This window comes from Trichosurus vulpecula, chromosome 2 (assembly GCF_011100635.1).
Source record: "Trichosurus vulpecula isolate mTriVul1 chromosome 2, mTriVul1.pri, whole genome shotgun sequence".
NCBI lineage: Eukaryota > Metazoa > Chordata > Mammalia > Diprotodontia > Phalangeridae > Trichosurus > Trichosurus vulpecula.
The window spans coordinates 165744215-165857738 of NC_050574.1; the positions used below are offsets into that span (position 1 = coordinate 165744215).

General features: G+C 44.2%; 2 protein-coding genes and 1 pseudogene across 4 annotated transcripts; 2 read left to right on the forward strand and 1 right to left on the reverse strand.

Annotated features, from left to right (window-relative positions):
- Positions 1–3141: 3141 nt before the first annotated feature.
- Positions 3142–40116, forward strand: DCPS (decapping enzyme, scavenger). 2 transcript variants are annotated; one of them, XM_036745665.1, is made up of 7 exons: positions 3155–3382; positions 4893–5067; positions 27047–27192; positions 28865–28957; positions 30574–30687; positions 38089–38199; positions 39724–40116. In XM_036745665.1, the coding sequence occupies exons 1-7, from the start codon at positions 3164–3166 to the stop codon at positions 39988–39990; spliced, it is 1125 nt and encodes a 374-aa protein (XP_036601560.1). In that variant the 5' UTR covers positions 3155–3163; the 3' UTR covers positions 39991–40116. The 2 variants fall into 2 exon arrangements, with proteins under 2 accessions (XP_036601561.1, XP_036601560.1); XM_036745666.1 differs by lacking the exon at positions 28865–28957 and having other exon boundaries at positions 3142–3382.
- Positions 40117–60643: 20527 nt separating this feature from the next.
- Positions 60644–103859, forward strand: ST3GAL4 (ST3 beta-galactoside alpha-2,3-sialyltransferase 4). Of its 2 annotated transcripts, none has more exons than XM_036744275.1 (11): positions 60644–60866; positions 97643–97718; positions 98027–98096; positions 98874–98954; positions 99250–99347; positions 99790–99850; positions 100632–100727; positions 101110–101299; positions 102135–102278; positions 102491–102634; positions 103101–103859. In XM_036744275.1, the coding sequence occupies exons 2-11, from the start codon at positions 97703–97705 to the stop codon at positions 103185–103187; spliced, it is 987 nt and encodes a 328-aa protein (XP_036600170.1). In that variant the 5' UTR covers positions 60644–60866; positions 97643–97702; the 3' UTR covers positions 103188–103859. The 2 variants fall into 2 exon arrangements, with proteins under 2 accessions (XP_036600170.1, XP_036600169.1); XM_036744274.1 differs by having other exon boundaries at positions 60797–60866; positions 102491–102613.
- LOC118836846 lies at positions 85591–87477 on the reverse strand (annotated as a pseudogene).
- Positions 103860–113524: the final 9665 nt, after the last annotated feature.

Sequence of the window (113524 nt, forward strand, 5' to 3'; positions counted from 1 at the left end):
TTGGAGTCTAAACAAATGTTATACTTCCTCTGCCTTCTACATAGAGTTTTTCATACTTTGTGATTCTGAAGCATGCTCCTTTGTGTCTAGTTTGTTCTGTCAGTAGCAAAGCATGCTGTGGGGAATATTTTGGCATATTTTCTTTTGTTTCTTTGTTGACCTTTGTTTCAGCTTTGACTTGGGGTACATACCCAGTAGTACATTTGGCGGGGGGGGGGGGGGAGCAGGGCAATTGGGGTTAAATGACTTGCCCAAGGTCACACAGCTAGTACATGTGTCAAGTGTCTGAGGGCAGATTTGAACTCAGGTCCTCCTGACTCCAGGGCCAGTGTCTACTCACTGCACCATCTAGCTGCCCCCCCCCCCCCTTTTTTCAGTAGTACATTTTTATTGCATAATTCCAAACTGCAACACAGAGGTGTTGGGCTCCACCAACAGCACTGCTCTATCTGTCTCTCCCTGTGGCTCGGCAATGACTGTTTCTATCTTTTGTCACCTTTACCAATTTGAGTGAAGGTGAAATATCAGAGTTACTTCAATTTGCATTTCTTCCTATCAAAGATTTGGAACATGTTTTCATGTAATCATTTCCAATTTTCAATTCTTCTTTTGAAAACTGTTTATCGGGATAATTGGAGCATATGCATTGTAGAGCTGGGAAATGGTTCAGTCATTCTGAAAAGCAATTTGGAACTATGCCCTTTCGCCCGGTGATATCACTATTAGTCCTATTTTTCAAAGAGATCAAAGAAAGAGGAAAAGGACCCATATGTACAAAATAGCAGCTCTTTTTGTGGTGGCAAACAATTGAAAACTAAGTGGATGCTCATCCGTTGGGGGATGGCTGAACCAATTACGGCATAGAAATGCAATGGAATATTATCGCACCCTAAACAATGATGACAACTTCAGAGAAACCTGGGGAGACCTGAATAAACTGTTGTAGAGCGAACTGAGCAGGACCAGGAGAATAATTTATGCAGTAGCAACAACACTGTAAATACAGACAACTTTGTTTAGTATTTATTTTTCCCCAGTTACGTGTAAAAACAATTTTAAATATTCGCTTTTAAAACTTTGAGTTTCAAATTCTCTCCCTTCCTCCCTCTCCACCCCATTCATTGAGAAGTCAAGCAATTCAATACGTGTTATACATGTGTAGTCATGCAAAACATCCATAACAGTCATGTTGTGAAAGAAAACAGACCAAAAAAAGAACTCAAGAAAAATAAAATTTTAAAAAGTTATACAGACAACTTTGGAAAGATTTAAGAACTTTGACCAATGCAGCAACCAAGCATAATTCCAGAGAATCCCTCCTACTACCCACCTCCTGATAGTGAGGTGATAAACATAAGATGCTGAATGAAGCATACATTTTTTAGACGTGGCCAATGTGGAAATTTGTTTTGCCTGACTATGGAAAACAAAATGTGAACATCATGGCTGAAATAACTCTGGCCTGGGAATCAGGAATGTTAAGTTTTAGGTCCTGTGAAGTTTAAAACGTTCAAGAGGCAGAATTTCAGAATTAATAATTTTATTAATAATGCCAGCATATTACTAATAAAATGAGTCAGTGACATTCTCAACTGCCAAAGATGAATCATGGTGGTGGGCTCAGAGTTTATATGGAAGAGTGGGTGTACCTGAGGATGGTAATCAACTCTGATTAGATAACAATTAATGAAAGAATAACTATTACAATGAGAAGTATACCTATTCTAATGAGAGACTGGAGGAATGTAACTTTGATGATGTCATTTACTTCCAAATTGCCCAGCCTTGGGCAATCCAATCAAAGAATTTATCCTTCCCTACTTGTGTAGAGCACCTTGGACTTTCCCACCTAAGTGGGGTCTGAATTAAATTGAGGACAAAGTTAATGAAATCTCATTATCAGCAAAGTCCTTCAGAGACTTAAGCCTTAAAATCAGAGCTTTAAGTTTTTCCCAAATTGATAAATGGTCAAAAGATATGAACAGGCTGTTTTCAGAGGAAGAAATTAAAGCTAACTATAGTCATATGAAAAAAATGCTCTAAATCATTATTGATTAGAGAAATGCAAATCAAAACAACTCTGAGGTACCGCATCACACCCATATGATTGGCTAACATGACAAAACAGGAAAATGATAAATATTGGAGATGTGGGAAAATTGGAACACTAATTCATTGTTGGTGCAGTTGTGAACAAATCCAACCATTCTAGAGAGCAATTTGGAACCTTGCCTAAAGGGCTATATAAATGTGCCTTTGACCCAGCAATACCACTTCCAGGGCTGTATCCCAAAGAGATAATAGAAATAGGAGAAGGACTCACATGTACAAAACTATAGCAGCTCTTTTTGTGGTGGCCAAGAAATGGAAATTGACGAAATGCCCATCAATTGGGGAATGGCTGAACAAGTTGTAGTATATGAATGTAATGGAATACTATTGTTATAAGAAATGATGAACAGGCAGACTTCAAAAAAACCTGGGAAGACTTACATGAACTGATGCTGAGTGAAGTGAGCAGAACCAGAACATTGTACACAGTAACAGCCACGGTGTGCGATGACTGACTTTGATAGACTTAGCTCTTCTCAGCAAGGAAAGGACCTAAAACAATTCTAAAAGACTCATGATAGAAAATGCCATTCACATCCAGAAAAAGAAATATGGAGTCTGAGTGCAGATGGAAGCATACCACTTTTCACTTTTTTGTGCATGAGGATTTTTTTTATTTGTGTTTTCTTTTACAACATAACATGGAAATGTGTTTTGCATGACTGCCCATGTATAGCCTATATCAAATTGCCTGCTGTTCCAGAGGAGAGAGGAAGAGAATTTGGAACTCAAAATTTGAAAAGAAAAAAAATGAATATTAAAAATTGGTTTTACATGTAATTGGGAACATTTTTTTAAATTAGTTTCTGTGATAAGCTGGGACTGATAATTGACATCAATTCCTAAACTCACCCCACAATCCTCCCTAATACGGGCCACATTACTACAGCATGTATGTGGGTATGGCCCAAACGGGGACAGAGGATCTAGGACCCGCGGCATGCTGGGAATTGTAGTCCAAATACCCTTTCGGAGACTCCCGGTTGAAACCGCGAAAAGGGCCAAAGGCGCCATTCCTCCCGCGCATGCGCACACCACAAAACGAGGTAGCATGGCGGACCCATCAGTTCAACCCGGCAAGAGAAGACGCGAGGAGGAGGAGGAGAAGGAGAAGGAGGAGGAGTCGGTCCTGGCTCCTGGGCCAGGAGGCGATAAAGAGCCCGTTGGGAACGGAACCGCCGCTTCCAGCCATTTCCCTTTCTCTGGCTTCCGACTGCAGAAAGTGCTCAGAGAGTCTTCGCGGGATAAAATAATTTTCCTCCACGGGAAGGTACCATTCTTTCCGCTCCTCGGGGGAGTGAGGCGGAAGGGCCCGTACCAAAGGCTCGCATCTGTGTCTCCTTACTTCCTTTCCGCGCTTCGGCGGCGGGGAATGTACCAATCATGGAACGTGGGAGACGGGATGTACCAATTATTGAATAAGGGAGACGGGATGTACCAACCAGAGACCGGAAGAGTGGAAATGACAGCTTTTACTCAGCCTTGAGCAGAGAGTCCCGGACAAGATTTATTCATTCATTCTGTTGTTTACTCAGATTTAGTCCCCCGGGAGATGTTGTTGGTGGACTCTCGTGTCAGAGTTCTCGGCTCTGACACTGTAATTTGTTCTTCGACCCGGGGCAAGATTAATAATAATAGTAAATGATAATAGCTAGCATTTATATGTTGCCCGCTATATGCCACTCCCTTTATATATAATCGTTATCTCATTAGATCTTCACAAAAACCCTGGGAGGTAGGGGTTATTATTACCCCCATTTTACAGATGGGGACACTGAGGCAAAAAAAAGGTTAAGTGAGTTGCTCAAGGTTAGGTGCAGCTAGTATCTGAGGTTACATTTGAACTCAGCTCTTTCTGACTCTAGAGGTAGTTCTGCCGTTCATTGCGCCGCCTAGCTGCCTCCACAAATGTTTTTAATAATGATTAAAGCTCCCATTTATTTAGCGGTTTAAGGTTTGCAAAAGTGCTTTGCAAATCCCCTTTGGTCCTCACAATAACCGCAGGAGGTAGCTGTCATTATCGTCCGCTTCTTAGAGGTGAGGAAACAGGCCCAGAAAAGTTAAAGGATTTGCCCGGAGTCCCGCTGTTAATAGGTGTCTGAGGCAGGCCTTCAGACCCAGCGGTCTATTCACTGTGCCACCTTGCTGACTTTTATTTTTTATTAATAAAATTGTAACTAATAAGTGCATTAATAAACATAACAGGACCACACACCAAAGGGACCTGAAAACAACCACCAAGCACTTACTAAACACAATGTTCCAGATGCTGAAAGATCTAAGACAAAAAGTTGAAACAGTTTCTAATCTCAAGGAGCTCAGCAGGGAGATAGTTCTTGAGAAATTACAGTTGGTTAGTAATAGCAAAGAGGGCACTGCTTAGTCCAAATATCGCAGCTACCCAACATCCCTAACTTTCCCGGACCTTGGAATATCAGGTTCTCTCTCCCATGGCTAGATTTGAGGTCAGTAGGCCTAGGCTTCTGTGTCTCTGGTTTTTGGCCAAGTTCTCTTGGCCCCTCATGCTTCTGGTCTAAAGTCCCTACTGACTAGTCACCAAAGAACCCTGTCATCTAAGAGTGGGGAAACTTAAATTCTAGTCCTGGTTTCAATATTGACCAATGTGCGAACTCGGGCAAGGAAAGGAAAGGGCCCGGGTTAAAGTGACAGGGCAGTTCTAGCTGCTGGCTCCCCACAAGGTCCAGGAAGATAGTGTGAAGTCAGGCAGGCTCTGGGGTAACCTCCTCTACCTTCTGATTGTTCTGAGCCTCTCCCCACAGGTAAACGAGACCTCAGGGGATGGAGAAGGGGATGATGCAGTTGTTATTCTTGAGAAGACTCCCTTCCAAGTGGACCAGGTGGCTCCGCTCCTGCTTGGGAGCCCTGAACTCCAGTTACAGTTCTCCAATGACATCTACAGCACCTATAATCTGTTCCCACCGAGGCTGCTGAGCGGTGAGTATGGGGGATGGGAGGGGGAGAAAGAATGATTTGTAGGTTTCTAGGTTTCTGTGTGCATACGGACTGGGGGAGCAGGCATGGGCTAGAGAACAGAATAGTGTATGATGCAACGAGGGGCAGGATTTAAGATTTTGCTTGTAGTATATTTTAAAATTTGCAGAATATCCATCCGTTCATCTCTATATTATTGTGAGGTAAAAACTTACCAATTTTCTTTCAACAGTTACATCACCATCTATAAATGCAGTACACTTTTTGCGGTGTACGCTGGAGTTTAATTTTTTGCTTTTGGCTTGACTTTTGCTTACACTAAAGCATTAAAACACTGATTTACATTCACGAAATCTTGAAACTGTCTTTTTGATTGATTTGATCTTGGCTTCTTCATTGAGAAAGGTTTTCTCCTGCTTTTTTGAAAATGTCTTCACATCCTTGATGTGCAACAAATACTTTTGCAACAGAGAACACAAACACTTGAGTCCTTTATTTGAATAAATCTCAATTTATCCATCTAAGAAGTCTGAAATAATTGGCCATTCTGGATTTGCTTGCTTAGAAGTTGTCATTTTGTTAAATGTACCCATCAATTTACAAGGGTGGAAGATAATCATAGCCAAAGGCACTGTGATGAGCTGTGAATCACCACACCTCCCAAACAAAAGACTGTTTTGGCCATTTTTTTACTCCTGTTTGGATAATTTTCTGCTACCACAAACATTCCACTTACAAAATTAATGGAATCCTTCTTTAAAGACTGTTCTCTTTTCATTTTTATCATTTCCGTAGTCACCCACATCCCCATAGTTGTGCCTCCTTGCTATTTTGTAGCAAGCATATCTTTTTTCCTGTTTTTAATTAATTTTTAGGGCTAATTACTCTAGTTCTTGTAGTCTCTACCAGATGATTCTGGGCTTTTCCCGTCTCTTCTGAATAGTTTCTGCTTTGTGCAGAGCACTGTGTTAGGCATTGAGAGAAAGAACTTGTTTAGGCTAAGACATAACTTCTGCTCTTACTGAGCTTGTAGTCTGTCGAGGTACAAAGCAGAAACACACATATTTATAGTACACCCTATTACCTCATAACTACATCAAATAGAGGAATAAAACAAAGTCATCTGTGAGGTCTGAAGCTATCAGCTTGAAGTTTGGAGGGAATCAGGGAGAACTTCAAAGGGGATTTGGTTATTTAGTTTTATAGCATAGCTGTGAATGGTAGGAGAGCATTTCGGGCCTAAGGAACAACACAAGGAAAGATACAGAAGAAAGAAAACACAGACTCTTATCAGGGTGCAAAGAGCCTAGTTTGACTGGAGCATCAGATCTGTGGAATATGAAATGAGACTGATAAAGTCTGTGATGTCAGACTGTAGATGGCCTTGAATGGTAGGCTTTACATGCTTGGCAGTAGGAAGATTTTTGAGCAGAAGAGTGACACAATCAGATTCATAAAAAAGATTGTAGTCTGAAGAATGAAGGATGTATTGGAAGAGAGGAGAAGAAAATGGAAGCAGTAAGACCTGTTGGGAGGCTATGGTGGTAGTCCCCGCAAGTGGTAATAAAGGCCTTGTACTAGGATAGAAATAGTTGAGGGATGGATGAAAGATAGATTCAACAGGATTTGGTAACTAATTAGATATAATAGGTGAGGGAAAGGAAAGAATCAAAGGTAATAAATGTTGGTTGAATTGAATGACAAACACCAAGGTTTCCAACAGAGAGGCTGGTGAATGATAGTGCCATTGAGAGACATGTTGAAATCAGAAGGGAAAGCAGATGTAAACCTGGTTTTGGACATATGAGTTTGAGGTGACAGAGGAACACACAGCTAAAAATTGTGTAGGTAGTTGGAAATTTGGAGAGGTCAAACATGAAGATTCTGATTTAGGAATTATCGACATAGGGGAGGTGGTATTGTAAACTATGGAAGAGATTGAGATGGCCAAAGGATAGAATATAGAAAGACTGTCCTGCCAGAGCATGACCTTGAGGGGAGAGGATGAAGTGACATTACAGGGAAGGGATAGAAGGATTAGCCCGAATGAGAAGGAAGGGTAGCCCCTCTTCTGTCACCAGAGGGAATAAAGTGAGTGCTGATGCTGAGAAGTTTTGTTGAGTAGAGGAGAGGAGCTGAGGTAACTAACTTTTTTCTTCTGAGTGAAACAGGACTAAGTCTTTTGCTGTAAATGTTGCGGATAGGCGTACTGTTGAGGTCCAAAGGAGTTTGGGAAAGCTTTGGAATAGCTTCTTCCTTCCCCACTCAACCCCCCCCATTCCCAGGCTACCCAAGTGATGGTTCACTTATCCTAAGCCTCATTGCCTCTATGTGATCTCTACAATGTCTCTACTCTCCACAAAATCACAGAATCCAAGCTAAAAGATAAATCTAAAGGCTATCTATTCCAACCCATATTTGAATAGGAATCTCCTTATCTCATCCCCAGCCAGTGGTTATCTAGGCTTTACTTCAAGGCCTCTGGTGACAGAAAACCCACTATTTCCCAAGGCAGCTCATGCCACTCTTGGGTAACTCAAATTGTTTTGTTTTTCCAGAATGTACAAATGTTTTTGTGGGGCTTTTTTTATTCATCCACAAATTCAGAATAAATTCTCTGTAGGCTTGGTTAATAATGACAATAAAACAATTAAACCATGATATGTTTCATCACCTGAAACCAGTAATTGATGGTTTTATATGATTTTCTTAAACATCAGCCTTTATTTAACTCACTTTCTACAACTAACTTCCTTGAATTTAGGGAAGAATACTATCTTATACCTTGCATCATAGTTCCTAATGATGCTATGCTATTCCAGAGAATTAGAACATGCTACCTCCCAAGCCTCCACCTATCCCACCATTCCAAGGATTTCAACTTCTGTCATAGTTAACAGAGAGGCTGTATGATTCTTACAATTTTAGTTTGTTATTTACTTCTAAGTGGGTTGCCTGTTCCTTTGTCAGCCATGCTCACATAATCTCCAAGCATGGCATCATGACTGATCTTTAAGGACCTTTTTTTTGAGTCTAGATCTTCCTGTCTCTCCCAGGCCATAGCCACTGTCAATTAGCATAGGAGCTTTGACCTGTCGCATTTCTTAGGTCATCCCTCCTTAGGTGGCTTGGTGGTCTCCCTAACCCCAGGGTTCACTGTATTGGTGCCACTTTTAATGTGGACACTCAGGCAGCTGTAGTTGTATTAGGTCAGAACCACCAGAACGCAGATATTTCACCAGCCTCTGCTTCTGCTTCTCCCAATAGCAAGAACCACAGGGTGTGGGCCACCACGACTGGCACTGAGGGGCTTTATATAAAATTTTCTCAACTGTCAGTGATTATTCCTCAGTCGCATTCTTAGCAGTGATAACTGCAGGAATTTTCAGTATCTTTTAATTTATTTCTATTCCAGCTTTTTTTGGGGGGGGGGAGTTTATGAATTAATTATTTTCTGACTGGAATGCACTGAGGTCAGCCAGGTACTGCTAACTTCTAGCACTCGGCCTTCAACAATGCCCTGTATGGCATTTAGTCCATCAGTATCTCAATCTTTCTTTTCATTCACTGCTACATCACTTGTTTCACTTACCTTTATTACATCTATTTTATCAGAAAGTTTACCAGCTATTCAGTAACTTTTCTTTTTCATAGTTACTACTTGTAATCTCTAACTGTTCAGTGATTTCTTAAATCTGCTTTTCAGTTTGGGATTTTTCACCTTTGCATTTCAAAAGCATGACATCATCCTTTGTCTTAAAAATCTCTCCATCTTTTCCAGAATCATGAATATCTTCAACATTTAGGGTCAGTCTTTCATTTCCAAACATTGCACCACCAGTAGTAGTAGTCGGTGTCCTTAAGCTGTTTTTTTTTTTTCTGTTGTCACCAAAACTTTTTACTACAACAACTGGTGATCCAAATTTTGGCCTATTCAAAACCAGTGTACCAAGTGCTTCTCCTTCAACATCTTCAGCAGCTATGACCAAGGGCTTATGGCAACCATATGAAATTTCAAGAGCAGGTACAAGAGATTGGACTCTAGAGACCTTTTTTATTTAATAGGCATCTTGGAGTTCACATTTGACTACATTAGTAAAATATGGAAAGAGGGGACCTCTGTTAAACTTCATGGCTTTCATCATTTCTGCTTTTTCATCCGTTATTTTTCCATCCTTTATTGTAATGATTCCCTTTCATGCACACTTTTTTTTGTTTTATCATATATATCATTGCCAGTTTATCAGTGTCCTTTTGCAGAAATTGTAGCCACCTGAGTGATTTCTTCAGGGGGTTGTGACAGCTCTAAACTGCTCCTTTAGCTCAGCAGTGATAGCATCAGCTCCTGCATCACACCTCTCCTGATCTCCCCCAGATTTGCCTCTTTGCTAATCTTGCAAAGCCTTCCTTAGCAATGTCTGTGCAAGGACGATGGCTGTGGTAGGACTGTTCCCAGCCTCTTCATTTATTTCATTAGCAGCATCCTGAACTCGTGTTTTTGTATTTGTTCAAGTCGCTTTTCCTACAGTCTCCCCATCTTTTACTACCTCAAGTCTTCCCCAGCTCTGTACAGTGAATCACAGTTGACTCCTTTGGCCTGATAATAACAGCCACAGCATCCACTAAGCCTGACACCATGAAGCATTGGGGCTTAGGCATCTGCTTCACATTTGTCATCTTTAACATAACCACAAGTCAGATGGAGGCACAGTGAGTGTCCTGGACCCTGGTTCTATCTGATGAAAAAGTGTGAGGAGCATTGTTGCAGGGGTAGGGGTTGTGGATGGGGAGGGGGCAAGCAGGTGCTCAGTGCATGTCATCAGTAATGAGTGAGGAGCTGGCAGCTCTAACTGTTAAATTTCTCCTCCTCATATATAATAACCAAGATCTACCTATTGGTTCTAGTTCTGCTGTCTTGGGCCAAGCAGTACAAGTCTAATTCCTCTTCCATGTGCCAAGCCTTTACATACTTGAAGATCACAGTCACATCTCCCCTAAGCCTTCTCTTCCCAGGCTAAACTCTTCCAGTTCCTCTCATCAGTCTTTATGTAGTATTGCCCAAGTTATATTTGGAGATTCCCAACCTGGTCAGTTTGGTGGGGTGGGAAATTTTTACTAAAGAGATATACAACCTCCAGTACATGATGACGTACTGATGGTAAGTACCATATACTAGCACCTCATAACTGGAAGCAGGATTTAAAATGCTGATAATGAACAAAATATGAGTATTTGTTATTTAGATTATTTGACACATACATATGTGTATTTTTATTGTAGTCTACATGAAACATGTGCTACACTGTAGCATATGTTCCCAGAAAAACTTTTTCTTTGTTTTAATTATAAATTTGATAAACATGAACTTTCCATATACAAATATGAACAAAAAATGATTGTATATGAAACCATAAATCTCTTACTTTTTTTTAAAGTATACATTAAATTTAACACAGTAGTACCAATACTGCCCGTTCTGAATCTCCTGCTCCTTTCGGAATAACTACCAATTAGACAGTGCTACTCAGAACAATTTCAGTTGGTTCCTTTGGCAGGGGTTCCAAGGTTCTCAACTACTGAGACAAAGGTTAGGGACAAGCTCCATTAGTTCCCCTCTCTCCTTATAAGGTGTATTTTTGAGGTGACCATACGGAGCCTGGCCCCAAAGAAGAAACTGTCACTCAGGTTCACACACAGCACTGAGCTAGGGCTAGCGTCAGGCTCAGGACATTTAGGAGCTTGAAGGGACCATAGAATTTGCCTCCAATCCCCTCATTTTATAGATGAGGAGAAGGGATGCAACCCACTTTTAAGGTCCTTTAGGGCAGTGACTATGTCTTGAATAGCTCCCCTTATGTGGCCTACTACAATGAAATACATAGAAAAGGTGCTTAATAAAAATGTTGAATGGATGAATTCCTGATCAGTTCTGGGCAAATTGGAGAGCAGCCACAAGGTGGCAGTGTTACTGTGGCACTCTGAATAAAACAGCCTGTCCAGAGCCTGAATGGGCAAGTTCCTTCTTAGATTGGAACAGGAGGCCAGAGCCCCCTTCCATTGAGAGTCTCCCTGGGTGGCTCTCTGCAGGGCTCCTCACATCTCCCAGCCTACTCCTGCCACTCCAGACCCAACACACCAACGGTGCCTGCCCCCTAAGACAGGGGTTCTTTTTTCTTCTATTTTTTATTTTTAGTTTTCAACATTCACTTCCATAGGCTTTTGAGTTTTTAATTTTCTCCCTCTTCCTCCTTCCCCTTCCCCCTCCCAAGACAACATGCAATATAGGCTCTCCATATACATTCATATTAAACATTTTCACGTTAGTCATGTTGGAAAGAAGATTGGAACCAGTGGGAGGAACCACGAGAAAGGAGAAACAAAACAAAACAACGAAAGAAAAAGAGAGAGCAAATAATATGCTTCAATCTGCATTCAGACTCCATAGTTCTTTCTCTGGATATGGATAGCATTTTCCATCGTGATTCTTTTGGAGCTGTCTTAGATTTAAACAGGGGTTCTTATCCTAGCTCCATACACTTATCTTTTTAAAAATATTTTGATAACTATATTTCAGTCTAAGATTGGTTTCCGTTGTCATCTTATATGTTTTATTTTATGCGTTTAAAAACATTCTGAGAAGAGGTCTGTAGGCTTCACCACTGGATACTTTTATCAACTCAATTAACAAGTGTTTTTTAAACACCTGCTATGTGCCAGGGCTTGTGCTGGATGGTGGGGACACATCTGCTTCGAAGTTCTTACTTCAGGAGATTTCCATTCCCATGTTTCTCCCTCTCTGCAGGACATTTCTAGATCCATGGCCTTCTGCTGAATTTTCACCTCAGCTTCTCCCTTTTGTCCTTTGGTAGGATTCTTCCTAAGCCTTTGGAGCTCAGAGATCCTTAAAGATCATCTAATCCAACCTTCTCAATTTGCAGGTGACCTTTAGGTTAAATGACTTGTTCAAGGATATAGAAGAAATTAGTGGCAGTCCTAGATTTCCTGACCCACAGTCCAATGCCCTCCTTGCATTGTTATTCCTGCTATTCCTATGATTTGACAGCTGACAGCTCATCTTGATGCTCTGTCAAACCAGCCAGAGTAGATCTGACCTTAGAACATGTCCCTTAGGCAAACAGCCTCTGGCTTTATCTAATCCCACTGCTCAAACACTCCGACTCTTCCATCAGTGGAGCCCATTCTATGAGATTTCAGTGACCTCTTATCTGGGGAGGGAGACATTTCTGAGAAAGGAAAGGGGGGGGTGTGGTGCTGACTTAGAAGCCAGGACTATCTTCTGAAAAGGCCAATTGTTTCCCAGGATGTAAAACAAGGGAGTATAATCTCCAGTTCAGTAGGAGGAGCTAAGAATCTGTGAGTAAAGGGGGGATTAAGGTAGGGAAGAAAGAAACAAACCAGATCTTGGGAACCATCCACTAATATGCTTCCAAGAAACTTTGGGACTTTAGCCCCAGGCCACTATTGTCCTCCCCAATTTTACATGGTGGAAACCTGAGCCTCAGACAGTGTAGTGGTTCCCAGAGAGAATCACCGGAGAAACCACTGTAGGGCTTATACAGAAGCCTTATTTGAAGCTACTGTTAGTGAGAGTTTTCAGTTCAGGTTTTTTCTTCTGGGGTTTTGAGTTTTACTTAACTTCTGTTTATGTTGAGCTTCCCTTCCTCTTCATGTTTCGAACCTCTTCAGGTTATCTTCATTGGGACTTTTTTTTTTTATCTCCGGAGAAATCGTAATTGAAAGTATTAAGGAGGAAGGTTGGCACAGCTGCTATGGCTACACAGAACTGCCATGCCAGGGTGACTTAGGCCCTGGATGGAATTGTATATTGTGGCTGGGTTCGCTGGCAGCTGGAGAGGAGGACTGGGTACCAGGCATTCAGGGCTCCACTCCATCACAGGCCAGCACAAGACTTTGGCATCATCCCATTTTATCATGGGTGTCCTCTTCAGCTCTTTTTGCAGCTGAGCCAGAGGACAGGAGTTATTAGAGTAATGACAGTATTTAAAAGGATACTAATGGCCAGGGATAGTCTTGGTCAGATCTCTTCTAAAGAGATAATGTGGCCCTCTTGGGGAAGGGGGAGGAGAGGGAGAGAAATGGAACTCAAAATCTTAAAAAAGTGAATGTTGAAAACTGTCTTTACATGTAATTGGAAAAAATAAAATGCTATTAAGTAGAAAAAAATAAAAATAAATTTTAAAAAAGAGAGGTGATATGACCTTCGATACATCACTTCCTTCCTCTAGGCCTTAACTTCTTCTATAAAAGTAGGAGGCTAGACCAGATCAAGTCTGAGACCTTTCCTAGCAGTGACAGTCTAGGAATCTAGGGCTGTGTAGCCAGCGACATGGCGTCACTCATTCTCAATCAGTAGAGAGGAAGGTAGCTTTGAGAAAGCTTTAAATTGGAGTAAAACCCCCTTGTGGCCTAGGTTAGACCAGGATAGAATATTGCTGAGACCTGAGAGGAAAGTTTCTGTCCCATGCCTTTTGTCTCTCTCTGTATCTCCAGTGTTTAACGTAGTGCCTGGCAAATAGCAGCTGCTTAATAAATACTTATTGACCAGCTCATTGAATGACTGTCCTTTGGCTTTATAACTGGTATAGTAGAAAAACGTAGTGGCCTGGGGCCTGGGTTTGATCTGGTCTCTGCTACTTAAGGCATTGTGAACAAGTTATTTATTCTCAGCAGGCTCATTTCCTTGTTTGTCCAATGAGGTTTGACTAGCTGATTTCTAAGGTTCTTTCCAGTTCTAGAGCCTTAAATTTTCTGTTATTGAAGCCACAGACTGTCCCTCTTTAGAGAGAGATCAGTTGGCGTTTAAAGGAGAGTTAGTTGAGGGCTTTCCAAATGTATTCTCCATGTGGCACTGCAGGTAGAAGGCCAGATTGATCACATAGAGAGATCAGCTCCCACAGCCCAGGCCCAGCTAGGACATTTGTGTTCTGAGCAGCCAGAATCCTTGTGGCATGAAAATTGAAGCCTCACTTTCTGCAAAGATGACCTACATTTCTTGGAATATTTCAGGATCTGCTCTAACTTCCCTAATAGATGCATGTGTGTGACTAGCAGTCATGTGGAGCACATTAGTCAGGAAACAAAAAGTTTTTGAACATCTGTGTGTAAGTGCTAAAACACAGGGCTACAGCCCACAAGGAACTTATTTAGATGCTAGTGGGGGAACAAGACATACACATGAAAAGTTAATGATCTAAGGTAGCATATTACTTAGTCCATCATCAGGCATTTATTAAACACCTACTATGTACCTGGCACTGTGCTAGACCCTGGGGATGCAAATACAAAGAATATAAGAGTCCCAATTTAAATTCTCTTGAAAAAGACAACATGTACACATACACATTTATACCAAACAAAAGCACAGTCAATGCAGGGAAGTTTAGGAAGAGGGGGCACTAGCCTTTGGGAGATCAGCAAAGGCTTTAAGTAGAAGGTAGTGCTGGATCATAGATAGTGTCATGGAAGCAACAAACATGAGCTTGGACAGACTTTGGGAGATGGTGGAGGATAGAGAGGCCTGATATGCTCTGCATGAAGTGTTGGATGCAACTGAACGACAAGTGCATCATAAGTGATGTAAGGGATTCTCCAAGTGAGAGGTGACAAAAGAATGTATCCCAGGCATGAGGGACTGTCAGGGAAAAGGCACAGAGACCAAAATTGTGTGTGTGTGTGTGTGAGTGAGATTGAGAGAGAGAGAGAGAGACAGTGACAGTGACAGCGACAGCAAAGAGATTGGTTTGGCTAGCCTGTAGAATGTGGGAAGAGGAGGGAGGTATAATGAAGCAGGAAAGGGAGGTTGGGACCATGTTGTGGAGGACTTTAAATGCTAAACCATTTCTGTTTGACCCTAGAGTCAGTAGGGGAACATTGGACTTTATTGAGTAGGGAAAGTAACAGGGTCAGACCTGCTTGAGGAAAATCACTTTGGCAATGGTATAAAGGATGAATTGGAGTAGGGAAAGACCAATGGAGTAGGAAGGCCAATTAGGAGACTGTTAAATTGTTAGGTAATGAGGGCCTGGATTAAGTTGGTAACTATATGAATAATGAAAAGGGGATAGATGCAAGAGATGTTGGAGACAAAAATGGCAAGATTTGACAAGCGAGTGGATGGATATATGGAGTGAGGGAGAGTGAGTAAGAGGTTGTGGGACACAGGCGAGCATGATGGTGCTCTGGACAGAAATAAGAAACTTAAGAAAACAAGTGGATCTGGGGGGAGTGAGTTCTACGTTAGACATATGTTTGAGATGTCTATGGGATAACCAGTTTGAAATATCCTTCAGGCAGCTGGTGATATGGGAATAGAGCTCAGGAGAGAGAGACTAGGACTGGATATATAAATCTGTGAGTCATCTGCATCCTTTTCTTTTTGGACACTCTCATCTTCTGGATTAGCTGTCTTTAAGCTTGGCTACAAGGGGACTGCTTGTGGAGAATCAAGGGAGCTGATGTGGTCACCGAGTGAGAGAGTATAGGGAGAGAACAGAAAAGATGGTCGGAACAGAGTCTTGGGATTCACCCACATTTAGGGGGCATGATATGGATAAAGAGCCAGCCAAGGAGACTGAGAAGGAACAGTCAGACAGGTAGGAAGACAGCCTCTGCAATGTCATTGTGCACATTCCCTCTAATAGTTCTGATCCCAGTCCATCAACTCCTTCCCAGCTCTTGTCTGTGTCTTCCCATAAGCTCACTACAGGGGTCCACTTTAACATGCCAGGGTCTTCCTTGCTCTTTTCCAACATCAAGAGTCTACCAGTAGAGTGCACAACCTGTCCATCAAGTGTTATCTCCTGCTGTTGCCGTATGACCAGTCCATCTTCTTTCTCACTCATACATTTCTTGGATGACACTTTTCACTTTTGTTCTCCTTCATCTAATTTGGTTTTAATGTGTTGAGCCTATTCACCAAGGCCTTCACAAAGTCCTACTGTGAGAACCCCATTGTGGTGTAGAGATGGCCCCGGGTTCTTGCAGGCAATGCACATGCCCAGGCGGGTTCTACCATGCTAGAAAGCTCAGTCCCAGCAATAGACGGAGTTTGCCTTCTGAAGCCAACCTTAGCTAAGTACAGAGAAGCTCATCGCCAGTTGGCCGGCCACGGGTAGATTCTTTGGCCACAACAACCCATGGAACAAAGGAAGCTTGTTGTCACATGTTAGATGTGTGGTATGGATAATGAGGGCTGCAGGAGATCAGAAGAGCCAGGGATTCCTGTGAGCCAGGGCAGGCAGGAAAGATTTCCTGCAGGAGGTAGGATGTGAGCCAGGGCTTTGGGGGTAAAGTTTGGATGAAGGGGCATTCTGGGAAAGAGGGAACATTCTGAGCAGAGGGGCAGAGGGAGGACGTTTCCCACAGTCCACTGAGGAGAGTTAGTTTGTTTTCCAGTGTAAACAGGTTTGGGGTCCACTCAGTATTTTAAGTGGGGCTTTGGAGATGGGACAGGAGGTAGGAGGAATAAGAGGAGAGGGCAGGGACCTGTTTTAGCATCTCTTTGTGCCTTCAGCCTTCCCTCCCAGTGATCTTAAAGGCATCAGACTCTTTTCTTTCCCCTTTTGTGTACCTCAAACCTCTTGATACCAAAGTATTAAAGTTTTCTTGAGGGTTTGGAAGGAGGCAAGGGCAGTGTGAGTTAGAGCAGATTGCATTCCAGGTATCCTGTGTGAAGGGCTACTCTCCACCACAGGCCAGGATGGGACTCCCATTTCCCTTGGGCCTCTGTGTGGTATTCTTCTTGGAGCAGAGTCCAAGGAAAGCTCATCAGAAAGGTAGCCTTCCTTTGATCCTAATCTGTGAAATGTAGCTAAGTACTTGTAGTGCCTAGCTCCCAGGGTGATTGATGGGCTCAAATGGCCTGGAGAACTGTAAATCTGTACACGTTACATGTGTTTCAGCTGTATCATCATTCTTAGATAGTCCTCGTTTTCTTTCATTTAAATTTTTATTTTTTGTTCTGAACCTCACAAACATCAATAAACATGAGCGTTCACCTACGTAGAACAGAAAATGAGGCCTGTACGTGAAACTGTGAATCTCAATGACATACAGCTTGTATTTTTAAAAAGAATATAATAAATTTCATTAATTAGTTTAAAAAAGAATGACCACGTCTAAAAGGAAACCTTTGCTCAGAACCTCAAAGAAAAGTCAAGATCTGTATCAGCTGCTTACCACCATTCTCACCATCACCTCTACTTTTTTATTCTTCCTTCCTTCCTTCCTTCTTCTGCCTAGACCCACCGACCCCTCCCCACCTGGGCACCTGTAACAATCTCTTAGCGTGCTGGAAATCCTCTTTCATTTTCTCTTTAAAGCCTTACCTTCTGTGGAGGCCGAGCTTCTTAGATTTTACTGAAAAAAATGACGTTGCTTCAGGCTACCAAATTGTATGTTCCCTGTAGCCAACAAGAACTAGCGAGTTCTCCTTCCGAGGTGGAAGCCCTTAGTGGGGCCAAGGCCCAAGTCTTAGTGGGCAGAGTCAGGGCCTTTGTCAGCAAAAAAAGTTCCGCTTACTCAGAGGACCTGAGAGCTGGGCTTGGGCCGGAACCAGATTACCCACAGTGGTAGTTTATTCCATTTCTTCATTTGGCTCCATCTGCAAATTCCAGTCTGTGGTAGCCTGCTGCCTTTGTCTCCTCTCAGATCAGTAGTTAATCTCCTGAAAACCTTTGTGGGGTGCTTACTTCAAGTTTTAGTTGATGCTAGGTCCCCCTCCCCTTTTTTTGGAGGCAGGGTTAAATAACTGGCCCAAGGTCACGTGGCTAGCAAGCATCTGAGGCTGGATTTGAACTCAGGTGCTCCCGACTCCAGGACCACCCTGTCCACTGCACCACTTAGCTACCCTCGGGCCCCCTTTTCAGAGTACTGTCCTGTGCCTTTTCCCAGTCTCCCCTTTCTGCCTATTGCCCCAGCCTACCCCAGGCACACACAGGAGACAGTCTGTAGCGCATTTTCCATTAGTTTTTTTATTGAGACTTGGCATCTATGTTCTTCTCAGAATGAAGTAAGGAAATGATGAGATAAGTCCTTGGGGGAGAGGCTACTTTTTTATAGCCCAGGATTATCATATGTGATGCTTCATGTTATGGTAAGGTGTTCTCTCTCTCTTTTAGAGTAGACTTTATTTGTAATGGAGTTTAAAATTCTGAACCAGGATTCAGTAGTATGTGTATTTCCATACTTTAACTAGGAGTCAGCTGTCTTGATCCTCACATTTTGCTGAGCAACATGGATGCTGTAGCTATCCCACAATATAACATTTCCCATTCTCAGAGTCTCATAGTTTCCTTCCCTCTCCTCCCCCCCCTGGCCCCACCCCTATTCCCCTCAAGCTAGCAATGAGTGTATAGGTTGAAGCCACTTTCCTGGTCCTCCTCTGGTTAGGGGTAGGGATGTGGGGGCTGTGCTTAGGATAGCAGAATTTAATTTTGAACCAGGAGACCCATTCAACTCCCTGGCATCTTGTCATTTAGCATACTGTGGCTGGTGACTGAGAGGAAAAGTCTGAGTCTCTCTGCCATAGCCTTCAAAAGATTGGAAGGAGAAATGGGGGAACCAGGGTCCTATAAATGAATCCTGGCAGACCTAAGACCTTGCTAAAACCAGGCCTCTGCCTCAAAGAGCAGCCTTAATCCTCAGTGGTACCAGGTAATTAGTGGTTTGGGGATATGCTTTTGAGACTTCCAGCAACTGAACCACACCCTTTGGCCCAATTGATCCTCTCTTTGGAGGTATGTCTGCAGTTTTCCTGAGAGGGTGGAGGAATAATTCTGTAATTCTTGGGCTCCTGCCCCTCAGCTGTTAACTGTCCAGCGGCTGCTAGTCTACCCCTAACCTCCAGACCTATCTCTTACGCTTTACCAGGAGTGGGCAACCTGTGGCCTTCAGGCCACAGGTTGCCCACCCCTGCCTTTCCTTTAAGTTGAAGATGATGGAAAATGTTGGCTAGCAAGAGAAAGGCCCTAGAATAGAGTTCTTAACCTAGAGTCCATTAACTTGGTTTTTAAAAAATATATTTTTATAATTAGTTTCCTTTGTAAGCTTGTGTGTTTTAGTTTAGGCATTTTGAAAACATTATTTTGAGAAGGGGTGCACTAAGGGGATTGTGACTTAAAGAAAGTTAAGAGCCCCTGGCCTAGGAATTGAGCACCTCCTTCCCACCTGCTTCTGCTCTCTTGGTTGTCAATGTCCAAGGCATCTCTGACCATGGGCCTGAATTTGTGCCCAGCCAAGTCGAGGTTTCTACAGTGATCTTTACAGATCTGCCTTGACTTTGTTTTGAGGAAAAGTCTTCATTCCCAGATTTTTTGTTTCTATTGTTTCTCCCTTCTCTTCTGGGCCTAGAACATCTGGGTCAGATAAATAGAAACTGGCTTATTGTAATGAAGGGAGAGCAAAAACCACAGCCTGAGCCATCGAAATGACCTCATGCAGTAGAAGTCGTTAGGGACCACTGGAAAACAGTCTTGTTTGAACATGTGTATGGGAAGGAGAGCAGACTGTCTGTGGTTTGCATTTTCGTGTTTCATTTGCAGTGGCGTTTTCCTGGGGATTTGATTAATCTGGGTTTGGCAGGGAGAAAGAGAGGCATCTGCTCTTCACTCTCCTCTAGTCAGCTCCCACCTGCAACTCTGTCCCTTGCCTTTTGCCTCTGAAAACAGCTAGTCCTGGGTGCCATGACTGCAAATGGAAGAAGGACAATGGACCTGGTGGACATCCCAAGAGCCCCGGAGCCAAAAGGCAGACAGCAAGAGTGTTTGAGCTGTCAAAAGGAACATGTGTATGCCAGAGAAAGGGTGTGTTTCAGACTAACAGCAAGGCCTCATGTACCCCACTTTTTCCCTCCCTTTCCTGTCCTAGGTTACTCTGAATCTCTTGGGTGTCCAGTTGGCATCATTTGCTGTTCAGGGCTGGATTTGACCTTAGTATTCAACATCGTGAATTTTTGCTTTCAAATAGTAATCTCATTCTCCTAAATCTTAGAAGTTAGGTATCTTTCTAGCAGTTTTGTCTCCCAATTGAAGACGATTTTCTGCAGAAGTTGTTTCTAAATCCATAGATGAAATCCCTCCCAGCATGAGAATGTGGCCCTTAGGCTACCATTTTGTATTTAAATGTTGCCTTTGATATGTAGATATGAAAGTGTTATCTGATGGTCTTATTGGAGTCTGGGAGGGTGAGTTTGGCTAGGGAAAAAAGTGGTCTTAAATTCACAAATGGAATGAAGAACTTACTTGTTTATTGGCTAGTGCTAGACCATTTCTCTGCTCCCGAGATAAGAATAGCTATCTGGTCTAGGACTTAATATCTTGCTAGACTTAGATTGACTACTCTCTCAGAGAACCCAAAGGTTCCAAACCTGAGCCAAGCCCATAGCTAGGAAGAGTTCAGAGTATTGGACCTTACAAAGCCATCCAATCCAACTCTTTCATTTTACAGATAAGTAAACTGAGGCCCAGGGCAGTTAAGTGACTTGCCCCAGGTCACATAACTGGGGAGAGCCTGAGAAAAGGTTTAAACTCAGGTCTTTTCTATGTCCGGCACTCTGTCTTAATGTTTAGCATCTGTTGTGTACCTTTCGCCATGCTAATCACTTGTTAGTCCCGATCCTGTTGAAGTTTAGTGGGAACTTGGGTTTCAAGTGACATCCCAGTTCCTCTTACAAGTGGCTGTCACTGGACAGCTCCAGATAATCAGGAGCAGGCAGGTGATCGGGTCTCGTCTTTTTTTGGGAAGTGACCATTTCTGGTTTTGTTTCCTGTTCCTTTTTGCTACCTCAGTGTGGATGATAACAGGGGTCTCCTGATAGTTCCTGATTATTGTTTCTGCCTTTACCACACTTCTTGTCTTAGTTCAGGGCCTTCCCACTTCTCATGGGGTATTGCAATGGCCTTGTAATTGATCTCTCAGCCTCAAGCCTTTCCCTACTCCAGTCCGTCTTCTCCTTAGCCACCAAATTTATTTTCCCAAAACATGGGTCAGACATGTCAACCTCTCCCAGCCCTCCCACCAATAGAACCCAATGGTACCCTATTATTTCTGGAATGAAATATAAAGTTCTCTGGGTGACATTTAAAATTCTACATTACCTGGTCCCTTCCTATCTTTTCAGTCTTCTTAAACTTTGCTCCCCTCTATGCACTTTGTGGTCCCAACAACCCTGATCTCCCTGCAGCTCCTTAATTAGAATGCTCCATCTCTCTGTCTTATTTCTTTGTGCGGAATGTCCTTTATAACTATAATTCTCCCCCTTCTCCCCTCTGCCTCCTGGCTTCCTTCAAGACTCAGCTCATATTCCATCTTCTTCAAGAGAACTTTCCTGGTCCCTTTCCCAATTGCTTCTGCCTTCCCTTCTCAGATTAGCCTTGTATTCACTTGTGGGATGGAACTAGGCGGAGAAGGACATCTGTCTAGATATGCTCCCTTATCCTTAATAACTTTCATATAATCATAGTTTAGTTTTAGAGTAGGAGGGTAACTTTCAAATCACCTAGTCCAATTCCTTAGTTTTACAGATATATAAGCTAAGGCCTGGGGAGTTGAAGTGGCTTGCCTAAGGTCACATACTAGGTTAATGACAGAGACAGGTGTAGTCTTCACTTTCTTACAACCCACTCTCTCCTCAATCCCCAGTGCCAATCATCGAAGGTCATGAGTGACCTCCTTTTGGGTATTCATCCTTCATTCTTGAAAAGGACCAATGACATCACAAGAATGATGTCTTGACTTTCAAGTGAATTGGATTGAAGTGAAGCAGAGCCATGCAAAGTCATCAGCCTCACTCTCTCCTCCAGAGTCACCAGAATGCAATGGCAAGACATAAGCTAAGACCACTAGCAATGGCCCAGGAGGGAAGTGACCTCACTGGCCTTTTGGTTTGTTTGCTTTTTATCTTGCTTAGACATCTGTACACTTTTGTTACTGCTCACCACTCTGTTCTTCTGGATGTTCTCTATTTTCTTGGCTTCAGAAACGTATGCTTCTAGTTTTCCTACTTTTCCAAGTATTATTTCTCTGTTTCTTTCACTAGTTCATTTCTTGGTGTTCTTTCTCCCTAACCAATCTCATTTAATTCCATGGCTTTGACCATTATCTCCGAGGTCTTCCACATCTGTATCTCCAGCCTTGACTTCCATATATCTGTCTTTTTCTAGTACATCCCCACCTGGATGTCCCACCATCACTGTGAACTCCGTGTGTCCCAAACTAAGCTTATTGTCCCTCTAACTTTATACTTCGGTCTCTACTGTCACTATTTACTTAATCCCTTCTGTTGGAAACCTTAGTGTGGTTTCCCAATCCCTTATCTCTCACATCCCAGGTACCTCTAATTCTTGTCAGATTCACCTCTGCAAAATAGAATGGGTTGGAAAAGCATTTGTTAAGCACTTACTTTATGCCAAATCCTATGCTAAGTGTTGGAACCACAAGTAAGAAGCAAAAAAGTCTACTCTTTCTCTCTATCTCTCTTTTCTTTCTTTTCATTTTCAAAAGCACAGTAAAACATTTTTAAAATCCTTACTTTCAAGGAACTCATATTCTAAGTAGGGACAACGCATACAAAACGGCTCAGCTGCAAGGCAAATGGAAAGGCCCAGTTGACTTTAGGGAGCAAGAACGTCTTTTAGGAGGTTACTGAAATTGTCTAGGTAGGTCTGTAAGAGTGTGGTGATAGCACGGGTATAAAGGAGACAGAGAAGACCATTGGTGGCTTGAGGGTTCAGGAGAATTGGCCTAGTCTAGCCTTGCCCCACCCCTCATCTTCCATTGCCCAGTTTCAACCAGGAGCTGGAGGCCCTTTCCTGGCTAAATGCAGACCTACCTCATCCCTATCCCTCCCAGAAATAACTCAGAGCCCCACTGTTGTCCAACTTTCAAAGACCAAAAGTCATTGGTCAAGAACTACCTGGCATTCAAAGCTCCCCACAGCCAGGTACCGCTCTACTTTGCCATCATTCTCTTGTACTCTTCTCCTCCCATACATTCTTGATTCCAGCTAAACTACCATAGTAGTATCCCCAAGTACATCTGATGCTTTCCCTCTTCTATGTCTTTGCTCATACTATTTCCTGTGCCTAAAATGTCCCGAATACTTTAAAGTAAAAAAAATTCAATGCTGTTTTCTTTGGGTATTCAGAGAGCTGTTAAGAGCACCAAAGCTACCTGTTAGTAACAGTCTTTCACTAAAGACCTCATACAGCACTTTATTCTTTACCTAATACTATCATCCTATAATATTGTGTCCTATAGTTAGCTGTTTTTCTGTCTTGTCCCCTTTTTTATTTCTGTAAGTGCCATGAGGACAGGGATCATGTCTTAAGCAAACTAGCACCTAGCACATTGTTCTGTTCTTAGTAGGTGTTTAATATATCTCTTGTTTGCCAAGCCAATGTTCTTTTTATTAGACCTTGGTCTTTTTACTACCTTGATTTTGCTTTGTTCTCCAGTGTCTTGGGAGACCCTAAAAGTTGGTTTAAGGAGCCATAAGGCAGGTGGGGATTCTTTCCGGTATCTAACTTCTTAAGTACAGGCCTCTTTGCTTTACTTGACTCATTAGGGCTAAATACTCCCATTAGACATGGAATCATGTGAATCTCAGAGTTGTTTCCTTGGAATGACCTTCAATAACTACTTAGTCCAACTTCTACCCAAAGCATGACTTTGTTCTACAGCATATTCCATAAGAGAAGATACAGCATCTGCTAGAAGACCTCTAGTAACAGATTTCCCTGTGTCCATGGACAGCATGTTCCATTTTTGTACAGCTCTAATTGTCACGCTGGGCCAAAATCTACTTCCCTATGGCTTCCTTCTCATTTTGCCCTCCGAGACCAAGCAAACACATCTAATTCCTTATATGACAGCTCTTCAGATGTTTGATCATTTCTCTCCTAAGTCTCATCTTCAAGCCAATACCCTCAATCCCTTCGATGGATTCTCATTTCTGGTCCCCTCACCATCATGCTTATCTTCCTCTGGACACGCTCTAGTATGTCAGTAGCCTTCCAATAATATGGTGGCCAAAACTGGACACTGTCCTCTAGATGTGGTCTGACTAGGGAAGAGGATAGTGGATTCTGGACAAAATTGTGGACGTTTCTTTTTTTTTTAAGTAAATGATAAAAACTCTAGGACCAGGAAATTAAAGCCCTTTCACTCTCCTGAAACTGAAAACCCTGCAGAATAGTGGTGGGAAATCAACAGGAAGCTGAGACATAGTCATCAAGAATGAGCTAAAATGTTTGCTTTCCCTGTAGTCATTATCCAGCCCAATTTCCCTCTCAGGAAGAGCCAGAGCTGCCAAACTCTGAGAGAAGAATGAAGGTACCAGTCATAAAAGCACCTTTATTTGCAGAAGCCAAGGCAGCTAAGCTAGCTATGACTGGTGCAAGATTAATTTACCCCCCTCCCTTGTAATCCTCTTCTCTCATTTACTACCTGGGTCTGTTTCATCCCTGGCTTCTCACAGCATATACTTGCAATTCCATTACAAAAGACATACGTCCAGAGGTTTTAGTGAGTGTCATGATTCCCACTTATCCCTCCCCCACTTTCCAGGCTCTTTGCGGGGTGGAATTTGTCAGTCTTTAATAAACTGGAGGGCCTCCCTCTTTTCTTGCTTCCCGAGTCTCTGTGCCTGATCTCCCTAGCACCTCATTATGTCACCAGCTGTTTACGTTTCTCCCAAAGTAGTTGGAGCTGTTTATGTTCCTTCTCTAGGGTTGTTTGTGGGAAGAGAGCTATAGGGGAAAGGGGACTGGCTGAAGTTAGGGAAATTTGAATGTTCCCTTTAAGAATGTGCTAGTAAAGGAAGGAATGGATGTTTGAGGCTGCTCACCTTAAGAAAGGCAATGTGAAGACTGGAATTGGCTAATCTGTCCTCAGGGCAGAGTTATGAGCTAAAGGAGTCAACAGATATTACCCTTTTGGAACAGGGAACTTGCCAGCCCAGTTCACCCCAAAGCAGAGTATTCCCAGGAATAGAATCCACGCATCCAAGCCCCATCAGCTGACTTGTGTGGGGACAAAGCTGTCAAGCGTCAGGTTTGCAGTGGGCACTGGCTACAAGCCAACCCTGTCCTGAATGGAGTTGCTGGCATCCTGACAAACACCACGAGTGCAGTTTGGGTGCCAAAGAGAGGTTTGTTGATTTATCTGTCTCACACACACACACACACACACACACACACACACACACACACACAGCTTTCCAGAAATCAAAATCCTACTGTTCTGAGTGGTTCTGCTTCCCAGATTGGGCCTATCAACTTTGGGACAATCTCCTACTCAACTGATACTTAGTCTTAAACTGAGGAACCATGTCACTGCCGTGCCACTGAGGCTGGGTAGCAGCAGTTACCTGTGAGAGGTAACTCTTCCCACTATGATGGTCTAGGAAAGGCTTAGTATGTAGAATGTGACTGAGCATGAAACGAGTACAGTCTAAGCACAGGGAGCCAGCAGTGCCAAGGTAGAGGAGTTAGGAGATGCCCTTAGAGGGTGTCAGCGAGATTTCAGAGGCCAAATAATACTGGCAAGGAGGATGGATGAGTGAACCAACAGAAACTCTTTGTCCAATGCCTAGTTGTTAGAGGGGTGGAAGGGCAGGGGAGGAGCTGTTGAGATAAGTAACCAGAAGTGAATGCAGTTGCTCATTCTTCTGCTGTAGTGGGTAGCTTGATAATTCCATGTTGGGGGAGGTTTTTGACAAGCCCTGGCAGACAGAGACATGTTAGTGGGCCCTGGTGGCTTTCTACTCTTAAGAAGCCAAGAAACCATAGACTATAGTGGGCTTATAGCTTAGGGGTATGTCTAGGTGCCAGGCGGGAAGAATCAAACAGGCTGAGGCCTACCTGTGCTTCCATCCGCCCTACCACATGCAAAGGGAGTCTGTACAAACAGCTTTTACCTCCACTTTCCTAGACTAGAAAGCAGAACTAGGAATCATAGAATCCAAAATGACGAGACCTCAGAAACAATTTGGTTCAACCTGCCCATACCTGAACCAAAATTCTCTTTGTTCCCTAGCTAACAGGTGGTCACCGAGTCTTTGATGACATTCCCTCAGTAAAGAAGAACCCATTACTTCCTGAGGGGGTTCATTCAATTGTTAGGAAGGAAAAAAAATCAAGGGATTCTTCTAGAGTCCCCACAACAAGACCCCCATGGGGGAAACAGAAAAGGCCTGGTGAGTCAGAGGGAAAGCCATTTTTGCCTTAGCCATTTTTGGCCCAATTACTTTTTCTTCTGCAACCAACACCACTTTTGCTTGTTCTTTTTGCTCCTTACCCCCAGAGTTCAGCACCCTTCACTTCTCATTAGCAAGGAATTGTTTAATGATTGATAACTAAAATAAGTCCTCCACATTGCCACCAGGCACCTCAAAGCACTTTATAATTCTCCATTTAGGAAGTGACTGGCCTCTTACCCAACAAAATAATGTTGGGTTGACCGGGACTGTAAAAGAGGAAGGTAACTGCCTCTCATTGATGCCTGGTGGATTTTTAAAGAGGCAGGATGGGTCTTTTTTTCCCAGAATATACCAAGCTCAGGGGCTACCAGAAATTTTATCTTAGGCAAAGGGACCGGCCACTTGTAATAATTGCTAAAGGTCAGGACCTTTTCATATGTCTTACTTTATATCACCTTGACAAATTTCTAGAAGAGGAAGCAAGGGCTTAGAAGGATGATGAGTAAAGGTTGATCAAGGTCAAGAGCTCTTTACCTCTTCTCCTGGGCCTAGACTACATTTAAGAAAACTACAAGTGCTCCTAATTGTGGTTCATTAAAGAGACAGGCAGCATGACCCATTTCTCAAGTCCCCATGACCTCTCCCTGGGTTCCTTCCTTCTCTCTCTCTCCTCCCACCCACCCCAAGCCTGTTTGAGGTATGGCTAGGAAGCCTGTGTTAACTGGTTGTTTGGTTTGGTTGCAGATATAAAGACAACTGTGGTTTACCCTGCCACAGAGAAGCACCTGAAAAAGTACTTACGCCAGGACCTCTATTTGGTCCGGGAGACTGGGGACGATTACAAGAACATCACTCTACCCTATCTGGACTCACAGAGCCTCAGCATCCAGGTGATTATAGCTGCCCCAGAAGAGAAGGACATAGGATTGACTATCATAAGGCCATGCACCTGGGGCTGAACTTCTTCTGGGCTGACTCTGGGAGTTGGGGAAAGAGGAAAAACAACATAGTGCAGTGAATAGAACGTTGGACTTGAGGTCAGGAAGACTTGAGTTTTAACCCTGCCTGTGGCACTTAGCAGCTTTGTGACCCAGGGAAAATCATTTAGCTTCTCTGGGCCTCAGTTTCCTCATCTGTAAAATGAGGGGGACCTCTAATGTCCCTTTCAGTTCTTAATCTTTGGTTCTACAAGGAGGGTCACGATGAGCTTCAGCAGGGTTGGCTTTGGGGATCCCAAAACAAACTGGACTTTGTATCCATTTTAGGGACTTAGATGTCTGGCTTGGCTCCCAAATTGACTCAGTCTCTATTGTGAATTCGTCATAGTTGGACCTCTTAGAACATTTCCCTTTATCCTACCTCTATCCAGACCCTTTTCCCTGGGTGTAGCTCAGGCAAATGATCCTCTAGGGGTTGCCGTTTTTCTTCCTTTCTTTATTATCCCACACTTAACTCAATAAATACTTCAGAGCCCTTTGCTGGAAGCACTGTTTCCCCCTAGTAATTTAGAGGGTGTCTTTATCCAGAACCTAAATTTTTAGGTCGACCTAATCTTTCCAACATCCTTTCAGGCTCTCTAGACCAAGTGTAAAGACTTTCTAGCCAGGAGAAGCTAGCTTCTCCTTGGCCCTAAGCTGTGTAGTGGAGACCAATGGGAATCAATGCTCAGAACTTGGCTGTGTGACTGTTTGAAGTTAAACCTGATTGATATCACCAATTAGCATCACTATCACCCTGTTCGTCTTTCATAAGCTCCTCATGTCTGGGTCTTTCTAAGGATTCTATTTACCCAATAGAAAGTGGAATGAACTCTGTTGGGCTGGTGATGTAGCCCCAATTCAGCCCTTTGTACGCTAAAATGAACCATCCCCCTTCTTTTCAAAGATCTCCCTGTCCCCACTTATGGGTCTCCTGTCTTTGGTTAACAGTAGGTACAAAGACCAAGGTAGGGAGAAAGTGGGAAGTACCATTGAGACCTCCTTGATGACAAGGACTGTGAAACAGTCTCTACTTTGATAAGACTTCTTATTTCTTGGATCAAGACTTTTTTTAGGCATTGATCTTTTTTTTGTAGGGAAGCTAACTCTAACTTCCAGCTCAGAGACTGAGCCCTCCCTGGAAGCAGAACCAATCTCCTCCCCTAAAGTGTCCTTTCTTTTTGGTGAATAGATGCCAAAAGAATGTACCACATTTGCTTCATGGCCTGGCCCCCACAAGACCCATGCCTTTCTAAAGCACCATCCATACAGAGGCTGTTTTTAAAAATCCATAATGTGAAAGTGCCTCTGCATCGCTCCAACTATGGCTTTCTTGTCACCCTAACTGTGATTGTGATCTGGCCCCCTAAGTCTTTTGTTGTTGCTGTTTCTGGTCTTTGATGGGGAGAAAACTCTTACACAGGAGTGTGTGGTTTTCTCCATCTGCCTGTTTGGTTTAGCAGCTCTAAATTCTGCCAGCTGCTTTCCCCTCCTCTTCCACTGGGCCTTGGGAATTGTTCACTGCTTAGTGGTGGAAGCAGATTGCAATGTGATCTCAGTTACTCTCTTTTCTCTGGTTTTCCAGCTCCCTCTCTCTGAGCTGGGATGGGGAGTTTTGACTGTTGGTGCCAAGAGTATGAAAAAGCAGAGAAGGGGAAAGAAGAGGTATTTGAGCAAGGTACCTTCCCTGGGACTCCCATACCAGTTTGGAAGAAGGTTTGATTGAGATACTGAGATGGGAATGGTGGTTTTTGCTGAGCTTGCTCTAATCAGCTGCAGGGGCTTGAAGAAAGTTCTCTGTTCTCACTATCGTGTCCGGCGCTGCTGCCACCTTCAGCTGTGTTACTCATGTTCTTATACAGGGCCTATTGTGTGACCTTGGGCACTGGCCGTTATCATAGCCCTCAAACTGCAACTGACCAGCACAGCCATTGAGACAGATACAGATAACCAAATTTGCACTCCCACACCCTACAATAGCCTAGCCCATTGCAGCAGAAATGAAGGCAGAAGCTCAAGTAGAACCCAAAGTGGACACAAGTCCCAAATCAAAGCAGAACCAAAGGTTACAATGCCGACAATGAACATAGGCTCATCCTAGCCATTCCTTCTGTCTTTCCCTCTCCTGCCGGCATGTGAGGACCGTGCCCTATATGCAGATTAAGCACCAAGGTTACTATAGTACACTTTGTAGCCAGCCTGTCTCCTTCTGACATCTAGCTTCCCTTTATCTCATAGCAGAAGCTTACATCCTTTGCTAGTTTTTTTTCAAGGCTTCTTTCTCTTCCCTTTTTCACTAAACCTGAAACCTAGTTTACCACTATCGGTCTCTAGAGGGTTGCCGCACCCTCTATTAAGTATGTGTCAGGGAGAGAATGGAAGGAGAGTCCTCCCAGCTTCCCTAAGGTACTGGGTGCCTTACCAGACTTTATGTCCCTAGGAACTGAGCCACTTATTGCCTGGCCTACCTTGGTCACCCAAGCCCTAGCCAGCTGTACCCCTTAACACTCTTTCCCCCATGGACTTTTGTTTCCTTTGTGTAAAAGGGCTGGAGTATCAGCGGCAGTTATGGAAAGAATCTGGGAGGGATTGTTTCTGTTCATAAGGAAGATCTGAGTCCAAAGAGGTGAGCAAATAGAGCTAGGGAAGTATGGGTTAGACAGCCTGGGCCCTGATTCCAACTGTCTGCCTTCCTTCCCTATAGTCCCATTTCCTCAGACTCCCAGACCTATAATGTGGAGTGAGGAAGCCTATAGTTGGATTTTTCAGAGCTTAGCTGTTTTTTGATGATAAGGTTTATATACTGTCCCTCTGGCTTTCTCTTTCTCTTTTTCTCTTTCTTTCTCTGTCTCCCTCTCTTTCCCTCTGTCTCTCTCTTTCTTCCCCCTCCTATACCTTCCTATCCTGAGGGAGCAGAGAATTTGCCAATACAGAATGGTCTATCCTCTAGTAGCAAAAAGTTAAGGCTCTTTGGGAAATATTGTCTCAACGCTGACAGGACCTTAATGCACCATTAGTGGAACTGTGAACTGGTCCAGCCATTCTGGAAAGCAATTTGGAATATTATGTCTTGATGGGGTGAGGGGGAAGAAGGAGGAAAAGAAGCAGATTTTTGTTGTTTTTAATAAAAATATAAAAACTTTAAAAATTAGCTGAGGTCAAGAAGCCTGGCCCCAGGGAGGTTTTTTTGTTTTTATTTTTAAACAAATATATATGCATTCTGTTGTCATTAATAAAATGGAAATTCATTTTTAAAAACCCAAATGTAGTTCTTTTTCTTTCTTCTCCTCCTAGTGGGTGTATAATATTCTGGAGAAGAAGGCCGAGGCTGATCGGATTGTATTTGAGAACCCAGATCCTTCAGATGGCTTTGTTCTCATTCCTGACCTTAAGTGGAATCAAAAGCAAGTAAGACATTTTTTTTTCTGGAGCTTCCCCATGTCTTACAGTGTTTTGTTGCTTGACTTCAAGCTTCTGGCAGTCCTTAGTGGCTCCAGGGGTCGAGAACCTTCGGCCATGAGGCTGCACATGGCCCTCTAGGTGCTCAGGTGTAGCCTTTTGAATCCAAACTTCACAAAACAAATCCTTTTATTAAGGGGATTTGTTCTGTGAGGTTTGTATTCAGTCAAAGGGCTGCACTTGAGGACCTAGAGGGCCACGTGTAGCCTCAAGGCCACAGGCTCCCCACCCCTGCCTTAGCCCTTGCTTCCTTTCTTTGGCTTCTTCAAAGAGGTTAAAATCACCAAAGTAGATCACTGAGCTCTCAAAACCAGGAAGAAAAGTCAGCAGACCACATACCTGTCATACCCAAACATGTGGGTGAGAAAAATTGGCCAAATGTCCATTCTACCTCTCCTCCCACCCAGTGAGCCAGTGTTTAAGGAAAAGTACAGTGATCGCATCCCTTAAAGAGAGCAGCCATGTGGAGGATTCCTTAACAGCCATACCAGTGCTCCCACCAAGAGGTACCAGTTCCCATCTTCACTTGCAGGAGGGGCTCTAGCTACAACCTGCATCAACCAAGTTTTTGTTTTCACTGGTAGCTGTTCCCTCAGACGTTACCCTCTATTGTCAAAGTGATTTTATTTCATTTGACTTCCAGTGAATAGGGATGAGTTGCAGCTCACTCTCTCAGGGATCAGCCCCCCCCCAAGATAAGCCTCAGTCACCAGAAAGTGTGCAGCAGCCTCAGTCAGTAGCCCTGTCTTGTCAAAAGTTGGAAATGATTGATTCCTTCCCTCCCTCTTCCTTCGAGTATGCTGAATCCTTTTTCATAGTTCTCTGTTGGACTGAGTCTGTTTGACTTCTGTGGTCCTAGTGTCAGGGCCTTGTCACAGGACCTAGATTGGGTTCAACCTCTTTCTTCTCCATTAATTCCTTCCATTTACTTTTTGGGCTTCTATGTGCTTTCAGGCTTTCTGATTCTAAACTGGAGTAGACCTGTGGAGTGTTTTAGTCTTACATTCAATCTCCATACGTTCTCCTATCACCTCAAGAGTATAGTCAAGGACCATAGTAATCTAGTATATGATAAACCCAAAGATCCAAGCTTTTGGAACAAAAACTCATTTAACAAAAACTACTGGGAAAACTGGAGGACAGTGTGGCAGAAACTAGGTATAGACCAACATCTCAAACTGTATACCAAGATAAGGTCAAAATGGGTACGTAAGTTATACATAAAGGGTGATAGCAAATTAGCAAAGCAAAGAATAGTTTATTTATCAGATCCATGGATAAGGGAAGAATTTAGGACCAAAAGAAATAATAGAGAACATTACAAAATATAAAATAAATGACTGTACAAAATTAAAAAGTTTTTACACAAACAAAACAAGTGCAACTAAAATTAAAAAGGAAAGCAGAAAACTGGGTGGGTAGTATCTCTGATAAAGGCCTCATTTCTCAAATATATAGAGAACTGAGTCAAATTTATAAAAATACAGGTTATTCTCCAATTGATAAATGGTCAAAGGATATGAACAGACAATTTTCAGATGAAGAAATCAATGCTATCTATAGTCATATTAAAAAAATGCTCTGAATCACTATTGATTAGAGAAATGCAAAATAAAACAACCCAGAGGTACCTCATACCTATCAGATTGGCTAATATGACAAAAAAGGAAAATGATAAATATTGGAGGGAAGGTGGGAAAATTGAGGTACTAATGCGTTGTTGGTGGAGCTGTGAACTGATTCACCCATTCTGGAGAGCAATTTGGAACTGTGCCCAAAGGGCTATAAAACTGTGCATACCCTTTGATCTAGCAGTACCACTACTAGGTCTGTATCCCAAAGACATAAAAAAATAAAAAAGGAAAAGGACCTATTTGTATAAAAATATTTATAGGAACTCTTTTTGTGGTAGCTCAGAATTGAAAATCAAAGGGATGATGGGCATCCTTGATGGGGAATGGCTAAACAAACTGTGGCATATGATCGTGATGGAATATTATTGTGCTATAAGAAATGACAAGCAAGGTGATTTCAGAAAAACCATGGAAAGACTCACATGAACTGATGCATAGTGAAGTGAACAGAACCAAGAGAACACCAATAACAGCAGTATTGTTTAATGAAAAATTGTGAATGACTTAACTAAATGTGATTCAAGACATCCCAAAGACTCATGATGAAGCATGCTGTCTGCCTCCAGAGAAAGAACTGATACTGTTTGAATACAGATTGAAGTATGCTATTTTTCTCTCTCTTTCTTTCTTTCTTTCTTTCTTTCTTTCTTTCTTTCTTTCTTTCTTTCTTTCTTTCTTTCTTTCTTTCCTTTTCTTTCTTTCTTTCCTTTTCTTTCTTTCTCCCTTCCTTCCTTCCCTTCTTTCTTCCTTTCTTTCTTTCTCTTTCTTTCTTCCTTCCTTTCTTTCTTTTTCAAGTCTTCTTGTACAAAATGAACAAAATAGAAATGTGTTACATGATTGCACATGTATAACTTATATCAGATTTCTCACCACCTCAGGGAGGGGAAGGATGGATGGAATTTGGAACTCAAACTTTAAAAAGAAAACAAGTGTTAAAAAATTTATTTTAACATGTAATTAGAAAAAAATAAAATATTATATACATATATATATGCATGTACACACACGTATATATGTAATATACATATATACATATACATACATACATATATATATATAGAGAGAGAGTATAGTCAAAGACAGGGTAGAGAGAATGGAGTTCTTAGGACTTACGAATCAGAAGGAGAGAACCCAGGACATGATATCTTCCTTTGTTTCTGATAAGGGTTGCAAGGACACTGTTTAGAAGGGGGATCAGGCAGCCCCCTAGGCAATTGTAGCTTGGGGGAGGGAGGGAAATTTTGAAGGGAGTTTCCATAAACTGAAATCTTGAGTAATTCATTAAAACCAGGTAAGATCAAAGAAAATGACCCCATCTCAGTTAAGAGATGATGAGAACACCTGCCTTTCCTCTATGATTGGAGTCTCTTCCTTGCCTTTATCTTGGCCTGTGGGAGTTAATTGGGGTAGTAGGGAGGAAAGCGCTGCCAGCAGACAAGCCTGAGTTGGTTCTGGAGCTGTTTTGGGAGCGGCTGGGGGATGAAGCTGCTGAGCCAGGAACACCTGTGCCAGCAATGGGAAATGCCCCCAGGGCCAACTCAGCTTAGCTCAGGAGTCAGCTTCTACAAAATTCCTGACCTTCCCAGTGCAGCCACGTACTCAGGAGGCCTGGGATTCAAGGCTAATTCACACGGTGGTAGATAGATGATGGATGTGGGAGAGATTTCAGCATAACAAGATCCTTGAGACTTCAGAGCTCATGATTTATAGGGGATTGACGTCTAAGCAAAAGGAACAAAAGGTGAACAGTAAACATACATAAGGGGAGCTAGGTGGTGATGGATAGAGTGCTGGGCCTGAAGTCAGGAAGATTCATCTTCCTGAGTTCAAATCTGGCCTTAGATACTAGTTGTGTGACAAGTTTCTTAACCCTGTTTGCCTCAGTTTCCTCATCTGTAAAATGAGCTGGAGAAGGAAATGGTGAACCGCTCCAGTATCTTTGCCAAGAAAACTCCAAATGGGGTCACAAAGAGAGGGTCAGGAAGAGTTAAACACGTCTGAAACGATTGAACAACAAAAAACAAATGTAAAATTCCCAGCCCCTGAAAGCAATGAATGAGTTTGAGCCTGAAGGTCCCAGAGCTAAAATTTGTTTCGAATTTCAGTACTAGTGCTACTAGGCATCCTGTCTTCCCATTCAGGAGGAATGATTCCCCTGTTTCTCTGGACAGTCTCTTACACAGCACTCAGTCACAGAGAACTTTTTGGAATTTCATCTGGCTCTCAGCCACCACGATCCTCCCACCAAGTAGGCCAGAAGCAACATATTAGTTTGGGATTAGGATAGGCCTGCACAGCCTGTGGCCCGAAGGCTGCTTAAGGCCCTCAGGCTTTTTGGGGCATGCCAAAGGATTTAGGGCAGCCTGGAAAAATGTAGAGGGAAACGTCCTTTGTATGTAGAGGAAATCCTTTGGCCTGCTGCAAGTGGCCAGGCTGCAGGTTATCGCAGGCCTGTATTCAGAGAAGAACTGGCTTAAATGAAATGCTTTTCTCAACAGTGATACAGGTGGTATCAGCCATGATTTTTAGCTCGGTCCTATTGTCTTTCTATCCCCATGATAGCTATCTATGGTTGGGTTCTTTCTCTTTTGTTTACTCTTTTTTATTTTGTTTTTAGCAGCTATTATCATCATCAAGTTCTAGTCTGAAGATATGGAAATGATGCCCCAAGCCTCAGGTCCTTCTTACTGTTATTCTCTGAGTTCTGTCTTTTACTGTTATTTTCTGAGTTCTGGGTACTCCTTTCCACCCCTGAACCACAGCTAGGGACCCCAGTCACACTGTCCAACAGATGCTTTTGCTCTCTGTAGTCCCTTGGTGGCTAAATATTGTTGTCTCTTTTGCAGCTGGCACTTATTAATTTTGTAAATCTTCAATATGTGTGCTGCAGAGAGTGATATCATTTCAGTTTCATGATGTCACCTGCACTAAGCTTATTCTCTTAGGCAAGGGGGTCTACAACATTTTGGCTTTTACCTGAGTGTAGGCCAGGAGGTTATGGAGGAGTGACTCTGAATTGTGCCATGAGGGTGGCCTTCCCAAGAATGGATTTTCCATTGCTTCAAATGGAGTGTATCCAGATTGTTTTAGGGGTGAGAAGGTACTTCCTTTGAGGGGAGCCAGATGATCTGGTGAAGCAAACCTGGATAAGTGGCTTCTGTTTACTTTTTCTGTTTGGACTTAACAGACATTTGCATTAAGTGCCTGCTTTGTGAAAGATATTGTGTTTGGCAGTGGTATTAGATGAAAAGCAATACAGTCTGTTCCTTAGAACTTAATATGGACAGGGCGAAGAGAATAGGATTCTTAGGACCTCAGAATGAGAAGCAGAGCAGCACTAGGGACATGATCTCTTCCTTTGGGACACTGTGAAGTAAATAATAACGTGGTTTTTGTCTTCATTTTACAGATGAGAAAACTGAGGTAGAGGTTAAGTGACTTGCCCAGGGTTTTACAGCTAGTAAGTGTCAGAGCCAGGAATTCAGTAGAATTCTTCTGACTCCAAATCCAATTCTCTCTTCATGAAGCATACCCAGAGGGATGTAGGGAGGTTTCATTGAAAAAATTGGTCTGGTCTTTGAAAAGTAGGGAAAGATTTAATCACTGGAAATGTGGTATGAAAATGATGTAGCCATGGGCGATGACTATTGTGATTGTAGAGGTCCCAAGGGGACGCTATGAGATGGAGAAGAACTGGGAGTTGTGGTTGGTTAGAACGTGTATCAAGTGGAACTTGCAGATGACAGGCAGGTGAGAGCCCTCCTCCACTAGACTTTATTTGGGTCTGTCACTGCATTGTCAAAATTGAGGAGCATTCCCACCCCTTGCTCCCACTGGGGAAGTGACCCTTTGGCCACACAGGCTCTGGTGAGCTTACTCTGCCCCAGGGAACGAGCTTGGTCATGCCAGCTTCCCTAGGCCAGTCTGCCACCATCCAAGTTGCCCTGTAAACCCCTTGTCACTGCTCAACACCTGACAACTTTCTGACCTCCCTGGAGACCTGTAGGGGCCATCCATTCGGTTAGGACACCAGAGAGAAGACTGGCATGGTTTCCATAGAATTGGTCTTCATCACCTGCACTCCCTGATTCAGCTCTCCAAGCTGACAGGTAACAAACAGGCCCCATTCTGGGACAGTGGAGCCAAGAGCTATAATTCGGTGTGTCATATTTAGCATTTGTCAGCAGCATTCATCCAAAATAAATGCTATTATTATTTGGGAGTACTGTGGCAGCTGATAAATAGAAGAGCTAAAAAAAACACCACACCCACACGTCAAGAATATGCAGTTCCTCCCAAGTTTGAAACTTAATTTTCTTTTCTAGCTGCTCCTTAATCCTTTAATTGGCCAAAGTAGTCAGTTTGGTCCTCTGATCACAACCTAGGAAGACTGAGGCTGGGGGAGGTGTGGGGAGATAGGGGGATGGGAGGGAACATATTCAGCCCAACAGTGTGTATTCATTTAGCAATTCCATGCTCCTGCACAGTGGATTAGGTCAGTACTTTCAGGTCTGAGTAGAGGATCAATACACTTAGCCCTCTAAGGTACAGGCAGAGAGAAAGGAAGCATAACAGAGGCCATAGCTCAGTTGTACCACGGACAGTCAAGGGGGAAATCGCATTTTGTAGCCTTGGATCTGGGACCCTAAAGGGTTCAGGTGGGTGATTCTTTACCACACAAGTTATTGCAGTGAGGAATTGGAATCGGTCATGGTCATTTGGTACTTTCCCCCAGGGATAGAAACGTCTGAAGCTGGGAGCCCTTTAGGATCCTCCCAGAGTTGGGCTTCCTAGTACCCTGGTGATTAAGACCCCTCATTCACAGTGAATTTATGATATGGGCCAGCCCATAGCTCTGATCTTTGGTGAGTTGGTGGGGATAGGCTTTTCTTGGCTGGAAGTGGAAAGCAATTCAAGCTATGGTTTAGGATCCCAGTGATTTTGGCTCTTTGAATTGGTGTGGCCACAAAATTTCAGATCTTATTCATGAATGGGAATCAGGACAGCTCAGAAATGTTAACCCAGGGACCTGGTTGGAATGGTAAAGGAAAATAAGAGTAATCACTTAACATCTACATAGCACTTTAAGGTTTACATTGTGCTTTACAAATAACATCTCATTTGATCCTCTCAACTACATTATGAGGCAGGTGTTGTTATTATTCTATATAGGAAGCTGAGACAGAGAGAGAGAGAGAGAGATTAAGTGACTTGGCCAGTGTTACACAGCTAGAAAGTGCCTGAGCAACATTCAGACTTAGATCTTCCTGACTGACTCTAAGGCCAGCACTCTGTTGACTACACCACGTAGCTCACAAGTGATAGTTTATTTACTGGTGGTATTTACAGTAAATATATATGTAGTTAACACAGGTACAGACATATGGCTATACCCCACAGAAAAACCAAAAGGCCTTTAATCTTGCTTCCTTAAATTGAAAGATTAGAAAACTTGTATTTATTGTTGCATCCTACTCAAAACCTAGACACGTGTATGTTCATGTTTTACTAGGATAAACCCCCTGAAATGGCATCTGAAAAGCAGTCTGCGTTTAGCTCAAGGCCAGGTTGTATCCACTGCTGCTCATGCTGCTGCTGGCTCAGTGGCCAGTGTTTCAGGCCTAGGGTTGTAGGAAGTGGGGGAGGACGGAACCTTCAAGTCAGGTCCTGTGTCCCTGCCTCCAGCCTGATCACCACTTGTTCTGCCTCTTTGTAGTTAGATGACCTCTACCTAATTGCCATCTGCCATCGACGGGGGATCAAGTCCCTACGAGAGCTCACTGGGGAACATTTACCCCTACTCAGGAACATCTTGCAAGAGGGGCAGGTGAGCCATCCCAAGAGGCCACACTAGGGCCTGGTTCCTCCCTGGGAAAGAATGGTATCAGGAATTTATTGGGCTCTTTATTCTCTTATTCAGATCACTCCCCTTGCCCTTACCAAGTGTTTCCCCAGGAACCCACCACAGGAAAATCCTTAATGTATCACCCTTAGAAGAAACTTGGCTGGCATAAAAAACTCTGTAATTTGAGCCCTCTACACCGGCCAGACTGGCCTCTTCATTGTCTAATCATTCCCACCTACTCATGTTGTTTTCTCCAGCTAGCATGTGGATCTCCACTCTGCTCCCCAGCCCCTATCCAGATTCTTTTTTGTTTTTCTCCCCTTGGGAGGCAGTCAGGGTTAAGTGACTTGTCCAGGGTCATGCAGCTAGTAAGTATCAGAGGTCACATTTGAACTCAGGTCCTCCTGATTTCAGGGCTGGTGTGTATCTGCTGTGCCACCTAGCTGCCCCTCCCATCCAGATTCTAATAGTCTTTCAAGGGCTAGTTCACATTCTCATTTTTTGTTAAGCTGTCCAGGACCACTCCACCCCACATTGCTCAAACTCCTATATTAGGTCTTGCCTCTATCATAGGAAGACTTTCTCATGCAGAGCCTGGTACTGATTCCTGTAGCTAGAAGCTCTGACCATGTTTTGATGTCTCTGGGAGACAGTTCCAGCTCCCCCTAGCCCTTTTGTCTTTTCTATTCATTTTGACTACTTCTAAAATTTACCCAAGTTGAAAAAGCTTGGTCTCTTCCAGCTTCAAGCATAAGAGGCTTGAGGACAGAGTTGGAGGCAAAGAGGACAGAGCAGTTTGATAGGAAAGTACCACCGGTGAAGTTACTGTAAATTTGGCCGCTCATCTCTTGATTAAAAGTCTGAAGGGCAGTTGGGCATGTAACCAATAGGCTTTCCAGGAGTCACCAAGGGTTTGTTGTTATGGCTCCTCAGCAATTTCTGTTTCCACTTCCTCCATGGCAAGTAGTCTGTCCAAAGTTGGTGACCCACCTCAGCACCAGAGTCACATCCAGAGCCAAAGTAAAGGACTTCTTGCTTTCCAAAGGAGCCAAGTTGAGATTTAACTGGCCCTCAGGCTGCCCTAGCATCCCACAGCCACGCCTCCACCCACCCTCTCCCACTTAAGCTTTTCTAATTCCTAGCCTGGCCCTGACCTTGTTTTCTTCAGGTTCACAGCCTAAATTGGAGGGTACAGATGTCTTCCTTCTACTCCCTTCCCTGAAGCAGTGGAAGGAAAGTGTCTGGTGATAATCAGAGAAGAGGGCAGGATGTCAGACTGAGTAATCTTCAAGAACCAAGAGGCCTTTTCTTTAAATCCTGGGGCTTTCTGTCTCCTGAACAGGACCTTTTCCTCATAGGGAAGTAGACCTGGGGAGGAGGATATGCTTTCGATAAGAAATTGAGAGAGAATGATTGAGTCGGCCTCTGATGATCTTAGGTGGTGTTTTGGGAAGGGGATTTTGTGGACTCAAAAGTTTTCTCTTTGAGACTCCTCTCTTTTCTCAGGAGGCCATCCAGCGGCACTACCAAGTGAAGGAGGACCATCTTCGAGTTTACCTGCACTACCAGCCCTCTTATTACCATCTGCATGTGCACTTCACTGCCTTGGGCTTCGAGGCACCTGGCTCGGGTGTGGAGCGGGCACACCTGCTGGCTGATGTGATTGAGAATCTAGAACGTGACCCACACCATTATCAGCAGCGCACCCTTACCTTTGCCTTGAGGGCTGATGAGCCTCTGCTTAAGCTCTTCCAAGAGGCAAAGAAGAGCTGAGGTGCCCACACAGAGGGGCTCTCCTTAGGGAGATGAAGGGAATTTTTGTTACTGTGTTGGGTTTTTAAAATATCTTTTTGTACTGGTTTGTTTTCTGTATCAATTAATAAAATTTCTGGTTTACTAGGCCCAGAGCAACTGAGTGTCCTGGGGACTGGGAGAATGAGGTGGGGGGAGAAGAGCAGAGCTCTCTTCAGGTAGGTGGAGTATCCTTATTGAAGGTCATGATGACAAGTCTGGGAAGAAGCTTGGATCTACACCAAACGTGGGGTTCCTATTTATCCCTAGGTCCCTGTTTACTGTACTTAACCTTGTTATGGCCTTTTATTCCAAGCAACTCTCCAAGCCTCTGTGGTCTAGAGATTCCTCAGAATAGCCAACTAGAAGATCTTTCTCTAAACAGCCCACTGAGTCATCTGAAAGTTCCTTCTCACTTCTTTTTCTCAGTGTTTGGTTTACCCACTGCCCTTTCCTGCTCCCTTGGTGAGATGTGGGAGTTAGTGAGGTGGAGGTAGGGAAGAAACTTAAATAAAAATCAGATGATGAAATCCATGAAAGTATCTATTGTTTGGTCAGCAAACATCTATAAGGCACATGATACAGTGAAAGCATTGTCAGCAAATATACTATATGTATATATATATATATAGAGAGAGAGAGAGATATACATATATCTATATATATATATAGAGAGAGAGATGTATGTGTACGTATACATATATATATATGTATATATATAGCAATATAATTAAATATACAACAATATACAGCAAAGCAATATGTCAGGATGATCACATGTAAGTTAAATCTGGAAGCATTGAGGGGACTCAAGGTAAAAGAGTGATTGGTATATTTTGTTTTGGTTCTTTTTGGCAGAAGGGATAGTCTTCATTTGTAGAATCTGAATTTTAGCACTAGAAGGAAGCTTGAGATCACCTACTCCAAGTCCCTTCTTTCCAGTGAGTACATTTCTTTATGCTTGCCTTGCTTGCTTACCATCTCACCAAGGCTGAAGCCCTGGTCTCCAGAAAACAGAAAAACACAGAAACATAGGGACAGTTGAAGGTCTCTTGGGGGAAAAAGAGCATCTGGCCTGTGTTGTAACCAGGGAGGTCTGATAAGGCCCTGAGAGGTCCAAGCTGGCAAATTGGCTGCCACTATAATTTGAGCAGCAAAATGACTGTATCCCTGCCAATCCATTTAAGTTCTAGGGATTTGATAAGATAGAGGGAAAACTATTTCCTTAGGTGATTACAAAGGCATCAAGGCAGGTAATACCTTAGACAGAGAGCAAACAGGATCTCTGAGGCTGCAAGTCTGGGCCTGTCCCATGCCTGATTAGGACCAAAACCAAGTAGTCCCACCGGCTCAGTCAGCAGCTAATGCTGAAGCCTTTGGGCTATGAGGTTGAGCTCCTGGGCTCTCTGTGTTCCTGGTTGTACTGCCCAGGCCTTGTTTACTCCAAATCCATTGGGAGAGAGTGGGCTCTTTCTCCTTTTTCCTTCTCCAGAAATTAGTGAGAACACTCCTACTTCAGACTCTACTTAGCTCCCCAAAGCATGCTACAGCAGCCTGATGGACGAGCCAATCAGGGTTGAGGTTCAAGTTAAGGTACAGGGAGTGACTACATGAAAGACCCCTAGTTAATATAGTGAATTGAAGTTTGCTGCATGGGCAGCAAGAGAAAGAGAGAAAGCCCATCAGTAATGAGTACAGTTCACAGCAGGTACTGGACAGGCAGCCTAGCCATATGTCCGACTAGGTCCCAGACATGGAGATAGGTCCTGCTCTTGGGAAACTCACAGTCTAATAGCTGCTTTCTCTGTGTGTGTGTGTGTGTATGTACACAAATATACACACATGCATCTTTCTATATACATATAGTATATTTGCTGACCATGCTGGTAGCTAGTGCTCTTTAGACAGGTCAAGTGATTTGCTTAAGATCATACAGCTACGTTTGAACCTAAAGCTGATGATTCCAAATCCAAGATTCTACAATACCATACTTTCTACCTCATTAATCATTATGCTTTATAGCTGAAATATTAGGGCACGGGGCAACTGGAAAAGTGAATTGGAAATGCCCTCTGACAGGACCACTGTAAAGCACTGGATAACTCAAAGGGGTCTCTCAACATTTCAGAGGAGAGACATTTTTAATACCCCTCAGGGGCTAGACAAAAAAGTACTGACAGTGTTCTTTTACTGACGCTGGTTCCTACAGGGTGAGTGCATACGGTCGTTGCACCTGTGACCCTGGGCTTAAGCCTTTATCACACTTGCAAGATTAAATCCTCTCTAGCCAGCTTTGTACAAAGTAAGAGGAAAGAGAAGTCAGGCAAGGAACCTTCTTTATCTCTAAAGGAAAAGCTGGAACTGGGAGAAGCTGATTCTTGACAAACAATTCAACAGAAACACTAAGCTCTCTCTCTCGCTCTCTCTCTCTGTGTCTCTCTGTGTCTCTCTTTGTCTCTATCTGTCTCTCTCTCTCTCTCTCTCTCTGTCTCTCTGTCCCCCACCCTCCACCCCCCACCCCCGGCTCTATCTCTCAACTGAACCAGCACAGGATTTGAACTTTTCAAGTTGATTTGTACTCAAATGGATATGCGATCAACCCGAATACCACCCATTCATGCCTACCCTTCCTGCGTGACTCTTGTCCAAGAGAATCCTTCCATAACAACCACAGAAGCTCCACAAAAAGGGATGGAGGCCTTCCAATATTTCCTTTGACATTGCGAGGACACTAGTGGAACACTTGGGCTGTCCTGTCATCTCTTGCCCACACTGTGGGACCAGCCCATCTTCTTTTCCTAATCTTCACTTCCCTATTGGTACTCTTTGCTGTTATTCTTTGGAGTTCCCCATTAGTTATGTATTGTAATCTGCTCACACTCACCATGCCCCTCTCCACTGACCTCCGTGCGATGCTCATCTTTAGTTCTTTAGAGACTATTCTGTTCTGTGTTTCCCAGCCATACAACAATACTAGTAGATATTGGTATTAAAAAGATGGACTTTTGTTTCTGGAAGGAAGTTTGGATTTACTAAAGAAGCTTTGCAATTTCCTGAAAGCAGTCCCTCCTGCCCTCCCCCTCCTGCTCAATTTAAGTGCCTGCCTCCTCCTTAGAAGATGTGGCAGGCAGCAGTTATATTACTGGCCTATAAATCAATTTCCTGTTTAATGAAATTGGTTTATAGTTTGGTAATGTGACTTTTGTCCACCACACCTACTATAGAAGAGGCAGGGACTACAGCTCATCTGAGGCAAACACTAGTTTCAAATTATTCTCAAGACAGGGTAGGCCATCGATGGGAAAATGGCTAAATATCATGTAAAACTTGAATGTAAAGATGTGTTACTGCACCATAAAAAGTGATGACTGAATTATTCAGAAAAGGAAGAATTATATGAACTGATAAAAAGTAAAAGAAGCAAAACTAGAAAAACTCACGACTGCAACATGATAAAAGAAAAGAACAACGGAACACCACACAGTCTCCAGCTAGGATGAGTAAGCTAGGGCCCCCGAGGAAGAAATGAGAAAATGCACCTCCCTATCTTCCTTGCAGAAACAGGGGATTGTAGGTGAGAAACATTGCTTACGCTGTCAGAATTAGTTGATGTGTTGACTAGTTTTTTTCTGAACTGCTTTACAAACCCTCTCTTTTTTTATGCCATGTTACAAGGACTGGGGGAATACATTTTAAAATGAAAGTGATATAAAAATAAAAGATATAAATAAAAATTGTAAAAACAAAAACAGAGCATGGAGCAGGGCCCCAGACTCAGAAAATTCTTTTTCAGATCTGGCCCTGGGGAGATAAGGAGCCGATAAATCAGCAAGCTGCCCTGTTCCTCTTGAAGCACACTTAAATCACAGTTTGGATCCCTTACTAATGGAAAGTGACATGATGGAGAAAGGGATACCTCCATAGGTCCCTGGGATCAGATATGTTTCTTGAAGTATGAACTTTTCCATTCCCCTGCCTCTAGAAAGGATTTCACTAACCTCTGACCAGGGGCAGCAGGCATTGACTGAACTCTTTAGACCAGACCAAACAAACCCCTTTTTATTCTTCACTGAGAAAACCAAGCCAGCTTTCTGAAAAATTAAAGACATTTAATGCCAGGGCCGTTGAGCTTTCTATTGCTGTCAAATACACCAGAAACTAAGGGGAAGTAGGAACTAAGGTTTATAACCCATCCCTTTCCCCTTGTCACACTCTTGCAATCACCTCATAATTCAATTTTTATCATTCTACAAGAAATATTTTAATTTATTGATAAGCCTCATTATCGAATTCCAACTGGGCTTACCGGGTACTATGAAGGGACTGGATTCAATGGTCTCTGAGTTGCCTTCAGTTCTAGATTTCTGATCTTACAAAGCTTTGGATATAGAGATAGCTTCTACCCTTGGGAAGCTTATAGTCTAATAAAAATCTGCCCTGTGTCTGTGTTTTTGTCTGTCTGTGTCCATATACACATACTCAAGGTAGCTACTGCAAGTATCGGATGAGGAAACCAAGGCTCTTCAGAGAGGTCAAGTGATTTGACTAGATTTGAACCTAAGCCTAATGATTCCAAAACCAGGACTGCTTCTACAATACCATACTTCCTACCTCATTGATCATTACACTATATATCTGAAATATCCTCTCCCAGTTTAGACTGCCATGTTACCTCCCTTGAGGCTCTGTTACTGCCAGTGTGACTTTGATTGAGCAAGGCACTTTTCCTCTCTAGGCCTCAGTGACTTCATCAGAAACATGATGGGGATTAGATGACCTCTGAGGTTCCCTACAGCCCCAAGTCTATGACCCTATGACCATATGAGGCAGCTAAACCTGAAATCCAACTTTAAATCTCTGGAAAGCTAAGGACTTTCCCAAACTCCACCCTATCCAACCAAATATGCAAGTCCAGCAACCCTCCCCCTCCACTTCCTCATTAATTTGTTTTTCCTTTATTTCTGTATATGAGGAAGAGCTTTTTGTGGTTTCATTTAATAATGTTCAGCTGTACTCCCTCAACATCTTTACACATATTTCCCCTATCTTAGAATATAAGCATTTCAAGATCAGAGACTGTGTTTGTAACTGCTGGTTGGTTTTTCTTTTCCTTCCTTCCTTCCTTCCTTCCTTCCTTCCTTCCTTCCTACTTTCCTTCCTTCCTTCCTTCTTTCCTTCCTTCCTTCTTTCTTTTCCTTCCTTCCTTCCTTCTTTTCCTTCCTTTCTTTTCCTTCCTTTCTTTTCCTTCCTTCCTACCTTCCTTCCTTCTTTCTCTTCCTTCCTTCCTTCTCTCTCTCTCTCTCTCTCTCTCTCTCTCTCTCTCTCTCTCTCTCTCCTTCCTTGTTTTCAACATTCACTTTTATTAGATTATGAGTTCCAAATTTTGTTCTCCCCGCCCTCCCCAAGATGGCATGCAGTCTGATACAGGCTATACATGTACAATCATATTAAACATATTTCCACATTAGTCATGTTATGAAAGAAGAATCAAAACAAAAGTGAAAAACCACAAAAAAGAAAAAATGATTTTTAAAAAGAGAGATAATAGGATGCCTTGATCTGCATTCAGACTCCGTAGTTCTTTCTCTGAATGTGGATAGCATTTTCCATCATGAGTCTTTTGGAATTGTCTTAGATCATTATATTGCTGAGAAAAACTAAATCTATCAGAATTGGTCCTTGCATAATGTTGCTGTTACTGTATTCAGTGTTTTCCTGGTTCTGCTCACTTCACTCAGCATTAGTTCATGTAAATCCAGGTTTTTCTGAAATCGTATTCCATTACATTCATATACCACAACTTGTTCAGCCATTCCCCAGTTGATGGGCATCCCCTCAGTTTCCAATTCTTTGCCACCACAAAAAAAGCTGCTGTAAATATTTTTGTACATATGGGTCCTTACCTCTTTTTAAAGATTTCTTTGAGATACAGACCTACGAGTGATATTGCTGGATCAAAGAGTATGCACAATTTGATTGCCCTTTGGACATAGTCTGGTTGGTTTTTCTGTCACAAGTCTCTACCCACTTTAGTCCATCTTCCACGTGACTGTCCAATTGATCTTCCTAAAGCACAGATCTTATCATATCATCTTCTTATTCAACAGACTTCAATGGCTCCCTATTACCTGCGGGATCATATATAAAATACTTTGTTGGACTTTCAAAGTCCTTCAATACCTGCCCTCTTAATTCTTTCCACACACTCTTCAACCTAGTGACACTGGCCTTCTTGCTGTTCCTTCAACACAATATTTCATGCCCCAATTCCATGCATTTTTTTCTATTTTTTTTTGGAGGGGGGAAGGCAGGGCAATTAGGGTTAAGTGACTTGCCCAAGGTCGCACAGCTAGTAAGTGTGTCAAGTGTCTGAGGCTCCAATTCCATGCATTTTCACTGGCCATCTACCATGCCTGGGGTTCTCTCCCTCGTCATCTCCATCTCCTGGCTTCCTTCAAGTCTCAGCTAAGTTCCAACCTTTTGCAAAAAGCCTTTCCCAGTCCTCCTTAATCTTAATGCCTTCCTTCTGAGACTCTTCCTCAGTTTGTCCTGTCTATACTTATTTGTGCATAGTTATTCACATGTTCTTTCCCCCATTTGACTGAGATCCTTGACAGCAGGGAGGGACTCTTTGCCCTTCTTTGTATACCTAGCATTCTGTACACTATCTGGCACGTAGTAGGTGTGTGTGTGTAAATAAATTCTAGGTGACTGACTGTAATTCTTTTGTACAGTTTTCCAGTTCCAGCACCACTCCCTCCCAGATCCCCCAGCCAGTCCTAGTTTCAGGCTCACATCTGAAAAACAAACAAACCCCATTTTGCTTGTACTCTTCTAGTACTTCCATATTTGAATGCATCTGAGATCTCATCCAAGTGAGCGCTCCCTCCAAAAGAAGAGGCAATGACTTGCATTTATAGAGCGCGTTAGGGTTTGCAAAGCACTTTATATTCATTATCTCATTTGATTATTCAAAGGTACAGATCACAATTCATCCATGATCTCCTCTTGTGTACCTTCTGGCCATATTCTCCTTTGCAGAGAATCTCCCTAGGTTGCTGGATGACTTCCTCTGGATATTGTTAACAGTCCCTGGATGCACACTTGGTCTGATTGTCATCCTTTGCTCTCACTACCTGACTGGACCACTTTTATGTTTTCCCAATCATGCTTTTTTCCAGATATCTTTTCTGCTATTCTTTGCATCCAAGTCCCCGTTGATTATACTTGACATCCTTGTTACACCCACCATGCATCTCTCCTTTGCTGTTGGAGTCATCCACAATTTTGACTCTTTGACTATCATGTCCCATGATTTACTGGTGTTTTAAAAAGATGGGTTTTTGTGCCAGGGAGCAGCTCGGGATCATTGAAAGTGTTGCACAATTTCCCAAGTGCAATCCAGCTCACTCTCTTCCTTCTGCTCAATTCCGGAACTAGGTCATTATCCATCTGCAACGTCTGTCTAAGATATATGTAGTGATGTGCCCGCTCAATGGGGTACCCAGCCAACTGAGTATCATAAGCTGGACAACAGCCATTCTTCATCCACTTTATTTTTCCTGTGTAGACAGTAAGGTTTTGTGCCTTACCCTTTTTTTCCCACGTGAGACAGGGTTGTTTGGGCGGTTGGAAGAAAATAATTGAAAAGGAAAATGGATCAGTTTCTCCTATTCACATTACTTTCTACAGTGAAAGGCAATTGCCTGCTAAATGGGCAGCTGGGTGGCCCAGTAGATAGAGCACTGGGTTTGGAATCAGGTAGACTCCTCTTTCTGAGTTCAAATCTGATGTCAGACACTTACTAGCTGTATGACCCTGGGCAAGTCACTTAACCCTGTTTGCCTCAGTTTCCTCATCTGTAAAATAAGCTACAGAAGAAAATGGCAAACTGCTCCAGTATCTTTGCCGAGAAAACCCCAAATAGGGTCAGGAAGAGTCAGACATGACTGAAATGACTGAACAACAACAACAACAAAGCCCCCTGAATGAGTGGTTTTGTGATCAACACCCCAACATAACCAGGGAAGGAAAAGCTAAGAGCACGAACATAAGATTTCTGAAACCTAATGAGGGTTAATGAGGGATTTTCTCCATACCCAGTAGAGGTCTCTGAATAGGTGGAGATGGAGTGGGCTGTTTCTTAGGTCTTGATTTGGGTCTCCACCAACTTATCTGAGACTGCAGAGCCTTGGGGTGAAGAGAGTACAAGGTCAGAAAATCCTCAATAGCCAGTGGGAGTTCGAGGGAGGTTCTATGGGGGTGGTAGAGGGCACTTCCCATTTTCTTGGGATTCATGTTCAGTCACACATTAGACGTGTCTTAATTTTCTAGTTCCAGGGATTCTAGGTCAGTGATTGGCCGACAGGGATGATGAGCATGGGATCAGAGGGCTCATCCTTCTTAACTCTGATTAAGATTCAGAAATCTGTTATCTATAAGAACTAGGGTGCTACAAAGAAAAATAATTCACTTGGACTGAGCAGAGTTGTTTTAACCATTTTGAAAACAAGAAGAGATTTTTCCAGCTGTTTAGGAATGTTAGACAGATATGAAATTTCAATAAATTGCATAGGCAAGAAAAATAGTAAACAAAATAGCCAAAGGAGTTGTCTCTAACTAGCTAGGCCAAGGCCAAGGGCAATTACCTCAAGACTTGCTTCTCTAGAAAGAGCAACAGAGCCTTTGCTTTAAGGAGTAACAGTTTTCTCTTTGAATTCTACATATAAATGCTGACCTAGATTGAGAGGAGAAGAATTTAAGGATGATTCTAATTTTAAATTTAAAAGGCCTCCACTTATCAATATAGCTTCATAGGCATGTATTCTTTTTCTAGCAAACAATATCAGTTTCTTTAGATTTACAAAAGATAGCACTTGCACTTAGAAAAATCCTAAATGTAAACACAGCCTTAAATACATTATTACTAGGGGATAGTACTATAGGGACAGACATTAGAGAAACATTGTATTAGTTAAAGTTTTCTTGGCCCACTCACACAAGCTGTTTTTCTTTCTAATGGTTATGATTCTCATTTGGGAAGCCATCTATTATCAGGGGCTTCAAGCAGTTAGCACAGGAGCATGTGATGAAGACCTCACCATCTCCAGGGAATCTTCCTCTTCCATCTGGATTCCACACTGGACATCCTTCACGATAATGGCCTGTACTCTTGTCAAGTATACATTATCCTCATTTTATACCTTACTTGAAAATTTTCAGAAAACAATTGAACAAACTTGCTTTTATGGTTCTATCTTTCAAGAAATCTGGTATAATCTGTATGTATGAATACAATTCACATAGTCAAAGGAATGAATAAAAAAGCATTTATTAAGTGCTTACTGCATACCAAGCACTGCACAAAGTTCTGGGGATGCAAACAGTAAAAAGAGACTACAGAAGAAAAGAGTTTGGCTCCAGGGCAGATGGAATTAGGGAAGTCCTAAGAGTTTGTTGGAGGTGAGATGGGAGCATACAGAAATGCAAGACTCGATGTCCTCAAGTAACTTACATAGTTAATATGATAGTGCCAGCAGGGGGTGGGGGGGGGAACTTCAGGGCATAGAAGCAGTGCAGATGGTAAGGCCTAGTGGTTCTCTATCTCATTAGAAAAAATGGAGTTGTTGACTTCCATCTCCTTCAACTTAGAAGCAATCAAGCAGTTCAGGGTAGGCAAGGGGGCCAGTGCCCCCAGTGGTGGTACTGTTGCTGCTACCAGCAGCCCTATGGGTTCTGGAGCTGCCTAGGGCTGGAGGAAGGGGCAAGGGAGCAAGGAGGGGAAGATGAGAGGGGGAGAGAGCATATAAGCTGTATTTTTCTCTCCAGGGAAGGGAACACTGTGCTAAATGCTTTTTATACCTATTATCTCATTTGATGTTATTTTGTGAGACAGGCATAATTATTAACTCCATTTTATAGTTGTAGAAACTGAGACAAATAGATGTTACTTGTCCAGGATCAGCAGCTAGGAAGAGTTGGATCTGAACTCAAGTCTTCCTGATTCCAGGTCCAGAGCTCTATTGACTCTATCAAGTCAAATGCTTTTTAAAAATAGCCACACAATAAACAGGGCTCTTTATTCTCTCCACATTTCTGTCAGTACCCCTATGTGTTTACCATCACTATGAATGTACATATTTTATCCTTTCCATTAGACCTTAGGCTCCAGTGAAAACAATGACTATATCTTACTTATCTTTGTATTTCCCCTTGGCATACAATACAGCTCATAATGGATATTGGTTAAATATTTGTTGAATGAATACATGAATGAATGAGTGAGTGAAATTTGAAATGTATTTTTTTTATGATGATGATGGTGATGATGATGATGGTTGGTTTTTATGATGATGACCTGTGTCTGGAAGGTTGTAGGGAGTGGGGGTGGGGAGGTGGAGCAGGGGGGTGCTTAGAAATCTTCAAAACAATGGGCAGGCACAGGGAGGAATGTTTTGTAGATGAACAACTATTCCCCCCCCCCAGGAGGGTGTGGGGTACACCAAAAGGAATTAAGGTAAAATTAAGGATAGACCTCCTGGTGGAAAGGGAGAAGGGATCCTAGAATGTGTAGCAGAAACAATTTTTCCAGGAGATTTTAAAGAAAAGGCAAGAAATAAAATTTTGAGGATTGAGTGTTGACCCTGTTCAGAGACAGAGGATTGGGTGAGATGACTGTAAAGGTCCCTTCCTGCTCAAAGGCTCTGCTTGAGTCAGCCAGGCTTCTGCAGTTACAAAACTACTGTCTCTGCCATTGAGAAGCCTGGGAAAAACCCAACTTGCTGCTTTAGCCCTCCAGTCGCTTAAATCTGATAAAAATAGGAGCCGAAATACCATCTCCAGGCTGCTATTTTTAAAAAGCATCTGAGATGCCAGATTGGGTTTATTTCCCCCTCCACAGAGAATGGCTGCAGAACCTTTCCATTCTTCCAAGAGGCAAGACGCTAATGGGGCACACTTAAAGGACACAAGCCAAAAAACTGGCAAGACATTTTTCATTGCCTATCCCACCCAACCCCGCTAAACTTCTACCACCCCAATGGTCGCAAAATAGCATTATTGGAGTTCACAGGTCCTCTGACCTCTACTAACCGTGTTTGCCTCCCATGTCTACGATATAGTCTGACCTCGTGATAGAGCCCCTTCTTACTCCCAAGAGACTTTTTAATATCCTGAGATGAATATTTTTTTCTCCTTTCACAGAGAGAAAGACTGAGGTCCAGAGAAAGTAGATGAATTATTAAGTATCACATGCACAAAATTTGGGGTTCTCATACTTAACTCATATCTCTGACCTCCAAAAGTAACAATCAGTGGGAAAATGGATTTGAAATTTAAAGACATGGGTTAGATTCTTGCCTCTGTGTGACAATGGGTAAATCACTCAACCTCTCTGGGCCTCAGTTTCCTCCTTGTAAATAAAATAAGAAGTTTGGACCAGATGACCTCAAAAGTCCCTTGCAGCTCTGCAACTTGCTTCCTAGTTCCCGGACCATGGTGTATTGGTGATCAAGATGGACTCTTAGCACTTATTCAACCAAGCGCTCTTGAAGAGTTTGGCCTTTGTTCCCTTGATTAAATTAGGAGTCTTTGATGGCCTCCTTGCCTCAAGGGAAAGCCTAGTTTACATGGGTTTGAGTGACATGTTTGTGACATCAGAGGCTTTTAGACCACGTGGGTTTAAGCTGCATTTTTGTGATGATTTTAGGTCATGTGGGTGAGTTGCATGTGTGACTCACCTTTGACCCTGAACAAGTGAATGATAAATCATTATAGAAGATCTTCCGTATTATAGTGTAAGCCCAGCTTTTCTTCCTTCCCGCCATTCCCCCTCCCTGCAAGACTCTCTGGTTTGGAATATCAGACATTCCTTTCCCCCTTTCTTTCTTGCAAAGATTTTAGACTTTCTGGCTTGGAATAAAGAATCAGACATACCTCTCCAACTGATAAACCATGAGAATGTACCTCTCAGACATTCTTCTCCCTCTCTCGTTAATGGGCCCAAAGAATGGAATACATTCAGAGATAAGCCCAGGTAACTCTTAAGATAAAGGACAAGAAATTCTGAAACTGCTTCTTGAGGACCTAGCCAGTTCTCAAAAACAAAATGATTGACAAGATCTTCCCCTCCTGAGGGGAGTGGCTGCCCCTTCTGGAGGTGAACATCCGGGACAGTTAGCAGTAGGCCCTCCTTGTTGAGGAAGCTATAAAAGTCCCCACGTGGAATAAGCTAGTGGGGATCTCACTTATGGAGAGGAAGCTTCCTGGGATCAGTTTCCCTTTTGGGCCTTGATTGAGCTGGGCTGTGTAAACCGGGATCCCCCTCAGCTTTGAGAGCATCAAGTGCTGGAGTTCCCCCGAGAGGTGATGAATCTATGTTGTTTGTGTCTTTGTCTTTGTTGTGTTAACTGTGTTTGTTAGAGTATCTCCCCTGTCTTTCAATAAAAACCATGTTCTCTCAGGAGTGTGCTTTATTGCCAATGCGAATCTGAATCTGAACCTAATTCAGCTTAACCGAACAACAAGATATATAAAACCAGGGGTTGGCTTTCTTTTTTCAGAGCTCTGAGCTACAGCAGGAGTGGCGTGTGACTCTGAGCCAGCCGTTGTCGAGCTCCCAGCTGAACTCAGATGTTGATGGTTCCTTGGTAACTATGAATTGTATTTGGTCTGTTTATAAATGTATGATTGTAATTTGTTTGTATTTGCTCTGAAGTTCGGGGTGCTGGCTCTTTCCCCTGAACTAAGTGAATGATATTTGTACGCTAGATTAAAGTAAGATTGTTAACCCCTTAATGTTGCTTTCCTTAGTAAAGCAGATCAAAAGGACCTGGGCTTGCAGCGTTCTGTGTGCTGGTTGTTGTTGGTTTTACACAGCCACGGTAGCTGCTAGCCGGATTGTTGAAACACACAGACAAGTCATTTTGTTTCCTCTTTGAGCCTGGATGACAAAGCCTGCCTCATCTACCTTACAAGGATATCGTAAGAATCAAAAAAAGTGCTGCCATGTAAATATGAGCTACTATTATAAGAAGGATTTGACCCTATCGTTTAGATAAGACACATGATTAACCAACTTTTAACAAACTAAGCTGTGTCAAGTTTACAACTCTTCCAAGATTAGTCAGCATAACTGAAGACTTCACCCCCGTGGTGTCATTGTTCCTCTTCAAGAACAAAGGTCTGGAGGCAGCTAGGTGGCACAGTGAGCAGAACACCGGCCCCGGAGTCAGGAGGACCTGAGTTCAAATCCAGCCTCAGATACTTGACACACTTACTAGCTGTGTGACCTTGGGCAAGTCACTTAACTTCAATTGCCCTGCCTTCCCCCTTCCAAAAAGAAAAAGAGCAAAGGTCTAAGAACAACATCAACAATAGCTCCTGTCTAGAAGTGTCTGATATACTGCACTTGGTAAATGTTTGTTGATTGATTAAGTTGAAGTGGGTCTCTGACCTCTCCCTTCTTGGAATTTTAATTCAGCAACAAGTATTATTACAGTTATCCATTCCACGTCTCCACCTTCTCCATCATGGTTTCTGTATGTCATAGATCAGCATAAGAAACTAAGTTGGAATTTGGAGGGAGTTTTGCAGAAGCCGTAGAGGACACAAGAAGGCCCCCAGAGGACAGAGCCTTTGACCAAATAACCCAAATTTTACAATCATACAAGAAAGAGAAAAAATTCAGACTTCTCTGTTATGAAGGGAGGGCCAAAAATTTTTACACAGATTTTCCAGATTGCAGGAGCACCGTGCCTTTAACCCCCACAATGTGGAAGGGATAACTGTACATTCCTATTATACACAAAGCACTGTGCTATATATTAGACCTTGGCTATGGTAGGTCTACTAGACCTAACCTGTAGCATTTAATTTTATGCTAACTCGAGTTGTTCTCTAACTGTTCATGTGTGTAGTGTGGTCTCACTTGGATTCTATACCCGTATATACCTCTTACATCCCTCACAGCACCTAGGAAAGCATTGGGGGACATGTAATCCAGAACTTACTAGTTTGTTTCGAGTGACCAAATGACTCAGTTCATTGTAGCTGCTTTGAAAATGAGAAAGTTTTCACTGAAAAAGCAAGAGGCTTTTAATATGGATATTTACAAATCTTTTACAAGGACAGATATGAGCCCCAGAATAAGACACTTAGAGTACTGGGGTGGGCCTAAGGAAAGGGAAGGGAAAATTATACATTTCAACCACTAGAAAAACAAAGGATATAATGAAGTCACTCAGCTGGACAAGGAAGAACATGATGATCCTATAAGAGGCTACTCTTTAAACCTAATGTGGCCCACACAAATTTATTTGGACCTGGCATGGCACACCCAGGTAGCATCTTTAGAGCTGACCAGGAACACTCAGCTTCCATTTAGTTTTCTTCACTCTTCCCTGTTGGATGGACTTTTCACAATCCTCCCTGCTGCCTTTGACATTTTAGAGATGATGGTAAGTCTGAGAGAGGTTAAGTGACTTATCCAGGATTGTTGTTGTGTTTGTACTTGGTTCTCGAAGAGGACCATGACATCAGGGGAATGATGACATGACTTGCAGTTGACTTTGATTTGAATGACGGAGGGTTGTGCAAGGTCACCAACCTCACTTTCTCCTCTAGAGCCATCTGGGTCCAGTGACCAGATATTAATCAGGGTGACTGGAGATGACCCAGAATGCAATGGGAGATCCTGGCCCTTTCAGGCTAAGGCTTTTTCCATGTACTCAGAGTGAGGTAATGCCCATTCAGTGAATAGGCCTCTTTGAGAAGTGAGTCAAGGGATTGCCCCTTTAATTAGAAAAAAAAAGATTGAAAAAACATCAAGCTGGGAGGGGAAGACCCTCAGAGTTGCTGTTCCAAAGAGAAACAGTTACCATTGACATTCACTCTAAGGCAGGAGGGCCCAAAACACAGCCATCAAGTGGAGCTTGGGCAGGGACCTATTGTGGTCCATTCTATGACCTTTAGAACCAACTGGGTTTAAGGTTTTGTTAAAGGAAAAAAAGAAGAAAGGAAGGAAGAAGGGAGGAAGGGAGGGAGGGAGGAAGGAAGGAATGAAGAAAGGAAAGAAGGAAGGAAGGAAGGAAGGAAGGAGAAAGAAATCTAGCTAGTAAACCCCAAGTTAAATGGGCAGCTTCTGGTCATCAAAATTTATCTCACTTTGGAGAGAAGAAGGAGAAGGAGAGGGAGAGGGAGAGGGAGAGGGAGAGGGAGAGGATGTGCTGAGTTACCCAACTAGATGGCTCCCCTTTCACGCAGCTCGATCTACTCACAGGTTGTTTGTCCTTTGTTTTCAAAGAGGACCATGATGTCAGGGAAGTGAGTATGACTTGCAGTTGACTTTGATTTGAGTGAGGGAGGGCTGTGCAAGGTCACCAGCCTCACTTTCTCCTCCAGAGCTGTCTGGATCCAGTGACCAGATATTCATCAGGATGACTTACCCAGGATTACACAGATAGTGTCAGGCAGGATTCAAACTCAAGTCTTTCTATTTTTTCACATTATATTTATGCCTATATTTTTACTTAATGTCTTCCTAGAGTGTAACCTCTTTGCAAGTAGGGATTTTTTTTTGTACTTGTATCCCTGGGCCTAGGATTGTACCTAAGACATAATAGATGCCTAATAAATGCTTGTTGATTGATTGATTTGATTGAGAGAAGATGTGGAGCAATGAATAAAAAGGTAGAAAAAGCTCTTAATAAAGAGCTCTATGTGCTCATCACTGTGCTAAGCTCTGGGGATACAAATTCAAACATAGCCATAGTCTCTTCCCTCAGGGAGCTTATTTCTAAAGAGGGAAACAACACACATAAGAGAGTGATGGCCAGGGAGCTGCACTTTGGTCTGGAAAGTTACTTTGGAAAATAAATGAACACAACAGTACAATGGTGAGTTGATTTCATGGTTCGTGGTTTCAGAACTTGACGGGGGAGACTAGAGAGTAAACCCTCCCACACCTCACTGTGGGAATCCCTCTGGGATATGGTGTTTGGTGTGTGGGGAGGTTGAAGTGCAGGTCAAGGGTTGTACTACCAGTTGTTCAGTTGTTTCTGTCGTGTCTGACTCTTCCTAACCCCATTGGGGGTTTTCTTGGCAGATATACTGGAGTGGTTTGCCGTTTCCTTCTCTGGCTCATTTTACAGATGAGGAAACTGAGCAAATAGGGTAAAGTGACTTGCCCAGGGTCACACAGCTGGTAAGTGTTGGAGATCAGCTTTGAACTCAGGAAGAAGTCTTCCTGACTCCAGGCCCAGCGCTCTATCCGCTGCACCACCTAGTGTTTTCTTGAAGTAGTGTTCCGTAGAGGTTGTCACAAATTAGAAGGGGGGGCCCAGAGAATAGTCCTGGGTGTATGTGTGGGAGGGAAGGGATTATCTTGAAGACTGTTAGAAAGAGGGGAAAGGAGGGAGGAATGACTGTCAAGGATCATTTGGGGAGGAGGTGCGGGGAATAAAAAGGATTACCAAGCAGCTGTGATCGGCTTGTTGAGATCAGATAACATGAATTTGCAGTGGCCCCAGTTGGGACCTTTGTATGACTTTTTTCAGAGGAATTCTGAAGCTTGTGAGTTAGGGTGAAGAAAGCAGATGGTTCGACAGGGCTTGAAAAGAGACAGGACCAGGGAGCAAGGGGACCTAGGGTAGAGAACAACATAATTGAACCAGTTATCTGTAAGGTCTTCAAGCCTAAAGAGAGGTAGTGAGGTCAAAGAGGAACTACATTAGGAGAATAAGGCAGTGTGCAAGGATTAGAGGCTGACATAGAGATGAAAAATTGTTTTAGGAAATAGCCATTTTACAAGGCAGTTTGGATTGAGGCCCCAGAAGTTGCATGTCCTTTGTCCAAACGACAGTGAGAAAGGAAAAGACCCATATGTACGAAAGTATTTATGGTATCTCTTTTTGTGATGGTAAAGAGCTGGAAGTTAAGTGAGTATCCTTAGCTTCAATTGGGGAACAGCTGAACAAAGTATGTATATTGTATGGTGCCCAAAGAAGTGATGAAATGGTTGGTTTCAGGGGAAACCTGGCAAGACATATGAACTGAGGCAGAGTGAAATGAACAAGATCAGGAGAATACCAATATAAAGACAAGCAACTCTGAAAGACTTAGGAGCACCGAGGAATGAGATGATCAGCCATAATTAGGGAGGGCTGATAAAAAGAGTGCTCCTCAGCTCCTGAATGACAAAGAAATGATAGATGAAATATGCAGGATGAGGACACATGTCAGTGGATAAGGTCGATGCGGGAATTTGTTTTGCTTGACTATGTATCTGGGTGACAAGAGTTTGTTTTTTTTTTTTTTTGGAGGGAGTAGGTGGTAGGGAGAGACAATCAATGCTTGGTAGTGGATAATAATAATAATAATAAAGAAGAATGGATTTAGGAGAAGCACAGGAAGAGACAGAAAGAGCCACTGGACTTTGCTGATTAGTGACTCCCATGGTTAGCTGTGTCCTTTGGGAAAATCATTTTGGCAGCTGTGTGAAGGCAGGGAGACTAGGAGGCTATTACAGTAATCCTAGTAAGAGTGGGGAGGGCCTGAGATCGTGTGGTGGTTGTGAGAAGGGAGAAGGGAACAGAAGTGAGAGATGTTAGGGACGCAGAAATGACAAGATTTGGCAAAGGATTGGTTATGTGGGAGTGAGGAAGAGCTAAGAGTGGTTGTGAACCTTGAAGGATGGTGATATCTTGGCTAGTAGTAGGGAAGTTTGTAAGAGAAGTGGTTTTGGGGAGAAATGATGTCATGAGATCTTCCACATGTACTGCAATCCATTCATGCCGGTGTTACTTACTCAGTCCTACTCAAAATGAAAATGGGGGAGAAGGGGACCTCTTATTTACCTGTCGGTGATGGGAGTGGTACAGGATCATCTCAGCCACCAAGGGATCTGGTGTAAAGGGGGTTATTAGGTATGGAGGAGGGGCAGGAATTTCTTTATTGACACCTTCGAAGCAGCTATAGCAGGAAAGGGGAAGGAAATAAACATTTGTATATTGCCTGCTATGTACAAGGCACTGTGCTAAATGCTTTACAGATATTTTGATCTTAATATCCCTGAGAGGCAGGTGCTATTCTTATCCCCATTTTACAGTTGAGGAAACGGAGGTTAAGTGACTTGCCCAGGGTCACACAGCTAAGGAAGCGTCTGAGGCCACATTTGAACTTGGGTCTTCCTGACTCCAGGCCCAGTTCTCTATCTGCTGTGCCACTGAGCTGCCTCTGTGGGTGTCCAAGTAGCAGATTCATAATTATAACTGTTTGAGGGAGGGGGCCAATCCTAGTTGAGAAGCTGGAAGGTTGGGAGCTTGCATAACAGAGAAAAGGGGAAGAACGGGTGTGTGGGAGTGTAGAGCATGAGGGTAGGTATGGTAGTTATGTGCCATCCTAACCTCCCCATAATAGACAATCAAGGCAACATAACTTCTTACCTCCAGATTAGCAGGTCATCCAATCTTTGGGTCAAAATACTTCCTTTTGGAGACCACAGACTTAGTGTGATTTAGATGACTCCAAGTGAGGTTACTGAATGATGCAAAGGGAGGGTCTGGAAGTGGCAAGAAGCACTGAGTATTGGGAAGGGGGAAGAAGATCAGAAAAGTATGGAACTTGGAGGGGCAGGGAGTAGAAATGTTGAGATGTTATAGATTTCATAGAGCTAGAGGAGCCAGGGGTTTTTATTTAGTGAAACTTCATTCTACAGTTGTGGGCCTAGGAAAGGTAACTTGCCAAAGGTTGAACAACTTCAGGAAGAGTGGTGCTTTGCAGAGGCTAACCCTCAGCACAGGGCTACAGGAGAGGAAGGGAGTTTAAGATTTTAGTTGTATTTTCAATTTCACTTTTTAGAAAGGATTCTGAAAGTAATAAATACCAAATAATATAAGCGTATCCTTATATAAAGTAGAATAGAAAAAAAAAGATTAAACATAGAACTGAAAATTTCTATTAGGTAGTTTGCTTTTCTTTTTTAAGTATATTATATTCAACACGCAACTTTCCAAGTTGTCCTGCTAGTCTGTGTTTCTTCTGTTAATTAATAAAAATACTTCAGTGATCCTCTTCTTTCTGATATCCCTCGTCTCTGTTTCTTTCCCTACCCCCTATGAAAAAAACAAACCCAACAACAACCCTGGTAATAAATAGGCACCGGCAAGCAAAGCAAAAAGCCCACATTGGCTCTGCCCTAAAACTCATTCTGAAAAATAGTTATCTTTTTGCAGAAAACACTAGTGAATGGGAAAAAGGGGAGTTAGTAAAGGGTGTGTCTATGTGTGTGGGAGCTTCCATGGGATAAAGAGCTTATTCCAAGCTGTCTTCCCTCTCCAAGTGACTACTCTTCTAATCATCTCCTAACCTCCACCCCACTCGTCCACAGCCAGAGCTATCCAAGAAAATCTGCCCTCCTCTCTGACCTGGCAGCATGAATCTCCCCACCTTGGGGCTGAGCTTTTTGCTAGAGGGCCCAATCTACTATGACCTTTTTTTTTTTTTTTTAAGGCATTGAACTCCTTCTCCAGTCTTCTCTCCCCCTCCCCACCTTCCCACAAATAGACAAAACACAAAAGCACCTACACTTGGTCAGGGAGCTTCATGCAGAGCTCAGTTTAATTTGGCATACACTAATTAAGAAATTACTAGATGTAGGGTACTGTGCTAAGCGCTGAGGAAAGAAAGAAGAGGGAAGGCACCTTTATATCCCAGCGCTCAGCACCCTGCAGGATACAGATACAGGGATACAGAGACAAGCTTTACCCCTTCTCTGTGCCTTGAGTTCCCCAGTGGGGAAAGAGGCATCAGAGCTTCGGATCCTCTAAGCCTCTCCCATCCCCTCCAGACACAGGCTGAGGAACCTAAGGTCCTTTCCAAGTCTGAGCAGTTCCATACCCTGGATGCCCCTGCCAGCGGGGACCCCTACCTGACCGGTCTGCAAGGCAGGCTGGCACAGGAGGATCCCCTGCCTGGGGCATCTCTCAGTCTCTCAGGCAGCAGCATCTCCTCCTCCCTTCCACCTCCCCTCCCTCTCATCCCTATCCCCCGTTCCCCTTCCCTCCCCACTTCCTCTCCATCCCCTTTTCTTCCTCCCCTCTCCTCTTTACCCTTCTTCCTCTCTTCCCTTCTCCCCTCCTTCTTTCCCTCCCCTCCTCTCTCGTCTTCCCCCCTTCTCTTCTCTTCTTCTACTTTCTCCCTATCCCTTTCCCTTTGACCTCTCCTCTCCCTTTATTCCCTTTCCTCCCTCTCCTTCCTTTCTTCATCTCCTCTTCTTCTATTCCTTCCCTACTCTCCTATCTCCTCCCTCTTCGCCCAATGCTTTCCCCCATCCCTTCCCTCCCTCATCTTTCTCCTTTTCCTTCCACCCCCTTTCTTCTTTCCCTCCCTTCACTTCCCCTTCTCTTCTCCCTCCCCTCCCAATGTTTCCCCCTATCCCTTCCTCTCCCTCCCCTCCCTTTCTCTCCCGTCCCTTTCCTTCCCCTCCCTTCTCCTCCTGTCCCTCTCCTCTCCCTTTCCTCCCCTCCCCTTCACTCCCCCTCAGTCTCTCTCCTCCCCCTTTCCTCCCTCTCCCCCTTCTTCCCTCCCCTTCCCCTCCTCGCTGAGCTCCGGGGCCGTGTGCGCAAGCGTGTCCATCCCAGAGCCGGCCCCTTCCCCGCTCGCCGCCGCCCGCCCGGGTCCCCTCCGGCGCGGACTTTCCCAGCTCCCCCGGCCAGCCGCGGTCCGGGACAGGCCCGGGCCCCGGAGCCGCCGCCGCCACCGCCGCTGCTGCCTCCTCCTCCGCGCCCCGCCCGGCGCCTAGCGGATCGGAGCGGCGTCCCCGCCCTGACCTGTCCGGCCGCCGGGTCCGCCCCGCCCGGAGGGTGAGTACCGCGGCCGAGGGGAGGGGCGGGGTCAGAGAGGGACCCTCGGGGGTCGCGGAGGAAGGGGCCCGGGCTAGGGGCCACGGTTCGGGCGGGCTGGGAGGGGGCGTGGGGGAGGAGGGACGCCCCACCGCGGCCCGGCCCGGCGGCGGGACTCCCCGGGGGTTGGCGGAGGGCTGCACGCCGTAGGGAGCCGCCGCCGCCCGGCTGCACAAAGTTTCTTTAGTCCGGATGTAGGGCATCCTTCGGGGCCCCGGCATCAGGCTGGCAGTGCCCACGCGCTCACCCGCCCTCAATGCCTGGGCTCCCAGGGTTCGGGCAGAAACAGAGTTCGAGCAGTGGCTTCATTGCGCCAAGAGCCGCTTCCCATCCCCGTCGGTGTTGGCCGGGTCAGGCGTTTCAGTAGGCAGGGGTACCCCCTGGCAGACAAGCTCAGGTCTGCCAACATGTCTGCCCACTGCTTCCCCCTTCACCCTTGTGTGTTGGGCTCTCCTGCCCTCTACTTCAAGGCTCTGCCATGTGCCCTTAAAGTCTGGATTTGACTCGCTTTTTGGACCTGAGAGCGTGAAGGGGAATGGTGATCCTGGTGCCTAGACCTCATGGCCACCCATGGTCAAGGCTCGGGGACCTCTTCGGGAGACTCCTTAGGACAGACAGCGTTTGCAGGAGCCTGGTGCTCTCCTCGGCGGGACTTACGTGTGGTGCCAGAGCTAGCAGGACTTTGGGGAAGGGAGGTCCTGAAGCTGAGCGTCCTCTTACTCTCCTCCTCCCTCCTCCCCAAACGGCAAAATTCTGGTTCCAGTAGAACTTTGAAGTCTGGGCCCAGAACTCCATCCTCAAGGTCTCAAGTTGTCTCTTTTGTAGGTAAGGGTTACCAGCTAGGATGATCCTTGGCAGCCTCAACTGGGTTCTTTTCTCCCAGTGGATCTGGAGAGCTGTGTGGGACAGCTATCCGCTTCTGGATCTAAGTAGTGACATCCATCTGTGATATTGTCTCCCACACCCTCGATCCTGGCAGCAGCTGTTGCCCCGTGATGGACTTGGAGCCCAGGGCACCCCTGCTGTCATGTTGGGCAGAAACCCAGAAGTTCTTGTTTCCTGGCAAAATACATATAATGATCCAGTCTGTGGGTGGTTGTGCAAGAAGTTGGTCTTTGAACCTCCTGCCCAAGACCACAGTGTAACCCAGATAAGCAGGACAGTGGGGCCCCTAGGTACTGTTTCACTGTGTTTGACTCTTCGGGAGGAGGTACTGGAGTAGTTTGCCAGGTTCCAAGCACTGTTCCTAGCTCACCCATCTCCAAAGCTGGCACTGTGATGGGAGGTCTTGAGATGCGTGCTATTTCCTGAAGTCATCGTGGACTTTTGATAAGAAGGGTCTGGGATGGTCAGGTGTCAGGAGTTGTTTCTGACCCTACATAATGAGAGTTGTTAGTGGAAGGGAGAACAGTGTGAGGTTTGGGGGGAGGCAAGTAATTGAGCCTCAGCCAGGGTGGTCTAAAGTAAGAAAAACAGAGATGGGATGTTTCACTGTAAAGATTTAAAGTCATTTAGCCACTATGATGTTGTGGGGGCACCCTTCAGCCTGTGTGTGCCAGGGTCAGTGACTGACAAGCCTTCGGAGCCTGCTTGGTGCCTTTTGCTTTCTTTCTCCCCTCCTATCCCCTTTCCCTCCCACTGTACTCCTAGTTTCTAAGCAGGGACTTGCTTCTCCGAAACTGCCCTCTATACTATATTCACCAAGACCCTGTTCCTGACGTTGGAGGGTCCCTTAGACCTGCTTTTCTGGGTGGAACCTCGTTTCAGTCTGGTGCCCTACTCGTCACAGGTGTGAATAATAATAGTGGCTAGCATTTACATAGTGCTTTAAGGTATAGGTACTATTAGTAAGAGCTTGTTGTTTCAGTGTTGTTTCAGGAGGAGATACTGGAGTAGTTTGCCATTTCTTTCTCCAGCAAGTGTTACAGATAAGAAACAGAGGCAAACATCTTTGACTTGCCCTATGAAGGGTCTGATGTTGGATTTGAACTCATGAAGATGAGGCTTCCCGATTCTAAGCCTGGTGCTCTATCCACTGTGCCACCCAGCTCTCCCAGTAAGTGGCTGAGGTAGAATCAAACTCAGGTCTTCCTGACTCTGAGTCTGCCAGGCTATCCACTAGGAAGCCCAAGGCTAGGGATGCTCCTAGATTACTGCTTCCTTTTTCCTTCTCTGCTTGCCCTAGGGTGACCCAGCCAATATGTATCTTAATCTCCTTCTGGTCCCAGCTTCCTCTGCTTGTCCTAGGCTCCCTAGGATCAGTCACCCCACCGAATCTTCAGGACTCTGTTTACATGCTTTGGGAAGGGCCTGGGGTTTGATTATCTTCTCCCTTCCCCTCCATCTTGTCAGCCCTTCTTCCTTCCCTGTGTGACCTTGGGCAAGGACAGTACAGCAGGTGACATTTATATAACACTTTAAAATCTGAAAAATACATTTATTTACGTTTACTTGATTTTAACTTCTCTAGGCCTCAGGTTTTTCATCTTAAAACTGAGGGGTGGAGTTAGGCTAGGTTACATTTAAATTCCCTTCTATCTTAAAATCCTGTTGGTGGCTAAGAAAGAACGGCTTAGAAGTGGGTGAAATTTCTTGTGCCCTAGCCCCTTTGGTGTCAACTTTTGCCTCCCCAATTCCGTTCTCTGTGGTTGTTTGCTGCCTAGTCACTTCCCCCTCCCTTGAAAACTTTACTGTCTCTGCTTTAGCTGTTTCTGCAGCAGCTGTGGTGGCCCCAAGTGGGGCTGGGGTTTCAATTTCTCTTGCACCCTTCAAGACTGCTTTGAGCGGGACTCCTGCTTGCTACCCTGGGTACCCTGGAGCGCTGACTCCAGGATTTATTTTCTTTTAGCTCTACATGTTGGATGGGACCCTACATAGAGATTATCTAATTTAAACCCTACCTTTCTTTATATGAGAAAACTAGATTCTTCAGAGTAAATGAAGTGGAAGGGCTGTTAAGATGCTGTTGTTTTAATCCTACTTTCTTAATTAGCTCTATCATCCTGGGAAAGTCTCTCCCCTGGGGCAGTTTTCTCCTTTATAAAATGGAGTGGCCAGATTAGATGATCCTTTGAGGTCCTTTCCAGCTCTTGAGATTTTATGATTCTCTGATTAATCTGCCAAAAGTCACAGAGCCCCTTAACTTGATAGGAAAGTAATGCCAGAGTCCTAGCCTGGAGGTAGAGTAATTTTCAGGGGTCCAGGCCAGGGTAGATTGGAGTTTGGTTCAGTCTGGACAATTGTACCACTAATAATTTATATTTTTGTGTTACATTATCTTTCAAAGTACTTTTATATTTATTATCTTGTTTGAACTTCACAACAGATCCATCACAAGGGATTGAGGAGGAGGCGCTCATACTTCTATCCTTGAAAGACTGGGTCAGAGAAATTTCCCAGGGCACTAAGTACTTGGGGTTGACTTTGCTGGGGCATTGCAGAAGTGGCTGATGGGAGCTCTGTGCTTCTGCTGTTTCTTTAGCTGATCCTTCTGCCAGTGAACTGGGGCCTGAAAGATTTGTGTATTCGACAACCCCCTCCCCACCACCCCTGCCATTTTAAAGGAAATTGTCCAGAATCTGTGACCCAAGTGGGGTTTAGACCTCCCCCCACTCCCCATCCCCATCTCTGGTTCATAGTTTTAGGCTATACTCACCATATAAGTAGGGGCAGCTAGGTGGTACAGTGGACAGAGTTCCATGCCTGGAGTCAGGAAGACTCATCTTCAGTGAGTTCGAATCCAGCCTCAGACACTTCCTAGCTGTGTGATCTTGGGCAAGTCACTTAACCCTGTTTGCCTCAGTTTCCTCATCTGTAAAAAGAGCTGGAAATGGCAAACCACTGCAGTATCTTTGCCAAGAAAACCTCAAATGGGGTCACAAAGAGTCAGACACAACTGAACAAACAGCACCAAGTAACTAGGCAGCTTTTCCCCATGCCTCTGTAATCATAGTTCCCTTTTTCCTCCCCATACTCATTTGCTTGGCTTGGTGCCTGTGATTTCTCCAAAGAAGATGCTTAGGATGTGTGTGAGCAGCAGATCTTAGGTAAATTCTTATTTACTTAGCTAGTAGTCCCCCCCCCCCCCCCCCCCCCACTCCTCAGGACAACATATACAACTTCACATCTCCCTCTGACCCTGACCTTCCCTAATCTTGGGTTTGGCACCAAAGACTGCTTGAAGTCACATCCAGTGATAAGTCAGACTTTCCACTCTTTGTGTGACCTTGAAGAGGTCATCAGCTGGACATTCAGAGGCCTTAGTTTTATTCCCTTGCACCATCTTCAGCAGCTAGGTGACTTAGTGGGTAGAGGAGTCTGGAGTCTGGAAGACTTGAGTTCAGATTCAGCCTCAGACACACATCAGCTGTGTGACCCTGGGCAAATCACTTAATCTCTCTCTGCCTCAGTTTCCATAACTGTAAAATGAGAAAGTATTTATAAAGTGCCTAGCACAGTGCCTGGCACTTAGTAGGTGCTTAGTAAATGCTTGTTTCCTCCCCTCCCTCCCTTCTATGAATTCACCCATTAATAACTGGGGGTAGGAGGAAGGAGAGATGGAGGGGATGGTGTGAGTGACACAGAACCCTCTTTGTTTGGACCAGGGGTGTCCATCCGGAGACCAGCTGCTTACTCTTGACTGTGGAATAAAATGTAATTGCAAACTTTTAACGAGATAAATAAAAACCCAACATAGATAATGTTAATTTACTGTTTTCTGTTTCTATTCAATTTTGACACCACTGTTGGAGATGAAGGACATGGATGTCTCCAGGCTATTTTGGGGGGTCCTGGGTTCACACATCTCTAGGATGGTGGGCAGTGAGGTTTCTATTGTGGGAACTGTGTTGCTTAGGAGTGTTTAGACTTTGGTCTGGAGTTTAAATGTTGCCTTGGGTGATTTTTCAGGAGTAGGTGGGGCTCCAGACCTCTTACCTCCCAGGCTTTATTCTTTGTCTCAAGTCTATGCAGGACTGACTTCAATTTAGCATAGTTTTTGTAGGTCTGGAGAGGCTGAGCAGACCTGGGCCTAGGTAGTGGATTTCCATGCAAATGCTTACTTCCTACCTACCTACCTGTGGGACCTTAGGTAAGTCACTTTCCTGCCACTAGCTCTGAGTTTTCTCATCCATAAAATGAGAGGCTGGATTAGAGAGTTGATCTTTAAAACCCTTTCCTGCTTTAAATCTTGTCATCCAAAGGAGTGAAGTTGTGATGTCCTCCCCCTCCAATATGAAGGGCTGAACTAGGGTTGGACCTGAAACTATTAATTAGCTAGGCCTAGTCTGCTCAACCTCCTAGCTTTAGCAGAGGGCCTGGCATAGAGCAGACACTTAACAAATATTTGTTTTAATTGGATTTTGTATTAGATTCCATTTCTGGTTCATCAGGGAGAGAAGTGCTGGCCAGATGGGAGGCATGGTTCTAACTTCTCCCTCAGTTTTCCTACCAAGACCCATAGGACAAAGCCTCTTTGCATTCTCAGGGAGGAGATGCCAAAGCTGGGCTTGTGAAGTTTTTTTGGGTTGGATGCCTTTCCTATGCTGCTTTCTTCACTGCCTCATTCCATTCTTGGGCACCCTGGGGTTTGGGGATATCTTTAGGGTATGGAGGATGGGGAGGGGTAAGTCAGGGAGGCAGGTGACCTTATGGGTAGGGCTCCAGGTGCTAAGGAGATTTTAGGAGCTACTCTCCTCTGTTCAGGGTGGGGAGAAGAGATGGTGTTTGTGATATGGGGTAGCAGTTCCCTTCACCCCCTGAGCAAGTTGCATGGTGTAAATTATAGGATCCTGCCTCTAGAGGAGAATACAAGAGGCCTAAGGTGCACTCCTAATTAGTCTGTGCCCACCAGCCTGGCCCCACGCTGGTGGCTCTGTTTGCCTGGGAGCATCTGTATCCCAAGTTCACCTGGGTTTGTGCCAAGCATGTATAGTAAATTCATAGAATGTTTTCATTGAGAGTGACCTTAGAGAACATCTAGTTTGACCCTTCCTCACCTTACAGATTAGGAAACCAAAACCAGCATTGTCTTATATGTTCTGGTCTCCATCCCCTGAATCTCTTCCTGGAGGCCTCAATAACCTGAGCTCAGTCAGTTGGAATGTTAGCCCCTCTATCCATCGGGTAGGGCTCCCTTCCCTCCCTTCCTCCTTTCCCACTCCCCCCCCCCCACTGTCTCTCTCTTTCTCCTGGCTCCCCTCCTCCTTCTTCTCTCCCTTTTCCGCCCTCCTATAATTGCTTCCATCTGGCCAGCCGACTCTGACTCTTCCTTTGGAAACAGGGTTTCCAGCTCTGCCTTCCCACACCACTGAATAGACCAGTCCTCAAAACCATCAGAAACATAATGGAGAGAGGGGTAGGGAGGTGGTTGCCCAGGTTGGAGCTCTGTCTCTATGTAGAAATTTCAGATTTGGGGATGAAGTAATAATAGCTAACACTTATTTAGCACTTCAGGGTTTGCAAAGTTCTTTACATTTACTGTCTCATAGTGAGGTCGACACTGGTATTCTCATTTTACAGATGAAGAAACTGAGGCTGACTTGCCCAGAATCACACAGTTAGAAAGTGTCTGAGACAGGGTTTGAACTCAGGTCTCTCTGACTGCCAAATTTAGCACTCTCACCTCCATGCTACCTATGCCCTCTTTTAGGCCTGTCTGTCTTAGGTTAGAGGGGACTCAGGTGAGATCTGGATGCTCCCGCCTGACTTTTGCTTACTTGTTGTTGGCAAGTATGGGGTTGTGGAAAGGATCCTGGCTAACGAGTCTGGGGATGAGGATTTAAATCCTGGCTCCTCCTACCCATGTGACTTTGGAGGAGTGATTTCTCCTACTTGGCTCTCCATTTTCTCATGAAGGGGCTGGATTAGAGGACCTTGAAGATCACTTCTTACTTTAAATCCTGTCACCCATAGGAATGCATTTATGACTCCCACTATGAAATTGAATTAAGTGAGCATTTATTAAATGTCTGCTATGTGCTAGGGGAGAGACCTAGGGTGTACATGTGAACAGATAAGCCAAAACAGACCTTAGCAAATGAGACTCATTAGCAACTTCAGCCTAGGCAAAGTTTCTTTGACTAGAAGTATATTCAGGCTAGGAGGAGAAACTCTTAGTTTCTGCTTAGGTGTCAGCCAGATATGGATTAGGGAACCTTGTCCTGGGGCTGAGCAGTTGCTTCCATGGGATGGGGAGAAGGCGAGGCGGTCTTGTCCTTTTCCTAGCCTGTCCCTGAGCTGTGGCTAATAGGCACCCTGGCTGCACTGCAGAGGCTCAGTGATGGAAGGCTTTGGTACAAACGAAGATTCTCTGTGTATATAGGCTGTGCCCATCTCCCTGTATCTGGATTGGATAGAATCCTACATCCCAGTCACATTTTCTTGGCCTGATATTCAGGGCCTTTAACTTTCACCTCCAGCCTTATTTCTTAACGCTGCCCTACACACAACCTATATTATGCCAAATTCAGCACTCTCACCTCTGTGCTACCTAACTAACTTGGTAACTTTCTGTCTAACATGCCAGATATGTCCCTGGCTTGCTCTGCCTGGAATGCCCTTCTTCCTCTCTCCCTTTCCAAGTTGTTGGCATTCTCGGAGAACAAGTGGAATGGACTCTTGGAACTCAGGAGAGAGGAGGAACATGAGAGATAGTCTGCATCTTGACCCCTAATGGGTAGAATTTCTAAAGACCTGAATTTTAACTCAGCTCTGCCACTAACTAGCTGTGCCAGCCAAGGTTAATCTCTCCAGGCTTCAGTGTGAATCAAGCATCTCCAAGGTTCTTTCCAGCTCTAACATCCTCTGGTCCCATAGGTCTCTGGGCTTCATTAACCATCCTAATGCCTTGGATGGATAAATTAAGTCCTGGAGAGGTGAGGTGATTGACCAGAGATCATACATTTGGTTAGTGGTTCAGCGCTCTTAATATTTTACACTATCTCCTAATAATAAGCATTTGAAAGCATTTGGAAAAGCTGAGCACACTATCCAGCTGCTAAGTATCCTGGCTTGTTGGGAAGCTGGGTTGGTTATAGCATTCTGTACATCTCTGTGCCCTGCTCCGCTGGGTCTGGTCAGAGAGCAGAGGTGAAGGGAAGAAGTTACCAAGTAGGTTCCCTTTGAAGACAGAATCGCTGAATAGAGTTGGGAGGCACCTTAGAAGCAATCTAGTTCAGTCCTCTCATTTTACAGATGAGTAAACAGGTTCAGCCCAAGGTCACCCAAATAGTAAGGGGCAGTACTAGTTTCTGAGACAGGTCTCTCTGACTGCCAAGCCCAGTATTCTTTCCCCTGTGCTACCTAGGTGTCCCAACCTTGGAGTAGCAGTGGCCAGTGCCTCTGCCAGTATTGGGGTGATGGGAGCTTTACTGTAGGGATGCCCCTTTTAAGCTTGTCTTGGGTCAGAGGGACTCAGCTGAGATCTGGTTGCCCCTACTTGAGTTTTGTTTGTGAGTATTCTTCCACAGGGGTTGGTGGCAAGGTTCTCTGTCAGCTCCTCAAATACTTGAAGATAGCTCTCATGTTTTCCCTAAATCTTATCTTCTGCGTAACCCCATTTTTCATGTGTCCAGACTTCTTTGTCGCCCTTCTATGGACATGCTCCATGTGGGCTTACTGGGAAAAAGCAGTGCTTGGCAGGTTAGTATAGTAGAAAGCGAGTTAGAGGATCTAGGTTTGAGCCTCAACTCTGCTATTTATTACTTGTGTGACATTGGAGAAATCACTTAACTTCTCTGGGCTTCAGTTTTTTCTTCCATAAGATGAGGGAATTGGACTAGGTACTGTGTAAGGTCACCCATTTCATCAGTATCCTATGATCTTACCTAAAATAAAATAAAGACAGCTCTCCTATTGTTCCCTGAATCTCTTCTTAATTCAACTCAACTTAATTCAGCAATATTTATGGAGTGCTTTCTATGTGTAAGTCACTAGTAGCTGTGTGACCCTGGGCAAGTCACTTAAGCTTTCTTTGCCTCACTTTCAACTGTAAAATCAGGATAATAATACTGTCTACCTTGAGGATTAAATGACATAATATTTATGAAGGGCTTGGCATGTAGCATATGCACTATAGAAATATTTATTCTCTTCTTTTCCCCTTCTCTTGTCCTAGGCACTGGGTGTACAAAGATTTTAAAAACTGACATAGCCCTCATCCCTCGAGGAGCATAGCTTTTCCTGGGGACTGGGGAATAGACAGGGACATAGTTGACAATAATACAAAGTTCAAAAGTATTTTGGTGGGACAATCGATGGAGGCTTCATGTAGGAGATGGTTCCTGAGCTGAGCCTTGAAGAAAGATTCTGAAAGGCAGAGATAGGAAAGGAAAGTGTATCAGGTATAAGTGGAGGTGAGTTTAAGTTCAGAGGATAGCTAATACTCTAGTTTGGTTGGAACATTGTGTGGAAAGGTAAGTTGGAGCTCTAGACTAAATACCCAGTTTCTTGAAAAATCCTCGTATAATCTATTTTGGGCCCTGCACCAAAAGCTGTGTTTTCAAGATGAGAGGTGGGGTCAGTGGATAAACTGGGCCTTCTGAGTACGGGTGTGTGTGGGGAACAGAGAACCCATGTTGGGTTCTCTGTTGCCTCCCACCAGATTCCTTTGCCTTTTACACATCAGAACCCTCTCTGTCTCCTAACACACACAGACACTCAATACTTCTCTCCACCCCCCCCTTCTATTTTTAATCTTTTCTCCTCCCCTGTGTTTCATCTCCCAATTTGATCCACAGTCATTAGAGAGCCAAATTGCTCTAGAGCTTCAGCATATGAGAGTTTAATGTCCCCAAAAGAACAGAGCCATCTAGTGGACTCATGAGGTGCCCAGGGTAAGGGTGGCAACAGTTGCAGATATTAGTAGCTTCAGCTGTTTTCAGATAGAATGTTTTCACTAGTACTTGTTTTGAGGGATGGGAAAAGATGTATGGATGATGTGTGTTATGGTTCTTAACCCTTTGTTCCTCACCTCATCAGTCTGGTGGGGGTGTGTCTTACCCATTCTCTTGGTTATCTCTCAGAGAGGGGAGGCAAAATCCTACCCTGTCCACTTTGGGGAAGAGCAGGGAGCTCTGGAGCACTCAGGAGAGGGAAGCCATTGTGACCAGAGAGAGCGGGTCATACTCCCTGACAACTTTCTTGTCCAGGCTTTGGCTAGCCTGTGTGGCCATCTTTATGGTTACTAACTGTATGACTCTAGCCTTGTATGTGCCTTTCCATGGTTCTGAATTGTGCCTTATGCCCATATATGTGTCATCGTGGCCACGTAAATCCAGTCCAGGTTTGTGGTCAATGTGTTTGTTTCAGGCCACCAACCAGGAACTCAACCTGGATTTTTCTCTCTTGAGTCTAAGTTTCAGGTGAAGGAGAGATGGGGTCAATGCCCCCCTGCCCTTCATGGGGGTCTCCTTGATAAGACCCCTCAGCTGTGCCAAGGGGAAACAGCTGCACTGGCTGCTTCTGGCTCTGTATGGATTTGATTTGACAACAAAGATCTCTGTGTTCCCAGGCTTTTTACATAACTGGAGGGAGAGAGGGGTGGGGTGTGGGAGAGGCGGGGATGGGGACAGAGAGATACCAAGATGGGGGAAATCAGGGACAGGGAGAGTGGGGGGTGGAGAGGGAGGGAGAAAGAGAAGGAGGGAAGGAATAGGAAAGACAGATTGGGAAATGGGAAGAAAAAGATAGGGGAAAAATGAGGAGGAACGATAGAGACAAAAGGAGAGGGAAACAAAAAACTATGACTCTTACTTTGCCCCAACAACCCCACTTCCTGTTCTGGGTGGTTGGGCGGCTGTTCTGGGTCCTTGGTCTTTGAGTTGCTTATATTTCAACTTCCTGTCTATTAGACTTTCTTGTCTCTAGGCAGGCATGGAGAAGAGGCAGGCCCAGGAAGGAGGGCTGGTACATTTCCTTGGGTTCCTTTGCCCTATTCTCTGGTCACCCTTGAACATAGGATTGAAAAAGAAAAGAAATCTCATATCTCTCCTTCTCTGGGTTGAAGGAAAGAATCCCTAAGACCCACCCTTCTCTAAACTTTTTCTCCTTCTCTTTTCACTGGTCCCCAGTTTCCACTCACTGGATTCCTATTTAATCCGAAGTTCCAGGCAGAATTTTAGAGTTGGAAAGAGGCCTTAGTTCACGTAGTCCAGCTCCTCATTTGACAGGTGTGGAACCTGAAGCTCAGAAAGAGGAGCGACTTTGTCCAGGTGACAGAAGCTAGTATGTGCCTCCTGATTCCCAGTCTTCTACCCCAACATGTCCCAAAACTTGATGCCCTTCCCACTTAATGCTCTGTGGTTCTGAGCCCTGTATTGGGTCCTGTGCAGTTCTAGCCTAGTCATATTTGGACTGTCTTCTCTTAGGTAAGTTCTCATTTCCACCCTCTAATGGTATAAGACCCTCCCCTCCACCTCCATTCTTCCTTTGGGATCTTCTTCTCTAAACCCCAAGCACAATGAAGCTTTTCTTCTTGCTCTACTATTTTTGCAACTCTCCAAATGGGAGAGGGATGGAGAGGGAAAGAGTTCTCCCCTGAACAGCTGTATTCACAAACTCACCACTGAGGAGAGCTAGATTGGTTTGTTCCCCTGAAAGAGGGTGCTCTTAGTCCCTAGGGCCTCCAGTATTCTTGCCTCAGCCCCTATCCATTGCTCTTAAGGGCAGGTGTTTGAAGGGGCCCAGAAACTAAACACAGTCCAGGAGGAAATAGCCTGGGATGGTTGTCAGGAATCTTCCCCTAATTTATAGGATGGAGCTTGGGGTTCTTCTCAAAACTTGGACTGATGGCTTCTCTCTGTGTCTTCTTTTTTGTGTGAGGGGGTGAGGAGTGTGTGTGGAGCATAGATCAGAGATTTAGAGCTGGAAGAAACCTTGGAAATCATTTAATTCAACCTTCTCATTTTACGGGTGAGAAAACAGGTCCAGGAAAGTTAAGTGAGTTACCCCAGCTCACCCAGGGAAGTAAGTTGCTGAGCTGTGATTTTCATTCAGTTCTTTCAACTCCAAATTCAGTGCTCTCTCCACTCTTATATTCTCTTAGTTTTAAAATAGGACCGAGTCTTGTCCCTATTTCTTTCAGTAGTTGAGTTGATTTCGGTGGCTGTTAGGCTCTGAATCTGCATAGAACTGTGGGGCGGAATATCTTCCTGAAGTCTGTGGCATTTATAGTTTTATGTGGACAGGGGCAGCAGATGATGAACTATAGTCCTGAGCCCAGGGCAGGAAGGAAGAGACCTCATCTACTCCTCCAGTTTGCCTGTAGGTTGAGTCTGGCCTTGTGAGGGAAACAGAACCCTAGAGGTCTCCTGCTGCATCTTTGGCACTGTCCCCATCCGGATCCGGGGCCTTTTGCCTCAGGGCATTGGACTGGGAGGTTGAGCTGGCTGGCTTACTGGGGTGGGGAAGGGGAGAGGGGCGGGGCCCAAACCAGTTCTCAGGTATCTAGCTTTTCTGCAGAGCTCCAGTCCTAAGATTACTGCAGTCTCCAAACCTTATCTGGCTAGAGCCCACAGAATGTTGTTACTCCCCTACCCTTGTCCTGAGGCCATTACATATCAGCCAAAGGAGAGCCGAGGTTGTGAAGGACAGAATTATTAAGGTCTGTGTTGGTACCAAGGAAGTTTGGGGAATTTTTTTCTTGTTTGTGTGTGCTAGAATGGAATGAATGTGTTTATGTGCAGGTATAATTGCTTATAAATAGCATGATTGTGTATGAGGGGTGTCTGTGGAGGGGTGGTTCAGAGGCATCTTCCACCTTCCTGGTTCCCCTAATGGTTGCTTCTACCTCTCCAGGAGCTCTTGGATCCTCAGCCCCTCATCTGTGCCCTGCAGCCTAAGCCTTCTTTTGCATTCCTGGGAACGTCTCAGGGAGAAGAGTGGATGGAGGTCAGCGAAATGGGCAGGATTTCCAAGCTGGAGTCCTTTTAGATCCAGGCTCACCATGTGGCTCTTCTTCTGAAGTTTCTCAGAGCTTCCTTAGCTCATACACTTAAAGTGGCTTCAGGCTTGGCTGAGGTGGCTGGACCCCTCCTCTGGGGAGCTGGCCTGGGGGTAGTTTTCCCTGTTTAAGATCCTTTAACCATATCACTGAGCCTTCCTTCCACCCCAACTTTGGGAGGATGACAAGGTCCCCAGGGCCTTCAGATGTTCTGCCTTCTGTTGTATGTAGCTCCCCTGCTAATTGCTTCTGGGACCAGCAACCTGACAAACAAACTTGTGGTTTTGGTAGAGGGAGTGAGAGCGCTTGGAAAGCCAGTCGGGAGAAAGCTTCAGCAGCAGTAACTGGGAATACCTCAAGTAAAGGGATGGGGGAAGAGAATTCTCTTCCAGAGGGGGCCCAGCCATCTCCTGACACAGTAAGTCTTAGGGTGGGTGATAAAGTAAAGCTCCCTGAGGCCCCTGATGTTGATAACTATGTATTTGTATGTTTGTGTGCACACAGGGTTGTGTGTGGAGTGTTGGGGTATGTGTGTGTGTGAGAGTTCGCATGCATGCATGAATGCAGGGGTGTACACAGGGTCACGTATATACGAGTTTGCAAGGGGCTATATTTTGTGAGCGTGTTTGTGTTTTGTGTGTTTGTATGTATGCCCATGCAGGGGACTTTTAGACTGTGGAGGGTACAGAGATTGTGAATAGCCTAGACAAATCTTCCTCTTCTTTTTCTTGGAGGACTTGGTGAAGATTTGTGTCAGCCACCTTTCCCTGACTTACCCACCCTGGGTTTCAGCCTTCACTCCCTGCCAGTATATGGAAGTGGAACCTGTCTAGGAAGACAGAGCTCCTCCTCTTACTTTGACACCAAGGAGTATATATAAATGCATAATGAAAAAAAAAACATTAAATGAGGCTAGTAGATAAGATGCATTTATCCATCCACTCCCTTCCTCTGGAAATGAAGCTAGTCACCCAAGGGGAAGGGCTCTTCAGAAACCTGGGCACCCTGTTTTCCTTCTCAGAGGACCTCATTCCTCTTCTGCTGGTCTTTCCAAACTCAAACAGAGCAGCCACTTTTCCCTCTCAACAAATGAACAGTGAGGGCTCTACCTTCAGTCCGGCTAGCCTCCTCCCTCAGAGTTGCTGCCTAGGTGACTTTGGAGCCATGGAGAAATTGTGTGTCCTCTGAGTATTGGTAGCTCTTCCCGAAGAGAGCTGTAGATTCCTTGCTACAGGGGGTCGGAGTCAGGCAACCTGGCTTCAAATTCTGGCACTGCTACTTAACAGCTGTGTAAAGTAGGCAAGTCACTTAAATTCTCTGAGCCTCAGTTTCCTGTAAAATGGGGATAATGATCAGGAGAGCATATATTTAGAGCTTGAAGGGACCTTGGAGGCCATTGAGTCTAACCTAGCAATTTTATAGTTAGTAAACCAAGGCACAGAGAGGTTAATGACCTGCAAGTATCCGAGGTAGGATTTGAACTTAGGTCTTCCTGATGCTAAGTCCAGTTCTCTGTCCACTGCTCCACGTTACCTCCATGATGTTTGTACCTACATAATTAAATTGCTGTGAGAATCAAGCTGGGTAATATATGTAATTGTATACTGTAAAAAAACTTTATGAACATTAGTTACTAATGAATGCGACTGTGTGATTTGGGAGAAACATTTGCCTAAGACAAAGTAGGCTTTAAGTTTTGACTGCTGGGCAATGTTGGCTGGACAGAGTCCAGGGTAGAAATATACTTGTTGGTATCAAAGATATCCCATTAAATAGTTGGTGGTCTCCTCTTATAAGTTTCAGGGTGGAGATCAGCTGTTTGGAGGTGGGTTGTGGTGGGGAGCAGAGAAGAGAAATTACTGTGGCTGTAGCCGTCCTTCCTGGTTTCACATTGACAACTTATTGAGATGATTACTTGGTCCTAATCATAGATAACCTAAATAGAGATCCAGTGCAGGGAGCTGACTATGTAACTCTTCATTCTGAGCCTTTCCTCAGAAAAACTGTAGGGGTCCTACACAATGATGCAGAACTGCCTCCTTCCCTGGGAAACCCTGTCCTTGGAGAGATGCAGCTCATGGGGATTTGCTATGGAGAGCCTTTTCTAGGCTGTGCATGGAGATGGCTTCCAGCTTGGGTTGAGATTCTCCATTAGTAGGGGTTAATAGTTTGCAGAACTGTTCCTGCAAGGAGAGGGAGGCTGTAGCCAATGCTTAGCACAGTGCCTGACACAGAGTGAGTTACTTATAAATGTTTGTTGATTGATGGCGACAGGTATAGGGATTTGTCTTGTCTCTGGGAACTTAGTCGCTTGGTAACTACTTTGGAGCTTCGGGACCCTGGTGTCTCTTGTCATTCAGCCAGGCCTACTGTATCATAGCTTTCAGCAGGAGGGAGAAAAAGGCTTCAATATACTTGTCCCATTGTACCATTGGGCAAGGCAAACATGGAGACTACTCCCTGTGGATAGTCCTGTGGTGCTAGGGGTCACCTAATCTGTTTGGTGTTCTACCAAATGGCTGGGTGAGGAGTTGTATCTTTGGCTCCCTGAGGGCACTTGGAGAAGAGGATGGGAGGGAAGAAATCCCAGGTCAGAAAAGGCCCAGCTTGGGCCAAGGACCAGGTAACTGGACCTCAGAAGGACAGTGGGACCTGTACCTCATCTCTAGTCCTTGAGTTCAGTCTGGCATAGGGAGAGAAGAAGAGGGGAGAGTGGCCCTAATGAGGAGCTCCAGGGGAAGGGAGCTAAGGACTTACCTTCTGTGTCATTCCAGCCAGTTTTCTTTTTGGAGGAGGCAGGGTGTGGGAAATGGGGCATCTCCTATACAAGGTGCCAGATCATTCCAGACCAGGTCAAGCAGACAGGGCATCTGAGTCAGCATCCCCAGCACATACTTTGTTTTAGTGATATGTACATTCTCCCTCCTTGTCTCACGGTCTTACCCACTTCTAGCTCAGCATTCCGCCCTGGTGAATACCTCTGCACTTCCTGTTATTTTCAAATGATCCCTTGTAATGACTCAGGAAAAGGGTGAAGGGCAGTGCTGCTCCTCCCCACTTGGAGGGGCAGCCCCTAAAGGTGAGGCCAGGGAATTTTGCCAACCCATCTTGTTCAGGAGCTTCCTTCTCCTTAAGGCCCTCTGGCCTAGAGGAAAATCTGTGCTGACCTTGGAGTTTGGAGAGACTGGTTCAGATCCTACTGTGTACCACCACGCTTCTTCAGTAAAATGGGAATATTAAGACCTGTTACAGGTCTACTGTTAGAGTTGTGAGCATCCAATCAAATAATGCATATGAAGCCCTTTGCAAAGCTTCAAGAGCTATAAAAGGTCAGCTTTATCTAGGGTGAAGTGCAGAGCTCCCAAACCTAGAGTCTCGAGTGGCCCAGGGGTTTCATCTCTCTCCTGCACTCTTTGGCACAGGGGTGTCGTTGTGACTTGTGCTCTCAGATTCTGGGGAGGAAGGAGGAAGGTTGCCAGTGATCTGATTGCTAAATGCTATGACCTTTTCTCTCTACTAATCCTCTTTGACCTTTCTGAAACTTTGGCCAGGAAGGATATTTTTGTATCCTTTGGTTTCTGTGATACTACTACTCACTCTTCATTCTTCTACCTGGCTGGCTCCTGTTCTGTTTCCTTTGTTGGTTCCTCATCACGCTTCTGGCTTCTGTGTCTCCCAAAGTTCTGTCTTAGGCACTTTTTTTCCCTTTCAACACATTTTGTCTCTTGATGAACCCTTCCATTTCCATGGATTATTCGATTATTGTCACTTTGCAGATGACTCTCAGATGCACATATCTAGCCCTAATCTCTCCCCTGAACCAGAATCTCAGTGGCCTGCTGGACAACCTCCTAGAGAGATGTTCACCTCAAATTAACTATGTGCCAAACAGAACTCATCATTTTGCCCTTAAACTTGCCTCTCCTCCAACTTCCTGATTCTCTTGTGAGAGCCACCGTCTTTCTAGTCACCCAGATTTGCAATCTTGAGTTTGACTTTTGAGTCCACTCTCCTTTTCATGGCCTATCAGTTGTGCCACCACATTGCTTATCTATAGTGTGCTTATGTCCTAGTCCAGGTCCTGGGCTGTTTCCTGAGGCATTTGTCTGACCATACCGCTTCCCTGCTCAAAAAGCTTCAGTGGCTCCCTCTTACTTCTAGATTAAAATACCACCAACTCAGGCTAGCATTTAAATAAACCCTTCTATAACCTGCCTTTAGCCTGCCTTCCCAGGCAAACTTATTTCAGAGTATTTCCTTTTGTATGATCAGCATATGTTTAGCAAAACTGGCCTGTTAACTCTTTGCTGAGCTCAACATGCTATCTTCTATCTCCTTGCCTTTGCAGTGAATCATGCCTATGTACACCTTCCTTATTCCTTCTTTTCAGAATTCTTTGCTTCCTTTAAGGCTTCCTTCTTCCATGAAAACTTCCCTTACGTCTTCCCATACCTTATATTATAGTTCTATGTGTATGTATGAATGTGTGTGTATTTCTCCTTGTGGGACACTTTTGTATATGTTGTCCCTTCCAGAGGGCAGAGATTATCCTGTGCGTGTGTGTGTGTGTGTGTGTGTGTGTGTGTGTGTGTGTGTGTGTGTCTGTCCGCCCGTCTGTCTGTCTGTCCATCCGTCTGTCCTCTGAGCCTAGAAAGGTGCTCCTGCACACAGTAGGGGCAGCAAATATTTGTCAAATTGAAGGAAAGCACTCCCTATTTGCCATTTCATCTGAGAGGGGTGTGAGAGAACCCGGTAAGTGGAATGGAACTATAAGGCCTAAGGAAATTGAGAGCGCCTTTGAGGCACACTGGTGGTAAGAGCTTTTATTAATGAATGTATAATAACATAGATGGTTTCACTAATCAAGTTACCGTACCCAAAGAGTGCTGATTAATGGTTCAGTGTCAGTGCACAGAGAGGTCTCTGGCGGTAGGTACACCACAGTTTTCTGTCCTTGGTCTTGTTTTAGTCTTCAGCTTAGCTGAAGGAATAGACAGGAATGATATTTTTCAAAGCTGTAGATGACTCAAGCTTGGAGACATTGCTGTGTATAACATGAGGATTTTTAAAGCTTCCAGCAGGCCAAAACAATGAGGCTAAAAATTTAAGAGGAACAAATGTAAAATCCTGAACTTAGGTGGTACAAAAATGCAATTGCATAATTACAGGAATGGGGAGGGATTTTTGTATACAGTGGATGCTTAATAAGTGTTTGTTAAATTGAATTGAAAGGCTGACTCTGGCATTCAGTGGACTGTGATTATGTATGTCATTATGTAGCTGTGAAAAAAATTAAATTTCTTGTTGTTCAGACATGTCTAACTCTTTGAGACCTCATTTGGGGTTTTCTAGGTGAAGCTACTGGAGTGTTTTGCCATTTCCTTCTCCAGCTCATTTTACAGAAGCGGAAACTGAGGTAAACAGTTAAGTGACTCGCCCAGGGTCACACAGCTAGTGAGTGTCTGAGGCCAGATTTGAACTCGAAGATGATGAGTCTTCCTGACTTCAGGCTCAGCATTCTATCCACTGTGACATCTAGTTGTTCAGTTTTGTTAGGCTTCACAATAGAAATACAAAGAAAGGAAATACTCAAGAATCTTGTGCTGGGCTGGCCTCTAGGATATTGTGTTTATTTCTGCATACCACATCTTTAGAGGGACACTGAAAGATACCCACTTTATATGCTTGAGGGCAGGTGACCAGGGTGGTGAAAGGTCAGGAAAACATGTCATATGAGCAAGTGTTGAAAAAATGGGGGCAGCTTAGGTTGGAAAAGGGAAGATTTCATGGGAACATAATCACTGTCTACAGATATTTGAAGAGTGAAGAGACTTATTTTATGTAGCTCTAAAATACCGAAAAAAGGGATCAATGGGTATAAGTTATAGGGAGCCAGATTTTGATGGTGAATATAAGAAAACTTTCGAATCAATACTTTAGGTGGAAAGAAATCAGTGATCACAGCAATCATTTAAATCAGTATGAATTTTTAAAAATAAAATTTAATAAACATAAAAATAAACATTCAATTAAGGAATGATCATACATACATAAATCATTAATTTCAAATTATTTAAAATTTATTTAAAAAAAATAATAACAGGCTGCATCTTGATTTGAATGTTTTCCCATTTAGGGAACTGGTATTACCACTGTTTCCACCACATCTGGCCTCGAGGAACTTTCTAATTCCCTTGGCTCTTTTGGCTTCTGTGTGGACAAGCTCCCTTTTTGTCTTCTTTCAGCTGAGACAAAGTGGGCATCTCTCAAGTGTTGTAGAGTGGGGGAGAGTGCCATGGGCTTGCAGAGAAAATCTTGTAATCCTTTATAAGATCTTGGACTAAGAGCTGGAAAAGACATGAGAGCACAACCCTTCTTTTTTATCAGTGAGACCCAGAGAAGTTAAGGGACTAAGGGACTAGCCCAGGATCACAGAGGTGGTCTGAGGTAGAATTTGAACCCAGGTCTTCCTGACTCCAAAGCCAGTCAGTCAACTAGCATTTATTAAGAGCCTACTCTATTCCAGGCGCTGTGCTAAGCATTACAAAGAAATGCAGAAGACAGCCCCTCCCCTCAAGGAGCTCACCTGGCTAATGGGGAAGCAGCATACAAACAACTATGTAGGTATAGATAGTATAAACTAGGAGAAGCCTCAGAAGGAAAGAACTAGCAGTAAGTCAATAAAAATTTACTAAGTACCTGACCTTGTGTCAGGCACTGCGCTAAGCACTGGGGATACAAATACCAATAAAAGAAAGAGTCCCTGCCCTCCCAGATCTCACAGTTGGGTGGAGGAAGACAGTATACAAAAGCAGAGGCAGAGGGAAGGGGGAGGAAGAAGGTACTTACCGGGCTTGGTGGTATCTGGTTCCGGTCAATAAAGTAATCCCAGGCAGACAAAGGAAATGAGGCAGAGGTAATTTTTTAGCACACCAAGGCAGCAAGCTGTTGGGGTGTGGCCAGCTCCAAACAGCTGGCCACACAGCTCATAGCTTTTATAGACAGGAGTAAATGACTTCCATAAAAAGGCAAAAAATAATGCTCATTAAGTGCCCATATGAAGAGATGGTTTTTTGTTTGTTTTTTTTTACCACTTTAGCTTTTCCCCAGTGTAAGTAGCAAGGAACAAGGTGTTTCCAGACCACCATCCTCTGTAGGCTGGTTTCACATACACCCAAAGGTAAGGCAAAATTTAAACATGGAGTCACTTGAACTGACTTAGCACAGTGGAAAAGGCAGAGAAGTCCCAGAGTAGTGCAGTCAGGTGAGAGAGAAAGTGAGCCTTGAAGGAAGCCAGGAGGTGGAGATAAGGCAGGAGAGAATTCCAGGCATGGAGGACAGCCGGTGGAAAAGGTCTGGAAATGGAAGGTGGAGTATCATGTGCAAGTAGCAGCCAGGAGGCCCGTGCCACAGAGCAGCAGAGTATGTACAGGGGAGTAAGGTAGAAGAAGCCCAGAGAGCAGGAAAGGGCCGGGTTAGGAAGAGCTTTGAATGCCAAACCAGGGCATTTTGTATTAGATCCTGGAGGTGGCAGGAGCTACTGGAGTTGATTGAATGGGGTGGATGATATTAGCAGAAATGGACTTGTAGTCCAGTTCTCCATTCAGTATGCCTTCAAGCCCTTCAGAAGTGTGCCTTACCATTTTTGTGACAGTGGACAGGTCACTAGCCTCTCTGCTCCTCAGGTTTCTCTTTTGTAAAATGGGGATAGTAATCCTGGTACTACCAACCTCACCTCACAAGGTTAGAACGAGGAAACTGCTAAAAGCACTATAAAATAGGAGTTATTGTTTGAATGCCAGCCCTTACACTTCCTAGCTGTATAATTGTGAGCAGGAACATCTAAGAAAACAGGTTCAGGTAGGTTATCTGTAAAAGGAAGATAGCAATACTGATGCTGACTCCCTCAACTTTGTTGTCTACTGACGAAGGGGAGAACGGGCCCTTTGTTTCAATCCTTCTTCACTTCTTAGGCCAATCCTGTAGTAAGTCCTGTTGATCTTGAGCATAGGGGACATAGATCTCTTAGGGAAGACCCGGGCTTCTCCACTGTCGTCATCTAGGTCATCTAAAGCCTACTTCAGAGATACCTAGTCCAAACCCCAGATTTTGTAAGTGAGGAACGGAAGCATGGGGGCTAATGCGACTTGTCTAAGGTGATACAGGTAAGGAGAGTAGGAAGTGGCATCTCACCCCAGGGCATAAATCTGTTTCTCCTCACAATGGCCCTTCCGCTAAATATGTTTCCTTTTAACCAAGTTAGGAGACTACTCCAGGGGAACCTAATAGCTGTCTTCAAGTACTTGAAAAGCAGTCACTTGGAAGAGGGATTTAATTTCTTCCATTTGGTCCCCAAGGGCAGATCCAGGAGCTATGAAGGGGAAAGTTTCAAAGAGGCCAGTTTAGTCTTACAATTTAGAGTCCTCCCATAGTAAGATGGTTGGCCCCAGAAGGTAGCAGTCTCCTCCTCCATAAGGTCCTTAAGCCCGGTCTGAATCTCCAGTTGTTGAGAGATTTTAGAAGAAATTTTTGTTCAGAAAAATTGGACCTGGTGGTATGGGAGGGCCCCTCTGGTTATTTTAATTTTTTTTTTTTTGCTCTCTTTCTGATTTTATAACATCTTCATTTCTAAGTAGATCCTTTCCTCCTACCCCATCCAGAAAACTGTCATCTATCCCTTGTTTAAAAAAAAGAAAAGGAAGAGCAGTTTGGCAAAACCAACCAACACGTCAGTCTGTTAATAAGGATTTTAAAGTGCCCACTGTATGCCAAGCACTGGGAGACACAAATACAAAAGTGAAAATGGTCTCCTCTCCAAGAGCTTGGCAGTCTTCTCTCTAGCAGTCTGGCAAAGGGCGATGACCCATCTGTGCAGGCATACCTCTTGTTTTAGTGCTCTTTGTTTTATAAGAGCACTGTGCAGATGCTGCATTTTTTTTAAACAGATTGAAGGTTTGTGGCAACCTGTGTAAGTTTGTCAGTGCCATTTTCCTAATAGGATATGCTCCCATTGTGTCTTTGTGTACTACATTTTGGTAATTCTCTCAACATTTCAAGCTTTTTTAAATTATATCCGTTATGGTGATCTGTGATCTGTAATCATTGACATTGTAATTGTATTGGGGTACCACAAACTATGCCCATATAAGACTGCAAATTTATCGATAAATATTGACCCAGCTTGTTTCCAGTCTCTTTCCCTCTCTTTGAGCCTTCCTATTCCCTGAGATACAACAATATATTGAAATTAGGCCAATTAATAACCCTACAATGGCCTCTAAGTGTTCAAGTGAAAGGAAGAGTCAACGATGTGGCAAACTTCACTGTTGTCTTATTTTAAGAAATTGTCTTGGCCACCCCATTCTTCAGCAACCATGACCCTGATCAGTCAGCAGCCATCAACATTGAGGCAAGACCTTCCACTAAGCAAAAAGTTTATGACTAGCTGAAGGCTCAGATGATGGTTAGCATTTTTTTTACCAAAAAAAGTGTTTTTAAATTAAGGTATGTCCATGGGCTTTTTTTTAGACGTAATACTATTGCATACTTCATAGACTACAGTAATGTAAACCTAATTTTTATATGGACTAGGAAGCCAAAAAATTCATTTGACTTGCTTTATTTCAATATTCACTTTATTGCAGTGGTCTGGAACTGAACCCGCAATATCTCTGAGGTATGCCTGTGCACATGGAAATGTGTATGGAATAGATTCACTATGATTTGTAGAAGAAGACTTGAAGCTTGGGGGATTAGGGAAGATCTCTTTGAGAAGGCAGTCCTTGAGCTGAGCATTGAAGTAAATTGTGACTTCTCAGAGAAAGGTGAGGAGGAAGTCCAGGCCAGGCCAGCCAGCGCAATATCAGGGAGGCAGGGGATGGTGTGCTTGTTTATGAGAAGCATCCAGAAGGCCAGTTTGGTGAGACTGCAGTGTGTAGAGAGGGGTACTAATGTGTGATAACATTGGGAGAACTTGTTGGAACCAGGTTGTGAAGGGCTTTAAATACCAAAAGGAGGAGATTATGTTTGATTTTTGAGGCAATAGGAAGCCACTGGAGTTTGAGTAGGGGAGTAAGGTTTGTACTTTAAGAAAAATCAGTTGTGCTGATTGAAAAAAGAAGAGACTCGAGTGATGGAGACCAAATAGGAGGCTCTTGTAATAATAGTCCAGTTGTTAGGAGATGAGAACTTTGTTTGGGTGGTGGCTGTGAGAGTGAGGAGATGGTTGTGAAGGTAAAAGAAACCCCCGGATTTATAAACTGTGAATGGATATGTGGGGTGAGTGAGAGAGGCATTTCTGGGTGACTGGAAGGATACTGGGGTCTTGACAGAGAGGTTCAAAAGAGAGGAGAATTTGGGGGAAAAGATAAATTCAGTTTTTGACCTGTTGAGTTTGAGATATCCATGGGACATCCATTTTGAAATGCCCAGTAGACAGCTGGAGATGGAGGCCTGAGCTAAGGAGAGGGATTAAGCTTTTGAAATAGAGATCTGGGACTCATTTACATAGACATACTAATTAAATTCATGTGAACTGATGAGGTCAGTAAGAGAGAGAAGAGAGAGAAAAAAATGCCCAGGACAGAGCCTTGAGATATGCCCACAGTTAGAGGGCATGTTGTAGATGAAGATTCAACAAAGGATCAGTCGGACAGGTGGGAGGAGAGCCAGTAGAAGGCAGTGTCAGGAAAACCCACAGAGGAGAGACTCTTCAGAAAGGGATGGTGGCAGCAATGGCCAACAGTGTCAGATGCTGTAGGGGTCAAGAAAAGTGAGGACATCTGAGTTGGCCGCTAAGTGGTCCTTGTGGATTTTGGTAAGGGCAGGTTTGCTTAAGTGATGACATTGGAAGCCAGATTATTGTTATTTTGTCAGTCCTTTGTTTTCCAAGATGACATCACAAGAGTGATGGCTTGACATGTGAGCGAATTGGATTTAAGTGAGGCAGAGCTACTTAGAGCTGTCAGCCTCACTCTGTCCTTCAGAGTCATTGCCGTCCAGTGGCAAGATAAAAGTCAAGATGACTGTCAGTGGATAGGGATGAAGTGGATGACCTTAGGGCAACTGGGTGGCACAGTGGATAGAGCACCAGCACTGGAGTCAAGAGGACCTGAGTTCAAATTTTGCCCCAGATGCTTGCTAGCTGGGTGACCCTGGGCAAGTCATTTAACCCCATTTGCCTAAAAAACCCAAAACAAAAAGCAGATGCAGTTAGTGTCCTAGTTTTCCCTCATCCCTTCACAGTTCTGTCTGGGAGACATGCTCTTATTGGCTCTGCACTACATTGTCCTGAAGTTAATGCTGAAAACACTATACAAAATTAGCAAGGAATTTTTTTCCTTACAAGAAACCACATTTTAAACTAACTTTCTAATAATAGCTTTTTTGTTTTAACGTTGTGCTTAACAGGGAAGTGCTGATGAACTTGTCTCTTGCAAATCAGATGAAGCAAAATACAATTTGGATATCTTAAAAAACTAACTTTTCAAGTTAGGAAACCACATAAAAGAAAGGTCAGTGCTTGGAAACAGTATCTTCATTGATTACAGTTTAGGCCCCTGTCCTTTGAAAATGTATGGTATGAGAAATACCCTGTCACATTCTCTTTACTAGTGACACCAGGCAGGAACAACAGAAGCGCTTCCTTAATGAAACTTCAGAATAGTGAACACTTGAGAAAAATCATCCTTTTACTTTTTAAAAGGGAGTGGGGGTGTATGTGACAAAGAATAATTAACAGTGGTTTCAGTCTTTAACTCTTGGTATATTATAAGCATAGTGGACCAAAGATAGTTCCCTACTCTGATAGAAGCTGACAGGCCCACAGGCGCTTGGTCTGAACTGTCTGAGACAAATGAGTCTTCCTCATCTGTGTAATTAAGTGTTTGCTTGACACTGGCTTTGTTAGAAGGAAGCCTTTGAAGCAGTCACACATGGTCAGGTTTCCCTGCAAGTATAAATGCATGTCACAGTCATGGTAGAAATCCTGGGTCACACAAGCACCCTGGCCACTGATGGAACTGGCAGTGGACCCATTTTTCCTGGTAACGTGTGGCCGTAGTAACTTCCAGTCTTCCTTAAATTTGGGGTTGAAGAAAACATACGGGACTGGATACAGGCAAGCAGGCAACAGGAAAAATATCAAAGTGGCAGACTTCATGATCTCTGGGCTGATGGAAATCTCAGTGATCGATGGTGCAAATGGGGAAAATGCAGTGGGGCAAAAAAAGATGCAGTTGGTGAAGATGAGCCCAGCGATCTGCTTAATCACGCTAGCCTGGTAGTGCTCCCACAGGCCCTGTTTTTTCAGGTTGCAGTAGTTTGGTGTAGACAATAGCCGTTAGGAGAAATGCTAATGAGTTGAGGAGCACTAGGGTGACAGTAAACCCTAAGGAAGCTGTTTCACTAGTCGGGAAGGGCAAGCAGAGGGGAAGATGCAGAACATTCCCCTCTGTGGAAGAAGGCAAGCACCGGGCCACCCCCAGCACACAAAAATGCCAACACGGTGGCCACCTTGAACCCTCTGAGATGGTCACTCTTCCTATTTTACAGGATCTCCTTGGCGATAAGCTTCATTCAATAGCTGCTAGCATCGATAAAAATATGGCACTTTCTGAGGGAAGCACTTCAAGGAGGCCAGCAACTTTGTAACCATTGCCGGTCTCCCACCAGATCCCAAATTCAGCAGATCTTCCTTCCCCAAGAGACGCCATCCAGGAAAGTTAAAATGCCAGCATAGACTCCTGTAAGTTAGACACAGAAACCAGGCCCGTGAACGACTTGGAGGAAGGCCACAGAGCACAAGCTGCAAATGTCATTATAAGGACAAGCAAATTGGCAACCAAGAAAATAAACCACATGGTGAGACGGAGCATCCAGCTCCCCAGCAGATATTCACAGGGCTTAAAGGCACCTGTTGCAGGAGTGCAGTGGATAATTGTCTGGATGTGTTCTTTCTCAGTCCTGCCTGTGAGATCTATTGGGTCAACTTTTTCCTAATTGGAGGAAGTGCTGTCGTCTGGGAGGTCTGTGTTTGAGTTTGTGTAAGAATTCCAAAACACACAGCGCTGCTAAGCGTATGGCACAAAGACCTGAGATTCACAAAGTCCTTTCCTGCTGATGCTTCTTTCAGATGAAAGTTGCTTGTCAGTTTAAGCTGGTTTAACCCATTCAGTCCTTCTGCTGGAAATGAAGTCAGTTCATTGAAACTGATGTCTAGGTTAGTGATTGACCCAAGCTTAATGAATGCTTCGTTGTGAACTTCCCAGATCAGGTTTCTGTTCATATCTAGGTTACGTAGGGAAGTTAAATCCTTGGAAGGTGCTTTCTTTAATTTCATGGATCTGATTATGTTGTGATGAAATTTCCTCCAAAGTACTGCAACCATTGAAACGGGGAAGTTTTTTTATAGCATTGTCAGATAAGTCCAGAGTCTTAAGGTTGTTTCCATCCTGGCACAAATTATTGGGTATACTGCTTATTCTGATGCCCGGCAGGGTTAAGTTCTCTAAATAGATAATTCTAGTCAGGTTAAGAAATCCCTGTACCATATCTGCACCTTGAATGAATAAAGAATGCAGCTCTTACAGTCCCCACAAAAGATAAAGGGTTGTCATTTAAATGGGTGGTCATTTAATGATTACAGTAATTTAATTTAATGTAATCAAAGTCATTTCCCAAGCCCCAGTTTGTCTATGTCACCACTCATTCAGAGGGAGCAGTTGAAGATTAGAAAGGGAGAGGGGGAGCGTGGTGGTGGGGGCAATCAACTGGAGAAAGCAGGAGGTTATGGGATCATGAGCTTGACCTTGGTGAGAAGGGCCTCCTCGTTAACCAGTTCCAACAGTATGCCCTAACTGCACCTCCATTGCCTACCTACCACCTTTGCAAAGAAGGGGAAGAGGTACATTCTCCTAACTTTTCTTTGGGATCCTGCTGGCTCGTTTGTAATTTACAAGTTACTCAGTTTTGATTTTTGTTCTTCTTTTCACTTACGATGCTTTCGTCATTGTAGATTCCTGGCTGTCCTTACTTTGGTCAGTTCATCTAAATAAGTCTTCTTATTCCTCCCTGTATTCTTCATAATCATCATTTCTCGTGCATAGTAATATCCCACTATATTTCTGCACCACAGTTTATTTAGTCAATCCCCAATCTATGGGCAGCTAATTTGTTTTCAATTCTTTGCTGCTACAAAAAATGTTTTTATAAATATTTTGGTATATATGGGGACTTTCTGTTTTTGAGCTGCTTGAGTATATGTGCATTCTAATCCATCTCCAGTCATCCTGATCTATATCTTGCCACTGGACCCAGGTGGCTCTGTGGTGACTTTGCACAGCCCTCCCTCACTCAAATACAGTTCACTTGCATGTCATGGCATCACCTCCCTGATGTCATGGTCCTCTTCCAGAGCGAAGGATGAACAGCAACAATGTATGTGTATGTATATAGACATACACACACACTACACACACATACATACATGTACATGTATATGTGTGTATAAATAGTGGGATCTCTGAGCCAAACTCAGAGACATTTTATTATCATTTTGACACTTTAGACATTCTTAGCTTAGTTCCAGATGGCTTTCCAGAATAACTGAAGTAACTTATAGCTCACCAACAGACTGTGCCTGTTGTTCCAGAACCCCTCCAGCACCGACTATTGCCATCTTTTGCCATCTTTGCCCATTCATGAGGTGTTGAGGTGAAATTTCACAGCCATCTTTATTTTCATTTCTCTTATTACTATTGCCTTTGGACATTCTTCCGTATTACTGTTAATATTTGTCTCAGTTGTCTCAGAAGCCGATTCTTCACTATTCATCTTCGCTGTTTTCTAAATCTGAGATTCTCTGATTCGGTCCTATCCGTCCATTGCTATATTCCACGCATAATTTCCGTCCTACTAAGTCTCAGTGATATCTTAGAGAGTTTATTTGCTTCTTCTTATTGAAGTTTCATGTTTACTTTATTTATCATATTCAGTACTTAAATATATTGATATCTGAGGTAATAAATATTGTCCTAGACCTTCTTTAATCACTAAACGCTTTTATTAGTTTGTCACCTGTGTGCTAGGCACTCTGTTGCTATTGAAAATGGTACTAGGAGGTTTAATAAGTTGTCAAGAATCATTTATACCTTAGCAGTAATGACTCTCAGACCCTTTCTTGAGAGCTGGTGTTGATATGGAGCCTGAGGGAGAGAACCTGAAAGTACTAGATGTCATAGGTGGGGGAAGCAGGTGTCATTGGAGGGACAGGCAGGGAACAGGAAGACAGATCGGTTTAGGGCTGGTCCTGTCCAAAGGTAACAGGTGAAATAGGCTGGGTTGGCAGTTTCTCCAACTATTTGAATTCCTGGACCATTGGGACGAAGACAGTAGTCAGGCAGGTTCCCTTTCTGGGGTTGGGGAGGACTTTGGTGATCCTCTCCTCTGTACCACCTGCTTTCCTAGTCAGGAATCCCAGTGACAGGGGCTCCCTTCGTTTCTTCTGCTTTCCATTTGATGATTCCTGCTAAGCTGTGGTGCAGGAAGGAGGAGATGCACGTAGGTGCTTGGTTCTAGGGAGCTGCCTTATCAGCCCCAGTTGGGGTCAGGTGTGCTATTTGCCCCCCTATCAGAAGAAGTCCCCTTGCCTGTCTGGGACTCCAGCCCACTATGGGTCCGGAAAAAATCAAGTAGATATTTTGCCATTTTTGATTCCTCTGGCTGATTTGTTTTTTATGCCTCAGGCAATAATTGGGTGTGACACTGGGGCTCTGGTTGGTATCAGCAAGGAAGGCAAAAATGTCAGAAATTTAAAAGAATGGCCAACAAACTTTCGATTCTACCACTGACCCTGTATGACATAGAATGAGGTTAGGGGGCATGGTACAGTTGGAAGGTTGCTTATTTTAGCCAAGAAGATAAGACTGAAAAGATTGTTGTTTTCGTTTAGTGAAAAGAGAAGGATCTGATTAAATGAAGTGCTTTGCCGAAAATTTGTATTTTTTGAGGATGGTTTAGTTGTTAATTAAAAAATAGTTAATTTACATTTTAGTTCTTTTTAGTTTGAGGAATAAAAATAAAGTCCTTTGTGATTGTGTAGTCAAGAAATGTTTGCCTTTAAAACAAGGTGAAATTCCCTTGATGTATATCCTAATGAAATATGCTTCACATGCCTGCAAATATTAAGGATGGTATTTCATTTTTTAAAAAATTATTTATTGCTATTTTTCAGTATTCACTTTTGATTTCTAAATTTTTCCCTCCACCCTTCCCAAGTTGGCATACAAAAGGATATATATCATATATTTATATGTACATATATACACACATATAAATGTATTATGTATTTATATTAATATGTTATGTATTAACATTAAATATATATAAAGGTTATACTTGTGTAATCATTAAACATATTTCCACATTAGTCAGGTTGTGAAAGAAGAAGCAGAACAAAAGGGGAAAACCAGGAGAAATAAAAAACAATAAAAGAGAAAATAGTACGCTTTAATCTGCATTCAGACTCCATAGTTCTTTCTCTGAATGTGGATAGCATTTGCCATCATGAGTCTTTTGGAATTGTCTTAGATCATTGTATGCTGAGAAGAGCTAATTCTATCAAAGTTAGTCATCACACAATGTTGCTGTTACTGTGCACAATGTTCTCCTGGTTCTGCTCGTTTCATTCAGCATCAGTTCATTTAAGTCTTTCCAGGTTTTTCTGAAATCCTCTTGCTCATCATTTCTTATGAAACAATCGGATCCCATTACATTCATATACCACAGCTTGTTCAGCCATTTCCCAGGTGATGGGCATCCCCTCAATTTCCAGTTCTTTGTCACCACAAAAATTGCTGCTATAAATATTTTTGTACATGTGGGTCCTTTTCCCCTTTTTACGATCTCTTTGGGATACAGACCTAGCAGTGATATTGTTGGATCAAAAGATATGTACAGTTTTATAGCTGTTTGGGCATAGTTCCAAATTGCTTTCTAGAATGGTTGGATTAGTTTACAACTCCATAAGGATGGCATTTTGCTGCCACGGGGTCTTCTGTCCTGGGCCAACAAGTAGGTGAGGTATAGCAAGGTTTTGCCTGCCTGAGATAGCTGAACTGTCAACTTTTTCAGCTGAGGTGGGCTTCCCAGATGGGGGTGCCTATAAAATTGGGGCTCAGAGTCATTCCCTTGCCCTGGCTAGGTGTTTGCACTTGCCTGGTCAGTGGTTCTCAGCTTTGTGGGATTGATACCCTCTCAGGTTGGAAAAGGAGAGGGAGACAGTAACTGGTTATTTCAAGGCATGTCATGAAGTTCTGGGAAAAAAGTAGTCATAGTCCTAGGTTTTCATAACTGGAAGAGATCTCAGAGATTAAGTCCAAGCCTCTTGTTTTACACATGAGGAAACTGAGCTTGAAATTAAAGAACTTGTTCTTGCTAAGCCCAGACATCTGACCTGTATGTAGCCCAGTGCTCTTTTTGCCACATTGTGATGCCTCCTCCCTGCTCAATAGAAGATGGCTAATTTTAATTCTAATTAAAAAAAAACCCAAACTATATGCACGAATATGATAGCCCCTCCCTTTTTCAAAAACAATGAGCTTTTAAAAAATTCAATTCATTATTATTCTCTTTTTCCATAATTATTCAGCCACCCTGGGCAGTTCCCTGAATTTAATATGTTTGGTCACCTCTGGGCCTCTGAAAAGGCACTTCCTTCTTTTCCTTCTCCAACTCTGTTAGGTACCACTTCCTCCATGAAACCTCTGATTTTTCCCAGTTGTTAATGATCTCCCCCCTCCTCAAATTACTTTATTTTTTTTACTTGCTTAGAGTATGTTGTATCTCCAGAGGGTCATGTAAGATCTTTGAAGTCAAGGACTGTTTTTTTTTCCTGTGTCGTTGTGTCCTGGAGCCTAGGATATTGTCATGCACATCATCATAGAAGCTTAAAAAATTTTGTTGAATTGAAACAAATATACATCATATTGCCATCCTCTAAGCTTATAAATTAGAAATGGTTGCCATTCTACAACAGTAGAAGGTATTGCCACACTGGGAAAGTCCTTATGATCATAAAAACACAGGTACAACAAATAAATAAGTGGTATAATAGAATTTTATTTAGGTGGAGGTGGCGAATAATTATGGAATTAAAGGAAGAAAGGGTAATTAAAGGCCAGAAATTTGGGAAATCTGGGGAGGGGGTAGAGGAAGAGGAAGTATTCTGTTAATTAACCAGCTAGAATGACTCATCCCTCCCATCCTGGTAGGGCCAAAGTCTGAGGATTTGTTTGGCTTTTGACTTTTACTGCCTCACCTTCTGAAGAGGAGAGACAAATTGGCTAATGGGGTGATGGGCCAAGAAAAGAAGGTGAGAAAGAGAAGCCCTTGCCCAGGACTTAATGACTTCGAAGGCGAAGAGTTGGCCTGAGAAAGAGGCAGATATGCTGGGAAGACCCACTAGAGGTTGGAGTTGGTCCCTGTTCTAAGAGGGGCTGTCCTGGGACTCTCAGTCCCCAGGCCCATCCCATTCTGATCTCTCGCACGTATTCTTGGTACCTGAATGCTCAGAGAAGGCACAAGGAAGGGCTGGGTCCGTGGGACATCATTGTGATCCTTGCATTTGTTCCATAGATTAATAACCAGTTCATAATCTGTAATACCACCTTATTGGTGCCTCCTTAGGAGCTGTGCCAGGCTCATTCTGGGAAGAGCGGGTAGACAGGAAGCAGTCCTATAGTTCTTTGTGTATCTTTCTGCTCTGGGACAAAGCTCTGTAGGCATTGACTGTCAGACTGAGTGGACAGAAGTTGAGTGGTAGGATTTTTTTATTAGAGACTGAAAAGGTTCAGGATTCCATTCCCTTAATGTCTAAGGGCAGGGGTGGGGAACCTGCCTTAGTGTCTTCCCATGTTTAGAGGATACAGGAGTCTCTTCTCCAAGGTCTTGAGATGGAGACAAAACAAACTGCAGTTCAGCCTAGTTCTGTCCTTCTACCCAGCCTTCACTTGAGAATCAGCTTGTGCCTCTTTCATGCCAATCCAGTCCCCCTCCTCCACCCCATGGATTCAGAAGGCAGCCTATTCGAGAACTCACCCCTGACCTACCAACTCACACCTCTTCCCTGGTCCAGGGTCTAGAGTACTCTGCAAACACATGGGCTAATATAGGTTAATTGTTTATTTTTGTCGTCTTAGCTTCGTTACCCTTGAGAGGCAACGTGGTGGAGCATACAGTGAGCTTCACTTCTTATTAAGTCAGGAAGACATGGATTCAAGTGTTGCTTCTGTCACATCCTGGCTGTGTGACTCCAGAAAAGTTACTTCACCTCTCTGTGCCCCAGATAACTCTAAGACATGCAGCTGCAAACCAGTTGTTGAGTTGCATTGGTAGGAGGAGTTTCCTCTGCAGGGGCTCCTTATACAGTTGAAACTGAAGGTCCTAAATGACTAAAGATCTCTGTCTACTCTGTCTCCCTCGCCCCTATTCCATTTCCTACTCTCCTCTTCCTCTGCTTTCTTGCTATGTTTCCTCTCCTTTATTGCCTCTCTGCTCCTTCTCTCCCAGGATGCTCTTGGGTTTTATCCTTTTGTCTTTCTTCTACCCCTACGTAGCCTTAGCTGGAGCTTCTCAGGGGCATTCATTGCAAAAATTTAAAAAAAAATGTGTGTATATGTATATGTGTGTGTGTGTAATTTTATATACACAGATGTTTTTGAGAGGCTTCAAAAGAAACATACAATTTTTGCCTTTCACAAGCTTACTATCTTTATTGGGTGGGGAATGTAAGTAATGTTGGTGTTATAGAAATAACAGCTTACATTTTTATAGCACTTAAAGGTTTATAAAGTGGTTCACAGTGTTTATAAAAGAAAGTACTTCCACAATCCCCACTGGTTTTAGGAGTCAGGAGGAGTAGACCATGGCCCTGACACATACCAGCCATGTGACCACTGGTAAGTCACATCAGTAAGTAACATTACCACTATGACCTTCTGTTTCTTGTCTTTAAAAAAAATTAATGGATCTTTTGTTCTTCCATCATCCTTATCTCCCTTCATGCCCCACTTTCTCCTCCCTTTCCCAGAGAGCTATTTCCCAAATCAAATAATAAAAAAGGATAAATAAGAAATAATTTACAGAGGGAAGGCACTGGAATTAATAGAGGGTGGGGAAGGCTGTAGAAGGTAGGATTTTAGTTGGGACTTGAAGCTAAGGAGGTCAGTGGCCAGAGCAGAAGAAGGAAGGAAGTATGTTTTCTTATCTAAATCAGTTTTGTTCTTTTTTTGCTAACAAATAAGAATTCTCAAGCAAAATGAAACCACACATCAGCCATATCTGAAAATGGATATCTTCTTCCGCACCACTCTAGTTCATTACCTCTCTGCTGGCAGATCGTGTTTTGAATCATCAGTTTCCTGTAGGTGTGATTGGTAATTGCATTGGTCAGTTATTAAGTGTCACACTTGCTTTCTTTTACTATGTTATATTCATTATACAAATCGTCACGGTTCTGCTCACTTTGCTTTTCACCACTTCATATACGCCTTCCCAGGTTTCTCTGAATCTATCTCTTTGATCATTTCTTATGTCATCCCCTCACTCGATAAACTCCAGTGGCTCCCTGTTGCCTCCAGCAGCAAATACAAAATGCTCTGTTTCTTATTCAAAGCCCTTCATAACCTAGCCCACTTCTACCTTGCCTGTCTTCTTATACCTCACTTCTCAACACATACTTGTTGATCCAGTGACACTAACCTCCTGGCTGTTCCACGAACTAAATGCTCCATCTTTTGGTTCCTGGTATTTTCTATGGCTGTCCTTCTTGCCTGGAACCCTCTCCCTCCTCCACTTTCATTACTGACCTCCCTGACTTCATTAAAGTCCCAACTAAAATCCTACCTTCTACAGAAAGCCTTCCCTAACACCTCTTAATTCTAGTGCCTTCCTTCTGTTAATCATTCTCTATTTATCCTGTATATAGTTTGCTTTGTGTACATTTATTTGTATGTTTTCTGCCCCATTAGATTTTCAGTTCCTTGAGGGAAGGGACTATCTTTTGATTTTTTTTTTAATCTCCAGCGCTTAGTTTAGTGCCTGGCATATAGTAGATGCTTATTAAATGTTTGTGGATTGATTGAATAATATTCCATTACATTTATAAGCCATAATTTATTCGGTCATTCCTCAATTGATGGACACCCACTTTGTTTCCAGTTCTCTACTTCAGTAAAAGCGGTTCTATATAAAAATTTTGTGTGTATGTGTGTGCTCAAGCGTGCGTGCGTGTGCGTGTGCATGCATGTGGGAGCTTTCATTTTTTCCTCTTATTTCTTTAGGGGTGCATGCCTAGCAGTTATATCACATTGTCAGTTGATGATATGTACAGCTTAGTGACTTTTTGGGTGTATTGCCAAGATTGAGCCTCTGTGTCTTAATCTGTAAAAAAGATATTTGTGGTATTCTCAGAGTTCATATGAGGATGATGTTTTATAAATCTTAAGGAGGCAGATATGTGCTTTTACTATTGTTATGTGAGATATTTGAGTAACAGTATAAGACAGTAAGTGGTAAATTCTGTGAGATTTCAAGAAAGAGTGATAAGGATTGTGGGGAGTCCTGGTGGATCAGTTAAGCCTCAAGTTATGATTTGGGTAGGCAGAGAAGAGGAGAAAGGGCATAAGAGTAGCAGAGGGAATGGCATAAGCTAAGGCTTGAGTCCAGAATGTACGTGGTGAGTTGGCTGGCTTTCTGCGGGCAGGAGGAGCCAGGAGCAGAGCCGGAGGCGGGAGAAAAATAAGGGTTAGGGTGCACACTTAGGGTTAGGGTTAGTAGATAAGGTTGAGGCTTCATTGTGGAAATTCTTGAACACTAGGCAACATACTTTATTGCTTAATGAATGCTTATTGAGTGACCCTGTCATCTTCTATTCAGTCATCAAAGGGATCTTCCTAAAGTGCAACTCTGACCACTTCGCCTTCTTGTGCAGCACATTCTAATGGTTCCTTATTACCTCCAAGATTGAATAGAAAATCCTTTTTGGCCAATATTACCCACCCGTGTTCACTCATCAGTGGCTTCCTAATACCTTCAGAACCAAATAGAAAATCTTCTGTTTAGCTTTTAAAGTCCTTCACTGGCTCTGGCCTCCCTAATCTTCCTGACACACAACCGCCCCTCTCCCAACTCCATGCATTTTCACTGACTCCCATTTCTGGACATCACTCCCCCCTGGCTTCCTTCAAGTCTTAACTAAAATCCTACTTTTGGCAAGAAGACTTTTCCCGTTCCCCCTCAATTCTAATGTCAGCCCTCTGAGATTATCTCCAATTTTTGTTGTATATAACTTCTTTGTGCATTTACATGTTGTCTTCTCCATTAGATTGTGAGCTCCTTGAGTGCTGGGACCATTTTGGCCTTTTCTTTTTGCTTAGCACAGTGCCTGATGCTTAAGAGGTGCTTAATAAATGCTTGCTCATTAGTGAGGTTAGTCCTCTAGCACTGTCCATTGTAGGCGATGGATAACCACATCAGGTAGCCTAGCGGGGAAACTCTTATTTCAGAGTCAAGAAAGACCTCCCTTCTCAGTTCCTCTGCTTCCTAGCTGTCTGACTATGCACCAAACGCTTCTCTCCCAGTCTCAACTTCCTCAGTTGTAAAATGTGTGTATCAGTTCTTATATTACTTATTTCATAAAGTTGTCATGACTAGAAAGTGAGTTGTCAACTTAAAAGTGCTATATAAATGAAAGTTTTTTTTTCAATATTTGCTTCTATACATTCCCTAAAATTCCTGGTCAGAGTTTGGACTGGTCAGCTCAAAAGGAAATATAAATAAGGTTGTGCTGGCCAGGAAGGGAAGTTGAAAGGGAAGTGCTTGCTTTGGGGCATAGGAGTATCCTTCTGGCATTAAGTCTGAGAAGGCCAACAGTCTTTGAGCCATTGTTTTGGGGTTTTCTCACTCAGTGGGAACTCGTGGGGTTGTTTCTGTCCAGCCATCCTGCTCTGATTTCTTGGCAGGGCCAATGGTAGCTGACCTTGGGTAGTGGCGGTTGGGTAAACATTTGTGTAGATGGAACATTAACCAAACCCTTTGCAGATTAGCTTAACTCCTTTAAGAAGGTGGGGGCACCCTCTCCAGGTGCCAACTTGATCCCTTCCTAGGGGGATGGAGTGGGGTGTGAGAGAGGAGGGAAAAAGTTGGAGAAGCTTGCTTGCTGCTAAGTGGATGTGAGACTACCCAAATTTGGCCGTATACCTTGAAAGCAGAGCTACAAGTTGGAAAGATTCACCTACAAATGTTAGAGTGCGAGTTCTGTTTTCTACTCGTCTTCCCAATGAATAATAGTTGCCTCTTCTTCCCCTCCACTGGAGTAGGAGAGCAGTGATTACCGTTCTCTCTTAATTTGTCTCCTAGGATGTCAGAAAATACCTGGGGGTCTGTAAGGTAGGATTTGGGACTTGAGGTGTGGAATAGTCAGGTCAGCTAAAACCTAAAGCAGGGCTGGGGAACTGGTGACCTTGAAGCCACATGTGACCCTCTAGGTCCTCAAATGCAGCTTCAAGTTTGGATTTCAGTCACAGGGCTGCACTCGAAGACCCAGAGGGTCACATGTGGCCTCGAGGCCTCAGGTTCCCCACCCCTGACCTAGGCCCTAATAAACAGCCACATACTTCCTCAGGGTGGGGAGTTGGCAGTCAGTTAGGGAAACAGATAGCCTATAAGTATGTTCTCCTTGAATGGTCAAGAAGTTGACTTTTCTGGGGCTGACCAGACACCTGTTACTCTTTATTCCTAGGTGGCCCGAGGCAGCCGAGATGAAAGCTCTCCTTGGGAGCCGTGCTACCTGCTGAGAAACATGATCAGCAAGTCTCGTGAGTATCTTTCCCTGGAAGGGTGGCTCTGGTATAGTGGGTGGTCTTATATCTTGCCTCCCAATCTGGGATGATTAGAGTGGGACAGGGACCTTGCATCGGAATCGTTCAGGAATGAGGGAGAAGGGGAATCTCCTTTGTACTGTACTCGATGTGAGGATATGTCCATCTTGAGCTAGAATGAATTTGCTTAGCTGGGGTTGGAAGGGTGTCATCAGAGAAGGAAGATGGGGTATGATTAGGAGAAGTGGGATTGGGGTAGTGGTCCCCACCATCTTCTCTAGTCTCTTTGGATATCCTGTCTGTAGGCTGGAAGATCTTGGCCGTGCTGGCTCTGTTCCTGGTCATGGCCTGGTATTCTATCTCCCGAGAAGACAGGTATGTAGTACCTGAGTATAGCTTTTATTTGAATTATATTAATTTATCTTCCAACTTAGAAGCCTGGCCCCTGAAAAACTGGAAGGGGATGGAGGTGGGGACAGCTACAGAGCAGGGTGCCCAGTAGAAGTTGAAGCATATGTCAGCCAAATAACTGTATGTTCTGTGTTTAGCACCGTATCTGGCATGTATGTAGTAGGTGCTATATAAATGCCTATATAAATCCCCTTCCCCTCCTCTTCCTGGAGAAGTCATGGAATCAGTTTCTTCATTTAAGTGGAGATGAGGGCACTTATACTACCTGCCTCACAGGGCTACTGGGATGATCAAATGGGATTTTGTACAGAAGAAATAGTGGAGATACAGCTTCTTATGGATTGTGAAGTGTTGCTCTGCCAGATGTCCCCTGTTACTGTTTCTTTCTCCTGCTTTCTCCCTGGACATAGGTGGGCTAGTAGATTGGACAGGCCTGAGACAGCCAGCTGCTCTCTCCATTGGCTAGGATCCAGGATGAGCCCCCACCCCAGGGGATGTGGGAATAGGAATTAGGGCACTCTGTTAGGCCTGGGGATACAAATACACAAGTGACACAGTTCTCCTCAGGGAGCTTACATTCTTCTGGCTGAAGGGCTCATTCCCTTGATATCTGGACATTTTTAAGGGGAACCCTAATTGGACCTGACAGGGTTGGTGTGTCTGAGGTGCCAGGCTCACAGTGTCCTTGGCAGAAGTGCAGGGGAGCCTCTGACTCTCCTCCTTTCCCTCCTTTTGTTCCAGTTTTTATTTCCCTGTCCAAATGGAAGGGCTGAAGTGCCCTCAGGGTGAGGTGGAAAAGAAAGCTGCTCAACTCATTGGCAAGTATGTGAGGATGGGGTGGGGGAGAGGGTGGGGCTCCATGGGCAAAACTGGAGACTAGGGCTGATTTCAGGGTGGGCAGACAGGTGCCCTGTGAAGAAGATTGGTCCATTGCTGGTAATGGCAACCTTTGAGAGTGGTAGGGAGAGGAGAGTGTCAAACTGTGAGTCTGAGAACTAGGTGGGCTGGGGCTGGTGGGTCAGTCATTGGGTATGGGGATAGTATTGGGCAGAAGCCTGGCCCTGGTTCTAATGGATGGATGTACTTCACCCTTCCCCTTCCTCCCCCGGGGCTGTAGCTACTCTCGAGACCAACCCACCTTTTTGCAGTTGAAGGATTTTTTCTGGATACAGAGAACATCCACATACCAGCTGCCTTATGGTGTCAAGGGGAGCGGTAAGTGCCAACGGTCAGGCAGGGCTGTTAACTCCCTCCTTGACCTGGCTTCTTCCTCTCCTGTTTCCTGTCCTTACACATTGATCTCCATGATGCCAGTATACTTAGCCCTGAGCCACTCTGAGGGCCTATCAATCACTCAATCAGTGTACATTTATTAAGTGTCTCCTGTGTGCCGGGCCCTATCCCAGGCCCTGCAAATGGAAAGACATAAGCAAAACAGACCCTGCCCTTCAGCACTCTTCATTACTGTTGTTACATATAAAACAAATGGTGCCCAAGTTGTAGAGACCTAAAGGGAAGAGCCTAGCTGGGATGTTTTATGTGTCAGCGGAAGATGGCCTACTGTTTGGAGGAGAAAGAAGGGGGCGTGAAAAGGGGTTTCCAGGATGGGGGCCCTGCTGCTGCTTCTACCACCTCTCCAATTCTGTTGTCCTTGCAGAAGATGTACTCCTGAGGGTTCTGGCCATCACCAATTATGCCATGCCAGAGAGCATCCAGAAGTGAGCAAAAACCATCCCCCTCCCCTCTCTTCCTAACCCCCTCAGTCTGTCCCCACTGAAGTAATAAATACTGCCTCTCTTCTCTTCTCCTTCCCACTCTCCTCCATTCCCCTGCTCCAGTATGGGACTGTGGAGCTAATTCTCTGCCCTGATCAGTGTTCACAGGTGTCTGATCCTGGTATAACCCTTCCCACCCTTGGTCTTCTTCTTGCCCCAGCTTGAGGCATTCCTGGCCACAGATCAGTCCCAGTGAGCTTTGTACACCTGGTCCTCTGGGTGAGAACCATGCTCAGGATGAACCTCCCTCTCTCCCCTGTGAGCCAGGTCTGCCAGTCCCCATGGCGACATAGGCTGCTGAAGGTGTCACCTTGGTGACAGGATGGAAATGAGCAGGAGGGTGCTTGGAGAGTCTAGAGCAGAATTCTGATTTCTGCTGTTTATAATGCTTTCTTCTACCCCATCAGCTCTCCTTTCCACTCCCCAGTTTTTCTTCCTCCTTCTTTGCTGTCTCTTTCCACTAAATGTTCCTTTTCTTCTCCTTCCTTGGCACCCTTGAAGTCCAATCTTAGGAATTGGATTCTTATTGGATGCCAGGTACCCCTGTGACTCTGTAGTAAGCCCTGTGGGGAATTCTAATTGAGATGAGGGGGGGTTGAGATTTTGGCACATTTTTATGATGTATTGATGAAAGGGGAGTCAGTGATTGGTTGTCTGGCTGTGGTGGGTGGGTGGAGGAGGTGGCCAGGTAGGGTTCCCTGATACTCTCTCCACTCTGTGGCAGGCTGAAGTGCCTCCGGTGCGTGGTGGTGGGGAATGGCCATCGACTAAAGAACAGCTCTTTGGGGAACACCATCGACAAATATGATGTGGTCATCAGGTTGGTTGGGTGTTCTGGGATGCCTTTTCCCTTCCTTCCTCCCAGAGATGGGACTGATAGCAACTCAGGTCCCTAGTGTGCCTGTCCAGGAGAGGAGCCATGTCTTGCCCCTTGAGGGATCACCACAGTGCCCTTGTGCTGAAATCTAATGACTGTGTGACTGTAAGAGGACAGTCATAGGTTCACGTTCTGTTTCTTCCACTTACTCTGTGAACTTGGGCAAGTTACTTCTGCCCCTGGGCCTCAGTTTCGTCATCTGTGAAATGAGTAGATTGGCTTTGTTCCCTTAAGTCCCTTTTATCCCCCAATCTACGAGCCCCTGGAATGTGGGGGACAGGCAAAACCCTCATGAGTAACGATCAGACTCTTTCCTCCATCCCAGGCTGAACAACGCTCCAGTGGTTGGCTACGAGAGCGACGTGGGATCTAAGACCACTATGCGTCTATTCTACCCAGAGTCTGCCCACTTTAGCCCCAAAGTGCAGAACAACCCTGATACCCTCTTGGTCTTGGTGCCCTTCAAGGCGATTGACTTTCACTGGATTGAGACCATCTTGAGGGATAAAAACCGAGTGAGTACAAGGACCCTGCAGAGTGGCGTAAGCTGGTGATCAGGGCCTGCAATCTGAGTCACCTCCACTCCTCCTATGCCCAGGATGCCTGGAATATTAACAGATATGGGATGATCAGGTCTTAGGCCTCTGGAAACCAATACATAATTACTTTATTTTCACCTGGGGTCAGGCTGGTGGTCCATGTCTTGATCCTTCTGGGAGGATTGCCAGAGCTTGGAGAGATTTCTGAGAAGAGTGCAGGCTGCAGTAGATATGGGTGATGGCGGGACATGGTGTCTGGAGCACCAGCACTCTTATCCCCCACCAGAGCTGCCTGGCACAAGGGAATGAGATTATTCCCTCCATACTATCCTCTGGGAAATAGAAAATTCTATGTAGATAAGGGCCCTTTAGAGATTACCTCATCCTCTGATCAGGACTGCAGCCGAGAGCCTTCAGAGAGATCTTCAGGAGATTCCATAGCCCACCACCCAGGGCTGACCTATCCATTCAGGCATTTTACCTTTTATGTAACCCAAATTCCTCTTGGGAGGAGAGTAGGCCACTTTACTTGCTTGTGTCCACAGTGATGGAAAGCAACTGTCTTTCCTCTCCTTGTTGTGACCCAGCCTGTGTAAAATATGACAGCTTCTTTCAGCTCCCCACCACTGCCTCCCATCTAGGCATCTCTCTTCTCTCTTTCCTGCATGGAGCCCCTGTTTCAGGTTCCTTCTGCTCTGGGGCTCCTCTGTCTCTTATCTCAGACGCACTTCTCCCATTATTTACACTCGTTTCCAGTCTCTGGCATGCTGGGGCTAAAGCCCACTCTTCATTAACTCTTCTCCCACTCCAGGTGCTAAAGGGCTTCTGGAAACAGCCCCCCCTCATCTGGGATGTCAACCCTAAGCAGGTTCGGATCCTTAACCCCTTCTTCATGGAGGTCACTGCTGCTAAACTGCTGAGCCTGCCCATTCGACCATCCCGGAAGATCAAGCAGGTTGGCTGGGAAGGGGACAGCAGGGAGAATGGAGCTGGAGGATGGACTGGGGTCATGGACGTGCACGAGTTCAGAACTGGACAGGGCTTGGAACCTGTTCTCTGGGGACTCGGGAATCTGAGGATTTCATCTTTAATTCTTTAACCCTTCCTTTCCTTCTCTCTCCCCACTCCCCACTTCCTCTCCTTCCCCCCTCCTCTGCCTCCTTCTAGAAACCTACCACAGGCCTGCTGGCAATCACCTTGGCACTCCACCTCTGTGACCTGGTACACATTGCTGGCTTTGGCTATCCAGACTCCTCTAATAAGAAGCAGACCATTCACTACTATGAGCAGGTCTTTCTCAAGTCAATGTCTGTGAGTTTCACTCTTTCTCTGGGGTCCCTGCCCTCTTATGCGATTCCTGTGAGCTTTGGATAGGGAGAGAAGGGAGGCAAGGCCACAGAGGGAGTGATTGGATAAGCCCTGGAAGAGAAGAGGGAGGAGTAGTGGGGAAAAAAGTGGTCTAGTTTCTCAGGAATGGAAGCCAGAATAGTGCTAGGGTACAAAGGAATTCCATGTTGGGGCTAACACAACCTAGTTCTAGGTCAGGACTAGAATCTAGGTGATCTGACTCCCAAGACCGGGACTCCTTCTGTTAGGTCACTCTTGATGTTATTATAATCCTAAATCTTTTCTCTTTTGAGAAGCCAGGACTTGGGAGTGAGGGAGCTCCCGGGGGAGAGTGGTGATGGTTATGAGGAAGGGACTTTCATGGGGGCTGGGAATGGGTCAAAGAAACCCGTGTGAGTACCTAAAGTGTATTTTCTTTAAATTTCCAAAGGCATCAGAACACAACGTCTCTCATGAGGCCCTGGCTATCAAACGGATGTTGGAAATTGGAGCTGTCAAGAATCTTACTTACTTCTGACTTGGGCAAGAACTGTACCAGTCAATCTGTCCGTCTTGCTGCCAGAGGAACCACTCTTGCATGGCTATGGGGAATCCTGGTGCTTGTAAAATGCACTTGGACCCAACCCTCTTCAGCTACAGGGAGAGGGCCCTGGGATTGGCCAAGAGTGGGTTGGGGGCAGTGCCCCAGGCTACACCTCTGAAGTCCAGGGCCCAGCAGGTTGTGAGGCCATGGAGTCTTAATGAAGAGTATGGAAGCCAAGTCCAGGAGTTAGGGTTGGTGCTTTCATGACCACTTTCCCCACCGGGGTCAAGAGACCATTTAATGTTCTATTTAATTGGGGGTATAAGGGGATGAGAGGAAGAGTTAATGCCTTAGCCACATGGGGAGGAGTTATGGGCTGGTCCCATAGTACTCCCAGGAAAGAGAGAACCAGGGCCCTCATGGGCACAATACAGTATTTTTCCCATTTTTTATACCCACACAAATGTGATGGGGCCTTTGAGGCCTGGACTCAGAGTACAGACAGCCTAAGAACTAGGCATAGATTCTGGGAATGTTGTTTGGAATAGGGGCTGCTGCCTCCCAGCTGGCATGGGAGGAGAATGAGGGCATGAAGGGGTTCTTCAGGGGAGGGTCCCCATTTTTGAAATAGGTTTATGAACCTGTCATTAAATATTTTTCCTCAAAGGAAGATGGAGTCATTTTGTTATTAGGTGAGGCTGGGATGGAGGGGTTGGCAACAGAGGGTTCAGAGGGGTAGCTGAAAAATCCAAGGAAGCAGCTCCCATTTTTGGCATGGGGCAGCTGTCTTGAGAGCTGTTGTGGTTATCTGTCATCCTCCTAGTGTTCTTGGGGCTGGGAATGCAGTGGGAATCAGATTTGACCTTGTTAGGAAGGGAGTGTTCCCTCTCCCACACAGCTTGTTGAGGACACAGGCAGTGAGCTCTGGCCCAGAACCTCTTCTGGTGTCCATAGCTGCCCTGCCCATCATGTATCAGGTTTGGCTTTCTAGCAATTGCCTCTGATTCCCAAAGTGTGTGGTTGAAGGCTGGGGGCCAAGGCAATGGGACAGGCAGGGATGGTCAGGACAGAACCTTCTGTCTCCCTCTCTTGCCACCTGTGCCCCACTCATCACTTCACAGAATCCCAAGCTGGAGAGTGGGGTGGAGTCAGATATCTGGAGCCAGCTTCCCCTTCCCTCGATGCTCCCTCCCATAGTGCAAGTGGTGCAAGCCAGGTGTCTTGTGTCAGCTCCGGAAAAGGCAGAGTACTGGGGACAGGCCAGCACTCCAATCTCTAGTCTCAGCCATTCTCAGGCTGTGCATGCTGCTGCTGCTGCTCTCTCCCCACTCACTCCCCCGATCCCCCAGCCACTGCTGGCTGCCAGCTGGGCCTCCTGCCACTACACATCTGTTCTGATTTGTCCCTGAGTGGAATGGGACCCACAGCTGTGTTCTTGGCCTTTCCCAGGGTCTGGGAGGTGGCCAGTCTAAGGCAGGATAGACAGAAGGGTTGGAAAGAATTCCTGTGGGAATGGTGGTATGGGTCTGTGTGTGTGTGTGTGTGTGTGTGTGTGTGTGTGTGTGTGATCCCAAGGAAAAGGGAATGGATTCCCTCACTTACCACAGAGCAAGGGCTCTTAACTTGGGGTTCACAATTTCAGAGACTTCTTGAATTTGGATGGGGAAAAAATTACATCTTTCTTTTCACTAACCACTAACTGAAATTTAACATTTCCTTCAATTATATAAAAGCATGGTTCTGAAAAGGGGTCCATAGGCTTAACCAGACTGCTAGAGGGGTTCAGGACACAAACAAGGCTAAGAATCCCTGGCCCAGAGCTTCATTGGTGCTTTGAGCCCTTCTTCCCCACTGTTTCAGGAAGTGGGGAGATTGCTTGGAGCTCTTTCATGACCACCCATTTAATTTCCAGCCCCAAAGTTAAGGGGAGGAGATGGAAGCCAAGACCTTCTGGAATGTCAGCACCCTACCACTTACAATGGGGAAGAAGTTCTGGGGTGCCGTTCTCTCCCCTAGCTCTGCCTCAGTGGTGTTGGCAGCTAGTATCCTGGTTTGCCTCTTGTTCCAGCTTTAGAAGGCACTGGAGAATCCACTCCCCCTTTCTGGGACCAGTAGTAATGGCTGCTCTCACATGCAATCCAGCTGTTCTGGACTCCAGCCACAGCCTGTTACTGAATGTGCCTAAATGTGAGCCAGAGATCCACCCTCTGCTCACAGTCCTCAGTTAGCAGTGTAACACGAACACACACACACACACACATATCACATATGTGGTCATACTCCCAAAATAGACACCCAAGAGATTCAGGCACATGTACACATATACACATGCTCCTATTCTTCTCTGTGCATGGATGGAATTACAAATATACAGTCACACATGTGATAGTCACTTTCAAAGACAATGACATATGCACGTACAAAGAGCCAAGTCCTGCTTCTTGAGTCAGGCTGAAGTGGGAGGGGAAAGCATGAATGCATCTGTAGTGAAAGGGGAGGGGTGCAGCTCCTATGAGGTCTCTTTCTTCTCTCCCCTGGAGAAGGAGGGGGAGGAGGAGGAAATTGGTCTTTCAAGAATGATTACATAGCTAAGGTCTAGTTTAGAATGATAAACTGAAGAAGGAGCTTGATACAGAACCCTAAACCCCACCCTCAGGACAAAGGCACCATTTTCCCATGGGATGTTCCAAAGTCATAGAGTTGAGCTGGGTCCTAGGGGAGGCTTAGCTAGAGAAGTTTGCTAGAGAGTTTTCATTCCACTGCTTCTCTTGTGAGCACACCTAGAAGGCACACTCCTGCAGTTCAAAGTGTATATGGTAGGTGGGAATAAGAGGGAAAGGAGGGGGTACATTCAGGTAGGAAAGGTAATTACGTCAGCCATATCTTTGAACCCAGGGATCCAAGCAGGCTTCTGGGACAAAGATGATCAGGAGACTGGGTATGCTGTTAGGGTTTGGAGATGAATGACATTTAGGATAGAGTAGGAAGGAAAGGCAGCTTGGTGGAGTGGGTACACTGTCAGCACTTTCCATCCAAAAGACCCAAGCACAAGTTCTACACGTTACTTGTGTGACCATGGACAAGTCACAAACTAAGTACCCCAAGTACCTTTCTACCCTGATAAATTTTAAAGGATGGTCACTGGCATCTATGGAAGGGTTCTCCACACTTCCACTGGAGGTTCCCCCCAATAGCTGTAAAATCTTAAATCTGTACCCCACCCCCTAATTTAAAAAAAATCTTAAATCAAGGTCAAAGGGTTCTAAAGGTATTGACTTGCCAGGTAGCTAACTTGGTCGGTAAGGTCTGGGTCATGGTTTTTCTTTCCTTATTCCGTCTGTTGTGGGAGTAAGCTTGCAAGTCTTAAGCCTGAGGCAGCAAAGGCACTGCTGTGTGGGGATCAGGGCTGACTCCGTCCAAGGTGCCCCTGGAAGCTCTCTGGTGCCATGGAAGATTAAGCACGGGTGGCACCCTGAGGCCATAGTCACAAGGGGCCTCCTCCAGTGAGAAGTTACTGCTTTACAATGCACAGTCATGTAAAATGGATTTGGGGGGCCTTGGGGATTAGTGGCCCCCTTTGCCATTCCGTTAATTAGCCTTACACGAATGAATTGCTTGCCAGCTTGTCTGGCATTAATTAAACCATGTTCTGCTCAGACCCCAGGGTGCCAGGGGTGAGTTAGAGCGGTAAAGGACTTCTAGGATGTGAGGGAACGTTTCTCCTCCTGCTCACTTTTGGAGTGGAGAGGGGAGGAAGGGGTAAAGAGAGATGTGGACCCTAGATTTGGAGCTGGGTCTTTTGAGATCATCTAGTCTAAAACCCTTCATTTTATAAGTTAGGAAACAGGCCTAGAAGTCCTAAGGCGAAGAGGAGAGTGGGAGAAGGGGAAGACGAGGGGAGTATGATTACGTAGGCTTGCTCGGATTGAGGGGACGCTACCTAGGCTTTGAGTGGTGGGAGAGGGCAGAGGAGTGTCCCCGCCCCCCTGCCGGCTTCTCAGGCGTCAGATACAGAGCTCTAGCCTGGGTGGTCTGCGCTTGCGCGGCTTCTGCCCGTAATCCCTGCGGTGTGTGTGTGGGGCGGGGGAGCAGCTTCTGCAGGAGGTTACCACCGCGCCTACCCTGGGGGCCCGAGTGGGGGTGGCGCAGGCTGCATTTCCAGTTACGGCCAATTATCGCCTCTCTCCGCGAGAGTCCCGGCTCCAGGTTAGGGGCTTCTTAGCTTTGGGCGGCTCCCCCCACATCCCGGCCACCCGCCGGGAAAGAGGAGGAGCAACCTGGGGTGCCCCTCGCCCCACGAGCTAGTGATCGTACCCCACCCGGGTGGTAGGTCCAGCTTTGCCCGCTGCTGCTGCTGGAGGATCTCTCTTTGGAAGCAGACGCATCTCTCTTTCTGTAGCCTCTCCTGATGGAAGGAACACACCCATTCCCCTTTTCACGGTGGACCCCCTTTATTCTCAGCCTATTCAATAAAAATGTGCACTTAATTCCTGTCTTGCTTCATTCACATGCCCCACTTTGCTCGACAGCAGGGGGTAAATTGAATGGCAAAAATGTGGTTGGAGAGGAGAAATAATGGAGGGGGAAAAAGTATCCCTAGGGGAGAGTCATTTGGGTGGTAGTAATAGCCTCCTGTTGTGATTCAGTTTTGATGGCTGAAACTGCCCTCCAGGCTTGCCTTTCTAAAATGTGCCGCTTGTCCCCAAAGGGGCAGCCGGGTGGGAGGAGGGGCGGAAATGGTGCTTGGAAATGATGCTTGCTCTGTGTTGTTCGGTTGCCTGGCTGAGGGTTGGGGGATAGTAGATAAGCTTAGGGAGTGGCTTGAACGCTTAGCCAGACCAGACTGCTTCTGGAGAACTGTGTCCAGTTCTGGTTGCCACATTTTAGAAGGAACATTGCTGGATGGAATGAATTCAGAGGAGGGTGACCAGAATAGAGAAATAATACCATGGCGGCGTGGGAGAGTGAAGAAACTGGGCATATTTAGCTTGGAGAATATTCATGGGTAGACAGATCACTGTTTTTAAATATTTGGAGGATTGTCATGTGAAAGAAGGATTAGATTTGTTCTGCTTGGCCCCAGAAGGCAAAACTAGGGCCAGTGGGTATAAGAGAAGCAGATTTTAGCTCAGTATAAGGAAAAAACAAAACAAAATGAAACTGCCTAGCAATTAGACCTGTCTAGAATTGAAATGGGTTGCCTGGGGTGGAAGCATCTCTGAAATTTAATGCAATAAGGGTCGATAAAGAAACAGCAGTGAGTTCCTGGTCACTGTCAATTTTTGTGGCTGACTACTTTGGAGGTGATGAGTCAGGATTCATGTTTTGGACCAGACGACTGGCAAGGTTCTTTCCAGCCAGACAGATACCCCTTCCAATGCTATGATTCTGTAATTATAAAATAGGTCATTGGCATAGGGAATAGGTATGGCAGATTTGAAAGTCCAGTGAAAAGATATGAAATGTATGCCATTGAGTAACAACAGGATTCTAAAAGAAAGCCTGTGTTAAAGTTGTGTAAGAACTAAGTGGAAGAGTGAAAAAACTGGCAGCCGGGAATGTAATGTGATCTTAAACTTCTTTAACAGAGTCATAGTGTCCAGGACTGGGAGTGGGAGTGATAATCCCGATGTACTCCACCCTGGTCAGACCACACATGGAGCATTATGTTCAGGTCTGGGTGTCCCATTTTAAGAAATGCATTGATGATCCGGGAAGCTTTCGGAAGAGGGAGACATAGGTGGTAGAGGTGAGAATCAGTGTAAAGAAGTAGTACTCATCTGGAGAAGAGATGACTTTGGGGACAAATGATGGTGTATTTTTGAATATTTGAAGGGATGTTGGGATTAGAATTCTGCTGGGTAGAACTAGGAACAATGGGTGGAACCAACAAAGAAGCAGATATGGACTTGATGAAAGGGAAAACAAACACATCTTTCAACCAATTAGATCTAAAACCATATGGGCTGCCTTGAGTAGTATGTTCCTCCTCACTGAAACTGCTCAAACACAAGCTGAATGGCTACTTCTCAGATATATAGAGTGATTGTATTAGACAGCCTAAGTGATCCTTTCTAACTCTGAGAGTCTGTGAAATGATCCATGTGCAAATAATCAGGGGATGAGAATGCTCGCTAGCAATGTTTTCAAGCCAAGGTCTGGGTTTTTGGAGAATATTAATAGGTAGCATTTTTATAGCGCTTTAAGGCTTGCAAAGTGCTTTACAGATATCTAAGTTGATTCTCATGACAACCCTAGGAAGTAGGTGTGATTATTATCCTATTTACAGATGAGAAAACTAACTAGCGAATGTCTGATGAGAAAACTTAGGTCTTTTAGACTCCAGGTCCAGTGCTTCATCAATTGAGGCCTCGTGCTTTTAAAATAGAGACAAAGCATCATACATAGCATAATCCCCCCTCCCCCTCACAAACTTATGAGGGTGGGAGAAGAGTTTGCAATCACAAAATTGAAAAACTTCTTATAATATGCTAATTTTTTGCTATATTTAGTACCTCCTTGGTGTTGCACCAAAATAAATGTCCCCAAAGTCTCATTTCTAGCAATTGAGTTTAGGGATGTGGTTAAGTATTTGTAGTTGGGTTTCCTGTTAAGCTGTTGCTCAGTCAGCTGACCCTTCTTGATAGGGGGCATTTGGAGGTTGCAGGATATGTCCAGTGCTGGGGATTTCCTTATGCTTCTTGCCTGCAGTCTGATTTGAGAAAAAAAAAATCACTTTGAAGTAAAGTCATTCAGGGAATGTAAAGTTTTCTCTCTGAACCAACTGGGAGACTTATCTGTTCATGAGAAGGGGAAAAAGAAGAGGGAAACCACAGCAGCTTTGGGAGACTGAAATACTCTCATGATTCTAAGACTTATACAAGCACCAAGGGGATTATGAACTCTGGAAAGTAGGCCTCATGTGGTATTTCAAATTTCCAGAGAGGGCCAAGCTTCTCTCCTTCCAAAGCAGGCATAGTGATTTCTCATGTAGGGTCTGCGGTCCTTGAGGTGCAACAATCTGAAGGAACCCCAAAAGCCCCCAACCTAGTGAATTGCTTGGGGTACATCTACCTACTTAAAATCCCACTAATCACCACAGGAAATTCTCATTCTAAGGTGTAGTAAAATGCTGTGGTTACATACAACACTTACTTCATTTTCACTTTCTGAACTGATAAACATTAACTACTTATTGGGAAATCAATATATTCACCTTTATTGAGGGTCAATTACTCTGGATCTTTTTTGCCTAGGGAAAGTGCAAACAAAAAAGCTAGAGAAAGAGATTGGCTCAGTTGCCTTTTTAAAAATGTTTCTCCCCTTTTCCTTTTCCCACAGGTTTAAGTACTACTCAAGTCCAAGCGTCCCCTACGAAGCAGGCAGATAAGAGATATCTTCATTTTGTAATTAAAATATGTGTGAAGGGGTCTCTCCAAAATTTATATTCCAGGTCCATTTTGGGGTGGTTTGTCTTTGGTGACTTCTTCCAATTAGCACTGATTCCAATAGCAGCATCATAAATTTATACTTAAACAATCAGGCAATATTTTCATAAGTTCTTAATTGTCTTACTTGGAAGAGGATCCTTCAGCCCAGACCACCTGAACTGCTGCCCCTGCCTGTGCAACTAGAGGGTGGTCTTCAGACTGGGTGATCTCATTCATATGGGTGAGTCACATCAAAAAGTGGAATTTTTCTTCAGCCACCTTCATTTTCAAAGGTTGGTGGTGGGGGGTGGGGTGGGAGTCAACTCAGGCTCCTAAATCTATGGAGGGGTGAACTTCAGAGAGATCTTGGAGAAGCTACTTTTCTAAGTTAACATCTGTTTGCTTTATCAAGACTCTCTCTTAGCTTTTCATCTATACATTCCCAGAAGTTAAACCTGTGACTTCCCTTAGGGTAGCATGGGTGGTGATCTAAACTTGAGTCTAGAGACTGCCAAAGGATTAGTGCAAACTCCAGGCTTATTCTAAGAAATTTCCGTGGGCTACCTTTTGTGTGTGTGTGTGTGTGTGTGTGTGTGTGTGTGTGTGTGTGTGTTGTGAGGCATGTAGTTGGTAAAGAAACAGCCCTTTTCCCTAGGAGAGAGGAAATATTGCCTCAGCATGTTGTATTTATTCAGGTCTTAATGTATCCCTTAGGAAATGCCGTTCAGACATATTATTGTCTAAGTGACTGGTTTATGAGGAACTCTTATTCCAAATTCTCCCTGTGATGGAGAACTGATGGATGAAATAAGAGAAATCCTTAAGGAACGGAAAAAGGGGATTTTTTTTGGGGGGGAAGGGCAAGGTTATTCAAGAATAGGAATATGGTCCAGATCTACAGCATCTGACCCTTTGCTTTTTTATTTTGTTTTGTTTTGATTTACTTTAGAAACTTCTTTTTAAAAACAAACAAACAAACAACTAACGTTGTCTAGATTGAATTCTGGAAGTTTATCTCAAGGTCGTGATAACTAAAGGAATCTGAGCCACCCTGGGGTTCCTGGTGTGATGGTGGCAGAAGGTACAATATATATGGGGGTTGTGGAGGGTGTTGAGTTAAGGAAGACTGAGAGTCAGCTTTGGCTTTACTGACTAGCATATTCCCTTACTCATTTCCTTTTGGAAACTCAAGATTCTAGTCTCAGGCTTGGATGTTTTTACATCCTCCTCCCTTAAGGAGAGAAACCATGTGAGTTCTTTGAGCTCATTGTTTCAGAGAAGAAAGTTGGGAACCCAGGATCAAGAATACAGAGACAGACATAGACAGAAAATGCACAAAATTCTATGATTTATGACCTATCTTTAAATGGCTCAAAAAGGGAGGAAGAGACCAAAAGGTATATTTAAGGAAATTCTGTTTAAGTAGATGACTTTTTAAGTGGAGCAGTCTATCAAATTACAGGGTCTGCAGCAGTGAAAACTTTCATTGTCTTCTGAAGACAGTCTTCAGAGAGGGTGAGGAAAAGTGAAAGTTAGCAAGGAGAAAGGGAAGCAAGTAGATATTCCCTACATTCAAAATTTAGTTTTTCAGTTACCTATATCCTGACTAGAAGATAGAATAATGTAACATTTTTTCAAATTTCTGTTTCAAACCTTTGGAAAGATGGAAAAATATGATTGTAAGGAAAAGAATTTGAAGACTTATCAGAAACTAGATATTTAATGAGAAAAGAGCACTAGGCAAAAGAAGATGCTATGCTATTTGTGATTCTCTCTTGTCAGGCAATTTTACTGCCCCTAGCTTCCAGAGGTTGCCTTAATTACAACAAGCAACTTAAATAAGACAATTTAAAGACTTTAAAATATATTGATGAAGTCTCATATAGTTAAGTGGATATTAGAGAAAAGGTACCAGCGTATACCTAAGATTTTCCTTACATCTTACTCCAAATGGCATTTTAGCTTAAATTTAGCAATAAATATAGATGATTAGGTGAGCTAAATATTTATGCTATGTATTAATAAATGACTTATAGGAAAGGCACATTTAAGTGTGGACTTAGCTAGAAAAGAAATTAATTGCTTGTCTTATTCTCCACCAAATAAAACATCGCTTTCCATCTACCTAGTGGCAGCAACTCTAACTGAAGGCGTAATGCCTAGAAACAATTTCAGAAAGTATCTTGAAAAGTCAATCCTATTTCAGTTATGGCAAATATCACGAGGGCCACAGTTCTTTTGGATATCCTAAGTGAAAGTGAAAAGTTTTGATAGTTCCTCTTATTATCCTAAGTAGTACCCAAATAATCTCTAAGAGATTGAAGTGGATAGGCATAAAGTGATGTTTTTGTGTAGGGCTTTGTGAGGAAACTACACTCATTATTTGTATGTGGATCATCATCTCTGCTATTACTATGTAAAGTATAAATGATACTGGAAAGCTTGAAGATCTCTTCTGGAGAAAGGGCCCTTGAGGAGAAAGTCATCAAAGAGAAACCGACAGGCCAGGAATACTCATTGAGTTAAGAATGTGTCTCTTCTCATAATCTCAGCTCTGAGCAGTGTATTCTGGATCAAAACCAGAACTTAATGGAGTGTACCAATGGGAGAGTGGTTCTTAAAACAGGAAAAAAAAAACCCAGGTGGTTTTGAATATTGGCAGATGGACTCAAATGTACTAGTAGTGATTTTAATGACCTCATGGGAAGTCTAGAACCAGTCCCTACTTAGGATAGATTTAGATTTAGAAGAAATCTAAGAAAATAGATTTAGAAGTGGAAGGGACCTCAAAGGTTACGTAGCCCCTGATTTTACAGATGAGGAAACTATGAAGACCTGAGAGGTTACCAAGGTCACACAGGTGGTCAGTAGCAGGACCAGCGGTCAAACCCAGGTCCTTGT

Coding starts and splice junctions, on each gene's coding strand:
- DCPS (XM_036745665.1), top strand. CDS start 3,164: ATGGCGGACCCATCAGTTCAACCCGGCAAGAGAAGACGCGAGGAGGAG. Junction 5,068..27,046: donor CCCACCGAGGCTGCTGAGCG/GTGAGTATGGGG, acceptor GTTTGGTTGCAG/ATATAAAGACAACTGTGGTT. Junction 38,200..39,723: donor ACATCTTGCAAGAGGGGCAG/GTGAGCCATCCC, acceptor CTCTTTTCTCAG/GAGGCCATCCAGCGGCACTA.
- ST3GAL4 (XM_036744275.1), top strand. Junction 98,097..98,873: donor TCTATCTCCCGAGAAGACAG/GTATGTAGTACC, acceptor CTTTTGTTCCAG/TTTTTATTTCCCTGTCCAAA. Junction 100,728..101,109: donor AAATATGATGTGGTCATCAG/GTTGGTTGGGTG, acceptor CCTCCATCCCAG/GCTGAACAACGCTCCAGTGG.